General features: G+C 34.9%; 1 protein-coding gene across 1 annotated transcript; it reads right to left on the bottom strand.

The window, feature by feature from the left end:
* Window positions 1-32,653: 32,653 nt before the first annotated feature.
* Window positions 32,654-104,452, bottom strand: LOC143249400 (zinc finger protein basonuclin-2-like). The gene is made up of 4 exons (XM_076499191.1): window positions 103,910-104,452; window positions 73,594-73,696; window positions 41,089-41,324; window positions 32,654-36,134 (listed from the first exon to the last, which is right to left on the bottom strand). The coding sequence occupies exons 1-4, from the start codon at window positions 103,910-103,912 to the stop codon at window positions 33,615-33,617; spliced, it is 2,862 nt and encodes a 953-aa protein (XP_076355306.1). The 5' UTR covers window positions 103,913-104,452; the 3' UTR covers window positions 32,654-33,614.
* Between the last annotated feature and the right edge of the window lie 20,434 nt (window positions 104,453-124,886).

Genomic DNA, 124,886 nt, shown 5'->3' with positions numbered 1-124,886 from the left:
ATGTCATTTCTAACATAACTGTATAACAATTTATGTAAATGTGTTCAATCTTGTACAAATATTAAAGAAGGAAATAAAGTAAATGCACAATAAGGTGAACTGAATTTTTGAATAATTTTCACAGGTTAATTTAAAAGAACCTGCTAATGAAATAATAGTGGCCCGGCATGACCAGATGATTAGGGCGCTAGACTTATAATCTAAGGGTCACAAGTCCGAATTCCCATCACACCAAACATGCTCGCCATTTCGACCTGGGGAGGCGTTATAATGTGACGATCAATCCCATCATTTATTAGTAAAAGAATAGCACAATAGCTGGCAGTGCGTAGTGATGACTAGCTGCCTTCCCTCTAGTTTTCCACTGCTAAATTTGGAAGGACTAGCGCAGATAACCCTCGTGTATCTTTGCGTGAAATTCATAAAAAAAACAAACCAAATGCAAAATAAAATATACCAAGTCCACTTGAAATAAAAACGAGAGTTATTTTAAGGAAGAATATTTTGCAGAATTTATTAACGTATACAAATAAAGCAGCTTTATCTTATTGTCAACTTAGAATACAAAAAAGCCCTTAATTACTCAGATGTGCTATTTACGACTTTAGCGTTGTGAATGCATAAAATAACTTTTGAACCGTTAGGGGACAAATAAAATTTGAGGCTATGACCAGCACAATATTATTTATCACTAACATAAGTGCAGAGATAAATAATTAGCATGACTTGTACAGGTTTTGGTACATAACTGATGTCTCAGTGTCTCACATTATATGTAAATTTGCTGCAAAATTGAAAGAAGTCCTCTATTCATCATATTACGAAAAGAAACTGACCAAGCTGACGTGATAAATAAATCATTTTCTGAAACTTTAACACTTAACACCTACAAACCTTTAGGTCATAGGCGCAACATTAAAACCATGTCTAACTCTAAACTCTTGCTCTATTACGGAGTATATTTTTAAACTTAGCTATTAATTATCCGACGACTGAATATAAACACAAGGCCAAATAGTCTGAGACTATTGTGAACAGTCTTGTAATGAAGCCTCTTAAATATAAGTTGAGCTTCACAGGAAACTATTCCAACGGAAAGCCACACAATAGGCGACATTCACTCTGTCTATGGCGAGGAATAGAACCCTGGATTTTAGTGTTGTAATTCCATAAAGTTATCTCCAACCCATTTGGTGAAAAATGTGAAAACAAATCCTATGATGTATTAAAATAATAGTATTGAAAGTTTTGAGAGCAGGAGTTCAGTGCACCCTTTGCATACCTAAGAACACCAATACTGATAGCATAACAGAATTATGATACACATAGCATTTCAGTTGAAAACGTAACTTGTTTTTCGTTTATGACATAACTGTGTTGTAATTTCGTTTATTTTTTATATACAATTTCTATCAAATCTAAATTTTGTTGACGCTAATGAATTTAATATGTAAAATTAAAGCGAAGGAGACCCAGTATGTTTTGACACAATAAAAATATTCATAAGAGCCAAAATATTTTGAATAAGATACTGTAAGTAATAATGTGTTGTCTTTAGACAAAGTTATGCATGACTTTTTGTTTTATTTACTTAATATTTACTACATTTTAAAGAGTTATCCGGCTTATATGCAAAGATTGACAACTTCATGTTACATTTAAATTTCTTAAAAATGTCTAAGCTATTTAATTCTCTTGTTTTTATACGTGTATTAGTTTTCAAAAAATGCATTGATTTTTATTAAACTGTCACTGAAACTTTTATTATTTTATTTAGTAAAACGATAAACATAGTTATACATAAAACTTCACTATACAATAGATGTATTTATTTGGAAATAGCCCGCTAAATTAAATGTAAAGTTGAGGATCTGTAGTTCTAAAAACCTAGGTTTAGTACCAGCAGCAGGCACAGGGCTATTAATAGCTTTTCACGAAATGAATATCTAATGTTAGAACTGAATTATTTAAAACATATAGCAATCGTTAGAGGTTATTAAACTGATATTATGGATGGGATACATATATATATAGATCGTAAAAAATACAATTTTCTGAATCTACTAAACCACAGAAAATAAGTTAAAGTAAAAAAAAAAAAGAAGGAATATGTTTACCGTATATTCCATTTTTATAAATACGAGCAGGTAATGTTTTAACAAAAACACGTCTTACATCAAACAACCTTTACTAGTCAATTCAAATTTCTTCGGTGGAGTCAGCAGATAGCTCAATTGTGGCTTTGCTATAAGAAAACACACACACTCAGTTAAAATTAATTAACTTCATTAATGGCGTTAAAACCTGAAATAAAGGATAAATGTGATATACCTTATTTCCCGTAGTCGAAGACGCTATTTTTTCCCCAAAATAACGCTCAAAAAGTTACCCTGCTTCTTCCAGGCCGAAGGTTATGTTACTGATAGGCCTAAACCTAAGTCTAGAGGAAGCGTTTCGATATTAAACAGTAATCCAAGCTCTATATGACCCACAATGAAATGTATAAGTTATTTAGTATTAAATAAGAAATAAATAAACAAGAACATGTCACCGTACATACAGTGCTGCAATACCGGCACTCTTTTTAACTACCCATATAGCTCACAAGAAACGAGAAGTGGGCAACAGGATTTATGTACCGTTAGCTACTAAACAATTCACTAAACATTTTGGTAAAATTGGTGGAAGAGCTGCGACCTTATTCTCATGTTTATCCTTTTTTTTTTCTTCAAAATTTAGCTAATCAAAATTGGGGTGCGTCTTAGGCGCCGAGAAATACGGTATATAAATTACCTTTTACTCATGATATCAACTATATCGACCAGACAGGTATACATTTGAAGTTTCAAATTTAAGAATACAAAAATGTCGTTGACAAATTAAAAACCAGCGAATCGGTTTTTTTAAGAATGTGTGGAGAACTATTCACATAATATTGACTGGGACAGAGTACAAACACTTAATTTTAAGTCAAAAAATGAATTAATTTTAAAGAAACGCAAGAAACTGTTAAAAAGAAAATAATTTTGAGTAAAGATATAGGTCCTGATGCCCCAGAAGTGCCCTACAGTGGCTCAGCGGTATGTCTGCAGAATTATAACGCTAAAAACCGGGTTTCGATACCCGTGGTGGGCAGAGCACCTATTGTGTAGCTTTGTGCTTAATTCAAAACAGCAACACAAAACAACAGCCACAGGTGTGAATTTTTGACAATAAATTTTGTAAATGGCGTCACTGTACAATAAGGAAATTGTACATACACCTTTACTTGAGTATATAAATGAAATGGTTATGGTTTTGTTTGTTTGTTTGTTTGTTTTGAATTTCGCGCAAAGCTACGCCAAGGGTATATGTGCTAGCCGTCTCTAATTTAACAGTGTAAAACTAGAGGGAAACAGGTAGTCATCACCACCCACCGTCAACTCTTGGGCTACTCTTTTACCAACGAATAGCTTGTAACTTTAAACAATAAATTATTGCACATTAAAAAAAAAGTTGCAGTCACTGACTGATTGTATTAAATCCGTGCACAAGAAATGTCATCGAATAAACTGCATCAATAATACTCAACAAACTCAGGTTTTCTATTTATCCATAGATAATTTAAAATTTTTAATATTCTTTAGTTACTTCTGTTTTCTTTTTCTTTTTCCTAAATCCCACTTCTACAGGCGAAAAATTACTATATCTCAAATCGTCTTTGAGGATAATTAAAAGGCAATTAGATATGTTTTGAATAAAGAAAAAACAACTATGAATATATTTCCAGTAAATTTTTACTGTCTTCTGTCTAAGATTTTTAAAAAAAGTTTTCAAATAAAAACAAGCAAACCACATCCGTTTCTTCCTGAAAACCGTGACAATTATTACACATATTCCAACGTTCTCTCTCTCTCAAAATATATAATTTTTTACCATGCTCTCACTTAAACGTTCGAAAATTTAAATATTTAAATCGATAAGGCCAGTAATTTTATACTCTATACATTTTCCTAAAGTTAAATTAAAAAATAAATACTTTGTTATCCTTAAACAAAACTAGGCTTAGTTTCATCTCATTCTTGCATTAGCACCTCAAGGCAAAAATGTAAGTCGTGGATGAACTAGCAGCTGTGCATTGCACGAAGTGTGAAAATGTACACAAATAAGTCTTGCGTGCATCCCTGTTCTAGGAATATTGTTGGACCACCAGCTCATTTACTTTCGACCCAACGTTTGAAGATTAATCCATGATTTGCATAATTAAACTCAAGGAAGAAATAGATATAATTCACTGTAAGTATGCAAAAGTTTCCTGCATGTATATATAAAAGACCAACTTCAGATTAATGAACAAACGGTTACGCCATACAAAATCGGTTTGAATCCAAAGTGTCTATACTTATCTTGGATTTCTTTGCAAAATTTGTTTGTAACTATATGTTTTAGAATTCAATTTTTGTATCAAATCACTCATCTTTTTATTTATCTGTCTGTCTACTGAACACGAAAATTGGTGGTCTAAACATATTTTTGTCCAAAACATTAGAGGTGGCTCTGAAAAACGTATAGTAAATTCATAGCAAACTTAATTACATCTTGTTGTTATTTTGAGCTGATTGAATAAAAGAATTTCTAAATACACAAGAAAAAAGAAAGGATTCACCTTAAACTATGTGTTATTCTTATCTCAGACTCGATGCTTGTTTTGTTCAGCGTATTAAAGGTTCTGAAAATATATTTTTTTTACTTTACTGCATCGTGCATTTGTTCTTTTTTCATGTAAATTGCTTAATTTTTATTTACTGTAAACATTATTGTCTGATTTTTTTATCACGTGTAGATTTTCTTTTGTAAACATACACGAAATGCTCAAATGTTTTCTTTTTTCATGGAGAGAAGTTGGAAACCATTCTAACTTTTAGCTTAGATATGTATGTTTGAAGCGTTTTCACTTAACCTCTGTTTATTATGCTGAGACATTTTGATGAATATATATAAATATAGAGGGTGGTTATAAAGACTGTTTTGTTTTTTTTTAATTTCGCACAAAGCTACTCGAGGGCTATCTGTGCTAGCCGTCCCTAATTTAGCAGTGTAAGACTAGAGGGAAGGCAGCTAGTCATCACCACCCACCGCCAACTCTTGGGCTACTCTTTTACCAACGAAAAGTGGGATTGACCGTCACATTATAACGCCCCCACGGCTGGGAGGGCGAGCATGTTTGGGCAGGGCCGGTTATAAAGACAAGACAGCATGCATGTTTGATAGCTGACGACTTACATCAGGCTGTATCTCATTCATATTAACAGCTAGTTATTAGATTTTTTGAAGATGTTAGGTACTGAAAACATTTGCAGTAGTGAGTAGGTTGTTGATCCACTGCACAGAGCCGTCCCTAATTTAGCAGTGTAAGACTAGAGGGAAGACAACTCTTGGGATACTCTTTTACCAACGAATAGTGGGATTGACCATCACATTATAATGCCCCCACGACTGGGAGGGCGAGCATGTTTGGCGCCAGGCGCGAACCCGCGACCCTCGGATTACGAGTCGCACGCCGTACGCGCTTGGCCATGCCAGGCCTTAATAAACTATACTATACTATGCTTTTATTCATTTTTTAAATAAAAGAAATGATACCATTGTAGTATACAGGCACATACCTAGTATTTCTTAAGTTTTTGAGTTTATTTAACTAACTATTAAATAACAATGGCTCCACAACCGTTTAAATCCAACCGTTTTAATGTAGTTTTGTGCTTTAAATGGAGCATCATAATAATTTTTTTATGTTTTTATACTATATAACTGCTTGGAGGCCATGAAAGTAATTTAATATTTATATGGCAGAAATGACACCTGCAACAGTGATTATTAATTTATTATTAAAACTGTATTGATGTCACGTATCATTTGTTTATTTATGGGGTTCCTGCCCTATTGAACGATGCTGCTGGCAGGATTACAGTTGTTTATTTACTACTACTTGATCGATTTGGACCATATTATACAAACGTCTAAAACGTTATACAAATGACTAGGCTGTTTCCCACAACAACAAAAATGCTAAGCCGCAGTTTAAAAGATAGCATCAAGCTCAGTTTCGAGCATTGGATCGGCAATCGCGGTGATAGCTGATGGTAAGTGTCAAATTATAGCCAATACTGGCTGATGACAAATTTTATAGATACTGCAGATAGAGTAGCCATCCTTGAAGCTAACTATAAGGAGTGGCAAGAATCGTGCAAGCAGGAGATGGCGATACTAGGCGAAATTTAGGGAAAAAAAATTTTGTTGTATATTTTAGTTAGACAATATTTAGTTTCAGACAAAGTATGCAGCAGCTAAAACCCACTAGAGCTTGGGGCCATCACAATGGGAAAGGATCGTAGAAGTGTCACGACTGAAACTCCATCGGAAATTATTTGCTTGTTTTTGTTTTAATTTTGCGCAAAACTACTCAAGGGCTATCTGCTCTAGCCGTCCCTAATTTAGCAGTCTAAGACTAGAGGGAAGGCAGCTAGTCATCAACACCCACCGCCAACTATTGGGCTATTCTTTTACCAAGGAGTAGTGGATTGACTGTCACATTATAACACCTCCACGGCTGAAAGGGCGAGCACGTTTGGTGCGACGGAGATTCGAACTCGCGACCCTCAGATTACGAGTCGAGTGCCTCAACCCATCTGGCCATGCTGGGCCCTGCATCAGAAATGGAGTGGGGGAAGGTATATTAATATAATCAATTCACAGTTGTTATAAACATGTGTTCCACCTTGTAGAGTATGCAGAATGTCACAGTAGGAGTAAATCTGGTCAACTATTGTCAAACTGTATCTAATCTCACTGTGGCCAACAGAGAGAATAAGGAAGGAAATATAACAGCTATAAGAAATGTTAAAAAGTTTATTGATATACATATACTATTATATTATGACAATTTTCCTTAAATTTCAATTGAATATATATATGCATGCATCTATACACTTGAAAAACTCATGTGGGTATCTATCTATCTATCTATATGTATATATATATACACGGCTTTACAACTTAGAAGAAACTATAAAGCCTGCACGTATAAAACTCAAGTGGCTACAAAACCCGGTCCATGCGCCGTTATAGTATAGTTTAGTTGTTCTTCCAGTCCAATGTTTATAGACTCCCCATAGGGTATAACTATAGTAGCTACATAAATTTTACAACCATATATATAACGTGGTATGTTGATCACCAGGCATTATAGTGATCATACATACAATATCACTATCAATAATAACATTGTGGCAGTGATATCAGGAACAATAACCATACAATCTATACGAAGACAATCCAGAGATTGTTATTGTTTTCAGAGAAAGCATTATAGACTAACTACTTGTTTCATTAAACTCGACTGTATGAAAAGTACAGTATTACTATTATACAGATTTATGTCCATGATGAACATAAAAACCTAAAGAAACAAGACTGTTAAAAACTAGCTGGAGTACCCGTTTCTTGAAAGGAAGTTTTGAAGGTTATGTTAGGACACGAAAAGTTGCTTCCCTTATACGTAATTGTAAAAAATCGCCTATAAAAACTGCAAAACAAAAAATGAGAAATCACAAATCTGCAGGTATCACTGCATGGATCTTACAAGTCATCATGTCAAATCAGGTAAAGAGCTATTAATAGGGGTGAAGTAATGGTAAAAATTCTCATAAAAATCGCAAAAAACAAAACAAAACGCAGAACTGAAAGTTTGTATTAATTCCCCCATGAACTCATTTAACCTACATATCTAATTTGGTGAAAATCTATCAATAGGGGTGAAGTAATCTTTTAAAAAAAATGCTCTTGGAACCACAAAAAGCAAAAATGAAAATGCATTGTGGTGAAGCTTTTTCCACAGTTTGCTAAGTAGTTAAATGGGCATAAAACAGACAACAGACAGAAATGTTTTATTTATATAAATTGTTAAATTAAGAAGGGGGATAAAGATCTTCAAAAATTACAGAAACAAGATACGTAGCTTAATGTGAAAATGCAATCGCGAAAAACGTAAACAAATGAGCTTAAGATTTGACATAATGTCAACATTATTTCTTCAAGCTACAAATCCCTATTTTGACTCTTCTAAATATTAAAGCTGTTATACATGGAAACGGAATAACATGAACACTATTTCACGCTTGTTCGTTTACTTTTTACGGCGACTGCTTTTTCACTTTAAGTTACCCATCTTGTTTCTGTACTTTTTGGAGATCTCTGTTCCTTCTTTTTAAATTAAAATTTTGTAATACTCTTGTGTAATATAGGGTTGGACGTGTTTTTCTGTGATGGAGGTTGTGATCAGTTTTATACACTTCAAGATCCTGAAAGAGGTGTCGTTCCACTGTAAGAAAGTTAAAGCATTCATCTCACGTTCTGAAAATGTATCTCATAATAAATTTTAAATGAAAGTAAAGGATAGTGTTTTATTTTTTAATAGTAGGTCGGGCGTTACCCAGTGGTTAGAGTGCTCGCCTGTGAAATCAGATAATTTTTATTTTGCGTATAGTTAATAAAAAATCGCGCTCCACAATTTGGGGCCACAGTGACAGTCGAATAGGTAATTCGGTCGGATAAGAACTGGCAGTGTGCGCTGTTATATATTATCTATCAGTTTAAAAATTGGGGCGACTATACACAAATAGACCTTGAGTCACTTCGAGCGAAGGTTATAAAATAAACAAATTTCCTTCAATGTAATTCACTAAAATATAATCTAGTCTTGAAAGTGCACATGAAAATTACGCCAGCCAAAGAAGATTATTTTTGGTGAATTATGTTCGTAGTGAATAATTCTGGTAATCAAAAACAAGTGTTATTTACATCTGAATAAACTGTAGTTTTATGTAAAATAGAAGAAGCATTTACTCCACTTTTGTCCTAACTCGCAGGACACCGTGAATGTGGGAAGTTAACTATGTATCAGCTTCGTGCTGTAGACACTTCAGTGATAACATCAAATTATCTGTTTACATACAGACTTCAAAAGACAATTTTTGGTAATTACAGTGAATTTAAATGATTATATTTCATACACCCTGAAAACTCCATGAAGCGTATTTCCAGTTCTTTCTTTCTAGTGCTTTACTTCGTTATTACACATACATAATGACTCATGTCAAGTTAGAAAAAACCAAAAAAAAGAGAGAGACACCGTTGTGTCTACTCGGACGATATATATAAAGAGGACCAAACCTTCGTTAAATCTGACGTACTACCACAGCTGTTCTAAATGCTGTAGTTCTTCTGTTGTTATGATTCTGAACACGCTAGTACCACAGAAGTCTAATTAATTGTCTTTTACAGATTAAAGAAAAATATGTGGGCGTGTCATACCGTACAGATTAATCTGAACTAGGTAACATGGTCGTTTTTGATAACCAATGATATACTGAAGTAATCAATATAATGATACAATTTGTTTTCGTATCAACACACTGTAAAGTTAAAGCTAAAAATAATATTACCAGGAGATGGCAGCACAATCTATTTAGCAATAAATTTACACTTTTTGATTTTTAAAATTGAAAATATACCTATTAAAACTAATTATAATCTAAACAATAATTATGAAGTAAAGTCTATTAAATGTTTTTTTACCCTTGAGCTTAGTCTAAGATTTATAAAAGAACAGGTATTACGTCAAAAAATAGTGAATACATTACATTTGTTTGAATTTCGTGCAAAGCTACTCGAGGGCTATCTGCGCTAGTCCTCCCTAATCTAGCAGTGTAAGACTAGAGGGAAGGCAGCTAGTCATAACCACCCACCCCCAGCCCCTGGGCTACTCTTTTACCAACGTCACATTGTATCGCCCCAACGGCTGAAAGGGCTAGCATGTTTGGGGCAACCGGAATTCCAACCCGCGACCCTCGGATTACGAGTCGAATGCCTTAACACGCTTGGCCATACCGGGCCTAAATACATTATAACACAATCAATCTTTATATTTCATAAAAATGTAATTTAAAAAAGTGAAATCTAACCAAAACTACTCAAATACAAAAGAAAATTTAGCTAATTTAGTATAAGTGATTGGGCATATAAAGATGTGATATATACACGAAGGGACGGTCCGGCATACTCAAGTGTGTTAAGGCACTCGACTCATAACGCGAGGGTCGCGGGTTCGAATCCCGGTATCACCAAACTGCTCGCCCTTTCAGCAATGGTGGTGCTATAACGTGACCGTCAATCCCACTATTCGTTGGTAAAAGGGTAGCCCACGAGTTGGCAGCGGGGGTGATGACTAGCTGCCTTCCCTCTAGTCTTACACTGCTAAATTAGGGACGGCTAGCGCAGATAATTCTTGTGTAGCTTTGCGCGAAATTCAAAACAAAACAAGAAGGGACAAATTGCATAAAATTGCAAGTTCCGTAAACGTATTATCTACAAGAACAACTGAGTTATATAAATATTTAAAGATGTAACGTTAAAAATACACAATTAGTGTAAATTGTGATCCTTCTGTTTTGTTTCATTTGATTACTAATTCCAATTTTTACATGAAAAATGTTTCTTGGACTACAATGTTTATTGGGCAAAGCCAACACTTTGTAAAAACATTTCCAGAGACAACCAAGTATTTATGCATTTAATGTTTCCAAGAAACAATTTTGTGTGTCCTAACCAGAACAGCATAGATTTCAAAAGAACTATATAGAAAATCTCGGAACATAGGTCACTCTTTTGTCTGTGTAAAACAAATTTCAATAATTTGTCTCTGCAACGAGTGAATAAGAAAGAGATATGATTACTATGCCCAACATGCAATCATAACATCCACTTAATCGACAGGTACAATAATAACCTGGTATCATAAAACAGTGCTTTATTGTCTTTTTTTCTTCATACAATTAATTAAAAAATATATAAGTTCATTCACTAGAGGGTTCTCATTTGACTAGTAGGTTATAACAATATTTAGGCCTGTAAACATTATTTGTTGCGTTAGTAGCTACTATACAATAAGCTCTATACCCGAGTTTTCAGTTACCATTATTAAAATACTGACCTCATATAACTTAAACAACTTGAAAAGTGGTTAATATTTATTCCACGACTTTCCTTTTCAGAGTCTTTGATGTCCTTTCAACATTTCTAAGTAGGGCAATTCAAGCGTGTTGTCATTAATTATCGCCGAAATTATTATATTATGATGATAGTGAAACTTTGAACGACTTTTTCCATTAATTAATATTTAAATATTTTTTATAGTTGGTTTCTTTCTATACATCAAATATCATTTAAGCTAAAAAATGATGAAACATCTAGAAAATTATTGCCAATGAATTCAAACACTGCGATACAGTCTGAAAAAACGAGACTAAATGATGAAAAACAGAGCAACTATATGAGCAATCAACGTAACTTTAAGTTTTACGTTAAATAATTTAGCTATTGTATGCCAATAAGTTTAAATATACTAATTTCAAAGAGGACTAAAACGTTAGAGAGCTATAGCAAAACTTTCTTAGAGCAAAACCGCATTGGGTTATCTGCTGAGTCCACTAATGTGAATTGAACCTCTGAGTTTAGCGTTTTAAATCCGTAGACTTACTGCTGTACCAGAGGGGTACAGCATAGAAAGAGAGAATACAGTCCTGTTACTCATATGTCATTTAATTAATTTATGAATAGACGAGTTTCATCTATTTATCTATTCTTCATTGCCACATGATTTAAAAACATACAATGTAACATAAGTATATCATCCATAAATAAACAGTATAACAGCATTCGTTGCACACATTAGTATGAACTGGGAGTTAATTATTCCACATACATATGTATGTAACAAGAAAACTCTGACTGATAAAATAGTATTTCTGGATACCGCATAAGGACCCTTGGAGCCGGCTCGGCACGGCCAAGTGTGTTAAGGCGTTCGACTCGTAATCCGAGGGTCGCGGGTTCGAATCACGGTCGCACCAAACATGCTTGCCCTTTCAGCCATAGGGGCGTTATAATGTGACGGTCAATCCCACTATTCGTTGGTAAAAGAGTAGCCCAAGAATTGGCGGTGGGTGGTGATGACTAGCTGCCCTTCCTCTAGTCTTACACTGCTAAATTAGGGACGGCTAGCACAGATAGCCCTTGAGCAGCATTGTGCGAAATTCAAAACAATCAAACAAACCCTTGGAGCATTGTCTGAATTAACGTTTTGTTATAATGCGTAGAAGCTAGTCAGTGTAGAATAACTCCGACCCCTTTAATATATAATTACTTCCTTGTTTCACATAAACTTTTGAATGTTTCACTTGCTGTCGATATTAATTTTATCTGCTGTGTTACATTTTTACATCGAACTTGCTATTTTTGTGGAGCATAATAGTTACCTTTTGATTCCAGTTTTACGTGGAAATGCCACGCTGGTAGTGCTTTTAAGCTTCATCCATCAACAATGGGTTGAAATCGAAACTGAAAAATTACATTTAAAAATGTTAAGCTAATTATAAAAATGCACATTCACTTAGCAGGTGTTGTAAATATCTGACTATCTTGTGAAAAATTTCAAATCATATATATATATATATATATATTTCATTCCAGATTTTTGGTCAGGATGAAATCTAAACCACTAGAAAAACTAAAATGGAAAGTACTCCTAGGTGAGGATTGGACAACTACCGGAAAACGAATTATTTTTTTTATTTCGAAATAATTAGTACGATGTAAAGAAAGATCATGTATTTCACTTCATTGTATACAATAAAGGTATGTAAAACCCAAAAACAGAAGCAAACTCTATAACTATATAACAAAATATCTTAGAATTAAACACAATTTATAAGTTAGTCTTCTTTGGATTTATCCATGTTTTCTTTCATATAAACATCAGTTATTAAAGATCTTGTATTTTTGAAAATTTATGTAACTCTGTTGTATTTACAACGCTAAAGTCAGAGGTTCGATTCCCCTTGGTGGTCTAAGCCGATAGCCCGATGTTGCTGTGCAGTAATAAAACATACGTACTAAATATTAAGAAGCTGTAAATATATTTATATTTCTTTTTTAAAATATCTTACACAGTAAAGACGTCTCGCATTCATTTTTTTAAAAATCTATTTCATGTATTTTTCCTCCTTCGTACGTAACGTGACTAACAGTTTATTAAAATAAATGCAAAATAATTTGTATGTTTGTTTTTGAATTTCGCGCAAAGCTGCTCGAGGGCTATCTGCGCTAGCCGTCTCTAATATAGCAGTGTAAGACTAGAGGGAAGGCAGCTTGTCATCACCATCCACTGCCAACTCTTGGACTACTCTTTTACCAACGAATAGTGGGATTGACCGTCACATTATAACGGTTGAAAGGGCGAGCATGTTTGGTGCGACGGGCATTCGAACCCGCGACCTTCGGATTACGAGTCGCACGATTTAACCCACCTGGCCATGCCGGGCCAATTTGTATCTTTGATTGTATATTTTATGTTCTTTCGGAAAAATGTTGGAAGGTGGAAATATAGGAGAGAGATTGGGTTTTTCTTATAGTTTTTCTTATCGGGCTAGCTGCTGAGTCCAACAAGGGGAATCGAACCGCTGATTTTAACGTGGTAAATCCGTAGATTTACCGCTGTATTATCGGGAAACAGAACTATAGGAGGAATTTTATTATTTTTGTAAAGCTATACTTATCTGTATATCTTCACAAAAGGGTACCCAGCATGGTCAGGTGGTTAAGGCGCTCGCCTCTTAATCTGAGGGTCCGGCGTTCAAATCTCTCTCACACTAAACATGCTCGCTCTTACAGCCGTAAGGGCGTTATAATGTTACGATCAATCCCACTATTCGTGAGTAAAAAAGTAGCCCAAGAGTAGGCGTTGGGTGGTGATAACTAGCTATCTTCCCTCTTGCCGTATACTGCTAAATTAGAACGGCTAGTGCAGATAGCCCTCATGTAGTTTTGCGCGAAATTCAAACGTTAAGTACTTATTACAGACTTAATTATTTTGTATTTAGACTAATTTAAGGAGTGAAAATATATTATTTCTAACACGTTGGATATTAATATACATACTTTATTAAATACCTATTTAATTTTGAGTTTCAAGTACAAAGTCAAAAACTGTTTGTCTGTCAAAATCTTTGTTTCCCAAAAATTTTTACTTATTAATTTAACACAAATTTTTATAAACTGCTGAATGTGAGAGAAACGTAAGTATTTTGTGTTATTTAATTAATTACCTACGCAAGTCGTTTTACAGTTATCACATGTATGGTTATATACGACCTTGAACGTAAGAGTAAAGGTAAAATGTTTTTAGTTCTAAAAAAGATACAGTTACGAATGGCAATTTGAAGACGATACAAAATTTAATCTGAGATGTAGAAGCCTATGGACTTACAACGTTATAAATCGGGTTTCGATACTTGTGGTGAGCAGAGCATTAATAGCCCATCGTGTAGTTTTGTGTTTAACTACAAACAAGATAAAAAAAATAGTGTGGGTAGAAAGACTTGTGTAGCTTGTTAAGTTGGGGTTTAACAGTAAGGCTTTGTTTTCTAAAGTAAGGAATAACAAGTGTTAAAAAGAATTTGGAACATGACTGTATATTATTATTATTGTTATTAAGCAAGTTACGTGCTATCTTTTCGAGTAAAAACAAAATATATTCATTTGTTCTTAAGGAAAGTTATAGTTCAAGCAGCTCAAGTAGGCCTTGTGAAGAAAAGTTAAGACTTAATTTAGTTTGGACGATTTGGGCAGAAAACTTTCGAAACGTGTGTAGAAACCAGTAAAAGTTTTCTACTGAAATTCAAACTCGTTTTACCTTGATTTGTTAAAATAGCATTCTTTAGATTTCTGAAGACGCAACCTATAATCCTATTTGCCTTGCCACGAGCAACAGCACGTTGCTTGTATGGCTAAAAGACTGGTGAATCAGAACACCAATATCTTCATACACAACATTAAAAGTATTTCCATCAAAATTATGTTCGTCATTCAAATTATGATATTCCAGATACACCAGCTTGTATTTATTATAATTAAAAATAATCTGCCTGTCATTCGTCCATCTCACCAAATAATTCAAATCCTTTAGTGAAGCAGTAGCAACCTCTTTACAGTCAGCAATGGTCCAAACTTTGATGTCATCAGTAAATGTAAATAATATGTTGACCATTGAATCATCTATGTCACTGATGTAAATCAAAAAGAGTAAAGATCCTAACATTAAGCTCTGATGTACTCCAGCAGTGACATTAATCCAGTTTGACTGATCAACTCTTTGTTTTCCTCCATTCAGCCAGCTCTCTATCCAACCTATCTCCAATACCTACTGAAGTAACCATTTTAACAAGCCTTTTATGTGGCTCTTTGTCAAATGCGTTTTGAAATTCTTAGCATCCCAAATTCACATCCGTAACCTTATCTATATAAGCAGTAACCTCTTCAAGAAATGTGAAAATATTACTAAATCAGAGTTTTCTCCTAATGAAACCATGCTGACTAACCAATAACAACAAAAAAAAAAACTTTGTTAAGTAACTTTTATTAGACTTTCAGCCTCCTAGTGGCACCGCGACATACTTGCAAACTTATAACGCTAGAATACGGGTTTCGATACCCGTGGTGGGCAGAGCACATATAGCCCATTGTGTAGCTTTGTGCTTTAGTACAATCAATCAATCAAACTAAAGATTATTGATGGTAGTAGATAGTCTTAATGACTTTGCCATAAATACGAAATATTAGATTGTCCAGAAATACAAATTCTCACGATGACTTTGAGAAGCTGAATATTGAGTAATAACTTATCGTTGGTTGGTTGGTTTAATCTAACGTTTGTCATTTACAAGGTGTCTTAATTGTTTACTGTTTCAACTCTACCCAGAGTAAGTTTTGCAACCCTTAAGGCAGCATGAACAAGAAGGACTTTCGTCTGATTTTTATCTACGACTTCAAATTTGGACGAAAAGCTACCGAAACTACACGGAACGTCAGCCAGGCGTTCGGCCATGGATCTGTTACTGAACGTATAGTTCAGCGTTGGTTTTAAAGGTTTAGATATGGAGAGGAAAGTCCACGAAGGTCGCTAAAGGAAACAGTCTTTAGATGAAAACACATTAAGGGAAGCAGTTGAGACAGACCCTCGCACAACAGTACATGAGTTTGCAAAAAAGCTAGGCACAAGCAAATCAAGCATTGCCAACAACCTGAGTGCTAAAGGAAAAATGGAAAGTTGGATAAGTGGGTTCCGCATAAGCTTACTGAAGATGAACAAAATTGGAGTTATGAGATCTGTCAAGGATGACGTTCCAAAAACTGAACGAATTGGGAATCGAGGTTCTGCCTCATCTACCTTATTTCCCAGATCTCTTCCCTACATATTTTCCTTTTTTCAAGCACTTTGGAAACTTTTTGGACAATAAACGCTTTCAAAACCAGGCAGCTGCAGAAGAAGCTTTCAAGAAGTTCATTGACCATAAAAACTCTGATTTTTACAGCAGGGGCATAAATAGCATCGTTACACGTTGGTAAAAGTGTGTTGAAGCAAATGGTGCTTACTTTGATTAAAGCATGTTTTACAACACTGGTTTATACTTTTCAAACTTCGCAGTTCAAAAACGACATTTATTTCAGAACAACCTAATACAAATATTAATATTGTTTTTTGTATATTCTACACGTTCAAAGAAAAAGACAACTACCATCGTGCTTTTAAAGATAATTGATAAAATTCTTTAAAACTGTACAATAAGCTAATCGCGTTTACTTAATATTTTCAGAACATGGTAAATATAGACTTATTTATTAAGTAAAACTTTCTCCTGTTCCTTGGCTTCGATTATATGAAGTTTGCAAAATTTGGAATATTTTGTACAAATGATTTAATAATTTATTGTTATCATGAAGTGATAAATGACCCATTTCGAGCCGATTGTTCAAACTGCTGTGGTTCATAGATACTTTTTTGTTTTCCTGAAGTGACAAACGACCCATTTCAAGTCAATACTCCCGACTACTATAATTCATATATATATTTTTTATTATCCTGTTATGATACACATTAGCACAAATTGGCCTCAATGGATCAGTATCTGCTCAAAATGGACTATGTAGGAGCAACGATCAAGAAGTTGAAATGGGAATCAGGATTTATACCATCGAATAGGATGGAAAAGTTGGAATTTTGTTTGGCAAAAATCAACGATAAGTTGTTGAAAGCTTATTTGCTTTCGAATTTTGCGCAAAGCTACACCAGGGCTATTTCCGCTAGCCGCCCCTAATTCAGCAGGGTAAGATTAGAAGGAAGTCCGCTAATTATCGTCGCCCACCATCAACTCTTGGGTTACTGTTTTATCAACGAATAGTGGGATTGACTGTAACATTATAACGTCTCCACAGTTTAGGGGGTGAGCATGTTTGAGGTGACGGGGATTCGAACCTACGACCCTCATATTGCGAATCGAATGCCTTAACCATCTGGCTATGCCAGGCCACGAATTTTGTAATCACAGAAAGGAAAATTATATCACGGTCATTGTTCAGCTTATAAAGTGAATAATGTTGTGGGACCAATATTAGTACAGGAAGATTCTTATCCATGATGTGATTACTTCAGGAACAGGATCTGAACAAGATTAATCCTCTAGTAAGGACAATGGTTCCAAACATTGTGAAATGATGCCTGGAGGATTAAAAATAGTCATTAAGATACTTAAATGTATTCACATGTACAAAATCTCAATATGAATGATTTTAAGACTATTAAATGGTTATTGGTTTACATTAACACGGGCTTACTTGTTAATTGGGATCAGATGGTTACTAAACAGCTTGATTGCATTGTTTGGAGCAAAGAGGAAATTCGGAACCACATTTCACAATCATACATTGAAAAACTAAATGACATAGATCAAAGTACTGTTGTAGTTAACCGAAATACAGAATACTAGTGTAATATGTACAGATTATAGCATTACGTTTGTATTTTTATCTAATAATTTTTGTGCTAATAACAAGTTGGCCTATTAGTTTCAATCAACAATTGTTTATTACTGTATGTATTATTCCATTATATTGTATGTGTGTATATATATAAATGCACCATTTACACACTTTTTTCACACAAAATGTCGCTTATTTCAGACAATTAGTTAAGATTATGTACATTATTTGTAATATAGAACCAGAATCTTAAAAGCCATGTTAGTTTGGAACAAGCGTGACCTGTGGATCTGTGACTCCAACGTTCACGTTCAATGCTTACAAGAAAAAAAATCGAATATCGCACATAGGGCTATGAATGCTTTATAAGGGCACGGCCAAATCTCACTCTTCGATTAGACAAGAGTTGGCGGTGAGTGCTGCCGCCTATATGCCTTCTCAGAGAACTAAGCTGTAGTGCTTTGTTTTGTTTTTTTCTTTGGTTGGTTTTTGGAATTTCGCGCAAAGCTACTCGAGTGCTATTTGTGCTAGCCGTCCATAATTTAGCAGTGTAAGACTAGGGGAAAGGCCTTTGTTTGTTTTGGAATGTCGCACAAAGCTACTCGAGGGCTATCTGTGCTAGCCGTCCCTAATTTAGCAGTGTAAGACTAGAGGGAAGGCAGCTAGTCATCACCACCCACCGCCAACTCTTGGGCTACCCTTTTACCAACGAATAGTGGGATTGACCGTCACATTATAACGCCCCCACGGCTGCGAGGGCGAGCATGTTTTGGCGCGACTCGGGCGCGAACCCGCGATCGTCAGATTACGAAGCGCACGCCTTAACGCGCTGGGCCATGCCAGGCCCCCAAACGAGTATGACGTTTGAAATAAAATAATGGCAGGTTTTGCGTGGAACACAATATTACAATTCGGAATGCAATTCAAATCAAATTTGACTACATATAAATAAATTATTTTGGCCTATATCAACAATAAAACGTGTAAGTATAGTGAGTTCGTAAACATGACAGTTAAAATAAATATTAATAAACGTTGTCATGATTTTAACAAGTCATACTGAGCAGTAAAACTCACAACCTTCAAAACAACTACTTACAAACTGTTACAGCCTTGGGTTACGGGATGTATTTGTTAGCTTTTAGGTAGTTTTAGTTACACATCACCTGTGTGGGTAGAAACTTGTAGATAAATTCGCAAAGTTCTTAGTGTTTGATACGTTTATATAGTTCGTATCATATATATAAATTCATTTTACTGTTGACGTGCACTGGTATGGATATTGTACAAAATTTGAAATTTCGTCTTATTTATTCTTACAGGTACTTACTGCCTACCTTATTCTTACAGGTACTTACTGCCCACCTGTGTTATGACACGAGATATTTGAAAGCAAACAAATTATCGTAAATCCTGCTCTCTTTACACGTAAGCAAACACATAAATGTATATATGTATATAGTAGGAAAGATACCCAATAACACCAGGATTAAAAGGTAATACAATACATGGAGAGATGGGCTGCCCCTTTTCGCTATTTTGAGCTGTTGCACATGAACCACTTGTTCGCTTGAAAGGTACGCAAGCTATGAACGGCACTAAGTACCGTTGTCTTTGATGTCGGCTTCATATAGTCTGTTAAGTTAAGCAACATTTGGGCGGTAAGATTAAAATTTCTTTCAAACTTATCCAGTTAATTTTTTTTTATTAGGATTGCCTAGAGGAACAGTAAAGGACACTTTTATTAAATGTCCTACGACAATTTCAGATTTGGTGTAATCTTTCTGGATATCCTACGGCAGTTAGCATGTTCTTTTTTAAGAATGGTCAGCACTTTCGATGACGGATCTAGATATTATTTACAACGTCACATCCGCTGTTCGATAACCGTAGAGAGCAGAGAACAGAGAGTTAATTATATAACTTTGTGGTTTGACATCAATCATGGAAAAAACAACGAACAAAATGATTCATCAGATAGAAATATTCTCCAAAACACTCGATACTGAAACTTCAGTACCTGACCATCTAAATCAGATAACCTTCTAGCACCGAAGTTAGGACACCTGACCACCCAAATCACCAATTTTCTTACACTAAAACTACGATACCTGACAACCAAAAATCACATAATTCTCTTTATGTATTGATAGCTCTTAAGAAAAACATACATAAACAAAAGAAATGCACAAATAACAAATAAGAGCAAACAATACACCCAGAAGCATACTAAGCAATGAGATACAACGATAAAAAATTAATGAGACGACTGTGTACAAGCGAATGTACAAACATACATAAAAGGCTTTTGGAATCACCTGAATATATGTACTCAACCAACCAACTCTTACACAGAACAATACAAAATCATATTTAACTAAAAGAAGCAAAAAACACTAAAACACAGACACATAAAATTTAGGCTTCAAAAAGTTGTTAACATTTCAAACGAAACTTACACGGATACATTAGTTTTCAAAAACCTTACCTGCTTCAAATTTTTGTATAAGTCACAAACGTTGCAACAAATACGAAACAATGAGATACCAAACCTGACTTACTGCAGAAACACTTTAGTTGAACTTTACATAATAAGAAGGTCATGTACGTTCACATTTTACTTCCTGTTTCTCACCTAACCATAATAAAAGTATGTTACTAGCATAAAAACTCGGACAGTCTGTTTTACGATATCTCGAAACATTTAGTGAATCGCATAAATTACAACCTCATGAAACCTAGCTCTATGTAGTCACGACAGCTACATTCCTAGATATAATAATGACATGGATGACATCTAACAGAGCAGTAGGTACCTAGAGTGCAAGGAACCGACTGATCTCCTTAAACAACGTGTTATATGAAAATTAAACATATATCAGAAAGAATGACAAAGAAATTGAAAATGTTATATTAATACAAGAGTGTAATAATATCACAAAAATAGTAGAAAGACGATGGTTTCCACTGCCCATTTCAATGTCCTTTCACGCAGAAATACATAAACGACTTGAACGATATGTCTTGTTTATTAAATAGCATCAATACCGGTTTCATTCTTCAGCTGTTTGAGGTGTGCGACGCTCAAACGGATATGTCATAAAAGCAAGTTGTATTTCTTTTCTAGACGGAGATCCGTCTTGATTATGTTGCGTATTGTTGCCTACGGCACGTGGACGGCTCTTACCACCGACTCTTGTTTTTGTGGACTCTTATCTGTAACAAGACGATGCACATTAGTTTACCACAGCGGGGATAAGACCTGTATTTTTTTGGATGATTCTGGTTTCCCATTTTGATCAAATTTCCCTTTTTTTCTCAATACTTTTGAGCATAAGGGATATCCTCGTCTTAAAAATTCTAAATTTCCGATCTGAATATAGCTTTATGATCCGAGCGTGTGAATATTTTGTGTCGGAAAGTGCTGTTATATACCCTTTACAAAAGTGACCTATTTTTGGTGGCATTTGCTATATCCAACACAGAAAACAAAAATGTCACAATATAATTCTGATACATATAGTTATATGTGATTGTGAAATAAGAAGACGTGTATCAGATTTGCTCTCCACTCAGTCTCATTTCGCTGCTACCGGCAGGAATTTCCATTTAACGTCTTCCAGGATGAACCTTGGAAGAAGAAAGGATACTCTTGGAAACTACTGTTCCCCTTCGCCCCTCTCGAGGTTGTGATAGAGGCAACGTATTGGAACCTTGATTTATAGGGCTTCAAATGGTTTTTATTTAATAGTTTGTTTTCTGAGCTAAGTACTGAAGTGAAAAAAGACCGATATCGGGCTTCTGGTCCTTCAAGGACGAATATATCTATAAACCCAATACCACAATAATTAGTTGTAGTTTTTAAAGGAAGAAATAACGTCTGGATATATAGACGAAAGAAGAAGTACTCTCAATACTTGTGAGAAATGTTAGGTAACTTTATATTTAAAATGGTAAAATTTAGAAAGGAAAAACATGCATGTTTGTAAATTGTAGCGATAGGTTAAAATCAACATATGGCAGCTTCAAAAGCTAGTTGTGTGAGGAAACATAGCGTAGCATGCTGATTTATATAGATCTGCCTGAAAACTCTCCAAATATGACCCCTTGTCGCCATGAGTTGTTATCGTTTTTGAATTAATCACAAAGCTACACAATGGGCTATCTGTGTTCTGCCTACTACGGGTATCGAAACCCGGTTTTTAGCGTTGTAACTCCGCAGACATACTGCTGAGCCACTAGAGACCCTCCATAAGTTCCTTTACTGTGTCTGAGATCCAGACAACGTAGTTCTGATACAGCTAGAGTGGTGCCCACATTTTTACATCTAACTGATTTATTTTGATTCTAAACTCTCAATGGTACAACTACATACCTGCGGACTCACATCCCTAGAAACTGGGTTTCAATACTCGTGGTTGGCAGAGCGCATTGTGCAGCTTTGTGCTTAATTCCGAGAAAGCTGATTTTAATTTTTTTCCCGTCACCAGGATTATAACTTTTTAACTCATCCCACAGGCAAAAAATTAAAATTAAGTAAACTTAATTATAAGCTCTTTAATGACATACAATAAATAATTTTAAATTTACACATCCTGGCATTTATTTAATTTATCTACATTTTTTTAATATTTAAAAAATAATAAATGAAACGAGCAATATTTTATTTAATAACATTGAAGAGCTTAACTAAAGAATCAAGTTAAATGTTCTTCAGCATTTCTTAAGATTTTATAGTTGGTTATTCAATCGTATCAAAAATTATTGACGAAAATCTACGTTCAGCCAAGTCCAAAAACATCCAGGTGAATAAAGACATGACAGTCCGAACGTTTGTCGAATCCCCGTCCCACCAAACATGCTCGCTCTTTCAGCTGTGGGGGCGTTATAATTTTACGATCAGTCCCACTATTCGTTAGTAAAAGAGTATTCCAAGAGTTGGCGGTAGGCGGTGATGACTAGATGCCTTCACTCTTGTCTTACACTGATAAATTATGGATGGCTAGCGCAGATATCCCTCGTGTAGCTTTGCGCGAAATTCAAAACAAGCCAAACCGAGCGTTTCTTTCCCCTCGGTGGACTCAGCAGATAACTCAATGTGGCTTTGCTGAACGAAAAAAACACCAACTCCAACACACCGAACGTTTTTTTACGAATTAGTCATTGATCTCAAAATTAAAAACAGTTTGGAATAAGTCGCGTGGCGAACCTTTGTGGTTAGGTCACTCGTCTCGCAACTGGATTACGAGTTTGAAGGGGCAACTATGGTGAATACATTTTAAAATCCACTTACTTTAAGACTGTGCTAAGTAGTGATCTTTTAGAAATAATTCATTGGTACATTGGTTTGAAATATGGTTTATTTTAACGAGAATAAAATTTTTCATATTTGATATTGACTTTCAATGTGTTTAATTTACAATGGTTCCCAATTTGATTTCAACAATATCCTGACCCACCTATCTCGAGTTTGAAGTGGTAACTAGAGTAATAATAATGATTTCAACAATATCCTGAACCACCTATCTCGAGTTTGAAGTGGTAACTAGAGTGAAAGAAATAATAATAATGTTGCACTTTAAAATACTATAAAATGTTAAAAAACAAAAATAATTTAACAAGAACGACATTTTAGGTGTGGGACGTTGTATTGTGACGGTCAATCTCACTATTTGTTAATAAAGAGTAGCTCACGAATTGGCAGTGGGTGTTGTTAAGTAACTGCCTTTTATTCTAGTCCAACATTTCTAAATTAAGAACGACTAGCGCAGAGAGCTCTCTAGTAGGTTTGTGCGAAATAATTTTTCAAAACTTCGTAATGTCCGTAATTTAAGTGGGCACGTCTTAAAAAGCAAACAAACAAAGTGAGATAGGTGCTTAGCGTTAAATTTGAACGTATGCAAAAATTGATATAAATTTTCATTTCACACAGACTTATTATCACACAATGTTCTCAGAGCTCACGTTTTCGAAGCCACCTACGGTAATTTGTAGGACAAGGCGCATAACAGCCAGTTATGTCAACACAATTTATAATTTACGTGTTCACGCCTAGCTAATAAAGTTTTGTTTTCCTTTTTCACTCGAAATAAAAATATTTAGGTCAGAACAAATTATGGACGTGGTGAGAGAATTACGACCATATATAATTGTAGTAAAAATCCATTCGATTTTTTTAAAGCGAAATAATCAGATAATCTTATCTTTCAGGCTCTATTACAAAATGTAAATATGCAGACTTCTCACAAAACTGACACACCTCCAAAGAAAAATATCTCTACCCTCAATAAAACATGTTTTCTAAATGTTTTAAGCGACCAAAGCTTGGTTCATATATAAAATCTTGATTTGGTTAGAACTAAACATGTTTAAACTGGTCTCGAAAAGTCCCTTTATGATGAAAAACCTAGCTGGTAGCGATCTCTCGGATGGAAAATATTTTAATAACTAATTCATTATGAAATGTATATATTCTAATAATATTTTGTGAAAAGAAATAATTCATTTTAAAATTCACTTACATTGTAAGATTATACTATGTAACGTGATCTTTTCGAATTAATTCATTAATATATCGGTTTGAAATATGATTTATTTTAACGAGAATAAAAGTTTTCAGATTTTATATTGACTTTCAATGTACGTAATTCATAAATACGGTCTGCGGACATACAATGTTAGGATCCAGGTTTCGATGCCCGTGGTAGGCACAGCATAGATAGCCCATAATATTGCTTTTTTGCTTAACTTCAAATAACAAACAAACATAAATATGAACACAAGGTGAATACCTTTAAACTGATAGACTCGATTTATTTATTTTTCTTTTATTTAAGCACAAAGCTACACTCTGGTCTTCCACGCTCACTTCACCGCTGGATATCGACCCTGAATTTTAGTGTTATGTAACAGTAACAAGCTGTTTGCCCACTAAAGGGATCGATATATTAAAGTAATGGTTCCCAAATTATTTTCAATGACAACACCCTAACCCACTTACCTCGTTTTGTGCGACGCCTCTACTACCACATGGAATATTTTTTGTAGAGTTTGTTTTTAAGGCTTATAATTATTTTTAATCTAGTGAAACTCGTGCAGTATCTTTCCGCGACACTCAGTTTGGAAACCTCTGTACTAGAGGGAAAGCAGAGATAGTCAACAGAACCTACTACTTGAGACAAACCTGAAACAGAAATGAGAGAAAAAGTGTGTTATGATGACATGCTATATGTTTTACCACCATCTTTAGTAAAAATACCATTTTAAAATTTTATGTACTCTGTTTCTATTAGGCCATCGCATAAGTAATGTCCGAAAATTTAATACAGAAAGTGCATCATCATTTCTTTCTTTAAGAAGGCTTTAATGGCAAAATCATGTAGTAGGACGTGTATGAAAATGTTCATACAAATAAAAGAAACTAACCCAACTCCATTTTCTCAGATCATTAATCAAATAAACCCTTATGTAGATGAATGTGTATGAGGAGCACATTAGGCATATAATACTTTATGACTTTAAAAAAGGCGTGCAACAGAAACTACATGAAACATTCAAGGTGTTTATGGTGCGGAGTCTCTCAATGAAATAATATGTCGAAGGTTTTCAAAAGTTCAGCTAAGGTGACTAGAGCTTAAGTGATTCGTCACGTTCAGGTCGTCCTGTTGAGTTTAATGATGACTTGCTGCTGGCTGCACTTGATGAAGATTGTGCTGTACCAGTTGAAGAACTAGCACAGAAGCTTAATTCGACCCGTTCAACAGTTCACCGTCATCTGCAACAGCTTGGAGAGGTGTCAAAACGTGGAAAATGAGTCCCCCATGATTTGACAGAAACCAACCATAGAGCAACGGTGGACATTTGCACTTCTCTGCACTCTCGTGAACGTCACTCACTTTTTTTGGACAGGTTAGTGACTAAAGATGGAAAATGGACATATTATAAACATATTAAACGCCGCAGATAATGGCTCAGTGCAGGTAAACTGGCTAAAGCACAGCCCAAAATGGATCTCCACCCTAGGATATTCTTGCTAAGCGTGTAGTGAGCTATTATTGGTGTGACCACTTTGAGTTGCTGCCACTCAATAACAGTTACATCAGACTTCTATTGTCAACAGTTAGAACGCTTGAATGTTGCACTGAAAGAAAAGAGGCCTGCTTTTATCAATCGTAAACGTGTTGTGTTATACCAGGATAATGCACAGCTCCATACAGCAAGGATCACATTTGTAGAGACTGAAGAGCTAGACTGGGAAAAACTTCCACATCCTCCTTATTCTCCAGACCTTGCTCCATCTGATTATCATCTACTCCAAAGTTTGCAGAACTATCTTAATGAAAAAGAGCGTGGACCATATAAAAATGTCAAAACTACCATCTCTGCATTCTTTTCCTCCAAACCCCAAGAATTTTATAGAAGTGGCTTTCAAAAGATTGTGAATCGTTGGCAGGAAGTAATTAATAATAATGGAGCATACATTATTGATTAAATAACATTAAAAGCGTTTGAAATCCTTTCTTCTTTTTCTGAGCCTAAAATCGGACATTACTTATGGGTTGGCTTTATATATAGTTGTGGCAGAAAACTGCTGAAACTGTTTTATTTCAGTTGTATTTGTTGTTCTTCATATCAAATAGTATTTATTTTTATCCATGAAAATGTTGTAGAAACTTTGCAAGTTAGTGTACAAAGAGATCAACATGTGTAATTTCCTTTCAGTGGCCGAGTGGATAGTGTCCAGAATGACTGGTTATGTGGTGATACGAACGGAAATAAACACACAGTTCTACTTTATTGTCAGAGTGATTAGTTTCCAGAGATTTGTCCCTAGAGAAGAAAGACTTGGTTTGCTTTAAATTTTGCGTAAAGTTACACGAGGGCTGTTTGTTTTATTTGTTTTTTTGAATTTCGCACAAAGCTACTCGAGGGCTATCTGTGCTAGCCGTCCCTAATTTAGCAGTGTAAGACTAGAGGGAAGGCAGCTAATCATCACTACCCACCGCCAACTCTTGGGCTACTCTTTTACCAACGAATAGTGGAATTGAACGTAACATTATAACGCCCCCACGGCTGGGAGGGCGAGCACGTTTTCCGCGATGGGGATTCGAACCCGCAACCCTCAGATTGGGGATCAAGCACTATAACTACCTGTTCATTCCACCTCTCTCGACAAAAGAAAAGCTGACAATGTATTTGCTGATCCAAAGGCTCATTCTCATTGAAAGCGAGTAATACGAGCGAATAATTTAAAAGTTCTGTAGTCAAATAGAAGTATTCAAACCAACAATGAGTGAAGTGAGTGATGTCGCTTAGAGAAATTTTTGATTTACTAAAAATAGAATCTGTTTCTATTCTCATTGCACGACTCCAAAGAAACAGACTAATTTAAATAACCAACATAATAATCATAAAGATGGCGATTATATAGCACTTAACACATCGACATATAATAATAATGTTGCATTTTAAAATATTTTGAAACGTTAATAAACGTATATAATCTAAAAAGAAATTTGTACAGAAACATAACTAAGACTGCTGTAAGTTCTGTATATATATACATATTGTTATATGTAACAATATTTTTAGTTTAGTTTTAATTTGTTGAAGATACCAATTCATTTACATGCTGCTAGTATTACTGTGAAGATCAGAGCCCATTGTTACCAAAAGACAATCAATTTTGCAATAGAACAGCCCATCTCAAGCCTGTCAAATAGAAATACACGAGGAGGGGCATGCATTTATTTCCAGTTTTTTGGAATCTTTCCAGTTCAGCATCATCACTTGCTTCACATATGTCCAGTGTGGATGAGCCTTAAGGATTTACACAATTTTTCACCGTCACCGACAAATAAAGATCGTTTCAATTCACATTACATGTGTCCAGTCTATTATTTCTAAAACATCTTGAATTACAGGTGGTTTTGAAATTCACGTGAATTCGTAAATTTCTTATTCAATTCTCCCATTATTGAACGGTCTGTCCAATCCTTGATGGAAATCAGCTTACCAGAGAACATCCACCTATAGGACCTGCAAACATATTTATGACCAGTTGAAACATTATTTTTATGTGCGGATTTTCTGAATCAAAAACTAATAGGATTACAAATAACAAAACTCATTATCGAAGAATCTAGTAACGTATTCGGATAAAAGGCAATCGTTTGGGTAAATTCATGACTTCTGTGTCGTATTTTCTCAGATTATACATGTGTCATTGACGGTGATGGAGTTAGCTTGAAAGCTAACAGTAGCCATTTGTCCATCGCGGGAAATTAAACCAGGAGTTTGGGGTTTTACGTTGGTAAACTTACCATTCACTCACCGACGACGTCAGATCATGTGAAATTAAAGAAAAATAGAATGACTCAGAGCAACGGTAAGGGATTTATTTAATCTATTTTGTTGAAGTTAGGAAAACATTACTAAATATTATTGTCATGTGCAATATTTTTCACATCAACCCACCTCTGCGAATTTTCACTGCTAGATACTGGGTTTCAACACCCGTGGTGAGAAGCGTACTATTTACATTTGTACATCTTTGTTCAATAACACAACAACTACAGTATTTTGTACACTATCTAAAAACACTCGTGTTTTTTGTTGTAAGCTTTATAATGGAAGATAAAATTAAAATGTTTGTTGATTTTATCGTGTCTGTTATATGGACAAATTAGTTTTTCCTTGAAAAACTTCAAATTTCAACCAGTATCACAACAACGACTTTTTGTAGTAACTCTATAATCGTCGGATGGTTACAGGACAACTCTGTCGTTGCAATTTCTTTTGACTATATTATACACAGTCTCTCATTATGACGAGAAATCCACTTGAAGTAAAAATGTATTCTATAAACTGCTGGTATGGGTATTAAAACTTTTATTAAAATAAAATACAGAACAACGTCTGACTTTCTTAGGTCATCTTCTTTTTTTTTGTTTTGGAATTTCGCACAAAGCTACTCGAGGGTTATCTGTGCTAGCCGTCCCTAATTTAGCAGTGTAAGACTAGAGGGAAGGCAGCTAGTCATCACCATCCACCGGCAACTCTTGGGCTACTCTTTTACCAACGAATAGTGGAATTGATCGTCAAATTATAACGCCCCCACGGTTGAAAGGGCGAGAATGTTTAGCGCGACGCGGGCGCGAACCCGCGACCCTCGAATTACGAGTCGTACGCCTTAACACACTTTGCCATGCCGGGCACCTAATTATTTACTCAAAACTTAGTTAATCTGAGAATATCATATAAGAATAATAAAATAAGTTAGAGTAACATAATCTTGACAATCATTAATTATTGATCCAAGATTTGTTTGTTTGTTTTGGAATTTTGCGCAAAGCTACTCGAGGGTTATCTGTGCTAGCCGTCCCTAATTTAGCAGTGTAAGATTAGAGGGAAGGCAGCTAGTCATCACCACCCACCACCAACTCTTGGGATACTCTTTTACAAACGAATAGTGGGATTGACCGCACATTATAACGCCCCCACGGCTGGGAGGGCGAGCATGTTTGGCGCAACTCGGGCGCGAACCCGCGACCCTCGGATTGCGAAGCGCACGCCTTAACGCGCTAGGCCATGCCAAGGCCAGGTCATCTTCGCAAACTAACGTTGCAGGGGTTCAGTTTAGAGAGAGAGAAATCAGAAGAGTTCTCTCTCCAAGTGGGGTGTTCAGGAACGTTGTGGTTCCTCTTCGTCCCCTTTCGTGAATTGTTATTAGGTTTAGTTTTATTATTTATTTATTAAATAATTTTACTCTTTTTTTTTTTTTTTTTTTTTGGGGGGGGGGGTGGAAGGATGTCACTCTAAATGTTATCTTGGACGGAGGCAAAGGCAGCAACGGAGAGAATAGCCAGGTCCCTTCCCGAAAAGAAGAAGTCAAGCAAATATGAACATGAATTCAATTCAAACGACCCGACTCAGGGTCTGGCAATAAAGTTGTTTGGGCTGGGATCTAAAAATCCAATGCCTATTTCCCTTAGTTTTTCTCTAAAACTAAGAACGAAAAATAGACAGTAAAACACGGTACTCACTATGTGGAATGAATACGTATTGTGACTATTACGCAAGGTCATCTTCAAGTTAACATACCCACTTTAATAGTCTATCTATCTTCTGGTGTTTTGTCTCTATACTATTAAATTTCTTTCATATTCGCGTGTATTTAAGTCTCTACTCAGAGTGAACAAGAAAGTTTTGAATTTTGGAGAGACGAGAGATACTTCATACGACGAAATCAATTTGTAATCGAGAAATAAAAGTGAAAAAAACAAACAAATCATCGTTGGATACCGTTTGTGTTATGCTGCAAGACAGAATGAAGATACCTGAATACAGAGGTTTTTATATATAAAATAAAATACAATGATATATTTGTGGAAACTTAGTGAGAAAAAGATACTAAAATATTTTCCCACATCAAAGATTTTGCGTGCATTTAGCCAAAACCTTGTGCTTAAGGTATACAGTATCTTGTTCTTGTGTGTTTCCATAAATTAATAACAATGCGTACGGTTATAAAGTGTCTACAAGTTCACAAACGGTTTTGGCCTAGAAAACGGACAGGTTTATTACTCAATTCAATGGGCACAATTTTGATTTAAGAATCATAAACTCCGAAAGTGTTACCTTCGAGGGCCGATATCTCTCAGTTACCATAAGGTCGGTAATAAATAAACGATATCTGATACATTGTCATGTATAAAATCGCTTTAAACAGAAGGATTTCCTTCAATATATATATATGTGTGTGTGTGTGTAGGCGTATATGTAAATAACGACAGTTTACAAAGCATGAGTGTTTTTTTCAAACCCTTCTTGATAGTTTCGTCAAACCAAACATTTCAATGGTTCTTTTCATCTGAGGTTTTTTAAAAATACGCATTCCTGAAAGTGTGGATTTAGACTGAGTAATAAATCAGTCTTCTGTTATGTGTTTAAAGGTGCGAATGTAAGAACAGAGTAGAAAGTCATGTAAGTAGTATGTGAAAGTAAAATCAAAAACAACTGTTAACAAAATCACTTTCATTAAGATAACACTATATAACAAAATTTTTACTTTTTCTTGTTCCTGAGCAGAAAGTGTTATTTCCCAATTGCTTATGCCTAAAATAAATGAAAAAAGACCGTTTTTTCTCTTCAAACTTGCTTTTGTGATCTGGGAGCGTATAATGAAAACATGATGAGAGACTATATTTGGGGGCCGATACGTGAAAGTGATTTTCATTACAGTCGCAAATCTCGAAAAACTACTCATTTTTAAACATTTTTCTATAACTTTAGTATAAATACATGTAAATCATGATTCATATGTTGTTTTATTCAGACCTTATGTAAATGAAAATGTGCAAATTTGCTCATTTTTGCATAGAAAATAGGTTAATTTTTAAATTTCATTATCCAGGTCACAAAGTTTGAAGGAAATAATGGTCATTTTCTGTACTTTTATAACATAAGCAATTAAGAAATAACATATACTATCCAGGAACAAAATTTGTGTTATACAGTGCAATTTTATTACATATATAACGCTAAAGTTATATGGAGTGTAACTTCTGAAACATATTTCTGTTTAATTCTATCACGAATTTAAAATCACTTATTCTGATTAACTCTGTGAATTCACACTTTTTTGGATGTAGCTTTTATATCAGTACTTCGCACACAGAACTGTGTAAATTCTTGGACTCTCTTTCAGAGAGTAACTGTTTAGAAACGATTTTTGTCTTAGTAAAGCGTGAACTTATAAATAGAAAAATAATCTCAGGGAATGTGATTGTAAAACATTGACTAATTACTAGTCAAATATGCTAGAAAAAAGCTATAAAAATCAGAAAATTATCTCTATGCCAGTGATTTGGTTAAAATTTATTAATTTTCACATATTAATTAAATGATTTTCCATTCTGTTTGTGAAAATCGTTTTAATTTTACTCTTGTTAGGGTGTTGATTGTCACCTTGTCAACAAGGGGTAACTTTTATTTGTACACATTTAAATCTAAGGTAATTCCTCTTTGTATGGAAAACCTCATCACTTTGTATGGTAGTGATGTAAATTGAATACATCATAATAGTTTGGTTTGGTCTGAATTTCGTGCAAAGCAACACCAGGATTATCTGCGCTGGCTGTCCCTAATTTAGCATTGATAGACTGGAGGGAAGACAAATAGTTAACATCATTCATCACCAGTTATTGGACTACTCTTTTCACAATGAATAGTATGATTGACACTCACATAATAACGTCTCCACGACTGAAATGTTTAACATGTTCGGTGACGGGTAATCAAACTCACATCATAAAAAAAGGAATACATGATTTTTAGAATTGCATAACCTCTTAATTTCGCATGAACAGCAGCCATTAATATCAGTGTAAAAAAAACAACAACAACAAAGCAAGTTGCAGAAACTCTGAAAATCACAGATATGCATGTGGTGTGCGTTCGTGCGCGTGTGTATATATATATATATGTAGACACACGCATGTAGATGTGTATTTTCTTATAGCAAAGCCACATCAGGCTATCTGCTAAGCCCACCGAGGGGAATCAAACCTCTGATTTTAGCGTTGTAAATGTGGAGACTTACCGCTGTACCAGTGTGGGAAGGGGCGCGTGTAGATAGTATACATGTCTAGACAAATGTTTATAATTAAGTTTGTTATCTGTCATAGTTACCTTAAAAAGGTAATCACAGATAAAAAATTAATGAAACAGGAAAATAGTGCGATTTATTCATTGGAACAAAATAAATATATATACAAAGTTTTTAATTATATTAAACAATTACATTGATAATACGTATTTAACCATAAGGAGCCTGTTAGATGCCTTAAGAGAATTTCAGTTCTGAGACAATTACTTTGATTGAACTTTTACTGCAATTTTTGAGCTCAAGCCCACAACATACGCTTGCGGTGAATATTAAAAATTAGACAATTATACCACAAGATCAAGAACTATAACATTTAGAAAAAAACAAAATTTAGATATGATAAAAAATACCTCAGGTGTAATACAACCATAAACATATTTATAAAAGTCGTATTGAAACATCATTAAATAAAAAAGACAAAAATCAATTTAAACCTTTATTGGCGGTTGCGAGTGGATAGTTGGAAAAGGTGACCTCCATACAAATATTTTTTTTCTCTAGCCTCATCTATAGCCCAAAGTGAAATGAACCGTATGTACAATAAATAGAGTAAACTATAGACAATATATCGGTTAAAGTTTTCACAACTTGACTTAGCATTTACGTAACAAACTCAACCGTTTTAGTTCTCTTTTTGTTTCGCTTATTATGTAAACATGAAAGTTGTATAAAATGTTTAATAAACTATCTACCTCCCCCTCCCCCCAGTGGTCCGAAACTGGTTCTTCCTTGAAGGAGATGTTTGTTTATTTTGAATTTCGCGCAAAGCTACTCGAGGGCTATCTATGCTAGCCGTCCCTAATTTAGCAGTGTAAGACTAGAGGGAAGGCAGCTAGTCAGCACCACCCACCGCCAACTCTTGGGCTACTCTTTTACCAACGAATAGTGGGATTGACCGTCACATTATAACGCCCCCACGGCTGAAAGGGCGAGCATGTTTGGCGCGAAGGGGATGCGAACCCGCGACTCTCAGATTACGAGTCGCACGCCTTAGCACGCTTGGCCAAGAAGGAGATGTGGAGATGGAAAAATGATTTTAATTATTTGATTTGGCCGCTGGCGGTCGAAGACTGGAGAAAGTGGTCTCTGAACAGCTAGAAGTTTTTTGCCCTTTACCTCCTCCTAGTTCAAATAAACTTTTCGAAACTGAAGAGCTTGTCGTAGTCACTGGGGATATGAAAGTTGAATGGAAAGGAGAAATATTTCCTGCCCCTAAATGGCTGATAAAAGCTGAACTTGGAAAATGTTCTCCAGATCCATAAATTCTTCCAAGATAAAAATCTTCAAAATGTAGTGGTAGGGCCCGAGAATAACAAAACATATTTTCTCTAAATGCTCTTGGATGAAACTGGTGCAAATTAGTTTTGTCCAAGGCAAAGGAAGGGTTGTCTGTGGAAAGCAACTTTTGATGAAGGTTCAAGTTTGTACTATGACGGTCCCGACTGCGTTTCGAAGGAAATGCTGCACTGCATCCTTCAACATTACATTTGTGCATTAATTTCAGGTGCACATTTTGATAATGGGTCTTTACACTAAAGTGGTTTTGAAAGGTCTTACCACAAGCGACGCATCGTCGTGGATTGTCTTTGTCGATAGGAACGTTTACAGTACAAACCATTGAGGCATCACTATAAGTCGGAATAAAAGGGTTCAGTTGATCTCCAGAATCTGAATTATGGTCACCTGTGACAATTTTCCTGGAATTAGAGGCCACAGTAGCAGTAGATATTTTGAGGTGCTCTAGTGGTGAACAGGCAGTGTAACTTCGTGAACTTTCACAATTCTGGGGCACCGCCAGAGCTAGATTTGACGCGTGATGTGAAACCCCATGCAGTGAATGAAAGTCAACATTATTATGGGTAGTTTTAATTATATTTGTAAAAGCTTCCATCTTTAGAGATTCTAGGTACTGCAATGGATATTTACTTAAGTCGGTGGGTTCTGTTGTATCTCTTCTAGTAACAAACTTTTGTTCTTCATTTTCTTTGAATGGATACTCCAGGAATTGCCTATGTTCCTCTTTTACTCTTTTATTACCATAAGATTTTCTTTCGCTTTCATACACGTGTCCTCCTTGCTTAAAGTCACAGTGGAAGTTCTGGGTGTGGTTGTCGGATATCGCCTCTATACACTCATTTTCATTGTACGTATGATCTAATAACGTGTGAGTTGACGATTCTTCAGAAGAAATATACTGAATGTCGTGCTCACTGGTTATAGAAAATTTGACTGGATTTACACTCTTTCGCTTATGAACATTTTTATCTTTAGATGAAGACTCCTTTTCTTTTGAAGGGTCAACATTTTCTAGGTCGTTACTCAGGTGAACATCTTGAAAATTGTCTTGTAAATTGCATTTTTTAGTCAAAGGAACTGGATAGTTTTCGAGGTTATGATAATATTTTCCAGTAAGTTTTTCTGCTTGAGACACAACACCTAGACTACTTGATGGAGGAATAGTACTAGTAGCCGTAAGCTGATTTGCTATCTTCGGCAGGTTACTCTCAGTGCATTCTGGTATAAAAGTATTGTCACAATTCGGAGGAGAAGCTGGAGGCATGTCTAGAGAACGTATCGATCGATCGTCAAGGGGAGTGAATTTTCTTCTGACATTTCTCTTATGAAGATTAGGGTTGAGGTTGGCACTGTGACGATTACGACTCCTTCGAGAGCTGAATATCTTGTTGCACCCTTCCACTAAACACTTGTGCGTTTCTCGAAGATGAACAGCGCGAAAGTGGATTTTAAGAGCACCCTTGTCACAAAACGTCTTCAAACACACGAGGCACTGCGCACGAGGTTTTCCAGCAGCTTTAGATTTCACGGTGCTGAGCACTAGAGAATTCCACATCCGTTTCATTGGGTTGGTGGACTTTCGAAGGCGTTTCACCTTCTTGGCAGCGTATACTGAGTCAAAACCGTGGTCAGTTGTCTGACTCAATTTCATCTCCATGCTGTCATTCTTAACGAAACCGACATCTGTTATGCTGTGTTTTGAGGCACTAGTGATCGACAGAGCATGGCTTCCGAGCACAGGCGAAGTGCGAGTTGTTAAAGAAGACATAGATTTCAATGTGGTTGGTGAAATAATTGGAAGAATATTATTGTTATTTGCTTCAGACGTTGATTTCTCCAGCCGATAGTCCAGTGGTTGAAAATTTTGAATCTTACTCAAAGTTGAAACAGACAGAGGACTGCCAGGGGTTACAAGAGACCATCCATAAGACTCACTAGGACTAATGCTAGAGCGTGGATGTGGAACATATGATCTACACAACGAGTGAGAAGACTGCAAGTTTGTAGCTAAAGGAATGAAACTGTTATTTTTTAAAATAGTTGTGCTAACTTTCCTGTTGGTCTGTTGAATAAACTTCATAATGTCCGAATGTGTTTCAGAGGATCGAATGATGTAATCATGTTTTTTACACGTTCCCTGAAAGAGTAATTGATGAGCAATAGGCTTAGTCTCTCCAAATCTGAGAAACTGCTGCAAAATTAGTTGTTCTTCTTCTTGACTGGCCAGTGTCCACTTATCCAGGATAGCCCCCTGTGAATCCTATGAATTAAAATTAGTAAATGTTATCAACTAATATTTATTTAATGAAAGTTTGTTATTAACAGAGATGTTAATAAGAACAGAAAATGCAACTTAAAATCAATACATTTTATCACCTAATCTTCATTTAATAAAAATTCGCGATTGATGGAGCTGGTGGTAACTGTAAAAATACCTTGATGACATACAAGAAAAAATCGAAGGAAGAAGAAGTCAGTGCTTTCAATCAATTTTATGTAAATACAGTATCTTCACTGCATCAATAACGTCTTCATTAAGTCACGACACCACCAGCTTCTCAAATGTATAAAAACAGGGAATGTTTTGCTTTAAATAGGCTTCTTTCCCAAAGTTTCAAACGCTTTCGTTGCATAATATTATTTGAAAATTTTTTGAAGTTTTATAAAAAAACCCATAATGTATCTAATTTAGCATACAGTAAAAACGATATTTTTCCAGTGATAACCTACCATAGAAGTTGATTAGTAGTCAGGGGAGAGCTAATATCAAGTCTAGATGTGACAATTTTCAAGAAAGAATTTTCTTGTAAAACACACAACATTATTTAGTTTGTTTGTTTGTTTTTGAATTTCGCACAAAGCTACTCGAGGGCTATCTGTGCTAGCCGTCCCTAATTTAGCAGTGTAAGACTAGAGGGAAGGCAGCTAGTCATCACCACCCACCGCCAACATTGTTGAGAAATCTGATATACCAACGATTACCAAACGTTTAAGGCTGAGGTCGCGAAGTCCTTAGACACACTGACTGAAGACTTTCGCCACATTATTTAATTGAATAACTTAAATAATGATAACTATCTTAAGGTATTTTACGTTCATTACACTTTGTGCTCTTATACTATTCTCGAGCATAAGCAACAACAACGATGTGCAGTCCTACTTAATAGAATAAATGAAACTTGCTGAAAAATACTGTTTCGTCCTATGCCAGGAAAGTTTTAGACAAAATATTTTATCGTGTAAAATTTTATTTTAGAGGTATCTGTGAAGTACTCATGACGAACCTCTCTTCTGTGTAGCACCTCTGATTTACAAATTACGTTTCTTCTGAACAAAACCTAAGTCTTTCTCTCTGTTATAAGTTTCATTTTGTTTAATTGCATATCCGTTTTAAAGGAAATATTTCGATCTTCAATTTTCGATTTTCAATCTTTTCTCTGAAGTATTATGTTATATAATCTACGGTTAATTTGGAGAATATTACAGGCTACAGAAATTATATTTCTTATGCTGAGTACGTCAGATTTAGAAGACACGATCTTTTTGCAGAGAATTTACGTTTTAAAAAGTATGTTTATTTGGCTTAGTTTCTTAGTCTTAAAAGTAAATTCCTTCTCTAGAATACTTAAGAATGCAATAACCATAAATGTTATTTAACATCAAAGACAGAGAGACATGCACTAAAAATTTGGTTACTCCAAAATATATATATGGTTTATAATATAACTGTAACGCTTCAGAGAATAAAACGTAGCTTGAACACCGAGATATTCTTGAGAAATAAAATTATCTTTTTAGTCAAAGAAAATTGGAAAAAAGTACCTTCTAAAACTGACTACTGTGTAGATGCAACTAATAATAATACTAAAAAGTGTATAGCTTCTACGACTAGAGTTTTCGTGATGTATCTCAGTCTTAAAAAGTACAGTTCTCTTGTGGAGTATATGAATATTAGAGATTACGTTTCTTTTATGAAATAAATGAATGTTTCGGAATATGTTTCTTTTCTAGAGAATACGAAAGATAGAGGATCTTTTATAGAGTATTGAGAGTTACAGGTTGAGTTTTTTTCTGTGGAGTATACAAGTGTTGGACGTTACCGATTCTACGGTTGAACATACATGTATAAGACAGCACTGTTCGACTATTGAATATTTTACCTTACTAAACGTTCCATTTTCTTCCTTTCTGTTGTGCATCTTAATCTGTTTCTTAAGCTGAAAAACTTATGGATTTTTTTCAGCGACTCTTATGAATAATTAATAATAGACTTCTAACCCTGCCATTGAACCACTGACGTATACTGCTCTCAGGCTTTATACCGTTACAAAACGTTAGGCGTTCTAAACAACTGAGATGCGGTTGTTGCTTGTTTTGCGCGAAATAGCAACAACCAGATGTCTCGAATGGATGACGAATAGAATCTAGTAGAAGTGAGGCTTCTGTGTTAAATCCAACTTTGTCGCAATTTGCAAAAGAAACTATAATTTGCCTGTGGTATATACCAATAAACAGTGTATCAAATTTACTTATTTCAATTTTGTAAATTATTTCTAAAATAAGTATAACATGAATTATATTGGAATATGAATAACCTAACTTCGTTTTTCGATAGCACGTGCTCTACATGAATTGGTCAATGTCATAAATTAATAACTAAAATGTTTTTAAATTATATATAAAACTAAACTAAACCACCAGAACATTACATTCATACAGCCTCCAAGTTTGTTTGCTTTTCAACTTATGAAAACCAGGAACGCAGTATATCTAATTATGTGTATATTAAAAAATACACATGGTTATATAAATATTTTATTTTCTTCTTTGAAAATATATACGGAAAATGATTCATCGAACATTATTGCTTTTTGTTTCAACAATTATTATGTTCTATTACAACGCACTTGTTCCCCGTGGATCAACGGTAAGTTTATGGATTAGAGCATTAAACTCCAAGATTCGATTCCTCGTGGTGACCATAGCACAGATAGCCCGAAACAAGTAACTCACTTTTCATGTATTCTAAACTATTCACCTGTGAAATCTTTTAAGCCAGTCTTATTCTGAATACAAGCTAATAAAATGAGCGTTTTTATGATGCCTTTACTTTTCATAATACCTTTGTATTCCCTGTAGTAGGGATGTCGGTAGCTAACAAAAAGTTTCGGGGCTTGGCTCCAAGAAGGAGATTTTATTCAAAATACTTAAAATTACAAATTGCAACAGATTGGATGTTTGAGGCTATGATTCTTTTCTGGAGTATGCAGAACAGTTTGCACGTTCAGTTTGCAGAACAGTGTTTCCAAATATCAGAAACTACTGCAAAATTAGTTGCTCTTCTGTCGTAATGAGCACAGGAATTGTTGGTTAATTATTTACTGATACTTCGACCCAATTTTGTAGTGACATTTCTGAGCAGAAGTCATGTGGGCTTGCGACCATTGATGTCCCCGCGTGGTAGTCATAAATGACGTTTTTTTCTTTCACAATTAATCATGTCCCCACACAGTTGTATGGACAGAAAGTTACATTCCGTGTTAAGCATTTAGGCCATACCTTGTTTATATTTTTAAGAAGAGTGCTACCTCAAAACGTCATCCTTTTAAATAAGAATATAAAAAAATCCTGGCGATTGTTCAAAGTACTATTTAATTTTGATATTTTTTGATAAGAGTTTTAAATTCAGAATTTTTTTTACGCGTTTAAGCCAACAACTATTATTACAAGGATTATTATTATAATCCTTTAAAGGTGATAGCTTGGAGAAAACAGCTTATGCCCTTTGCTAGAATTAATCTAGCAATTGAAAAAGGAAAACACAGCACTTATCAAAAAAGTTTGTTTAATATAATGCTAATTTTTAAGGCCAAAGCAACACAATGGGCTATATGAGCTGTACCATCCACGGAGATCAAACGTTGATTTTTAGTGTTATAAGCCCTCAAGCTTATAGTTGAGTCATTGATACTTATACAAGGAAAATTCTTACAACAAAGTGAATAGTAATATTCCTGCAGGGGCGTAGATTTTTTACACCCGATGTGGGAATGATTTTTGCAACCACTTATGTGGACTGTTCAATTTGCAAATTGGTAATCGTTGATCACGTAAACCTGAAAGCTGTAAACATGCAGTCACAGAGTAATTTTGTTGCCACGATACTTGTATGTATACTTAGGCCTACTGACTGATACTTACGAACTATCGCTTAGATCGAAAAGCTTAGAAGCACGCCTATATTAAAGATGTACATTTCGGCTACTGAAAAAGCCTATATCTAGGCCTAATTATGTAATTCGATTGGTAAGAACACTAGAATCACAAGAACAAACACACAATTTGTAGGCCTGTGATGCAATAAAACAATTCAACAGACCAAACTGTAAGGGGGATGATTGTATGCACCATACCCCCCACCTAAAATGAAGGGGGTATGTATACACCCCATTCCCCCAGGATCTACGCCTCTGCATTCCTGGTATAAAAGACAACGTCGCACTTGAAATTAGCATCAATAAGTGATGACCTTAGAATAAAGTAGAACAAAAGTTCCCCATTCAAAGCATTTTTTGTTAGTTTTTAAACTTAATAACGTAAATTGGAAAAATATCGTAAAGTGTCATCTTTAATTCTTAAATCTTTACTTGCTTTGAATTATCTTTATATAAATACAATTTTTAACTAAGGGACTTCATCAATCCTAATAGGAAAACGATTAAGCTATCAATCCTTTAATTATATAGTGATATTTTGACATTCTATATCCAATTCTATAGCGATATTTCAACATACTAGTACCCAACATTATAATGAATGACATTTCACAAACAAACATTCCATTATTTACTGATATTTTGATACACTATATACATTCTATAGTGATCGTTTAAATACTATGCCCTGATTCTACAGAGACGTTTTGAAAAGCTATACACAGTTCTTTAGTGATACTTCGACCATACTTTGTAGTGACATTTTGACATATTGCACCCCATTCCTCACCAACGATCTCTTTGGAAAAGTGTGATATTCTGACAACAGTAAGCGTAATTGTTTCACTGGTATATTTACATGTAAATGGTTAATATGAATTATGATTACGTTTGTATCAATCAGGTTTTCCACTTGTGAAAATAATTTCTTCTGGGAACATATCATAAAATATCTTCAAAACCAGTGTTTTAAAGTAATAAGAGTAAAATAAAACCTACTTGGAAAATGTAACCACGTGCGTAATCCTCATATGTCCAACCACACCCGTTTAGCACGTGCAGAACTTCGTTGTGTTGCAGGACACTAAATAACCTATCGAGTAGAATTTTCAAACGTATGGGAATTGCTTGGGTACCATATAACATTAAAGATGCTACGTCAAAAGCAACATCTGGTTGGATTACCTCCATCTGGTGGTGGTTATAAATTTGGTGAAATCTCATTTTGTCTAAAGCTAAAAAAAGTAAGAAAGTAAAATGTATAAAAACGTTCGTATTTCAACTCAGTAATTGACATTTTATGTACAAAACAAAGCAATAAAGTGTTTAGAGAAAATGATCATTTATGACGAATGTTACTAGTTAATCAGTCCTTTTTCAAATTGTAAATATTCAATATTGGATCGGCGCTATAACAACAAATACTTAGTAAAAACATTGAAATATGGTTGGTTCATAGTTATACATAATCGAGCAACTGGTGGTAATTTATCTAATCGCGTGAAAAAAAGTTTATAAATTTTTGACGTTTCGTTGGTGTTTGTCGAAAATAAACTACGTCTACCGTTACGCTACTTAAATCTATAAAAATATAAGAGTAGCATGTGTCATCTCTGCACGAATCAGTAATATTTAGTAGATATACTGTTTTAAAAGCATAAAGAATGAAAAAAGTAGATTACGTTATATGGAAACACGCTATAACAATCGCATTCAGGATTTCGTTATCTGCATTTCCTCGAACCCGCCAGAAGTTATGTTTGCTTTTAACATAAAAATAAAACAAGTGTTAATCACTGTTAGGCGATTTATGTTGTAACTGTATTATAAAACTCCGTTAAGTGATTTATATTGTAACTATGTTATACAACTCCGTTAGGTGTTTTATATTGTAACTGTGTTATACAACTCCGTTAGGTGTTTTATATTGTAACTGTGTTATACAATTCCTTTAGGTGTTTTACGTTGTAACTGTGTTATACAACTACGTTATGAATGAAACACCAACACAATGTAAAACACACGGTGGTAAAAAGAGTTTAGACAAACAGCCGGCTTGTTTGGGAATGAACGAAATTGAAGTAAAGGACTATTTTAAAGTCCACTGACATATCCTGACAGAATGCGTACAAGTAAAAACTATACTTTACAGCTATAATTGAAGAAATTAAAATAACTGGTTTAGGAGAGGTCGTGATCGGTGTATGATCTTTCGGGTGTCGTGATTGGACAATGGTACTATTATACTGTTCTTCTCCACCCACCTGTTTTACTATTTATTCCGGAATTTCACACAAAACGATACACAAGAAATATGTGCACTTAGTCTTTTTTTAAAGATTGAACAGATAGACTAGACAGATGGCAGCACCCATCAGTTACTCCTGACGACTTATTTTTTTTTAATCTTCTTCCTGATCTAACACTGGGAATTGACAGTCACTCTTATAAGGCATTCATGAATTCAAAGTGCAATGTGCGATTTTGATGAAACAGGTCACAAATCGTGAATCTTTATATTTCCAACCAGGCAGTTTAACAGCTGGCCCTAACCAGTTTTACCAGCTATCAAAAAAGCTATCAACTCGATAATCTATCTCAGTTTACATAGATTAATTCAACGAGCTGAGCTATTAAGATTAAAGCTTGTACTACAGCAAAACGCAAATGAACTACAACATGTTTTATGGAACGTTTTCATGTAACTGTTAAAAATTCATCAAACTTGAAATAATTTCATTGTATTACAGCTATAACTGTTTCTGTGCAAATTAGCACTCTTCAGACAAAATCTCAACTAGCTGCTAAATGGGTTCAAATCCCGTTATTTAACATTCTTGTCCTTTACGTTGTGGGGAAATTATAATGTAACGTTCAATCCCATAAAGAGTTTGGGTTGGACAGTGTTTATTAGTTGCCTTCACTCTAGTTTACCTTTCTAAATTGGGCCTGGCATGGCCAGGGAGTTAAGGCACTCGACTCGTAATCCGATGGTCGCGGGTTCGAATCCCTGTCACACCAAACGTGCTCGGTCCTTCAGCCATAGGGGCGTTATAATGTGACGATCAGGCACCCTATTCGTTGTTAAAAGAGTAGCTCAAGAGTTGGCGGTGGGTGGTGGTGACTAGCTGCCTTCCCTCTAGTCTAACACTGCTAAATTAGGGATGGCTAGTGCAGACAGCCCTCGTGTAGCTTTACGCGAAATTCAAAACAAACAAACAAACCTTTCTAAAGTAAAGACGGATAGTGCAGGTAGCCCTAGAAATACCTTTGCGCACAATTTAACAACAACTAAAAAGCATTCTGCGACTGCCACATATATTCCAGTATCTTTGACAGAACTAAAACTAATACAGTAAATCCTGTCCAAGGCGGAATCGCTCGGGACCGAGTAAAATTTCCGGCTTAGACATAGTAAGCATGTATTTCCTTAATTATATATAATTTTTGAGCGGAACGTTATACTTGCTTGACTCAAGTATATTCACGTTTGTGAATAAAGGTATTATACTGTTTATGTTATGTTTATTAAAATAAGAATAAAAATAGACATTTAAAATATACACAAGTTCATAAAGTTTTAATCAAATTTATTTGAAGAAAGTGTCAAATCTCAACTGTATCGTTTTTTTAATGGGCTTTCTCATGTGGTTAAAAGAGAACGCCATTTTTACGGCCTTTTCATGAAGTTTATTTTCCTCCTTCATTTTTGCATATAATTTGACAGAGTTAATATAATTAACACTTGTGATGAAGTAGGAATTTCTATTTCCTCATTATCTTTTCCATTTTGTTCATCTTCTGAATCTCTCACACTGTAACCCTCTTGCGATTATATTATAGATTTTAAATCAATTTCACCAGTTTCTGGTAAAACATTTCTTGTTCACAAAATTTTCCGCGTTCACAGAATCATTTGCATCAATCTTCTCAATTAGAGTTTGTATTTCACTAGAATCGTCATAACAAACAACTTCTCCACAATCTCCGCCATTATCAAGAATAAATCCAAATTTTGAAAGCACTTTATTACACATTTGACTGAATGGCTTAAAAATGCAATTGCATCTAATACGTCAATTTTCATGGTTACTTCAGATGCTCTCTTACAGTCATCCATGTTTGCAATAATATGCTGAAGCATCAATTTTCTGTATTTCAATTTTATACAATGTATAATTCCAACTTGTAGAACTGATGTTGTACATGGAGGTAGAAAGACTAAACTAACTTTTGAAAGTTGAATTTTTGGGTGACAAGTTGCATTATCTAGGAAAAGTAGAATATTCCTATGTTCTTATTCCATTCTTTTGTTTAGTTTGTTCAAAAATTCCTCAAATATAACACTTGTCATCCACTCTTTATTATTCGCTTTCCATTCCACGGAAAGCTGATTCTTCCTTAAATTTTTGAAACAATGCGGATTTTCACTTTTACCTATTACCCATGGTAAATTTTCCCTAAGTTCTAAAATTAGGGTAGATAGGAATTTATTTTTTTCGTAAGAATTAGTTAAAGAGTAGAATTTTGCACTTAAGTGACAAATATATTTTTACAGATCATGAATCTAATTTAACTGCAAAAATAATGAAGGCAGAAAAAAGAACAGAATATATTTAACTAATACTCACTGTAACAAAATGTCCGAGAATTTATTAATATTTAAACAAGTAATTAATTAAACAAGAATTTATTAATATTTAAAGAAATAATTAATTAAACAATAATTTATTAATATTTAAATAATAATTAATTAAACAGGAATTTATTAATATTTAAACAAATAATTAATTCGACAAGAATTTATTAATATTTAAATAAATTATTAATTAGAAATTATATTTAAACAAAATCATTTTTTCCTCCTTACTCAGGTCCTAGTCCTACTTGCTGATAGGTGAGGTAGGTAGACAGGTTTTATTGTATTTTAGTCTTAACAGAAAACATTTTGAGATTTTACGATTAGAAATCTGTGTTTATACCTTCATTATTTATATATTAACTATATTAAACTACAGATTTTTAGCTACTATTAACTAGTAGGCCAACGCTTTAATTATTACCTAATCTGTAAGCTGTAGTTTTCTTTAATCGATTCTTAATTTCTCCTGGTGGTTCAGCGGCGTGTCTGATATCAACAATATTAAACTACAGATTTTCAATTACTTTCAGCAGCTGTAGCAGGTTAGCGCTTTATTTATTGTCTAATCTGTATGCTGTAGTTGTTTTTAATAAATTATTCATGCTCCTCGTAGCCTAACGGTAAGTATGAGGCCTTATGTTGCTAGAACTCTGGTTTGGATACCAGTGGATAGAACACAGACAGTATATTGTCCAGCTCTACGCTTACCAACAAACAATTCTAAATGAAGTTCAGTTTGCACATGTTTCCACGTTTATAATCTTTATCAGTTACTTCTCGACAAGGAACAAATAACTCTAACTTTGGTCACTTAAAGCTGGTTTTATGGTTGACCTTCCTCCAGTCTCAATTTAGTGACGAGAATATTATTTTAAATAAGTACCGGTTATTACACGAATAAAAGTTGGGTTACGTAGTAATTATTTGCTTGCATCGAAAGATCTTTAAAATAAAATTATGTTTTCGTCATCGAAAACGACTAGGTAGTATCATGGCACACGATAAAAAAATAATACTTAAAATTCTGGTCACTTAGAAGTTCGCCAAATAAGAAAAATACAGCGTCTTTTTATCAAGATAACATTATTGTTTGATAAACATTTTCTATTTTCAAAACTTTTCAAGCTAACAAAACTATTTCACGACATCTTTTAGTACAGGCCTGGCATGGCCTAGCGCGTTAAGGCGTGCGCTTCGTAATCTGAGGGTCGCGCCCGGGTCGCGCCAAAATATGCTCGCCCTCCCAGCCGTGGGGGCGTTATAATGTTACGGTCAATCCTATTTTTCGTTGATAAAAGAGTAGCCCAAGAGTTGGCGGTGGGTGGTGATGACTAGCTGCCTTCCCTCTAGTCTTACACTGCTAAATTAGGGACGGCTAGCACAGATAGCCCTCGAGTTGCTTTGTGCAAAAAAAAACAAACAAACTTTTAGTACATAATTCCGTCGCTAAACCAAAATGTTATATTCTTTTTTTTTTTTTAAGTTCATCAACTTGTAGCTTTTCCATTTATATTTTAGTAACTGTGTTAGGCAAATTTAATAAACCGCCAACATCAATGGACTCTGATGCAGAGATTACATTAATCCACAATATTATGTTATCTAAAGAGTAAAACCACTCTAAACCCATTACGATGAGGACATAATAAAAATCATACGTAAACATAGTTTCAAATGAATAGTTTATAGAAACCATTAACAGCTTATTGAATTTGCCTAACACATTTACTAAAATATAAATGGAAAAGCTACAAGTGGAAAATCCAAAAATAAAGACAACAGTGGTCATATGCATAGACTTATTGTTGTTGTTGTTTATTACGTTCAATAAAAACAAATCTACAAGAATACTGCAATTAACGGAAATTGTAACTGTCCTCATTATCTACACTAACTGCAATAGAATAGGGTTAATTCATAATCAAACTGTTATTTATTCTGGTTCACTCACTGACCTACAGATATTTTAGAAAGAGATGTCAGCGATAAGTCTACGGATTTACAACAATTAATTCTAGGGGTTCGATTCCCCTAGGTGGACTCAGCAGATAGCCCGACGTGGCTTTGCTATAAGAAAAAACACACACACATGCATACAGAATGAGATGTATAGAGACATTGTGACGAGAGAAAAATTTATGATGTTGAAATACAGGAAATATGAAACCTTTGTTCTTCTGAAGCTGCAATTACCGATATTTAATGTTCCCGTTTTCAGCATTTCATAATAAATACCTCTGAAGTTGTCAGATAGTAGTCATTTGTTTCCATAAGTAACAAAAACAGTTAGCAATAAAAGTCGGAAGGGTGAATCTTAAGCCTACAACTAGTTCTTACACCTGCACCGACTTTAATTGCTTGGTGGAAGTGATAAGCTACCAAATGAGGAAGGTCGGCTAGACAATGTGTTTATTGAGAACTGACGCATGCGCAAGGCTAATAACTTACAATTCTGAGAAAGGTTAATAATCAGTCTTTGCTACAAGATCCAAATTACAGAAGGAACCAGAACCTGGGAGGTTAGTGAGTATTTCCAAAGCATTTATGTGGAGCTTACATGTAATAAATAGCTCGACATTCTTGCCTAAACAATGAATATTGTTCTAGTTTGTAGTTTTCTCAAGATTATAAAAATAGTGTTGTTCAACAATGTAAAGAAGCAATAGATACATCATTGTTATATTCAATATGTTGTAAGAGTTCCTTGGTGATATACCCGTGATGGGCAGAGCAGAGATAGTTCATTGTGTAGCTTTGTGCTTAATTCAAAAACAAAAAACTACAATATCCTTGGTGACAAAATGTGAAATACTGTGTTAGCTCGAAAGCTAAGAAATTCTATATTATAAAATATTTTTGTATTTAATTAAAATAGTTTACTTTTATAGGGAAAATACATGACAAAATTAACTGGCAAAAACAACAGTTCATACATAATGACTGAGACATCGCGACCATTTTCGTAAATTATGTTCGATAAAAACGTTTTTGAGAAGTACTGCTATTCTCTGAAAAATCTACAGTGGTACAAAACTATTTCTTCATACAAGTTTTGCGTACTTAAAAGCATCAACTTTAAGCACACAGAACTTATGTCTAATTATATATCACCAATGTTTGTATAAACTTTCAAACAAAATAGACGAGAAAAGAACACGTGAAAAACCACCAAACACGCACGTATCCCAGGACTTATTATAAGTAGATAAAAAAATGAAGATACTTTGAATATATTTCAGTTTTACAGTAGGAACAAAAATACTCGACATGATCATATACATTGTGTTATATCTAACTAGCTTTAAACGGATCATTGCAAGCAAAGTTCTATTTTTAATCTCGTGTATGTAGTGAATAAAGTACATTCAGTTTCGAAAATAATTTAGATGAGCTACAGACTCGTACCAGAAATTGGAGTTCATCCCACTGACACTAAGTTGTCATCCAAGATAAGATTTCACTCATTTACCACCATTGTCATCCAATCTGACAGTTCACTCCCACTTTCTTCAGTGTCGTTATATAACTTGGAAGTTCGTTCTCACTTTCATCACCTTCATATCTATTAAATTTATTAATTTATCTATTAAGCGCAGTAATCAAGTGTGAAAATTCACTCTCACTGTCTCCATTATTGACATTCAAGTGGGGATGCTTATCTTCAATTTGTGTAACATTCTCATCAAGTGTGGAAATTCACTCTCTCCACTATCACTATTTAATTTAGAATTTCATCCTCCAGTGTTATCTGAGTTTTCAAATAACCTTCGTATAAAACTTATGAACCAGCTGTAAAACTTAAAAATTAACTAAATAAAGAGAAGTACACTATAACATCCTTGAACTTATAAAGGTTTATAACACTATGAAGGTGGTGAAAAGCTATTGTTTAAGAAGGTAGACACACAAACAGAAATGTCCTGTCAGTGTGCAAAATGTGAAACTGATAAAAAGCTGTAACCAGATTTTGTGCGGTATTCAAATATATTAATATCCAACAGATAATTCTAAATTATTTATAAAATAATAATTCCGGAAATATTTTTTGCAGAGAATAAACGAGTTCGGAAAATAAAAAAACAACAACAAGTGAACAAGTAATAAAATATATTGATTGAATAATAAGGTCTGTGACGTAGATTCCTTTCTGGCCTGCCTTCGATAATAAGGTCTAGTTGTTGTTAAGTTAGTATCGTTCCTAATTCTGAAGAGAGAACGCAGCTAGTCAACACCGCTCATCGCCAACTCTTGAGTTACTCTTTACCAACAGTTTGTGGGATTAACCGTGAAATTGGAACGCCCCTTCCCTACATATCTGAAAGGACGAGCATGTATGATGAAGATCGCGCGACCCGCAGATCGCAAATCAGGCTATTACATGCCCGAGGAAGTAATGAACTAACAAAACAACTAGAAGAAAGCATCTATCCGTTGCCGAATAACACATTTACCAAAGTACAAAGATTAGCACATGTTTGCGACCTTTTGACATCTGAGAATGTCATAATTATGCACAAAACACTTGAATTAAAATTAAGAAAAACATAACTATGCCTAACTACAGATATATTCTAAACTGGTTATGGAAGGATTAATTTAATAGATACTTCAGCTACGACACCTCTTTACGTTTGTTAACTACTATCGAAGAGAACTGGATTTTAATTTATCTCGACATTCCTTAAAGTTAACATTACTTTTGTTTCTTAATACAAATCTTGCATTTAATGTTCCTCAGTGGATCAGCGGTAATTTCGAGAACCTAAAACACTAAAACTCGGGGTTCGATTTCCCACTGTGGATAAATCCCAAGAAGCTCACTGTGTTGCTTGGCGACAAGAAGAAACAGACAAAAAGTTGCTGTGAACACTAAAATCAATGTTTAATAAGTTTGATTGTTTTTTTTGCATTTCGCACAAAGCTACTCGAGGGCTATCTGCGCTAGCCGTCCCTAATTTAGCAGTGTAAGACTAGAGGGAAGGCAGCTAGTCATCGCCACCAACCGCCAACTCTTGGGCTACTCTTTTACCAACGAACAGTGGGATTGACTGTCACATTATAACGCCCCCACAGCTGAAAGGGCGAGCAGGTTTGGCGCGACGGGGATGCGAACCCGCAACCCTCAGATTACGACTCGCACACGCTTGGCCATGCCGGGCCTGTTTAATAAGTACATCGACGTTTAAGATCCTGAAGCTTTCAGTTGTTTCTAATTCCAGTACATTTTGTAGACATATTTTCTGTCTTTAAACTCCATACTAAACACGTGTTACTTGATTTTAAACTAAAATTCTTTGTGCTTTTTCTTGTGTTTTATGGTGTTACCTTTAGTACAAAATGACTACAATATTTTAAAATCCATTACTGATGGTGTTACGTTTTGTCAGAATAGCTACGTTCTTGTAATTTCCAGTAATGCCTTTCTTGTATCCTGCTTTCTAAATTCCCCTTGTTGTTCATACTCTTTTCACAAAAAATCATTGATTTAAAACTTGTACTTTGCACTTCTATATAAATTATTAATAGATTATATGATTTGTTGTTGTTGTTTTGCGTTAAGCACAATGCTACACAATGGGCCATCTGTGTTCTCCGTGATGATGAGAAAACCCACTTGTAGGGAAAAAATATATATGTAAAAAGGGCTGGTATGGATAGAGAAAACTTTAGGTAGAGGAACGAACAACGTTTTGACCTTTTTCGGTCATTGTCAGATTCACAAAGAGAGAAAGAGGTAACTGACCGATAGCTGACCGTATGTTTGAAGGCGGTTGTGTAATTGAGTGTAGGAATGTAGAGGGCGTGCTTGGATGTTTGATTATATTTATTAATATAGGTATAAGGTGTTCCTTTGTATTGGTTTATTTTGAGCTTGAGTTTCTGACGATGACCGAAGAAGGTCGAAAGGTTGTTCGCTCCTCTACATAGTGCTTTCTTTATTCATACCAGCCGTTTTTACATATCTGTGTTCTGCCCACCACGGGTATCGAAAAACCAGTTTTTTGTGTTGTAAGCCTGCAGATATACCGCTGTGCTACTGGTATGAGGGGGTGCATTTTGAAAACACTGAAAACGTTTATAAATGTAATCATTTATGTATAAGGCTATTTAGTTGATAAGGTAAAAACCTAACATGGCGCCCAAACTTTACTTTCAGATTTTGCAGTTATTTCAAGAATTTACCTTAAAGCTCAGTTTCGCTGAACCTTACTACAATATCCTTAACCATTTCATCCCAACAAAACCTGGTAGTTAGGAAACTTGACTCGACATCTGTGGATCGCGTGTTCGAATCTCGTTGTCATTGTAATGTAACAGTCTATCCCACTTCCCACTTGATGTAGTGTAACGCAATGCAAAATATTTACACACAAAGATATATTCTGGTCCAAAGTTTAGAATTCTTAAGACGGGGAAAAAGAACTGCATCAAGTCGTACCCAAACCGGGGCAAGTGAAGTGTGGCATACTTACTGTAACGGGTAAGGACCCAAGAGCATGAAGGTTAGTAGCAAAAGCTGTCCGCGTGCCTCAGGCAACAGTATACAGTATAATAATCGAGGATATATGTCTGGAAACGAGATACACAGGGCATAGGTTCACCAAAATAACACTTTAGTCTCACGCCCTGCATGTCTGATGTTGCTGGGCCCGGCATAGCCAGGTGGTTAAGGCACTCGACTCGTAATCTGAGGGTTGCGGGGTCGAATCCTCGTCACACCAAACATGCTCGCTCTTTCAGCCGTGGAGGCGTTATAATGTGACGGTCAATCCCACTATTCGTTGGTAAAAGAGTAGCCCAAGAGTTGTCGGTGAGTAACGATGACTAGCTTTCTTCCCTTTAATTTTATACTGTTAAATTAGGGACGACTAGCGCAGATAGCCCTCGTGTAGCTTAGCGCGAAATCCAAAAACAAATACATTTATGTTGCTGGATAATGAAATGAGTATTAATACTATTACATGCTATGATATACGGGTCAAGTTACTAGACCCAACACCTATGAATTTCTGTGTAATATGTCTTAGAAAATTGCGCTGAGAAATCGTCGTTTTCGTTTAGTAGGTGAACACGGAAAGCCTGCAAAGAAACGTGGACCGCTTTGAACATAACAGCTTTACGACGGAGTCTTTTGCAATGGAAAGAATAATGCAGGTCTATTGGCTATAAGATATACGGGGGTGAAATGAAAGACTATCAGACGCGGCAACACGCACTGTAACGACGTGGTGAAACTTCTGAGTAGTTTTAATATAATGTATTCAAGCTCAGTTGTGTGTGTGCATGTGTGCATTTAAACTATAATTTAACGTGCCTTCACTTAAAAGTGAATTTGTATATGAAGACTCTAATCTTTTTCTCTCACTAAATCTTTCTTTATAAATCTCAAACAATTATCATAGAGTGTTCATCTTATAAATAAATAAAATAAAAACAATTTAATCAATAGATTTTGTGAATATACCGGAGTTGGGCTAACCGTTCTTGTTCTCGAAGTTCTGGGCAGCTTGTAACAGTCGTCGCCACAAGGGCTTTGTCCGAGTATGTATGTTTGTTTGTTATTAAGCACAAAGCTGCACAAAGTGCTAACATGGATATCAAAGTTTAGTTGCTAGTGGAATAAATTCATAGACACACCACTGTGTCACTGAAGAGCGCTTATCCGATATTAACTTTTATGCACCCACAACTAAAAATGTAGACCGTGGTCAATACATACATCATTTTCATTCGATCCACAGCTCGACGGACACGCTGACCATTAGGTGACACCCTGTCTGGGTCTTTATTTGTAAATGAAAGAACATGCTTATTAATTTTCATTATTCTTCTGAATGGAGACAAATATATCGGTTTTCTAATGTAAAATTGATTTTACTAACACTGCATGGATATCATAAAACTTAAGTGTGAAGTTATAAAGAATATCAATATGAAACTATTTTGGCAACAATTGTGAGAAGGAATAAACTGACTAGTTACTTAGGCGGGCGCTGTGCCGAAAATCTTTAGTAAATATGGTTATTTACTGTCTTTCTAAAGATTCTTAGCCGTCTTCAAAAGCTGGCTAATTCTATGGCTCAACAAAATTTGTGGGGGGCGTGACACAAGAAACAATATAAGGACAGATGGGACGAACTGTCTCGGATATCCACCAATCACGTGCCTCAAGCAGAATTTTGTCAAGTCGTTACTAGTACATCACGACACGCCTCTTAGCCACGCGGCTTTCTTATCATTTAGAGTTAGGGGTAAGATTGTAGCCTGCTTTATCAGAGTGAAATCTATATCCTTCACGTCAACTTGCTTAGAGTGCTAATCACCAACATAATAAGTTGAAATTAATACTAGTATCCTCAATGCTTTTTAATGCGAAGTCAGGAACTGGGGCATGTTGAAGAAGAACCTATCGCAATATCAAAGAAGAATATCACGTGATTACAATAATACAATGTAATTACAGTTGTGAAGAAAATATTAAACAGATAAGACTAGAGGTTAGCAAAATCTATTCCAACCAGAATAATGATATTTATCTTGGACGTTTTCAGTAAGGTTATTCAAAACTACTCTGTTTTGAGAATGTGCGTTTTGTGCTATATTACCGCTCTGTCTATCATTGTCAGAATCTCACGATGTTCTGGGTTGCGGCAATTTTATTCCTAGAATGAATAGAGTGGACAAGAATGAAATATGAACAGTTCGCCATAAGAAAGAATCTTAAGTTCTTAAAGAGAATACGTCGTAACATTTATCTAATTACGAGGTAAAAAGTGTAGCAACACTAAATCCGCGGCTCAGCGATATGTCTGCGGACTTACAACGCTAAGAATCGGATTTCGATACCCGTGGTGGGCAGAACACAGATAGCCCATTGTGTAACTTTCTGCTTAATTTAAAACAACAACAACAACAACTAAATCCGTGTTTAGAGGACAAAATACATAAGGGATGTCATATCAATCAGTGAATAAGTTTTACTTTGATTGAGAAACTAATATGCGACAACGAGAAGCTGAGATGTTCTAGAACTAAATAATACGCAGATATTGTTTAATGAGTATTAAATTAAATTACTGGGTGAATTTTCACACACTATTATTCCTACAAACTTAAATACGAAGCTAGAATTACGTCATAATACTGATTTCACGCTACAAGAAAAGAAACACGCAACATACAAGACATCCATAGTGCTGGCTAGATTCATCCTAAGGTGATGTGCAGCAAGTAGAGCATCCAACAGACAGTAAGTAAAGTCCTTGTAAAATTGTGTGTGCATGACCCAAATACGTAAGGTGAGAGGTAATAAACTATTATGTTATCCAAGATATAAATACGAAACATCAAGGCGGAAATCGTACATTTGCCATGATACAAGGGAACATGTTCTGAATGTAATATATAAACAATTATCCATGTGATAAAATAAATGATTATATCCGGAGAGAAAGGTTATATTCCATACAGTAGATATGTTATAGGTCCTATAGGGAATATTTTTTAATGATCTCTAGGTTTATTCATATATTATTTTGTATTTGTTGGAAATAAATATATATTATAGTATTATTGTGAAAAATAACATAGTTTTGTTTTAAATTTTTTTGCTAGTAAGTTTAAAAGCACAATAAATGTGATATAGTTTAATACAGAGAGCGCGAAGGTTTTTCACTCTTTTGTTGATTTTGCAAGTGTCTTATTATGTAAACTGAAGAATAGTAACCACGAAGATATGAAATCGATGTGTGTATATTTTTCTTTATGAATTCATTTACCTTAAATTATTAATAATAAAACGTTTATAGAGAATAACATTGTTAAATAGGCATATCAAGGGAATCGACAATAGTAGCACGTTCTATTAAACCGAGTCTAAGGACACGCGCGGTAGAAAAAGCATAAAAAGCCCATTGTGTACCATCGTGCTTATTATATAATAAAAAAACAAAAAATACTCGTGATCGAAGACTTTGTTGGTTAAACCATTTCTAATAAAATAAGGCGAAAAAAAATTAAAGAAAATTATAATAAATTAAATTCTCTAATTAGTGAATGGGACTTTATCTGTTCAGCATACAAAAAGGATAACTTCTGCCATATTTTTTTACAAATTTCTTATAGACATGATAATGTAACCAGCCTAAAACACGAAATTATTCAATCAGTATGATGCAACATGTTGACCTCACCGGCAGTATATAGTAGAAAAACAAGTGATTAGTTTGTGGGTTAATTAAAGTACACAGAAGATAGTCATAAACACCATGCATCATTTATTTAAATAATATGTGAAAACATGATCGGTTTGTTTGTTTTGAATTTCGCGCAAGGCTACTCGAGAGCTATATACGCTAGCCGTTCCTAATTTAGCAGTGTAAGACTAAAGGAAAGGCAGCTAGTCATCACCACTCACCGCCAACTCTTGGGCTACTCTTTTACCAACGAATAGGGGCATTGACCATCACATTATAACGCTCCCACGGCTGAAAGGGTAAAGCATGTTTTGGTGCGACCGGGATTCGAACCCATGATCCTCAGATTATGAGTCGAGTGCTTTAACCACCTGGCCATGCTGGGCTAACATGGTCGGACAAACGTACAAGAAAATTTAATTCATCAACACCTACTGAACAGAATCCGACAAATTTAGAATATTTTGTCAACTAACATATACATAACACATCCGACACTTATAGAATGTTCTGTTAACCAACATCTACAGTCCATGATGCGACAAATGTAGAAATTTTGCTAACTAAAATGTGCAGAAAATGGTCTTAGAATTGAAGAATATATAATATCAGAATATAATATTCTGATAATTTTCCTTATCACTGACATCTACAGAATATGGTCCGACAAAAACAGAATATTGTATTATCTAACATGCACAAAACATAACCTAACATATATATAGAATATTCTGTTATCTAACATGTACAAGATCTGATCTAACTACTGTAGAATATTCTATTACCTAACATCTATAGAATACTCTCCGACAAATGTAGAACATCTTTAACTAACATGGATATATCATATCTGACACCTGTAGAATATTCTATTATCTAACATCCACAAAAACCGATCAGAAAACTATAGAATGTGTTGTTAACTAACGTATACAGACAATGATCCGACAACTGTAGAATATTTTAACTAACGTGTGCAAAACATGATCCGACGACTGTAGGAAATTTTGTTAATTAATGTACAAAACACGATCCAACATATGTGTAATATTCTGTTCACTAACGTGTACAGAAGTACACACATAGAATGTATACACACACCTCACACACACTCCTTTCTACTGTTACATTGTGCACACACCTCATACACACTCCTTTCTACTGTTACATTGTGCACACACCTCATACACACTCCTTTCTACTGTTACATTGTGCACACACCTCACAAACACTCCTTTCTGCTGTTACATTGTGCACACACCTCACACACACTCCTTTCTACTGTTACATTGTGCACACATTTCTTTCTACTGGTACATTGTGCACACACACTCCTTTCTACTGTTACGTTGTGCACACACCTCATACACACTCCTTTCTACTGTTACATTGTGCACACACACTCCTTTCTACTGTTACGTTGTGCACATACCTCACAAACACTCCTTTCTGCTGTTACATTGTGCACACATTTCTTTCTACTGGTACATTGTGCACACACTCCTTTCTACTGTTAAATTGTGCACACACCTCATACACACTCCTTTCTACTGTTACATTGTGCACACACCTCATACACACTCCTTTCTGCTGTTACATTGTGCACACACACTCATACACACTCCTTTCTACTGTTACGTTGTGCACACACCTCACAAACACTCCTTTCTGCTGTTACATTGTGCACACACCTCATACACACTCCTTTCTACTGTTACATTGTGCACACACACTCCTTTCTACTGTTACGTTGTGCACACACCTCATACACACTCCTTTCTACTGTTACATTGTGCACACACCTCACACACACTCCTTTCAACTATTACATTGTGAAAGATTGATAAAAGCTGTTAGCTTTTTTCAGCTGCCACCTCAAGATCCTAATAACACGACACCTTTGATATCGACGCACCTTGGTTAATGATAGGGATTTAATGGTTTCTAAGAACTAAGATTGGATTGCAGAACATCTGGTCTTGTTAGTGAGATTAAATCATGTTAAAACGTATAAAAACTTGTTTAGAACAACATATGCACCAACAGCTTATGTTGCTAACTGAAAACGTTGAAACAAAATGTAAAAGTAGCTTCTCACGTTAGATAAAAACATGCTGAGTAATTTAAACTCATTGGTATCTACAGATGAGCCTACGTAATTGTGTACTAAGAATCCAACAAGGCAGCATGTACATGGATTGAACATATTGCAACCTATAAGTAAGATTATGTGGTTGAATCCAAAACATAATGTTGCATGTTATATAGATTAAACACAATGAAACAAACATATTAGTCTATGTGTTTGAGTATTTAGAAGTCAACAATTAATGTAACCAGTCATTTGGGTTGAACACATTGCAACTTAGAAGTAAGATTATGTGATTGAGTATCCGACATGCTCATGTGGTTAGGACACTCGACTCGTAATCTGAGGGTCGTGGGTTTGAATCCCAGTCACAACTAACTTGCTCGCCCTTTCAGCCGTGGGGGTGTTATAATGTGACGGTCAATCCCACTATTCGTTGGTAAAAGAGCCCAAAATTAAGGACGGCTAGCGCAGATAGCCCTCGTGTAGTTTTTCGCGAAATTCAAAACCAAACAAACAAGCAAATGTGATTGAGTACTTAGGATCCAACAATTAAGACCACCTGTTAAATGGATTGAAAACAATGAAATCAACAAAGATCCTATATTATGGTACGACTCCTTCAAATTTACAACTTAGTCTTTCTATGAGTTAAACATAGTCTACCATGTGGTTTAATACTTCAAATTGCCCCACGGTGGCACAGCGGTATGTCTGCGGACTCACATCGCTATAAACCAGGTTTCAATACCCGTGGTGGGCAGAGCACAGATAGCCAATTATGTAACTTTGTGCTTGCTTCTAAACAATTAATCAATTAATATTTCAGATTTATAGTGTGCTGAATGTACAGGAACATAAGTCACGCACGTAGCTTCAACAACTTGGAAAGAAGGAACAAACCGTTATTAATTCATAATAGTTTGGAACCTAATAAATAAACTGATCTGAACCTACTAAATAAACTGCTCTGAAAGAAAAACTGTTTCGGTGTAACGCATTGCTAAATATGTTAATTTTTCAAATGAACTTCGTTGTGGATTTAAAATCTTAGGGACTAGAAATTAACCAGTCTAGAAAGTAAAAGATGGCGAAATCATCTTGGGAATTTAGTATCTAGAAGTAAAAAAGTAAACAAATCAATGTCGCGGTTGAAACAATCCTAGAAACTAAAAGGTGTCCGAAGAAGCTTCGAAGATCAGTATCTAGAAAAGAACCCAAACAGTTTTGAATGCTGAATAACCTAAAAACTAAGAAATGTTAACATCATGTCAAGCGTTTAGTAAGGACACTGTAACCAAACCTACTTTATGGGCTAAAGAAAGCTAGTAAATAAGATAGGCCTAAAACCGTCATGGGACTTTTGTATCTAGACGTAAAACAAACCTCTTTTTTGTGAACGAAAAACTTATGCAACGGATTTAATGTTGTTCTTGTTTTTTTATAAATATCTGTGTTTGTTTCAGTTTAATATATATTTTAAATACGTGTAACTTATATTGTTGAATGTGTATTTCTCAAGAATCATCATTTTTTACAAAAGTACTGACGTATTTTCGAATATTGTAGCAAAGTGAATTTTTGAGAATCTCGTCTAATGAGTATAGAAAGTAGCTATCGCAAGATGTGGGAAGACAATAGAATATTGTTGGTCAGTTACAGTCAGTATAATGTAAGCCTCAGAATTTATAACTGTGATTAACGCTTACGAAACGGAAAACTACAAATATTTATTTGACCAGTAATGTTTATAGATTTCGAACTTTAGAACCGTTTGACAAAAGGGAATTAACTTCGGACATTAGTAATTCCGAGAAACCCTCGCATAACTTCGGCAGAAAAAAACTCGTGTGAAGAATTGAGTTAGCTTGCACTCCCGTCAAGGCCCGGCATTGGCCAAGTGGTTAAGGCACTCGTAATTTATTTTATTTTATCATACTTTTTGCCTTTTTTTGATAAATAAATCGTGTGACATGTATTACTGTTCGACATGGCCAGGTGGCTAGAACGCTTGACTCGTAATTTTAGGGTTGCGGGTTCGAATCCCCATCGCACCAAACATGCTCGCCCTCAGTTAACCTCACTATTCGTTGGTAAAACAGTAGTCCAAAAGTTGGCGGTGGTGGTGATGACTAACTGCCTTTCCTCTAGTCTTACACTGCTAAATTAGAGATAGTTAACGTAGATATCCCAAGTGTAGCTTTGTGCGAAATTCAGACACAAACAAACAAAGACATGTATTACTTAAGGCATGATTAATGGTTATTAACAATAGCGGGGGGTTGAAGGAAGGCTGAAAATTGTTTTCACTAGTTAAGGATGGGAGCTGAATATTCTCAACTCATGTAAAATGAAAGAAAAGGAAACAGTCACCTGAATTTATTCATACGCACTTCGAGAGCGTGAGAGGGTCCAACAGAGTTATACGTGTTAAGCTTCGCCTCTCTCCGTTTGGTGACGTGTCTTTATACTTTCGTCTGCACATTGACAGCGCAGAACAAGTATCGTGTGTTGTCTTGGCAACACGAGAGTCACGCTTCGAGATAATCCGGTGAGGAGAGGGGGTCAGGTGCAAGATAGCCTGCTCGCTCATCATATAGCGAACATGCTGATTTTGTGTCACGGGCAACTTTATCACGCGCGCTTAATAACATAATCAAAATGCACCAATGCAGACTTAAAAAGATTCTTCGGGAATAATTTATATGAAGAATAGGAAGATGGAAATGATGGGTTTAGATAATGAATAAAAAATAAGCTAAACCTGTTTTTCTCTGTTGTTGTTTTTAAAATTTGTACACAAGCACGTGAGTGTTTCTTCTTGTAAGTCAATAGTTTTAATTTCAAACATTGAACTGTGTGGTAGAAATGATTCAGTAAACATTACAGCGACAAGCGAGCTGAATTCATAGAAATAACCAATAAAAGCATTCACACACACACACACATATATATATAATCAGTCTAACCTCCGTCTTTCTTCTTCCAAAAGGTTTCCAAGATCAGGAAACTTGTAAAACAAAAACACTAAGAAAAAAAATGTTCTAAGACTGTTGTTCGTCTTTTAATCAAAATTTCACTGGCTTCTGTTATTTTCAACGAGTCTTTGAGTGTTGAGTGTTTTTCCTTATACCTAGGCCACATCTGCCGAGTCCATCGAGGGGAATCGAACCCCTGATATTAGCGTTGTAAATCCGTAGACTTGCCGCTGTACCAGCAGTGGGCATTTTCGATGAAAGATGACAAACTATGTGTGTATGATAGGTCCAAAAGAACAAATAATTTCTTTGTCACAGTGTTTACACTGAATTATGTGGTCTATATTAACAGCAATACCTCTTACTGTCTTCGCTGTTTCATTGCCAGGTAAATACATGAGACACTTCATATAACCTTTGTTTCAATCTCAAAAAACGTGACATTGAACATATGAGAGTTTGGGAGTTTTCACCGCTACAAAAAAAGTTTAAGAGTTTGAAGTTTGAGATAAGTGATGTATTCTTAATATATTTTTTATTATGTCTAAAATTATACCTGTCACTAGGAGACTTCATCTATAAAAATGAAAGCGAAAGAATTAATTTAAACACGCATATTGTTTGATTAAAAGTTCTGTTCAGAAATGTATTATGCAATTACACTGCCTTCACACGTGGAGATATATTCAGTTATCAATGGGCACGGCATGGCCAGGTGGTTAAGGCACTGGACTCGCAATCTGAGAGTAGCGGGCTCGAATCCCTGTCACACTAAACATGATCACTCTTTCGGCCATGTGGGCGTTATAATGTGACGGTCAATCCCACTATTCGTTGGCAAAAGAGTAGCACAAGAGTTGGCGGTGGGTGGTGGTGACTAGCTGCTTCTCTCTCGTCTTATACTTAAATTAGGGACGGCTAGCGCAGATAGCCCTCGAATAGCTTTGCACGAAATTTAAAACAAACAAACCTGTCAGTTAAGAGCTCTGAAACTTTCGGTTAAGTAACTAAAACATGCGGTAAAATTTAGAAAAAAAAAAAATTGTTTTCATTACACGTGAAAGGCATGCTACTACCAAACGTGAAGTTCAAAGTTATCTCAAACTTAGGTGCAACACTAACTGCATGTGAAATTGAGAGTTACATTTTATTTCAGAAAAAAAAAAACATTACCGCATAAGTTTGGAACTTTTGACATTGAATAATAGATAAGCATTAAGAAATACCGAAAATTTAATAACGGCCGTGTAATTTTAAATGATTAACACACCAGAAAAATGTTTTCTCTAATGGAAATTGACTGGCAAAAAATGGCCAGTGCATACAACAAAGTAAACGCTGTTACTAAAGGAACTGTACACATATTACTATCACATTAATGTTAGGGCAAGGTTTGAATATGCTCAACTGCTTAGGTAATGTTAATGTTATTCAAGAAATTTAGGCTTAACTCTCACTGAAAAATTATATTTCCTATTTTTCTTAGATCAAATGCTGCTTTTTTAAATATGTTAGTATGGTAAGGATATGCATAAGGAAAGTGAGAAGCTCAAAGGTTTAATGTAGAATTTTATCACGTAGAATAATGATACTTCCATAAAAGATTTAAGATAAGATAGTTGATTGAGGAAAGAATTATGTTTTGATTATGGTAAGAATCTTTTGCAAATTTCCATATTTGAAGGAATGATGAGTGTATCCTTTCAATTTGACGGGAACAGCTGTAGAGAATAACTTAATCACTGGAGTTTTTTGTGAGCTTTTTTCATCTCTGCTAACCTCGTCAGCTTGTTAACGTGTCTTACAAGTCCATGTGCGTACAAAACATTAATAATAAAATGATGTTTTTCGTGTTTGATAAGCTGTGACATCTAACAAAACTATTTAACGTCTAAAGACTTTCTTTCAGGAATTTGGTAGTTTCAATCTGAATGTCTAATACAAAAAACGAGCAAAACGGTCAAAAGAGAGGCTGAAGTCATTTCTAGCATAAAACTCTCAAAAAGATCTGGCCACCACCTAAACAGCTACTCTGGACTGTATAGCGGCAGAATGGATTGTTATAGCTTGAACGTTTCCATAGTTGAAAGTGTAGAACGTGTTTAGTGGAATATCGCGGTTCGAACATTGAACCTTCCGATACGTGGTCGACACGCTAAGAAAGTTTTACGAATAAAGATTTATGAAATTATAGCTCATCATTTACGAACATATCATAAGTTATTCCAAACTGATAACGTTTTACTATAAAACATCTAATACTTGCAAATAGCTCAAGAAAGACGGTAGTAAATATGTTGAGCAGCAAGTAGAAACAAAGTTAGGAACATCTGAAAATACAAAAATAGTTAAAACAATAGCTTTAATGTATTTTTTCCCAACACGACTATTTTAACTAATTTGTTGTAGCTTGACATTGAGTTATTTTTTTAAAAAGGAGGCATTTCTGAGTATAAAAGAATTACGATAACAAACAAAGGGAGCCACGAAACCATGATTGACATAAGCTGATTGTTGGTTATTGTATAAGGTTACCGGAGACTCCCACACAGGTAATAACAAACAAATTTCATAGTCTCTCTTGTGCTTGTAGCTCGTGGACGGATTACACACGTTGAAGAACGTAGGCCAAAACACTGGTCACGAACGAATGAAAAACTTCGAGCTTACTTGCCATCTCTGTTATTTAGCAGTAACGTTTATTTGCGTACTGGCCTTACTTGTAGATATACAAGTTTCACCTATGTTGAATTACTCGTAACCAGCAACTTGTATGTGAAATACGTCGAATATTCAGAAATTTAAATTAAAAATGTATAACTAGCACACCTACGTACTAACATCATGAAGGCAGTACTACTGCACAAAGGCTTACCGATATACAATATAAATATTATTATATTATAGCAGGATTTAAAATCTAGAAGCTCCGACGACGACTATATTAATTTTGATTTATTAAAGATAACTAACGTAATCGCTGTGCGATAAGTGAATTACGGGAATATTAATGCTTTATCTTGGCCGAGGTGTTCGCCACATTAACCTTCTCGTTTTTATAGTAAAAGTAATGTATTGTAAAGCGAGTGAAACATTGTATACGATCAAACACTACTGACACTATTATAATTCCAAGAAATAGTCAACCTTAAACAGGAGGAATTCTTGGAAATGGAAGGACCTGCAACACGTACTCTGTTAACTCTCGTAGGTGTGTATTATACCAAGAAAGCGATGACTATTATATAAGAACTGCCTGTTGGTATAGGTAACACAAAACATGTCAGTTTCTGCTGTTCAGATAAACTTCTTAAGGTTAATTTTCAGAATTTCATGATAAATTATAGTACATACGCAAAGCATATAAATCAAACAGTTAATAAACTTATATTCTATGTGCTGTATTCACCAGTTATACGAGAGCCCAGAAAGAGCGGGAAAAGTTATTACAATATTTTTACATGTACATCCAACATGATCACACCGCTCAATGTTGTTCACTCTAAATAAATAAACATGGACAGAGTGAGGCCACTGCACAATTGAAACATAATAATATAAAATAATTATGGGTATCTATACCACCAATAACAATTAAGAAAAAACAATAAATCAGATAAAATCGAATACTGAAACCTTTCTACAAAAGTAAGCTTAGGTAACCATGTTAACATGTACAGACACTTTGCTCTCACCCTGTATATATCTATCGAATGTAATGTAATAAGTAGTTTATAAGCTATTTAAAAATACACACAACTCGAAAGTACTATTATATTATTACGGGTAGCATAATACAGTTACTATAGATTCGCCCCCTGCTAGTGCAGCGGTATGTCTCCGGATTTATAACGCTAAAATCAGGGGTTCGATTCCCCTCAGTGGGCTGAGTAGACAGCCTTATGGGGCTTTGCTATAATAAACGCAAACAAACAAGCTGTAGATTCATATATCAGATAAGAAGAAGACAAGAATAAATGCACTACAGAAACTAACATGTATATTTATCTTTGAAACCATGAAGAATTTATGGGATTATCCGACAGAAAAAGCTGGTTGCTTGTAAAAATAACACAATTCTCGTACTTATGTTTTAATTTAGACTTTAACTCTTACAATAGTATCTTTTGCTTTTAACTTCACTTACAATTCTTATTTTCGTTTGCATTTAACGTTTCTATTTGTAGTTTTTTTTTAGTCTCATTTTCGGCCCGGCATGGCCAGGCGTGTTAAGGCGTGCGACTCGTAATCTGAGAGTCGCGGATTCACATCCCATCGCGCCAAACATGCTCGCCCTTTCAGCCGTAGGGGCGTTATAATGTTACAATCAATACCACTATTCATTGGTAAAAGAGTATTCCAAGAGTTGGCGGTGGTGATAACTAGCTGCCTTCCCTCTAGTCTTACACTGCTAAATTAGGGAAGGCTAGCACAGATAGCCCTCGAGTAGCTTTGTGCGAAATTCAAAAAACATTAGTCCCATTTTCACATCTTTACTGTTTAGCGTTGTTATAGATTGTCTTTTCTGTTTAATATATTTTTAATGCTGGTTTATTTTTATTTTTCGTGTCATGGTCAGGTGGGTTAAGGCGTTCGACTCGTAATCTGAGGGTCGCGGGTTCAAATCCCCGTCGCACCAAACATACTCGCCCTTTCAGCCGTGGGAGCGTTATAATGTGACAATCAATCCCACTATTCATTGGTAAAAGAGTATCCCAAGAGTTGGCGGTGGGTGGTGATAACTAGCTGCCTTCCCTCTAGTCTTACACTGCTAAATTACTGACGGCTAGCGCAGATAGCCCTCTTGTAGCTTTGCGCGAAATTCAAAACAAACAAACAAACCTTTTTGTGTCTTTTCTCCATATTCTCACACTTCTCTTTCATTATCACCTTCCATGTGTTTTATTTACTGGTGAGAAGTTCACTACTCTGGAATTGTTTGTTTGTTTCAGAAATTCGCGCGAAGCTACGTGAAGTGTCAGGTTTTTATAAGGTCGTATTTTTTACAATAGGTGTTTGTGACATTTTGGCAATAAATTTCAACAATAAACAAATGGCACACTATCCATTTGTTTTAAAATAATACGTATTCAAAACAAGCCAAACAATACCGCATTTGAAATATTGCGTGCAGCATTGTGTTTCTCACCTTAGGAAAGACGTTTAATTATTGAAAAGGGTTCAGAGAAGGGTTAGCAGAATGGTATTTGGGATGAAGATGTTGAAATCTCTCAAATATTTTTATCTTAAAAAACGAATAGTTAGGGGAGATCCAACTGATGTGCTTAAAATTGTAAATGAACTTTACAATGTTGATGCATCATCTTTTTCATACTTAACAATGTTGTTGTTTTGAGTTAAGCACAAAGCTACACAATGGGCTATCTGTATTCTGCCCACCACGGGTATCGAAACTTGGATTTAAGCGTTGTAAGTCCGCAGACATACCGCTGAGCCACTAGGGGCATTTAACTGTGAGAATAATAGAAATACAGGGTAGGAGTCATTTTCAGCTAAGGCAGTTTTATTTTTCGAACAGGATGGTTGACCTTTAGAATGAATTGACTTCGAACATTGTGGAGGCAGTACATTTAAGCGAGTTTAAGATAAATCTTGATAAGTATATAAATGATAAGGACTGGCTTTAAGATTTCTTAGAAATCTATTTATCAATAGTTTTAGTTTAGTTTAGAGGATGGAACAGCCAAGATGGACCAATAGGTCCTATATTATCCTAAAATGTTGTTGTGTTATGTACAAAATTTCGAGTTGTAATAAATAGTTCTCTCATTAAACGTTCACACAGGCTGTTTCATTTGAGAAAGCAGATTGTTCTTTTCTGTCTCTGTTGTTACAATACAAGTTGTAAAACTTACTTCAAATTCACCATTATTACTGTTGGTTACCACGGTTGTATCCAGTGCTTTAAGTAACTGTTTCTTTTTCGTCAAAGTCCAAAAGGTCAGGTTTAGTTACTTTAGAACAACCTGTGACAATACAAGTACTTCTTCCTTATCTCTGTTGTTACAACACAAGCTGTGATACTTTCATTTCAGAAATGGCCTACTGCGGCTAAACGGACAATCATCCAATCTAACTTCACTTTTTTACTTACTTCACTTACTAGCTTTCTGTTTCAGCACGCATTTATAACACGCGACAGCATAATATAAAAAAATCTAGCCCTCTAGTAACAATAATATTAAATGTAACGAGAAGAATTTCGTAGCTTTGAGTAAGATGGTGACAAAAGTGTTACAAAAGCTTACTACAACAGTCAATCTGATTATACAACGTACGACTCATACAAAGTTATGTAACGAAACTTGTTATAACTATCGCTTTTAAACTCTTGGTATGAAAACGTAATGATCATTAAATATTAAATCACTAAAGAAACTAAATAATAACTTTTAAACTGAACAATCTTGTATATTCAACACTGTGCATGGCCATCCTTAATTTTGAACTGATAGACCAGAGAGAAGGTAGGCTAGGTAATTGATAGCAATCACCACTAATTCTTGGGCTGCTGTAATTGTATAGTGGAATTTGATTTCGCTTTTATAATACTTCAATGATCCCGAAGTGGAGTTTATTAATTTGCTACAACAAAATGTGAAACGAGAAACCCAAATTTCATAATTCAGCACATGAACTGCTAGGACATATCCAGACATATCTAAAAGAACTAGATGAGAAGAGACACCAAATAACGCAAGGACCTCCAAAGAGTTAAGTTAGCATAGATGATATAATTAGTGTATCACTTTGCTTTATTGTAAACCAGGATAAGTGAGTTGCATACAAATGAGTGGTAAACACAGAATCTGTAAAGAGGATTCTGTGAGGAATGACAGAGTTGCAGCAAAACAGAGAGAGCTCACAGCTTCTCACCTGATTTAGAGCCACCCGTCAAACCAAATATGGAAGGATGATTGATTTAAGCTAAAATGCAGCCCATAACAACTGAAGTCTGATAAAATAACGAAACTTTATGTGGCAACATGAGTTTTTCCAAGTTCAAAACACATAGAAATAAGGCGCTCTCTTGTGAAAGAGACTTGTTTGATTAATATTTCAAGTAAAATAAAGTGGCCTACACGTATGAGCAACATTGATAGTTGACGAAAAGGTTGTTTAGTCCAAAACCAAATAAGGCAAGCGTTAATCTACCTTTCGCTGTTCAAAATTTTACAAACATAGCCAGTAAAAACAATGGGTCTGTAGGTAGAAAGAAACTTTGGACCTTTCTTTGGTGCTCCCCAGTGGTACAGCGGTATGTAGTAGGAGATTGACGGTATAGCAAATTATAATTTACATTAATTATCTGACTTGTGCTTTTGTGGCTAAGAAGTCAGGGAAATAGGTGGAGGTGCTGTAATAGGGAAAAGCACTCCACTCATACCCGTACAATGAGATGGGATGTATATTTCCATTCCCGTTAAGTCTTGTTCCAAATTACTTTGGAATTAATGGTGGGAGGGATATTTAAAGTAAATTTAATCCAAGATTTCTTCTGGCTTTTACACCTAATCTGTGGGGCATGAGCACAAATCACCTGACAGACGACGTAGTTGGTGAGAGTAAAATAACTGAAAGATATCTGAGGTGTTTTCTGAACTTTTGTGTTCCCAAGTTTTCAGGGGTCTACCATGGGAAAAGACAAAATGAAAATAAACTTAAAATAATTGGTAAGTGTAGTAATTACCTCCAAAAAGTCGTTAACAGGTGGCAGGTGAAAGGTTCTAGTCTGGGATACGAACCAATACCTTACGTTTGGCCGAAGATTTGTTTTGTTTTTGCTATTTATTTTGTTATATTAAAACAGTTCAAACATTGAATCAGTTTGAGAGCGAAATGTTTTTATTAGAACAATATGTTTGTAAGGGTCAATGAACACGAATTGTTAATATATATTTCTGCCCACCTTTATTATGAGAAAAAGGAAAGAAAACATGAGAAAAAATAGTTTTCCTTTAACATTGACTACACAACTGGTTATATTTTTAAAGTTGATTTATTTCGAGTTACTAACAGGAGTGTCAGTCACTTTGTTCTTTGTATCCAAAGGCGTCCCTAGATAAAAAATTGTTTTAACGCAAAGCTGACAATATCGGCAACTGAGTTTGCATCTGGAGTACTAGAACTACAAGTTGTTACGTTTATCACTGAGATATTCATGAACAAGAGAAATAAATTATCTATTTGTCTATAAGATATATACAGAGCTGTTCTGAAAACTGTTCACTCAACGGATTCTTCTAGTCTACTGATAATATTTAATTTTATAATTTCACTTTTACGTGCTTTTCACATTTCTAGAAAGTGTGAACATTTATTAGTGGTCATCACTTAAGATCACATGGCTTTTTGACAAACAGTAAGTTCAGTAACGAATAAAGAAATTTAACTGAAAAAGCTTAAAAGTCTACAATTAGTTGCATTATGTATTATTACCAGCTGAATTCTTGGCGACAGTATCTATACCATTAGGAAACAAAAGTCCATGTGTGTGTTTGTCTATACCTGATGAACCGTTGGGCCAACTGTCATCGAATCTGGATTGTAAACTTAAGGCCCCACAGGAATGGCATACGAGGGGCTGACGTTTGGAGCTGACTCACCTATGTGATCTCTTTAGCCCATATATTTCCCTCGTTCTTCAAATGGTACACCAGTTAGTTTTGTTTTTTTTTGGTTTAATTTTCAACATGAATGGATCTTCATAAATTATTGTCTGTAGGTGCGACTACCGTCTAATTATTATATCAGTAGCTTTATAGGCTGTTTGATTATTGAACTTTGGGCTTAAAAAAAAAAGATTCTTACTGAGAGTCAGTTTATAAACCTATCTGTTACAACGTGCGTGTGATGCTACCATGACCAAAAATTACAAGTTAACACCATGTGAAAAAGCATTTTCGGTTTCTCTGAATAAAGAAAGACCTTCGACACTGTAGATTGCTACAAATACAGATATGTAGAAAAACTAGCTGCGTGGAGCAACGAAAAGAAAGAATTGGAAGAAAGCTTTCTTAGCAGCTGACGACCATGTTCTGAAACGTATGAGTCCACAGAATAGTCGACTATCGTCCATAAATTTCAAAAGCATGACAGAAAACCTCTTGGGTCAATGTTATTGCACGCACCATCCGGTCTCATTTGTGTTCAGCTGGTTTTGTAACAAGATGGTTAAGAAGGAAAGCCTTTTTCATCAATAAAATGAGGCTTAACTGGGCCAAGGAGCATGGTGACTGGACTGAAGTAATGTACAACATTGTGATCTTCGCAGACGAACTAAAATTCAACCAACACGCGTGTGATGGAAAGCACATTTTGCAACGTCAATGTAGAAAATAATTTCATCGTGCATGTTTGAATATAAATATGGGTTAGATGACACGACGAGGCATCTCTGACTAGGGTATAAGTCACCTTTACTTTGTGAAAAGCACTGTCAAACTCGATTCCGTTAAAGTCAACGGTTCGGAACCACTTTGGTGGAGCTGACTAGTGTATATACCAAGATAACTCTACTCTTTGTCATAGGGCTAAAAAGGTTGGCAGTATTCATGAATTCTACACAGTAGACGTGATGTGATGTAAAGAAGAAATTTCACTCTATACGTATTGAAGAAACATCTTAGGTCATTGATTCGAGTGAAGGACTATCTTTGAAAGGACAGGGTAAAGACACTACGTTAACAAGACAACAATCCAGATCTCAATTCTATTGACAACTGTTGGAAGGTATTGGTAACAGAGAAGAAACCGAGAAACACCTTGGATCTGCAGGACGCTATAATCACGAACTCATCCCGTGCTTACATTCACTCCATCATGCACTCTACGCTACAGCGATGTCAAACAGTTATCAAGCAGAAGAAGCCCAATCATGTGCTACAACAAAAATAGATTTTGTGACTACATTTTGTCAATCAAAGAAGTGGCGTTAGCTTTAACTATATGTTTTCTTACCCAAATAATATTTTCGTAATTGCCAAGTATTTGTTGATCATCTGCAGTAATGCGTTTGTCAAGATTGGCTTGTTAATAAAGATGCATATATTTGTTCGGATGACTAAATATGATTCAGCTCACATTATACAATGTCCATTATTGACGTACATTAGTTCTGACACTTCCACAACGCACAGTCTCATAAAACAGTACAGGAAACATAAAAAAGCGTGAAAGAAAACGGGTGATGCAATATTTCTTCCACCAATGTATGTTTGATAAAAATTATTTTTACTCAACAATGTTATCGTAGATGGGTGGATTTATGAATTAATGTTTATTTCTTGTAAAATTATAAGTAAATAAAAATAACACTGAAGGTGTAAGTACAGCTGACTTATCATATTATCTGTACGTACAACTTAACCTTGAAACATAATTCCAAACGGAATTACTTCACATTCAAACATGCATTTTGTTTATGCACTAAGAAGAAAGATGTAGCATACCGCATAAACTCAAAACATACCACATAAACTCAAAATGAAAAGTAAAAACGCCTAAGTATACACAGTAGAGGAGATGTAATAAATAATACATCCCAAGAATAAATAAATTTTGTGTGTTTGTTTAGTAAAACTACATTGGGTTATCTGATGAGTCTACAGCGGAGAATCAGACCTCTGATTTTAGCGTTAAGTCCTTAAATTTACCACTGTCCTATCATGAGACAAATACATTTGAAACGAAAGTTATTGCCCATCTAGTGAATTTGTATCAGGCAATTACGACAATAAACAAAACCTGTTACCAAAAGTGCAATACGCTGTTATGCATATTTCACCTTGAGGTGTAACAATCATATACGATACGATGCCAGTGAACAAAAACCAATATACGAGCAAACTGAATAAAGACTTTAGAAGAAAGTATTATGTATCTCATATCTACACCACTCTTCCCTTATTGCACATATAGAAAGATTTTAATACGTTATCTATAAAGCTGAGGCACAAAATAGGTTATCAAGCATTTCACATAAGACACCCTCATCTGTGTAGAACAAACAATACGCATCACGTAAAACACATGATAGTATTAATATATCAACCATTAAGTAGCAAATTATATTGTTACATGGACACTCGAATAAAACCGGTCATCATCCACAAACACAAAGAGACAGTTGTAAAAAGCTGATTCTGACTTATCAGAATCGTAGGACACCTTTACTGAAACTGCATCAGATGTTCACAGCTGTAATTGGATGTTATTATGGCATACATAAACCAATTATCCAGGGAGATATTCTGTAAACACAAAAACACAAAAACACACACAAAATGGTATCAATAACATATTAATTAGAACAAGGATACGTGGAACAATACAGCTTTTATACATTAGATGCACTTCACCCTACAAGTCGATTACAGTTGCAAACTCGGAGAGAATTTGGAACCACATCCAACTCTGTTCTCATACTGGCAAGACACATGTGGAAGTGTGGTTTCAAAAGACGAGATATTGGAGAACAAATCGATTTCCACATCTTGTGGAATTGTGCTATTAATATCACACACCATCAGAACCTTACATCAGCGTAATGAATAATAAGACCGTTTTCACTGCGCTAAACTGATCGACATATTCCTTGAAGATGGGATTGACCGAATGCAGTTTTCTTCATGTTCACAAGGCTTCAATCCAATCAAGAATGTACAAGAGTATTTTGTCACATCCTTCTAAAGTAACGCCTCAGATGTGAAAGCAGCACTTTCAGAGATATATCCGAGGATACCTTAGGACTACGCCATCACGTTATATCGGTACTAGATTTACTTGTGGTCAAATTTCATATTAAAATGATATAACTTTATATATAAATGTAAAATCACCTTTATTGTTTATTTATTTAAAGCCACACAAATGATTATCAGGTGTTTGGTTTGAGAAAAAATGAGTCTGGTTCGCGCAAAGCTACGTGAATATTATCTGCGCTAGCCGTCCCTAATGAAAGACTAAAGAGAATGCAACTATTCAATTCATCACCACTCACCGCCAATTCTTGGACTACATTGGACTACATCTTGGACGATCATTGAGATTGATCGTCGCGTTATAACGTTTTAAGATTGAAAGGGCGAGTATGTTTGTTGAGATCGGCATATTTCGAGTCGCGAACCCCAAGCACCTCCTCATGTAAGCCCCAAAACAATGAGATAAAAAGACGAATGGCGATCTTATAACAGTTGTTTTGTCTAGTGGTGGATAAAATATTACAATGCTCCAAACTTTTAAGGATATATTCCAATTATACTTTAACTGTTGGCTGCAGTGTGAATATAAGTAATTACACATACACAATAAAGAGTGAACCCACTTGCCTAGGGTGTTTCATTACTCCATTTTGCTGTGGTCTTTTAATTAAAACGCCTCCCAGCGGCACAGTGGTATTATTTGCGAACTGATGCTGTTAGAAATTCGGTTTCGATACCGTGGTGGGCAGAGCGCATATAGCCTTTTGTGTAGCTTAATAACAAACAAACTTAATTTAAAAGAAATTATAATATTTATTGTATGAAAGACAATAGTTTAATAAATCTTGCATGTTTGATTTTAATCTCGGATAGAAGAAGATAAATAGGACTTTAAAAAGTATAATACACATAATGAACAAATTAATTTTTATTATGATGTTATTATTACATTTTACAATATTGGATTAAATAACCCCAATAATCGAAATCAATCGGATTTGAAATATGTATTTTTTAACCCGATTTAATAGTGTTGTTTGTTTGCTTTGAATTTAGCACAAAGCTATACGAGAGCTATCTGCGCTAGCCGTCCCTAATTTAGCAGTGTAAGACTAGAGAGGTGGCAGATCGCCATCACCATCTACCGCCCACTCTTGAGCTACTCTTTTACCAATGAATAGTGGGATTGGTCGTCACTGTATAACGCCACCACGACTGAAAGGACGAGAATGTTTGGTGTGACGAGGATTCGAACCCGCGATCCTCAGATTACGAGTTGAGTGCCTCAATCACCTGGCCGTTAATTGTGTTGGCTGAAGTGTATTTAACGTCTCTCTGTGTGAATACGTATACATATAACACACCTTTCGAACTCTTGAGTTTGATTTCTTTTGAATTCCGCGTGAAACTATACAAGGGTTATCTGAACTAACTGTCCCTAATTAAGCAGTGAGAGACAAGATGGAAGGCAGCTAGTCATCACCAAATACCACCAGCTTTTGGGCTACCATTTTACAAACGAATAGTGGGATTGACCAATGCCTCCACGACGAGCATGTTTAGTGAGACAGAGATTCGAATCCATGACTCTCGGGCTGAGAGTCAAGCGCTCTAACCACATCGCCATGTCGAACTCTTGAGCTCCGAAATGAAATCTGTTATCAAAGGTATACCTTGTCTCTAAACGTAGGTGAGTAGAAATAAAGGATTAACAACTTTACTTATTGTTTGTCAATGACTTCTATTCATGTAGGTCATGTGAAACTGACAACATATTACGAAATGTTCCAAGAATGTATATATATAAATGAAACAAAAGAAAAAACAATCTTGTTGAATAACGACAATTAAAAAAGAGGGGTAGTTCTCCACTTACCGTGAAACGCCCAGCCATGAGAACAGGTGTTACAAATCCGCTGATAAAGTGTGCCTGGATTGAAAGCATCACATGAACAGTTGACCATTGTGCATCGAATTGGCTGAATGAGGAAAAAAAGTCAATTTAAGTTTATATTACGTGGCGTTAGTTTATTAACCAATCCCAAAATAATATGTAACTAGTTTCTACTAAAACAGCAGAGAAAACATACAATGCGTCACGTTAGTTTAGCAATTATTCCTACCCAAAACAATAAATATACACACAGAATCATGTATACCGGAATTCTCTGTTAATGTTCAAAACTTTCACATTATATAATTATTATTCCTAATTCGTAATAAATTGTTTTTTTTTCTTAGAATGGCTATTAACTCTTTGAAACTAAGCCTCCTCGTCCGAACTTTTATAATCTGATGTAAAGTTTTGATTCTATTGGAAATTATCTTACATTAATAATGATTAATCTATGTAAATACAATTTATATTATGAAAAATGTTTAGAATAGGTTGTTGTCTTGACAAATCCATAAAAGTTTAATTGTAGTATAACATCTAAAAGTTTTCATGCCTTTCTTCATCCAAACATAATTGATGTGATCCAAATTCAACAGTTTGTGGCCATAGAATTGGATGATTTACCCACAACTAATGCTAATAAATCACCACTTGCATCACAGAGAGCAGTTACATGAAATTTTAAGTAGAATCACTGTCTGTACCAAACAAAGGTATGAAGGATAGCTAAGCTTTTTGAATTAGAAACATTAATAAATATTCACAAACTGGTTTAATCACTACGTGAAATGATTGAATGACACACATTTGGTCACTTTTGTGGTCTCCAGGCATGTTATGGAGAGTAGTGATTTTTCACTTCTGCAATTAATCCAGTTAAAATTAAATTACTATTAAACTATTATTAAACGTACTAACAGCATATCAGGTATTAATGAAAATTACGATAATAAAAAGTTTTGATTATTACTGTTTCAATAAAGGAAATTATTTTATGACCATCAAGAAATTCTTTCACACCTTCTAACCAATCATATAATAAAACAAACAACTAACAGATACCAAAGATAGTGTTACTGGCTTAAATCTAAAAAAGTAAGCTATGTAGTGTAAACAGATGAATATTGACATTCTATAATAGTGCTGACATGTGCAAGGAAGTGGAACGCATAATAACTTACAGTGTTTACCGCCTAAAATAGTCTAAGTAAAATCAGGTAATATTCAAGTGTAACTTTGCATCCAGTGGTATAGTAGGTGTGGAGACGAAGGATATGCTTGATATAGGAGTGATATCTACTGCAGTATACATATTTATAACAAAAAAGGCTTATCGCCAACTTTCTCCAGTTTCATGATCCGCTAACAAAAGTAAAACTAATGACGTTTGTTTATACCAAAAATAGATGGTGCTTTAGACAGAGACATGCTGAAGGCTGATTATAGCTTTTTACTTACAGTTTTTACACTGAGAAATGATATACTTTAAACAGGTACGACGTTTCGATTGTCAATGCGATCATTCTCAAGTATAAGATTGATATATCTTATCTGTTTAAAAACAACGACATTCTTCCTTACTGTAATAGCTATAAATTGTAACAAAAACATTTGTTTTAAGCACAAAGATACACAAATAACTTTCTATGCTCCTCAGGGTTATCGAAACCTAAACTTTAGCATTATAAGCTCCCAGACTCACCACTAAGCCACCAAAAGGCAACAGTTTTAATGTAACGCCGTTTTAATGATGTGATAATTGATGTCACGAGATCACCCAGAGTGATTATTCCGAAAATTGTTTTGAGAAAATTTGTACCCCTGATGGATCAGCGACAAGTTTACAAACATACAAAAATGGAATCTGGAATTTGAAATTCTACGCTGAAATAATCAATCATACGAGTAAATAACTTTATAGAAGTTGTGCTCAGTTTATATTTCATTGTACCTTAACATAGACGTAATCGAAATATTGGTATGAAATAACTATTTCTATATTGAAGTTTAAAGTTGTTGCCTTTAATAAAAGTGCTGGACTGTGGGTGAAACTGAAACTTGATAAATAATGAAACAAATAAACACACGATTTTCCATATAACATCCTTGGATGATGAAGGATGTTTATTTTATTCGCAACGTTCTGCCACATTTACTTAGCATCATTAGGTAAACAACAAAAACTGAGGCTAAAAAATTAATTTTAAAAGAAAAGTCATTTGAAAATGTGTAACAATAGTTATATACAAGCATATCACTAAGCAATCGCAAACTTAATAAAGTAATTTATTAGTGAAGTAAACCAGACACCGAAACATAAAAGTCACGATGTAAATAAAATGTTGTTTACAAATTATTTCTAAATACTCTTATTAAGACCCTCCTCCCCTGGTTGCGAAAACCGACACAAGTTTAGTAAAAAGGTTAGAGCCGAAAAACGGATTGGAGGAGACAAACTAGGTAACAGTAATCCAATAATTCAATCTAAGTAAGCTTTTTCTTCTGATTGAAAAAATATACAAAAATATACTCATAAGTGAAATCTGTAAAATTCATTGCCAGGAACATAAACATAAATAAAGGAGACTGTGGCGTTTGTTGATGCAACTTACCTTTGGAGTCGACCCGACATGGCTAGGTGGGTTAAGGCGTTCGACTCGTAATCTGAAGGTCGCAAGTTCGAATTCCCATTACACCAAACATGCTCGTCCTTTCAGCTATGTGACGATCAATCCCACTATTCTTTGGTAAAAAAAGTAGCCCAAGAGTTGGCGGTGGGTGGTGATGACTAGCTGCCTTCCCTCTATTCTTACACTGCAAAATTAGGGACGGCTGGCACAAACAGCCCTCGTGTAGCTTTGCGCGAAATTCAAAAACAAAAAACAACAAACCTTTGGATTCATGCTTGAATAAAACAAATCATATCAACTGGAACCAAAAAATGATGCTGAAAGTGGAGAAAGAATATTAATGAGAAGGGCAAGTGGTGTGAAAGGTCAAAATTGAATTAGATTAGAATAAAGCAAGGTGTATGATACTGATTCGGGAAAAGATGGAAACGATGAACCCTCTAAAACCATTACTGCTATATACAGCTGTATCTTTTTCCATACTTAATGAATTTCAAATCTGAAAAAAAAGGTTATAGATAGTGAAGTGAAGTAGATTATTTCTACCACTCCTGGGACATAATATTTCAAACTTTAGCGTGATTCCTAAAGATGTTGGGTTTTCGTAACCGGGCTCTTAAATGACAAAAATAGTCTTCCAAATAATTACCGCTGAAATAAAATATATTCCCCCAAAATAGGTTTTGAAAACAACTCATTACCTCTTTATTGTAAGCTTAAGGTGGGTAATTTATACTTAATGTTTTTTTCATGTAACGGAAACCATGAAAACACAGAAATGTTTTGGTTTAGTTTGAACATTTTGCAGTGCGCTATTTGCTATATGGAATTAGTATTGCGTAAACAAGACCAATAGGTTTTCTCACCCGTAACTCAGATTATCGATTACTTTTTCCCAGTGTTTGATGATGCAGTGCGCAGGTGTGTTTATGATGCAAGTTAGCAGTATAGCATTCAATTATTAAGGTCAGCCAGTATTATTATACATAATATGGATATTTAACTACTTTCTGACACTGTCATCTTGCATAAAAATCGGTTCGTAATAATTGCGAATAAAATAAACATCCTTCATCATCCAAGAATGTTATATGGAAAATCGTGTGTTTATTTGTTTCATTATTTATCAGGTTTCAGTTCCACCCACAGTCCAGCACTTTTATTAAAGGAAACAACTTTAAACTTCAATATAGAAATAGTTATTTCATACCAATATTTCGATTAACGTAGAACAATCCAGAAAAAGATACCTAATATTTAACACAAAACATATCAATAAAAATACTAGAATCAAAGATTTGTACAATCAAGACCTTTAAAGATAATGTCATAAATCATCGCATTGTGGAATAAAAGACATCTTCCAAACATTTCGTTAGATACAGAAATGCTTTTAAGGTCGTTTTCAAAACCAGTAATTTTAGTAACCAAACATATAAGTGTAAAAATTTTGTATTGTTGATATTTAGTAAAATATTGGGCATAAAGTGTCTACTAATCGTATTATCATGTCAAATATATAAAAATTCCACAGATACTTTACTAGATATAGAAATGTTAACACACTGGATAACAGTGCCATTTTAATAATCAATGACGTGCACAGTTATTCATAACGATTTCGTTTCAATTTCACGCGAAGCTACTCCAAGGCTATCTGTGCTAGTCGTTCCTAATTTAGTAGTGTAAGGCTAGAGGGAAGGCAGCTAGTCATCACCACCCATCGCCACCTCTTGGGCTACTCTTTTACCAAAGAATAGTGGGATTGATCGTCACATTATAACGTACCCATGGCTGAAAGGGCGAGCTTTTTTGGTATGACGGGGTTGAATACCCACGACCCTCGGATGGCGAGACGAGTGCCTTAACCACCTAGCTATGTCGGGCCTCTTCATAACGATCCCCGTAATAATATACATTAGCTTGTCAGGTTTCCCGCGTCTTTAGTTGGAATTAATGGTTTTTACCTTTCATATTATGTCTGATCTTGAAAAATTAGACAAACTAACATGGTTAAAATAAAAGCATTAACACTATTTCTATTCACCAGATGGCACTTTAAATCCGTTAATAATGTGCAACATAAAATTTTGTTGAGAAAAAAGAATACTTAAGAATCAAGCAACAACTGTTTGAAACAAAAAGACAAGTAACTGTTTAATAGCCGTGAAGCATTGGAAGTCAATATATCTAATGTATGTACAAAAATAACTTTAAGCAGTAGAATTTTTTTTTCATCAAGGATTTTAACTTAAAAGTGTGTGATGTAACATTTCAGGTGCGTCTTTTGTCTTGCATAACTTCAAGTAATAACCGCGGAGACCTTACTTCAGTGCCCCGTCAGTGACACAGCGGTAAGTTTGTGGACTTACAACGCAAGAAACCGGCTTTCGATACCCGTGAAGAGTTATTTATATGTGGAAAATAAAAACGCGAATGCAATTGGTGCCCTTTCAGCCTGAAAGTAAAAATGTTTAATATGTAGCTTGACTATTATTCATCGTTGGCTTGATATAAACAAAACCATTATTTAATTTCTTTCTTACAACTTCTTTTTTAACTGAATTGGAATAGTTTATGAGAAAGATGGTATAGTTAATTACAGTAAATGTCTGAAACATGCGGTTAAAAGTGCAGTAAAAATTTGGTTTAAGTTTATGATTTTTTCATCGCGTTATTTCCGAATGGCATTTTCGAGAAGAAATAATAATAATCAAACACGTCATAAAACGAGAAAGTGTTCGTACAGGAATTAGCCAAATTTGTTTAAGGAGTTAAGTTACGTTTACGTTAGAAAGTTTATGCGAGTGCAAAATTTATGGAAAAAAAATATCGGTAAAACAGTTTCCAGAAGATTATTGTTTAAATAAATTTCGAGTGTAAAACATTTGTGAGATAAACGGAAATTATTTATTTTCACAGTATTATGGAAATCTCGAAAATGACGAATTGCAAAAGTTATACGAAATGTGTGCTGAAAAAAAGCACAGTTTAGGTGGTATATTCAAGTTTAGGATAGAATTTGTGCTTTATTCAAGTCTGTCATTGCCATGGATGCACACACACGTTTTCCTCTAGACCATTGACATGTGAGTTAGGAATTTTATATCACTGTAGAGAAAGGGTATTCCCCTTCAAAGGTTCGAAAGGTTACCAGTTTCAAGTTTCAGATAAGTCATGAAATAGCAAAACACGAGCCATTTTGTTTTTACTTGTGTATCTAAAAATAAATTTAGCATAGAGATAGTTGTTTATCTAGAAATGTTACAAAAATATTGTTTTAAAATCTACTTGCAATGGATGTAGGTCGTTTTAACAGCGTTAAGATATTTCTAGAAAGATGTCCACGTTTGACGTTATATAAATCATAGATGCTTTTAGTATTGTTTGTTTTTTAATTTCGCGCAAAGTTACAAGAGGCCTATCTGCGCTAGCCGTATCCAATTTATGAGTGTAAGACTAGAGGGAAGGCAGCTAGTCATCACCACCCACCGCCAACTGTTGGGCTACTCTTGTATCAACGAATATTGGGATTGATGGTAACATTATAATGCCCCCACGGCTGAAAGGACGAGCATGTTTGGTTCGACGGGGATTCGAACGTGCGACCATGGGGGTGACGAAAAATATGTAGACAGGAGAAAACAAACGAGCTATTGGCCGGCATAGCCAGGTGGGTTAAGGCACTCGACTTGTAATATAAGGGTCGCAGGTTCGAATCCACTTCACACCAAACATGCTCGCTCTTTCAGCTGTGGGGACGTTATAATGTGACAGTCAATCCAACTATTCGTTGGTAAAAGAGTAGCCCAAGAGTTGGCGGTGGGTGGTGGTGACTAGCTGCCTTCCCTCTAGTCTTACACTGTTAAATTAGGGACGACTAGCGCAGATAGCCCTCGTGTAGCTTTGCGAGAAATTCGAAACAAAACGAAAAATAAATGAGCTGGTGGATCATGTGTTAATAACTAATTAAGCATGTAAAATTAAACGAAGAACGGGTAATCTGAGTTATTTTTACAAATTAACGTTTGTTTTCATATAACTGTATTTCCTTTACTTCAGACTCAAACAGGTTTTACATACATAAAAAGGAGCCAGACCAAAGTGCTGTTTGTAATGTGAGTACTCCTCGCGATGTCCAGGTAAATTTAAGGGCTTGTCCACGTTATTGGATAACGCAAAATGATTACAACACACGACAGAAAGCCGATCAAGAAATCAGATGACAGAGAAGTGAATATGAGACTCATGAAAGGAAATTGATCAGAAAACTCGGTAAGAAAAACCCGATAATCAGTCTTAACTAACATATTTAATGAAGGATAACTATCTTTGAGCAGGACTATTGAAAGAAATTTAAATTATAAAATCTAAGAATCAATCATGATTAATTAACAGAGTACCATAAAAGAAACTGAGGATGCTAACTAGTTAATACTTTAGGTTACAAAACAAGCTAGCCCTCTCAGTGGCACAGCGGTATATCCGTGGACTCCGACCACTAAAAACCGGGTTTCGATACCCATTGTATAGCTTTGTGCTTAATTCCAAACAATCAATCAAAATATGCTAACATGAAATGGCTGTTAAGGAAAAACAGAGTTCTTAAAAAAAATCATTTATTATGTCTGAGCATATTTCGAGCAAGTACGGTGTTCTTCCTCGGGTTATAAACTAGTAGCACGGGCAGAAGATATTGAAATTTTGAAACGTTGGTACTGATATATATACTTAATATAAACATTATGATGTAAAGCTTCAGCGTAACTCATATTATTTGCTGCTTTAAAAATATTATAAGGGTACCGACATTTAAAAAGTTAATTACGAAATTAAATTATGTGCGGTTTGTTTATTTTTTGCAATTCGCGCAAACATGCTGGAGAGCTATCTGCGCTAACCATTCCTAATTTAGATATGATTAACTATTTCTGTAGCATTTGAGTATATTATATATATTACATTTCAGGACGTAAAAGCTCTTGACATTAAATGAAAAGAATGAAAATTCGTTGCATACTTTACTTTCAAACAACTTTAGAATTACATACCAGAGAAAAGTAAGGTACTGTTGTAATTTTAATTGGCTCAGCGGCAACTCTGAAAACTATTTAATGTAAGAGAGAAAAAAATAAGAAAGTGAGTAAGACAAAGATAGACCGTGGTGTAGCTTTGTGCCTAAAAACAGACAAATAAACAAACAATGTGTTTGTTATCGATCGACTAGCGAGAAAATATTTGAAGTAAGTAACTTTCTTCTTTTCAGAATTTCTGTTGAAACGTTGTTCGTGAAGTCAGGGCTACTAATGAACGTAGCCTATAAACAACAATGTTGAAAAAAAGAAACTAAGTGCACGTTATTTTTAGTGAATAATCCAAAAGAACTTGCCCAACAATATATATTTTATAATAGCATAATAATAGGTTCAAGTTTCATTGGAAGCTACTGAGTATAACATATTTATAAAGCGTGTGCTTTAAAAATAAAAATAATGAGATAAAGGGTGTAGCTTTAAACTTGGTGTATCACATATATCTACGTCAGGGGTATATTTATAACAGATATGAAGAAAGCCATTTTATATTTTTGATACATTCCGTACGTTTTCATGATTTGTGATGTCTTCCATCACTTTCTAGAGACATTTTTCTTTTGTGTAAAAGAAACATTGTATAAAAAGGAATGTCAATATATATTGAAATACAGCTAAACCAAACCTTTAAAGCATATGATAATTGAAAGTTAGGTTTAATATTTAAATAAGTGAGATTACAAGTCGCTTAAAACCTTTTCCACTAAAATATTTAACGAAATTCACCTTATCAAGGAACGTTAGAGTCTAACTTTAAATATAGCAAATTTCAAAGTCAAAACGTTTCGCACAAGATTACGATGCGTTTTATAAGTTTTTATGCAAATAACATGTGAAACTAGAGTAACAAATTGCACGTTTATGCATAACTTACACATAATTTCATATGTGATTATAAACATATTCATAATTTTAATGTCGCCGGTTTCGACATTAAAATAAGGTTTCACATCCTTGTGAAATAACAGTTTAAACTACTGAGAGTCTGGCATGGCCAAAACATGTTTCTCCTATCAGCCGTTGGGGCGTATTACACCGATGGTCTATTCTACTATTCGTTGGTAAAAGAGCAGCCCAAGAATTAGCGGTGGGTGGTAATGAATAGCTGCCTTTCCTCTAGCCCTACACTGCTAAACTAGGGACGGTTAGCGTAGATAGCCCTCGTGTAGTTTTTCGTAAAATTAAAAGAACAAACAAATTACTAAGGAAATGTTTAGAAATATGTATAAGATCTAATATCAGCGGTGAGTATAAATAATTACCACCAACAAAATTTGTTTAATTAGTTTAAGTTTGATTTCTCACGTTTCCTAGGCAGACATTGTACTTGGACCACTGTTATACTGATACCTGCAGTCCTACAGAAAAAAAAATCATAAAAATGCCACAATTTTTAAAGGTTTAAAGACTACAGAATTACGTTTCAATCATTTACAAAATGAGCAAATATTCAACAGTTAAAAACATAGTTCACTGATGTCGGATATGAAGGAATGAGGTATGTAATATTACATTAATTGTGAAAATTCTTAAAAACGAGTGAGAACTAACATTCCCGCGTTAATACAAAATACGACAGCTATGAAAAGGCCAACATGAGAACCTCAATTATACTATTTTGATTCTCCCAAGAAATACCACTCGTTTACAAAGGTCAGATACTGACTGTATTACTTACAGATAGTTTCTGTAAGTAATACTCAGTACTTATCCATACAATACCAGTTCAGATATGAATGTAAAAATAAAAAATACCTGAAAATATTTCAATAATTTAATGACATTCATATTTTTAATAGATTCAAGTCCTCACCCTTTTCTAAATTAAACCTATAATTTCACGCTTGTAAATCGTAAGCGCACATAAGAAGGGAAACACAAATATTAGAACATTATTCGCATATAAGTGTTATTTTTCTTATGGTAATAGAAAGTTGGCACAGTTAACTTAATACAGAAGTCAAGCTGCTCTAAACTGAACACTAGTTGAATAAAACTAGACTTGACAAAAAACAAATTTTGTATCCATGATTGTCAGTTTATTATAAGCATTCAAAGTTTACCATGTACAAAGTAAACAACATGACCAACAAAAACTATCCAATGTGTATGAATATAATAAAAACAAGGAATAAACAACCACTATTGCAAACAAGGTTTGTAGCTACTGCGAACAAACGACTGTAATTATATACAATAAATTTAGAAAGTATATTATAATTAATAAGTTATCGATGCTCGAATGTCTTGTGTCAATTATTATTTAAAAATGTGTTTTATATACCACGTATATAACTTATTATCTATCGTCTTATAAGTACCTGTGTATACACATCTCGTATACAAGATAGAGTATTATCACCTCATCACACATTGGCTTGTTAAAAAGTTCGAAGAGAAAGCACATTGTGCAGCTGTGCGTTTACGCGAAACAAAAAAGAGAAAGCAAACAAAACAGTCAATAGGACAAGTACACAGCAAAATTAAAAACAAAAGCAGATGAAATATCTGAGGAAACTTCGAAACAATATATATTTAACACTATAAATATGGTTGAGCGATGCTAAGGAGTAATCAAAAACATAGAATTTTAGCTTACATACTATACATGATTTGTGAAAACTAAGCACTGTATTTGTGTAATAAATGTTAAGTTTTACACGTGTACGGACGAGATACAAGGATAAAAAAACCGTTGTTAAAAACTTAAGTAAAATAGAAAGTGTATTAATGAATTTTCTCTACAAGGAGATTCTTGAGCACTCATAATAAGTTAAACATGTTGTTGTTTTTTATCTGAAACCTTATTTTGATATGTTCTCCAAACAACATAAAATATTACTGACAAAAGTGTATGCCAATATGTGCTGTTAGAGAGCTCTCTTGGAGAAATATATATTCAAAAGCGGCTGGTATGGGTTGAGAAAATTTTATGTAGAAAAGCGAACAATGTTTCGACCGTCTTCAGTCAGCGTCAGGTTTATATAAAAAGAAAGAGGTAACTGACCAATAGTTGACCACAAACGTAGTTAATTTCAACGTATAAACAAACAAAAGCGCGTATCAAAATCCTTTTCTGGAAAAAACCTACCAATCAAAGCAAGGGTTTGGGGGATTATTTCCCTCCATATCTTTTATTCAATATAACTACCAGTGCTCTGCAGAACATCGAAATTACACACTCGTATTTTCGTATTTTTAACGTAAAACATATATCATTGGTCTATCTATGCCTAGCAATCTATCGAAATATACCAATAATTATTGCCATAATAATAAGAGCAAATTAATTTTGATAACCTTAATTTAGTGTACTTATCACGGAGTGAAACAAGTTGCTGGAATTATACATTTCATATTTATTTGTAATCAACAGTGTTAAGCAGTACCTAAAGTTTATAAACACAGACAATTAGAATAAATCGATATGTAAACTCAAAGAGAATCACCAGTTTTGAAAAAAAAATCAGATTAATAGTGGTAGAGAGCGTCAATTACAAAACAACATACGTTGTACAGTCGTTAAACTGTGGTCTTATGCAAAGAGAATCTGTAGAACACAATGAAAAATGGATATTCATTTTCTACCTAAAATAGCTCATTTATAAGGTTACAATTTCCCTAGCCTTTACTTTAAATTTAATTTTAATTTAATATTTCTGTAAGAATGATTAGTATTTCTGCCATAGTGCTGAGCTACATAACGAGCGATCCAAGGTCCAAGCCACGATGTACCTATGAACATCCTCCGCATTTTGAAATGTAAAGTTTTATAGATGTGACATTCAATACCACAATTCAGTTATGAGAAAATGTACGAATGTAGAGGTCGCTGACTTGTTCCTCTCCCTCTAGTCGACGGTCAGCTATTTCTGAATCTTAGATATTTCTGACTTGTTTGGTTAGTTCATATGTCCAATAAGATGATGCGCAAATTCAAAACATTAAATGAAGTTTGTTTGTTTTGAAACAAAGCTACACGAGGGTTATCTACGCTAGCTACTCTTGAGCTACTGTTTTACCAACGAAAAGTGGGATTGACTAACACATTATAACGCCCTCACGGCTGAAAGATCGAGCATGTTTGGCTTGACGAGAATTCGAACATGCGACCCTCGGATTACGAGTCGAATGCCTTAACCCACCTGGCCTTGCCGGGCCTGCTTTTAGTAAAATAGGGTTCAGACTTAATAATTTATTTTCAGAAAGGAAACATTTATAACGTTGTTCCCAAGACAGTTGCAGGGATGACAAAGGCTTTTGGCGTTACAAGCCTCGCAGACGTGCTTATAGGCCACCATGGAGGGAGGAGGTGTGGGTATTTGGCGGTCTGTAACCTGTCGATTTCGATGTATACCAAAGACGGTCAAACGGATCCGGATCTGATTACGGCGACACCTTAATTCGCTGGAACATGCTTGAGCTGAGTTGGAAATTATTTTCACTTTTATATAAACATAGTCGAACTTAAACAGACTTCTTTATCTTCGTTACCCGGGCGTAATCGGGCCAGATTCAAAACTCTTATCCGAACTCTTTCTCCAATATAAGACGTGCTACATTCAATGTAAACACCTCAAAACTATTAACAGACGTTCAGTGTTCTGCTTGAAACAGATAGTTCAATAAATAAACTATCCATACTTTTAAAAGTGGTGCAAATATACGTTTTTCTGAGAAAACTCAAAATCACTTTTTTACAGCATATCTGACTGACGAAACCGTGTCCAAGAAAACCATGACTAATAAATCTGAACTACATACTGAAGTTAAAGAATGACTCAGGCTCAGCTCTAAGTTAAATTTCAAAATCTCAGTGCACTACCCTGCAGTGCAATAAAGTGAACTGTCTTACAGAAATGTGTTTACAATCTAAAGATGGATGTCTTCCTTCCATTGTTGTTTACTTACTGTCAACATGAGCACGTTGATGAAACCAGAAAAATCCTAGACACAATAAGAGAAGCTTATGGTGATTGTCTTTACAAACAACATCATGAAAAAAGTGCAGTTGAAAATATTATTTTTCTAACTAGTCATGGCTTGATAACTTCTGACGTGAATCCACCATTCTCTGTAAATTTTCTTAACAAAAACACCAAATACACTGATAGGAAATGTAAAGAAGTTCTCATCTCACAACTACAACAACAGATGAACAGTGATAGGTCATTATACTGATAATTATAACAATAATAACTTTTTAAAGTCTTAATTTGTTCTGATAAAAGTTAAGAGAAAACAAACTTTACACTCCAGATAAATATAAAATAATATATTTTTATTTAAGCCAACGTTTCGTCTTTACAAATTATTCAAGGTTAATATACATAACTGTTTTGAAAGACAGCAAAAAATCTTAATTTCTGTTATTTCATTGTTTTCAATAGGAATTTTTGGTTACAGTAGGTAACAAAATATATTTTTAACAATATTGTTTCTTCAACAATAATCTTTATTACGTATAATGTCAGTCACTGAAGTTTGTACTGCCAATTACGGTTTGTGTTTTAAAGAAACGCTTCTAAAAATCTGTTAAACGAAACAATGAAAAACTAATTAAACAAAATAATGATATTTGGTGTTATAATGATGATGATGTTATAATATTTGGTGTGAAAAGGTCGTTTATTACAAGAATTAAAATGCATTTCACACTCTTCCAATTTCCTTTTATTTTCAGTGAAGTGTAGTACTTATTGTTACACTCTCTAAATGTAACTTCAGGTAATTTTTACTTATTTTACAAAAATCTTTTGATACTCTTAATGTGTGTTTTTATTTTAAAACCACACAGTAAAGAAAACTGCAGAACGCGGAAAAATAATGAGAAAAATTGGGTTCAAAATAAGTGAAAACACACGTCTGTGACTAAACCTTTATATTAATTTTTTGGCCATGCATGGCCAGTTGGTCAAGGCAATCTACTCACAATCTGAGGGTCGCGGGATCGAATCCCCGTGACACCAAACATGCTCGTCCTTTCAGTCGTGGGAATGTTATATAGGTCGGTCAATCCCACTATCCGTTGGTAAAAGAGTAGTGGTGGGTGGTGATGACTAGTTGCCTTTTCTCTAGCCTTACACTTCTAAATTATGGACGGCTAGTGCAGATAGGCCTCAAGTAGCTTTGCGCGAAATTCATAAACAAACAAATGAACAATATTAATTTTTCAACCTTTCGGGCAAAAGGCCTTCGTCAGCACATTTAAACCAAATTATGAAGTAAAACTGCCTGACGAAGAGGTTTTGCCTCAAAGTTGAAAATTAATATAAAGCTTTTTTAATACACGTGTGTTTTTATTTACATTGAACACTTGTTTTCAAGATTTAATTAATTCTTTCTCCAGTGCTTAGTATTAGAAGATTTACAAAATTGTATTAATTTATCATTTTGCAAAAATGTATTTGATGGAATGAAGTGATTTCATTCGACCAGTCCTCTGCTGGGACAGCATTAAGTCTACAGATTTACAACGCTAATATCAGGGGTTCGATTCCCCTCGATGGATACAGCATAGTCCGATGTGGCTTTGTTATAAGAAAAACACATGCACATACTTCATCCTTGGCCAGACGAAGTGGGTTTTTTTTTCCCTTTTAGACCAATGTTCCGAAACAATAAAAAAGTAAACTAGGTCATTTTATAAATATAATTTCTCTACTGTTTTATTTACCTATCTGTCAATCTGCCATCTGGCTATCTTTGGAACCACCCCACCGCCCCCAGTAATCGATAAGATTAAGGCCTTATAACTGCGGTAGACATGGTGCAGATAGTTTATTGTTTGGAATTGTTCTAAGAAAAAAACAACAGAAGGAACGATTATGTGTTTATCTCAAAATATATTAACTTTTACGCTTCTATAAATCAACAGAGATAGTTATATTACAAATAATCGAACTACTACCTAGAACGTAGCTAATCTTTCGCAATTATTTTTTATTTTGTCAGCTTAGGTTCCCACCTGTCCACTTTTAGAACTTGCTACGTAAAAACCTTCAACTGTTGACATCAAGAGATCCGGCTACGCCTATTACCTAGGTGTATACCGCCGGGCTATTACGTCATAGCTAATATTCTTTACGGAAGCGACTTCAATACAGCTTGTTACCACAGGTAATTAGGGTGCCAGTTTTGTATCTGGTCGCGAGAAAAAAAAAATTACAAAAGAAAACAAATAAAAATAAATAAATACACAAAACTAGAATTTCATTGATTGCATAATTTTAAGAATAATTCTATTCACGTTTGAAGAGCGTCAATATCATATTATAGGTAAAACCAGTTAGATAAAACTATTATAAATTTACTATGTAGATCAAGTGTTCGTTTTTCCACAATTAAGCACAAAGCTACACAGTGAGCTATCTGTGCTCTGCCCACCATGGGTATCGAAACTCAGTTTTTAGTGATGTAAGTCTGCAGGTATACCACTGTGGGGAAATATCAAGTGTCAGAAATATGTCATAAAGGAATAAAAGGATGAGGTTTAACGACTATGTATTTCAACCGAACGAACCATGTGAACTGCTATTTATTTTCCAATAGATATTTTAATTTCTTATTTGTTCCCGTATGAAGTCTGAACAAGGTATTTCATTTAGTATACACACACAAACACATAACTTTATTATCTTTCATTCCGTATGTCTCCGGATTTACAACGCTAAAATCAGAGGTTCGATTCCCCTCGGTGGGCTGAGCAGATAGCCCTTTGTGGCTTTGCTATACGAAAAAAACAAACAAAAAAACACTTTCATTCCGAGGAAGCCCTCCGCTAGTACGGCGTTAAGTCTCCGGATTTACAACGCTCAAATCAGGGGTTCGATTCCCCTCGGTGGGCTCAGCAGATTGCCCAAGATTTGCTATAAGAAAACACACACATACATTCCGAGAAAGAGAGTTTGCAGCTATCGAATTCTCCAGTTAAAATCGATATTTTCTCCACATCTCGATAGGTAAAATGCTACCTCTCAGAGGCACAGCGGTATGTCTGCGCACTTACAACGATAGAATTCGGGTTTCGATACCTGCGGTAAACAGAGTACAGATAGCACATTATGTAGCTTTGTACTTAATTACAAACAAACAAGTAGGTGACCTGCTAAACTAAACTGAACAGACTGACATCAATAAATAAAATCCGTACAATGTCCATCTGAATAATGTCAGCTTTCATCATCTTAGCTAGGACGGTGGTGAAGGTTACCATCCGCATAGCTCTATATACCTCACGCATAAAAGAATTACTTGGTCTGTGATTTAGGTTTACATACAACTCTGTATCTCAGAACTAAAACCAGTCAGCGTGTGATGATTTAAAATCTCCATTTCGTTATTTGTATAGAATATATCCTTATTATCAAGTACGGTAGTACTTATATTAGGAATGGAGCGGACACATAACACACGCAATACAAACTAGTTACTCTTAACAACTAAATAATAAATCCTCAAACGTGCTTGAGAGACACTTTATGTGATAAACCCCACACACAACCACACGAGAAACACACAGCAGAGCAAATACAAAAAAATCACAACATTTCTCAATCTCACTGTCTGACTAAAGTATTTAACAATTTTAGCTGCATAACAAACAAACTTACCATAGTTATAAGTACACCAAATAGAATAATAGTACAGATATCACATGCTAGTGCTAGGTATTGCCCTACTATATGAAGTAATTAATTAAATTAATTAACTCATTTATCAACCTTTGGTATATGCACACAACCATAACTCACACTACATTAGCCTAATATGATTTCAAACTAAAGTATACATGATACATGCACACTCACAATGTGTAAACATACCATAAATGAAGAGAATGCACATCATACACGCCATAGACCATTACTTGCACATGCCATAATATTACGGTGCGCACTCATATTGGTGAAATACATATCAGATATATCAACACAAATGAATGACTGATGCGTAAGATCACGTTATTTTGTATGAAGAAAGTTCATGAAACAGCGGATATATATTTTAAAACATTGAAGGTATAGAAAGTAAGAAAAAATAAAGAAACAAACGGAGGAATGAGAATGATGTAGTAAAACTATCTCTTACCAGTCTTATAACAGAATGATGTAGTACAACTATCTCTTACCAGTCTTATAACAGAATGATGTAGTACAACTATCTCTTACCAGTATTATAACGGAGGAATTAGAATGATGTAGTAAAACTATCTCTTACCAGTTCTATAACGATACGTGTCCAAAACAAAGCTCAAAAAGATAAAGGGTAAGCGCAGTTTATTTCTATTATTGGGTATTAACCTGTCAGGAGCCATGTGTATTTTTCAAAACCATGAATCATCTGGTATTCGGTCTTCTCCACACAATTACACACCCGAGCAACCAAAACAAGAAATATTCGTACGTATATCAATTTCTCCGTGTATATGTACTTATGACAGAAAAGGAAGCAGACACGACTTCTAACGAGGCTTAACAGGTAGATAAAGAATTGAGGTTTCATAAGTAAGAGGTCTGTGGCTTTTTAAAGTTTGAAAATCTCTTGGATAAAGTGCTTCTGAAGTAAACAAAAACAACATAGCTATACAGTATATACCTTTAGAGCGACTGTCTGTTTTAAAGCAGTAATCCTAATATTGACTGCTCAGTTGTGTTTGCTTATTAATTTAAAACATATTGTTTTGTTAGGCCTTTATCACTCTATTTAATAATGTGTGTGTGTTTTTCTTATAGCAAAACCATATTGGGCTATCTGCTGAGTCCGCCGAGGGGAATCTAACTCCCGACTTTTAACGTTGTAAATCGGTAGACTTACCGCTGTACCAGCAGGGGACCTATTTAATAATGAACACTTGTTAAATAAACAGGCCTTCACAATAACACTACTTCATGATTTACTCGCGGTTAGGATGGCAGTTCGTATATAAAGCGGTTTCAAAATTGCCATCAAATTCAGATCTGTTTACTTGAAGCAAACACTGGCGGTGTTAAACATAAGTAGGTTAAACAACTGCTTGCTTAGGGCTTGAGTAACACGAGAGTCCTCTAGTGAATAGGAATTTGATTTTTTAAAAACATAATCCATTTATTCAGAAATTTGATGCTTGTTTCAGTATTGTAATAATTTGAGAAACAAATTATGAAATCTTTTTATGAAATCTATCCGAAACACCATTTAGTAACGTTGTTTGAAGTTAAGCACAAAGCTTCACAGTGTTCTATATGTGCTCTTCTTACTACAAGTGTCGAAAGCCGGTTTATAACGTTGTAAGTCCGTAGAAATACCTCTGTACCACTGAGGGGCCACTCAGTAATGGTGTGACGTTTAGAATCTATAGTAACAAGGCGTCAGTGAGTTCGCTGATTGGCTGCTAAAAGAAGGAAACAATGTGTTCATAATTTCAAAAGATAGCGACGTAACAGTGTTACATTGTAGTGCAAATGACTTTTATAATAAGTGTATTATTTGTTTATTATTTTGGTTAATGGGAAAATGAAGTTGGTATTTTTTTTTTAGTGGGGCTCACAAATATTCCTGCTTATGACCACAAAGGGCTATCACAGCTCCTGAAAACAAACAAGTTACAATAATTTTTCATTGCTTTTCTTTCAAATTTCATAGCTCCAAACTTAACAAGAGATGAATATACCTTACTATAAGAGCTGTGGATGTTTTGTAGGTTGCAGTCCATTAATAAAATTCAGCAGCACAGAACTTAAAACACACAATGGATATGTTGGCCTACAGACCAAATTTTCATTCAAGTTCTGGATGGTGGATTTGGCATGAGATTTAATGTTTTATTTCATAATACGCTTCAGAGTTGATCGGACCACAGAGAGACTGATCTTGGGTAACTGAGTCAATGACTTGAAGCAACATTCTCAGGAGTATTCCATTTTTCAGCATATTATCAACAAATTAAGATATGTTTGTTTTGTTGAAGTTCGCGCAAAGATACTCGAGAGCTACCTGTCTAGCCGTTCAGTCCCGAATTTTGAAGAGATAAATTTGAAAGAACGCAGCTAGTCTACGCAACCCATCGCCAACTCTTGGGTTGCTCTTTACCAACAAAATTACGATTGTCTGCCACTTTTTAATGCACTCTAGGCTGAAATGTATTCGATGCCACAACCTGCAGGTTGCGAGTCGAGTGCCTTAACCACCAGGCCGTGCCAGACTAGATATGAAAAAGTAGACTAAATGCCACTGACACTCATACCATTACCATTTAATGGTACGTAAACTCTTCTTGTTTCGCCTGATTACTGTAACTGTGGCAGCTGTTAAGTATTATAAACTCCAGGAAGCGTTGTACATTGGAATTTCCGTTTAAAGCCAACGGGGAAGGATTTATTATTAACTATATAATGTATGCTGTTAATGCGAGAATTTACAGACATATCGATAACGGCTATATGCGTGCGTATATTTTAGGACTTAGTAGTTATGGCTATGCTATGTTTATCTTAATGGCACCACACCTTTTTGGAGAAAATAAACACCAAGTTGTTAAAATGACAATGTCTCCATGACAACTAGCTTTATCTCTCATTTCATCTACAGTACATATCCATATTAATGTATAGTCATACAAACTGATTATATAGTTAAATGTGGAACTACTTTTTAGTAGTAATACTCCTACAGCTCCTATATTATTATTCAAATTAATTCTTGTTTTTAGAGTAAACATCTACCATTATTTATTAAAATAATGTTTCCTTGGTGTTGAGAATACACTGATACTTCAAGTGATTTATTAGCTTAATTCTACTTTAATGTTATCAACTTAGATCAGAGCGCCGTCTGTGAAGTATCTGGAAACTAAAACAAGTTATTTCATTAGAAATCAGACGGCTTGTGCTCTGAGTACGCAATGCATACACATAATATTCAGACCACCACTATAAGAGAGTCTCTTATTTTAGAACTGTGTTTATCCAGTATTTTTTATGTGGGTCTTATTCAACGGCCAATATGGCGAATCAAATTACAATTAGGTTCCATGTTCATATCTTGTGGGAATATATAGGTATGGTGATGAGAGAAGAATTACATTGTGTACACTATATGGTGCTATATATTTTTAAAGACTTACAGTGTTAATTGTAAATATTCCTTGATGAATGTGGATTATAGACCAGACATAATCTGAAGGTTTCGATTACAAAAGACAAAATCAACGTTACCAGCTATAGTGAAGGTTGTCTTAAAACTACTGTCCATGTACCTGAAATATTACTTTCAATCTAGGTAAATATTGGTATATGTTTTGCCGTAGTAATAGTGTTATAACCGCAGAATTTATTTAACACTTATGCGATGATAGAAATAACGAATATGGAACTGTAAATATAGTATTTATGAATACGTTATGCACGTCTCACAGTAACTACACATTGAAATGGATTATGGTTTAGTCACATTTAGTTACAAATCAACGTTCACTTTTCATTAACTACTAACATTAGATCGAAACTGAGACCTGTATTTGAAAGAAACAATAATAATAAAAATAAAAAGAGTATAATAAGCTGATTGTATAGTAAGTACATTAATATAATTGTATGATAAGTGCTAATTGTACGAAGTTTTCTATGTGCTAAGGATCCCTTTGGTGTAAGCTTCGAGACGTTGGTACAACAATTATACAAAATAGGCAAATTGCTCATTTTATTACATTATTCATGGTCTAATATGACACACAATTAATTAATTTAGCTACCGGTGGCACAGCGTCATGTTTGCAGATTTACAACACTAGAATCCGGGTTTTGCTACCTGTAGTGAAAGAGTACAGATAGCCCGTTAAGTAGCTTTGTGCTTATATTCAAACAACAACAATAATTAATTAATTTTAAAAAATCAGAGAAAAGCAATATATAGATATAGCTACTAAAGATTAAGTGCAGCAGATTTTAAAAGATATTTTCAAGGTTTATAATCTAAGTATAAAACAGTGAAATGTTGTCAAAGATGGCTACCTTTTTTTTTTATAGATTGTTTAGGCAAAGTATTCATGACGAAACTTTGTAGAATGGATAGCAACTGCCTGCTGTGGAGACACAAGTGTAGAGGACGACGTTTCGAAGGTCTGACCTGAAGACGAAAGGCGGAAGATTTTCGAAACGTCGTCCTCTACACTTGTGTCTCCACAACAGGCAGTTGCCGTCAATTCTACAAAGTTTCATGGCTACCTTTAGTTCCTGTACCAGTCAACAAAGACATAAATTTGAGATTTTCACTCTCAATGTTTTTCAAGCAGGTACATGTAGTTGTATAAGGTGTTGTTTTCTTTTCAAACCGTTCTGTGCAGCTAATACAATGTGATGTTGATATTAAAATATCAAGCCAAAAAAATTAACACCCTTTCATAGAGTAAAATATTTACGTCATGTGGTTAAGGTGCCAGAAAACTTACACAATACCTCAGATAATCACCAGTTACTGTGAATTATACATTTGGACAGATAAAAGGAAATCAACCTTATTACACAACAAAAAACTGTTGATTGGGGGGGGGGGGGGGGGGGGTCAGATGCTTAAAATATCATTTCCCAGAAAAATTCAAGGAAAACTGTGAGAATATTGTATTTGGCATCAACACTAACAAGTCACGCAGATATGAAGTTTCAAGAAGTACAGTTTCAAGAACACTGGAGAAATGTGACTATTGGTGAAGAAAAGTAGTGGCAAGAAAGCACTTACTATTCAAAGAGAATATAACAAAGCTATTGTTGAAGAACATGTATCATTGTCTTTGGAAATGTGGCACAAAGTGCTTTGGACATACAATCTTAATTATTTGTTTCCAACCGGCGTGGATGTGGTCGTCATAGAGTTAATGAGAGATAATAAAGGACTGTCTTGAGTGAACTATCAAGTTCTGTGAAGGTTTGGAGTACGATATTTGCAAATGATATTCACCATCTTCATAAGTTTCATAGATCAGCATAAATACTACATTAGTCCATCATGTTATATCCTCTGGAAATAAAACGATTAAGCAGAATGTTATATTTCAAGAAGATATCTCCAGCAAATGAAATGGCCACAATGCTTGACAAAAGTACCTTTTGGATACAGATTTAATAGAAATGGAATGAAAGGAAACTACAATTAAAAAACAAAAAACAATACATAGCAATAACTCCACAGAAATATCAAGCTGTTGTTGTTGATGCCAAGAATGGCTACACTAAATGTCGGTATTAAAATCTATACGATTAAGAATAATTTCCAATAACTAGGAGTTAATTTCTGTATCAATCTAATAGTTATTGTGTATGCAAATATCACGAAACTGCAATTGTTGAGGTATTCTAATAAATTTGCACACTACTGTATACATTTAATCAAGAACAGACAGGTAAAAAGAAAGAAAGACCTATGTTAACCCTTTTTCATTTTCTTCTAAAGGAACCATAGTTTCATTTTATTTTACCATCTCGAAAATATTTAAATCATCTAGCTAGTTGGACAAATGGATTTTACTTATAATAAATATAAAATAATGTATATGGATTATTATAATTTGAATTATCAGTATAAGTTGAAAGAGAATAACCTTAACAGAATAACCATCAGGACATCTTGATATAAAAACAAGAAACTGAAGTTACTTTCTTAATACCTACTCACGTTTTTTGTGTGTTTTTCTTAATTAACATTTTTTTAAAATGGTTTCGACACAAAAATTATCTTATTTCCTGGAAGTATAAAATTATTTTTAACGATAAAGTTTCTGTAGTTTTTTAGAAACGTGTAACAAGTTTTACGATTTTGAAACTTTTATTACCCTTTTCTATTAAAGTATATGTATATCTCTCCCATGAAAACCACAAAAATAACTTCTAATAATTCTCCACGATTTATCCAATTTACCGTAACAATTTGTAAAGTAAATGCTAAGAAGTAATCAAAGCGTCGCATTGTTTAATAATATTTTCACTTTTATAACATAGTTAGTTACAGAATAATTGTTATATTTTAATATTGTCCAACAAAGAGAAAAATCTTTCGTACGTTAGGCATTCAACATCGATACTTGTATTTGTATCTTATAACTTAGCTCTTAGAACTTCATTTATACTTCAAGTAAACTGACAAGGCAGGGAATATTCGTGTACAAAAGAAAAACTGTAGCGTGTATTAAGCCTATCAGAAAAGAGGGAGTCGTAACCAGTAGCGGGTTCCACTCTTGTCACTAACGTTTAGCCATTTCTGGCCAATGACACAAAAGGAAGCATTTATACGATAAGAGAGCCTCACACAGTTTAGTATTTAGGGCGCTCGATTCGTCAGCTGCGGGTTTAAATCCGCGTCACCGTATATGCTCACCCTTTTATCTACGACAGAGTTATTATGTGACGGTCAATCTCACTGTTCGTTGGCAAAAGGGTAGTTCAAGAGTTGGCGATAAGTGGTGTTGGTTAGCTGGTTTCCTTTTAGTCTACGACTAGTAAATTATGAACGGCTAACGCAGATGGCCCTCGGGTAGTTTTGTGCAAAATAAAAACAAAGAAACAAATCATATGAGAAAAAAGTAAAACGCAGTGTAAATCCCACACATAATAATAAAGCTAAACATGGACCATTCATATGGAAAAAAACACCATACATGTTATTCATGTGATGACTCTGTGATCAGTTTAAAGGCTTATAACCTAAAATTAAGAGTTCGGCCCCTGTGACTGGCACAGTGTACGCAGACCATTGTGTAACTTTAAGCTTCAATAAACAATCGACTCAGAATCTCTCCAATTGCTTCATTATTTACGAAATTTTTCACATAAAACAGAGACAAACTGAAATAGAACAGGTAGGATAGAAACTACAAGTCAGCAGGATAAAATGTGCTACAGTAAAAAAGATAACTTTGATAAAAATACGAATAAACTTACAAAACAATTAAGTTAGACATAAATATCTAAACAACTGAGTTGCTTCTTTCTTTTTCTAAAAAGCACGATGCAGTAGTAAAGGTTATATCTTATTTTATGAGTTATTGTCACAACCATAAACTGCAAGGTTAGGAGGTTATATAGAAATTTATGAAACAAAAACTGAACACTAACTTATAAAACTTCAGTCATTATTCGATTTGAATAGATAGGTTTCTGATCACACCTTTGGTTAAATTCCTATTAAGGATTTATGCTGACAATAAGACTAGACTACAGGCAAGAGCAGTTAAATACACACATCGAGAAGCGAATAAAACATCAAGAATCTTAGAAGTGGGTACAAATAAGTAGTGGACAGGAATAAAACAGTTCTATTAACTATCGAAAAAAAGGTGATTGTATTGAATAGATATGGTTTTAATTGTAACGTGTTGGACGAAAATGATTCTGAATAATGATTCCATTAACTACATACACGAGTGGCTACTTTTTATATTTTTTTTTTTTGAAAAATACCGAAAACTTACATTCTAAAATTTTCAATTTTCAACAAATGTTTATTTGTTGTTGTTTTTTTTTCATTTTGCTCAAAGCTATACGACGGCTATCTGCACTAGCCGTCCCTAATTTTGCAGTGTAAGACTAAAAGGAAGGCAGCTAGTCATCACTACCCATAGCCAACTTTTGGGCTACTCTTTTACCAACGAATAGTGGGATTGACCGCCAGATTATAACGCCCCCACGGTTGAAAGATCGAGCATGTTTGGTGTAACGGGGATTCGAACCCGCGACCCTCAGATTACGAGTCGAGTGCCTTAACCACCTGGCCATGCCAGTTAACATACATTACCGTAGAAAGCAATTTTGAAATGGTCAAACCATTGCCACTGCTAAACAATGTGACACACGAAGTGCGAAAGGAATTCCACTTCAAAGAGGTCTAGGCACATGCATCCCTAGAAACGTTTTGAAAATTTAATGTTATGATATTGAATTTTGAGCCATTTGAATACAAATATTGTATATACGTGATGTAATGTATACAATTAAAAAAAGTAAATTTGAATACATGAAGTATAGTTATGAATGCCATGACTGGCTTTACGGCTTCCTTATGCCTATACAATCTTTAATAAACCTATCATAATTTACATTGCTGATATGAAATGAACTTTCATCAATGATCAACATTAGTTAAAACAATATTGTACTATAAGCAATCAAAATCTTTCTTTGTTAATTAAAATTAAACAAATGATTTTAATTTCTTCAAACGACACGAAACTGTCAATGAATTTTTCACTTTGAACTTACATAAAACCAAATTTAACGTACTTGAGGTTAGCGATTCAAATTGGGTAACTTTGACAAACGTTATGGTTTGGTTTGTTTTGAATTGCGCGCAAAGCTACACGAAAATTATCTGTGCTAGCCGTCCCTAGATTAGCAGTAAAAGACTAGAGAAAAAGCAACTAGTCATCATCACTATTCGCCACCTTATGGGATTCTTTTTTAACAATGAATGATTAAGTTGATCGAGACATGATAACGTCCCGACGGTTGAAAGGGCGAGCATGTTTGATGGGAAGAGAATTCGAACCTGTGACTCGCAGATTGCGAGTAGAACGGTCCAACTACCTGGTCATGCTAGGCCCTCAAAAGTTACGGATGGCTAAGTAATATTCACACACACTTCTAATAAACGATACTGATACATTCGATGTTTTTTTTTCTTACCATGTTCAAGTTTTCCAAGGTTAAGCAATTTGTTTTTGTGGGTCGTACTTGCCAAGATTTAGCGATAATGAATGCCATATTGTTAAGTATGTAATTATGACTATGATAATATATTCCACTTCTAAACATATGTAAAAGATAATCAAAAACTTCATGACTTTTAGTTTTGGTTTAATACAAACATCCCAAATAAATACGACACTGAATACCCTACCTACGTACCAATCATTATATTAGTATGGTTAATACAGACAGACGAAACAGAGTTATACATAACCAACGTGGTACAGTCAGTTTCTATACATGAGATCGGATTAAAAACAACCTGTATTCTATATTACAAAAAATGTACATACTTTGAAACCTGTCAGACTCAGAATACACAGTGGTAGAAACTAAAAAGGAGGGGGTAAAACCTCTCAAGGTTTCAAAATACAGTTTCATTTCATCTATTAAAAAGTAGAGAAAAATGTTATAATCAGAAAATTGCACATAAGTTTCAGTGTAGAACGTTAAAATTATATATTTGTATATATATATAAAACATTTTTTTTTCCTTTGCCGTACCATTTGCTGCGGATTGCAGGTTCACCTTTTTAAGGCTCATCAGTACATGAATATTAGAGCTTCATGTATATAATTTAACATTTCATTTGGAGTGATTCTTAGCAGCCAACATACAGCTTTTCTACTTTCAGGGAGTGTTCTGGAGATTATAGGTTTTATGGCTGGAAATTAGGATTTTTACTTCCCGAACTTTATCAAGATTTTGAAATCTCCATTAAAATACTTTTGTTCTCTTTTTACATGGGATGGAAGGATTAAAAACAAAATATCAAGCACGTATAGTTTAGATTTCATTTAGAAACGTAAGTCACACTTGTAGTGGGAAGATATATCTATGTTAGAACATTTGGATATATCTTTGTTTTAACGTTAAATAATTACGTTACTAACTTGTTTAACGCCGAGTCACGTGAACATACTGTCGAAAGCTTTGCTTTGTATTATGCATGTAATTGTCCGAAGGAACAAAAAAGGATAGACTGTTTTCCTGGAAATTATCCACATGATGGCTATAGTTTTCTTGTTTATTCGTTCCAGGGTTACCTACCTTTACTGCTTTAATGAGCATTATCTATCTACCGTAATGGCATCTATAAACAGCTAAAAGAATACAATAATGCATATAAATGACACTCTTGGATTGTCTGTCCGGAACTTTTATCGCACATTTCTTAATCAAATGCTACAAATCTCATATCGTTAGAAAGGCCTTTGTCCGATATGTCCGGATTGCACGTTGTTTTTGTTGTTTGTTTTTTTCAATTCAGAATAATTTTGCCCGCTCTTTCATTGGTCAAACTTTTCAATGCAACGAGTGTGCTACACGATGACACAATGCCCTTGTCACCACGTGATGACTGGCTCTGAGTTCAACTTATATTTATTTATCTATTTGTAAAGTGTTGCACACAAACAACGTTTAATTACAGTGTAATTTTCTTTATAAAAGCATTAGCGTTACACTGAATACAGTTTCTTTGAGCTTTTTCGACGTATTTAGGTTTACCGTTTTGCGAACATTTAATCAGACCTTTCTGCATGTACAACTAAGTTTGCCTTCATTTCTTTTTTGCAGCTTTACATTTACTTTACTTTGGAACAATATAGCTTCGATTCGTTTTATAGACTGCTATAATCAACTTTAAACTATATTTTTCTTTTCTTCGGGCTTTATTTTTAGTTTTGTGAGTTTCATTGTTTCAGCTCATAAAATCGTGTCATTCTCTGTACACTATTATAAAGGGTATCACTTTACATGTAGTTTTATTCAATAAACTTATGTCTGCGTGGATTTGTTTGTCTAAACGAGTAATTTTTTTTTAGTAGAACAAAGAACTATCACTCTAACACGTAATACCGGCAATAAAATGTGGTTTAAATGGTGTGCGTAAAAATAATATAATAAGCAAAATTCATGCAAGGAGCATGGAACTACCGCAAATGTTTTGTGAGGTGTGTCTAGTTTTTTACAAAAAGCTTAACACTCCTACGAAAAGACGTTTCTAGCTAGTCCTGATTTCTCCAAGCCCGTTCCCCTGGCTGTGGTTTCGCTAGATAGTAGATTGGGACAGTGGGAATCTCGTTAATCCATTCATTAATGGATTTAAATGGCAATTTCATTTAAATACAAAATTATTAGCCTGATATTAATAACCTTTCAAGTTGCTCTGGGGCCTATTAGGCCCCACTTTTCGTAGGAGTGTTAAATCACATTTGTTTTTCGTACTGCTCAAATACAGTCAGTTTTGTATAACGTAAACATTCGGTGCGGAAACTCTCGTGTGTAGAACTGATAAAAATAAATGAATAAAGCAAATTTGGAGGGGGGTGGTTATTTAAAGTCACAATTATGTTGTTAACACCTAAAACGGATGTCCCCTTTTCTTTATGTCATTAATAAAAGCAACAGAACAAAAATAAATTGAGTTGAATACAATTTATTTGAAATAACGAACTGGCTTAAAGTCTGTTTAAGGAAGGAAGATGAAAAATAATAAAGAACGGAAAAGAAGAAGCCTAGTGATGGTCTTGCACATGCGCTTCCATCGCTCGGCTGGATTATATTTAATTATTTAGAAGAAAAACGGATAAACATATGTTTACTGTTAAAAAAGGTTTATTTTGTTTTTCTGGTTAAGATTTGATTCTTTTACATGTACCTATTCTTCAAAAATCGGTTAGAGCTAACTAAAACAAACAGCCGAATGCATTAAAAATAAGCTAGAGATAACTAAAAAAAATAGCTCAAAGTATTAAAAATAAACTAGAGCTAACTAAAAGAAACAGCCGAATATGTGAAAAATAAACTAGAGCTAACTAAAACAAACTGCCGAATATGTGAAAAATAAACTAAAACAAACAACCGATAACTAAACTATCCAAAACAAACTGCCGAATACAGCTAACTAAAACAAACAGCCGAATATGTGAAAAATAAACTAAAGCTAACTAAAAGAAAGCTAACTAAAAGAAACAGCCGAATATGTGAAAAATAAACTAAAGCTAACTAAAAGAAACAGCCGAATATGTAAAAAATGAGCTAGAGGTAACTAAGACAAACAGCTGTATATGTGAAAAATAAGTTAGAGCTAACTGAAACAAAATCCGAATATATGAAAATTAAGCTATAGCTAGCTAAAGAAAACACGAATATATGAGTTAAAAAGAACGTAGATTAACGTGGAGAAAGATAGAAAAATTGTTTATTCAAGGTAAGCAGATGAGATCAGCTAAGCTGTAGTCTCTCTCTTTTTGTGACAAAAGAGTGTCCGATTGACTGGGTGGACAAAAGGGTGTCAGTATGACTGGGTGTGAGAGGGTGAGCTAAGAAGCATAAGGAGTTTATTTGTTGTTAAGCGCAAAGGTATCTGTGCTGTAGCCACTACAGATACAGAAACCCGGTTCTTAGTGCTGAAAACTTCAAGAGTTACGGTTGAGTTACTAGTGGACAATAGAAGAATTAAAGTTTTAGTTTTGTTATGATAAACAGCAGACATGCAAGCAAATCTACTTTTAATCATTTATAAACCTGATTACCGTATTTTAATTCTGTTATTTATGAAATAACGTTAAGTAACAATTGTTTATTTTTGTTTAATAACAAAATGCTTGATACATTAAAATGTATGTGTTTTATCAGCTAGTTATTCAATGTAGCTATGCGTACTTAAGTTATATTTTTATAGTAAGCCGTTATTACTGTAAATGTTAAACAGAAAAGCCACAGGCTTTCTCTGTTTCTCTCAGATATCTGTTTAAAACACCAGAAAAGTTTTGTATGTTTCCAGGCAGACTAGGATTCCCTCTAGTCATAAAGTCTTGTACCACACAACCAGACATAGCCAGGTGGGTGGTTAGCCGCTCGACTCATAATCTGAGGGTCACGGGCTCCAATCCCCGTCACACCAAACCTGCTTATCCTTTCAGCCGTGGGGGCATTATAATGAGAAGACAATCCTCGTTGGTAAAAGAGTAGTCTAAGAGTTGACAATGCGTGCTGATGACTAGGTGCCTACCTACTTGTCTCAATATAATATTTTTCACATCTCACATATGATATTATTGTTGTCATTGTTTAAAGTTAAGCACAAAGCTACACAAAGGACTTTCTGTGCTCTGCCCACCACGATTATCGAAACCCAGCTTCTAGAACTGTAAGCCTATAGACGTATCACTGAGGAAAGGGACTTGAATGTTGGATCACCGCTACGCTTTTAAATGCAAAACATATATCGAAGAACAAGAGTTCACACCAGAAATTTGCTCCAAATTAAATAACACTTTTAACAATGTCAACAAGCCACTTGAAATTAGATCACCACTATATGATTAATGTGACAATAATAATAAATAAGATTTCTTACAATTCAGTTCCAACAAAGGATACCTACGAAGGTGAGATAACTATCGGAGAATAGCTTGTGTATTAGCTTTCATAATGAAAACGAGATAATTTAATGTGTTCTGAATTTCGCGAGAAGCTACACGAGAGCTATTTATATTAACCGTCCACAATTTAGCAGTAAAACACAGTGGAAGGCAGCTAGTCATCACCATTTATTGTCAACTTTTGTGCTACTCTTTTACCTATGAATAGGGAGATTGACCGCCATAATTATAACGCTCCTACAGCTGATAGGGCGAACATGATTAGTGAGAAGATTATTCGAATCTGCGACCCCCATATTCCGAGTGAAGTATCTTAACCCTGGTCATTCTAGACCAAGAACGAGAAGATCAAGTGAAACAACTGAATTTTTATAAAACTTTACAGTCATTGTAAGCGGAAACAGTACTGAATTAGAACTCTGAAAAATCGAACCTAGAGTACGTTCAAATGAGTCGCTAAATAACTTACCATTTCCACGACAAGCGATATTTCTGAGCGGCTTATACAGCTTTTCTCGGGACAATCGTCAGCACATATTTCTTGCCAGAAGCAGCCACATCTCACCCTCGAAATAGTCTCCACTGATCGCAAAACCTAGACCTGAAGAGTTATTCCCTGGTGGGAAATACAGACTTGTAAGAGATAATCAGATGCATCTGGCTTCTATTTAAAATGATTAAGCGTGAGTCAAGAGAAAGGTAGAAGGAAATGATGTAATGGTTGAGAGAACGGAGATATTCGTATGTTATATGCTTGTGGAAACTATGATGTCATTAAAAAAGATTATATTCTTTCCTCTTCACTCCATACTTCACTTACATAGGAACGACCTGGCTATTGAAAGTGAGTTGAAAGTCCCAATATTTTGTTCTCGATTTCTATTTGTCAAACACCCATCACAGCAAGTCTTAACAGGATTTGATAGAGCATGGCTTGTCACTTTTATGTGGTGCACCTTCGCTGCTAAAAGTGCGTTTTTTAGCAGATCGTTACAAGTGTGGCCGTATTCCCGTGAGTACTTAACTCATAACAAACTCATGCACATTGAGATACCCATGTAAAATACTTTCGCTGTTGCATAACGCTGGCGCCACCTTGCGCCAAAATAGTAAAACAAAAACATGTTCTCTCTTTCATAGAACAAAGCTGAGTGTCTCTGCGTGTCTCTCCGCTAACTATAAGCATGCGCACAGACTGAATAATAATTATATAAACAAAAATTGATTTTATATTTTGAAAATTTTAAATATATTGTCATTTTCTTTGTCCTATTTTCTTATTTGTAATCAATTATTGATGCACAGGTTGTAAATCCCTTCAGAAAGCCTACTTAAATAAAATCGGATTCAAGGCTTAAACTGCCTTCTAACTGGTTGATGAGTTCAGCTTTTTGAATCTCATTAGAGTAATCTCCCATCTTGATTTATTTTTTAAGATATCCAAAATTGTGAAAACGTTTTAATGATATACATAGCCTCATAACACTCTAAATAATACAAACAAAACAAAACGAGAGTCGCGGGTTCGAATCTCTATCACACCAAACATACTCGCCCTTTCAGCCATGGAGGCGTTATAATGTGTCAGTCAATCCCACTATTCATTGGTAGAAGAGTAGCCCAAGAGTTGGCGGTGGGTGGTGATGATTAGCTGCCTTCCCTCTAGTTTTACACTGCTAAATTAGGGATGGCTAACGCAGATAGTCCTCGTGTAGCTTTGCGCGCAATTCAAAACAAACTTAACCAAACAAAACAAAAAACTTGTGTAAATACATTTTACTCACTCATTAATGGCCATGAAGACAATTATAACCTGCATGTACCTGTGTAAAACTAGAATTGTCTTTTGCTGGCTTAATTATAACTGGATTAATCAATGAGTTTAAAAGTATGGCTTTTGATTGTGTCACATTCATTTTCAGTATGGAGAGACTCTTTAATTGGTTTTGTTCTAGTTTGCACTTTAGCTAACCTTTTAGTCATTCCAATTTCAAAAACAATTGCTTCCTGCTGGAGTATGATACCATCAAGGACGAATATATACTCAGTACTTTATATGCAAAAACGGCTCGTTTGGGCTGAGAAAACACTTTACATAGAAGAGCGAACAACGTAAAGTGTTTTCTCAGCCCAAACGAGCCGTTTTTGCATATAAATTTCTCAACAAGTGGGTTTCTCGTCATCACTGATACTCAGTACTGTCTCAGTATTAGGAAATGTTTGGAGAAGAAGGAAATTTTTTTAATTCACTGAGTTTGTAAGTCCAAACTGTGTAAATGAACATGAAAGCTCTGGAACTGCTAATGTGGAAAACTGGATCAATTCGTTTTCTACCTCAGCTTCAACAATATTCTGAAAAGACATTTTGCTCTTGGCCAAGTTCTTGACATGTAAGAGATGTTAACTTGAAGGATCCAAATTTGGTGGCAACATTCTTATACGCATCAAGGCGGTATTTCAATATAGTGACAAGTTGGTTAATGTAACGTATTTACCGTTATACCTTTATGTTAATATCTACGCTTGTTTCAGTATTGTTTTCTTTTTACATGTGACGTATATTCTTGACTGTATAATACGCAAGTCTCGGATATTCTCGAAATTTGTAAAATATTATTGAGAGCAAGAATCAACAATATTTGTTTTACGAATACATGTTCAGAATATTTGAAACAAAAACATAAGTTTTTTCCTCACCTTTAGCGATTTCTTATTTTGTCTTATGGATTCAGTCTTAATATTACAAAGCAATTTCGCAAAAATGCATAATAAAAATTAATTGAAAATAATTATTCTACATATAAAAATGATAAAAAAGAGAGAAAATCTGATTAATTTAGCTATATAATGCTCTAACCATACCGCTTCTTTTAATACACTCTCTTTATCTAAATGATCCATTCACGTATGTACAATATAATACTTATCGGCATACTAGCTCTACTTACTAAATGTTCTACTAACCTCTACTATATAATATATATAATTATTACGGTATAATGCTTATTTCAATACATTGTAAATGTTCCATTGACTTTTATAAAATATAATAGATATAACGCTTACGGTATTCTGTTTCTTTTAATACACTCTTTCTTCATCATATGTTTCACTTACCTCTATAGAATAAATATGTATAATTATATATAATGTTTATTTCGATACGTTCTCATCAAAATGTTTTCTCAGGGAAATTCAACACGTATGTTCAAATGACAATGTGACACTTCAGGCTCATATTTTTTATCAGTGGTTTTCTTGCAAGGATCTCTAAAGCTTGTACGACCAAATAAATGTGAAACACTTGGACAGAGACATAAGTTGTAAACAAGCAGCACAAAACAATGTGTCATATCGGAAGAGTCCAAGACTTAGTGAAGTTATCTTAAGTTACCATTTTGTTGTTACATAATACTACAAAACCTAACTTTATCACTGTTTCAAACTGAATTAATTGTCTTTCTTCTTGCTTTGGCTAAGACTGAACATGGAATTTTCCGAAAGGTTTTACTCATAATGTTTTGATCGCTATTAAAAATAATAAACTAATTTAATATAAATATCAGTTTTGAACTTCTTTCTTCTGTTTCAGATTTAATTTGGTTTGCCATTTTATATTTGTCCTGTTAAATACACATTTGCTTTTTCTTTCAAATTCATTTACTTCTGTTAGTTAATTAAAGTTCAAAAAGTGAAAATGTGATTCAGCTTAATATCGTATGTCAGAACAGATCCAGTGAAGGTGGAGTCCAAGGGATCAAAATACCCCATTTCCAGTTTTAAAATATCAAAAGAAGAATAAATAAATAAATAAATTACAAATAAAAAAGTAGAGAGGCCAGTGGTAAAAATATTGTTTATTCGTTTTCTGAAATTATTAATGCTCAATTACTGCATGGAAAATGGACCTGGATTGTTTATGATGTGTAAAAGGTTGAAGTGAAACTTTTCTTCTCAAACGTTATGTTAAAATCCACAACAAATCTTTAAGTGAATCCTTTTCATCCGTATGATTATTAATTTTCCACCGTTCCCTCTAGTTCATTCATTTAGTGAACAACTTTTGATATAAGTTAATTACAGAGGTCACACGAAGATCCTGATTCAAAAAGTCAACTCCGGAAACAAAGGAAATGATGTTGTTCATGGCAGCACAAAGCAATATTCAAAATAAACAGTGGTTTAGAAACATCTGTTGGACCACTTGGTCACGGGAGAAATGACATAACTCATTTTTACAACATAATGTAAAACACAGAATCGCAGTTTTAAGTAAATTAAACCAGAATATCAGGTGCTTCTACGTTTTCGCCATACAAGACCATCTTCTCTCTGCACGGTGCTAAAATTTTCACTATGAACTACAAGTAGTATCTATCAATACTGTGGGGTGTTATACAAGACCATCTTCTCTCTGCGCAATGCTAGAAGTGCCACTATGAACTACAAGTAGTATCTATCTATACAGTGATGTGTTTTGTAAGACCGTCTTCTCTCTTCAGAGTACTAGAATTGCTACTATGAACTACAAGTAGTATTTATCTATACTGTGGGGTGTTACATAAGACCATCTTCTCTCTGCACAGTGCTAGAAGTGCCACTATGAACTACAAGTAGTATCTATCTAAGCTGTGAAGTGTTTTGTAAGACCACCTTCTTTGTGTACAGTGTTAAAAGTGCCACAATGAACCACGAATAACGTCTATTTATACTGTAAAGTGCCATGTAAGACTATCTTCTTTCTTTACAACGGAACAAGTGTCATTATGAACCACGAGTTTATATCTATCTATAATGTAATGATGTCAGAAAAACACTTAGGCGCAAGAAGTTTTAATACAAAATGATGAAAACTAACTTCCCTAAACTCCTTAAACTCTCTAATACTTACTGTTTACTTGTGGTAACTTTCCATGCCTGTCTTTAGAAAGTGATCTACTTAACACTTCCTTTTCAGTCAGTCTCTAAGTGTCACTTCATTTTATATTTAGAATACTGAAGTGTAATGTTTCTTGAACATTTCCAAAGTGAAACATCTTTAACATCTTTTTTTTACAACAGGCCGTATTGCACTGTAAATGAGGCTCAACACATTGATAAATATCATAAAAACTTTCTTGAATCCTTAGTAACCTTTATGACGTCACTTGCCTCCCTTTTTATATCACTCTTTCTGTTGCACTATCCTTCTCAATCTCTCCGTGAAGAAGAAAGATCTTCCCTCCAAAAACGCTCGAGTTTTTTAGATAAGGTTTTTATCTATACTGTAAAGTGCTATGTAAATCCATTCGTTTTCACTATAGCACTATAAGAACGATTATAAATAATGGATAGTATCTATCTATAGAACTACTGACTTATATAGACATATCTCGGTAAATACTGTATAAGTATATGACTGGATAGTTCCTGCAGTGTATAAAACCGGATTTTCTATATAATGGACCTAAATTATGCTTTGTTATATAAGTTTAAAATTATGTGCATCTGTACCAAACGTGGGATCTCGAGACCAGTTTCGAGATTAAATTATGAGATTTCGGTCTTGGTCTGCACTGCTCAGTTACCTGTTTTGGTCTTGGAACCATCTCTGTAAAGTTGTAAATAACTTCGCACGGTGATTTTATCTATGAAAATAGTCTTGTGGCAACGTGATTTGTTTCATAACTGGTTAATTGGATTCGAACTGTAGTTTTATTTAACTGGAAGATGATCATCAGGGTGAGAAGAAGTGGAATCTGTTTTAAGGGATGGCATCATTGATGCTATTTTGAAAGAAGGGGATACTATTTTTGACATAGAACCAATTGAAAAGTGTATCCAGCAATACTGTTGTTATACATAACGGTCAAAGTGAAACCACTAAACCTCCTTAGAAAAACTCTCTAACAGTTCTTTTATATCATTTTCAAAGCACCAACAATAATTTCAAGGACTTAGTCAATACCTTATTTTGTTTCATCGGTTGTGGAAGTTCTTTTATTTCTATAAAAAACAACAAAATTCTTGTAGATCTTTGAAAGAAAATTCAATATATGTTTAATCTTCGTTCATTGTTTGTTGTTTTAAAGCACAGCCGCATTGAGTTGTTTTGCTGTATTCACCACTGGGAATCGAACCCCAGATTTTAGCGTTGTAAATCAATAAATTTACCATCGGGGGACTCGTCCCCTGAAAGACAAAGTATTCTGCACCCCTTCAACATCAACGATAGTAGAAAGTGTCTTCTGTTAAGGGTGGACATGAGACTACATTGAGCAAGAATGTCGTTAAGGTTTCTCTTAAATTTTAAGTTTCTAAAATTAAGTAACCGTTTACAAAAAAAAAGCTATCGTTCTTGATGATACGCAAACATCAAAACTAATAAAAATAATGGATATTTACTTGAAAAGTTATTGGATATGTATATTACATTTAATTCATCATTTTTGATACCTAAAATTTGGCCCGCCATAGCCAGGTGGGTTAAGGCGTTCGACCCGTAATTCGAGGGTCACATGTTCGAATCTCTACCGCACCAAACATATTTGCCATTTCAGTTGTGGGGGCGTTATAATATGACAGTCAATCCCACTATTCGTTGGTAAAAGAGTAGCTCAAGAGTTGACGGTGGGTGGTGATGCCTAGCTGCCTTCCCTTTAGTCTTGCACTGCAAAATTAGAAACGGCTAGTGCAGATAGCCCTCGTGTGGCGTTTCGCGAAATTAAAAAAACAACAACTAAAATTTAACAATAATTTAAACCATTTTAGTAAGGATAAGAATTATGACATTAATAAATGCTTCATCTATATTGAACTTTAATCAGCCGTTAGTGTTGAAATTATCTTTCATTATTGATTAAATTATCCAAACAAAACATATCACTAGGACATCTTTATTAAGGAATGTGTTTACCTCCTTGAACATAGTAGCTGAATGTCAATCAGAAATATAATTCCATGTCAGTTGCATTTTATTAGATTTTGTTACTTTAACATCATTGAAAATGGGTTTAATTGTCATTAAATGTTCTCTGAATGTGAATAATAATTATTTAACTGTGATATACGTATGCCATTTGAATATCTATGCCATTTAAATTGAAATATTACCAAAATGTTTGTCTCCATTTCTTTGTAATGAGTATTCCTAAGTGATTTTAGTAGAACTATAACAAAGTTAAAAAAACCCTTTACAATTCTTGAACTTATTGCTTTGGATGTTTATATTAAAATAAATAACTTATCATTTTTATAGGGTAGCGTATAGCCCTGTATGCCACCTGATAGATATATTTACAACAGAAAACAGATATGTGTTAACATCACCACGAAACGTATTTATTGGGTATTTGCAGACAATTCGTCTGATAGGTGAAATATTCACTAAGTTCAAGTTCGAAAGTAACATGCCTTTTTTTAATGTTGGTCTCCTGTCTTAACATTTCAGGTCTAGTTTCGGTCTCGACATGTCACATCTCGGTTTGACATCATTTTTGACTTGTACACATTTGGTTGTATTTCAGTTGATTCCAAATACATAAGACTAGGCGACTTAGACTTTGGAACTGTTTTCAACAAATTGTTTTATTTGTGACAGCAGTTACTTGGCAGACTTTATTCGTTATGTTATGTATGGGTTATTTTATTAAGTTACGTTTTTTCTTTTTCGCACGAAAATAAATAAATAATTTATTTCTTGACATTAATCAGATTTATTAAAAGAAATATGCATTCGATTAAAGAACGTCTAATTTTAAATGTAGTATACTCGTATATGTATATATATATAACAGATTGTTTGCATGTATGCTTATTTTAGCACAAGGCTACAAAATAGGCTATCTGTGCTCTGTACACTACTAGGAATTGAACCCTGGATCTTAGCGATCTAAATCTGTAAACTTACTACTAACCCTTTGCGGAATTTCATAAGTTTTTGTTTTTATAATAAAGCTACACGCACATTATGCTATTTGCGCTGTGTCTACTGCACAGATTCGAGCCCCGGATTTTATCCTTGTAAATGCATAAACTTACCGTTGACTCATTGGAGAAACATAGATAATGGAAAGAAAGAAGAAGTTAGCATCAAGAAAAGGTGGCACTCATTTATTTTGTCTGTATCGCTATACAAAAATTCAAAATAATTTAATAGTTCAAGCTAGATGTTGCTTTTATTTACTAGTTTTCTTTACCAAGTCTTTTTGTTGAAACCTTTAATGTGAAACCCTTAAAAATTTCACGGCCGTTTCTTAATGCCTAAATCTAAATGCCTAAGAGATAATATGGTTCAGAACAGTTATACCTAAATAGTTCAACTATTAGATGTAATCTGGTATAATATCTTAATAAATCTTAGTTACGCAGTTTTCTCGCTTACTCAGAGAAGAGCTTGGCTTAATAGTCAAGGTCTATGGACTATGAATCCTTTCAGAAAAAAACGCAATCTTCTGCAATGGACCGTGACCGCACCATAAGAGTGACAGTCAAATATCAGGCAGAATGCAAAAGTTTCGGATATTTTAATACGTGAATATATGCTGGTCACATACCTGCAATCCGACTGCATCGCATTTCTTTAGTAGTGCAATAACAGGTTTCTTAATGATACAACACAACAAGAAGCCAGTGTATTGTATTAGATTAATTAACAAGACAAAATTGAATCAACCACTAGTGTTATACTGTTTTTAAAATGAACGCTGTAAATGATTCCGTGACACCAGAGAATTTCAGTGGATTCAAAGAACCACTGAATTAGTCTATTAGTTCATATTAGGGACGACCATGTATCGGTAGTCCTTTGTGTCACTTTGTACAAAAAATCTAAAATAAAGTCTTTCTTTTGTAAGCACTTCTTGTTGACAGCTTTTTCTCCGTAAGTTCGACTTGAGGTTACATATTGCCATATGGTCCGTGAAATCCACATTTATTTAATAACTATCAGTGTCAATTTTTAGAAATTACGCATATTTGGAATTATATATCTCTTATTAAAGCGGTCTTTTTACATACTGAGAGAAATAAGTTGGAAAGGATATATAAAACGTAATATTGTAATGCTATTTTTCTAATCACTAGAACCAAATCGTGTGTCACGTCTTTCACAAGCTGACCAGGACAGCACACATGTTTCGAGAATTTTAAACCGCCATTGATACTTGATTGCAAGTTATAGTGAAAAAAACGAAAATACTTGTAAATTTTGACTAATGATAATGAAGGCATGTTATTCAGACACGTAACGACAGCCTTAGGTTACGTCATGTCTTTGCTCGTGAGCATACATGACTGGGATATTATTTTGACGGTATTTCAAACAGCTTTCTAGTTTGTTTAAAAAAAAAAAAATCTAATCAACTCTAATAACGATCTTGTTTTAACTTCTCCTGAATTGGAGGCATCAAGAATAAATTATAAAGTTTTCTTGGAGATGAAGTATCCTTATGGCTTTAAATAGCGCAAAACGTGACCAAGACAAGCCATGTCGTAATAAGAGAACCTAATTACACCCAATAAAATGAGTTTAACGGGCTCTCTTAATAGGCTCATTGCAACATCTTATGTTATGAACATTAGCATCCCATAGCAAAAAAATAAGTTCGAGGTTCATTGCTTTTAATTTCACTCAACCCAGAGGGGGGTTAAATTAACCAAGTTATTGTGAGCCTCTAGGTGTAATTAAAATATAATTATTGCCTCCTTAACCTTTTTCAACCTTTTTGCCAATAGCTTGGTGCAGCTTCACCAGTAGATATCAGAATATTTTCAACACCCTGAACTTTATTAATATTTGCAATCTACATAGTAACCTATGAGATATAAATTAATCAAAATTTCAAACTTTGTTGAAACTCTATTCCAAGTATGCCATTTATTTATTTAACTTGATAAGGATTTCAGTTTAAGTCCTCAACACCGAACTTAGAAGGTTCAGAGTCAAATAATGTATCTGTGGTTGTTTGAGCTTACTGAAGTGAAGATATGGAGCTATCTGCGACACAGGGTAAAAAGAAACTGGGAGTGTTGAGAAAATAATTTTTATTCTGCACACTCCTAAGTGAGAATTGTAGTGTCAGGCCTTGTGAAAACAACAACAAATTAAAGGTAAACTGGTGAGTTAGAACGAGAGAAAGGATAATCGTTTACGACTTAACAGAGAGTTTCAGTAACTAAATAGACGAAAAATCACAGACGAATTACAAGTAAGTCTCTTTTTCATGTTACGTTTGACTGTTAAGTATGGCACAAAAATGGGTGGGAATCTGTAGATCCAATACACTTAGTTTTGTTGTGGGAAGAAAATGGAATTATCCCTGGAAAAACTGAAAGTGGACTGTGTTCCTGTTTTTTATTGTTTATCGTCAACAAGTCACAGACACCTACTGTAAAGCACCCTCTGTGTCTTCGGATTTACAATGCTTAAATTAGGGGTTTGAATCCCTTCGGTTGACGTAGCAGATAGCCCGATATGTCTTTGCTATAAGAAACCGCACACACATAGTGTAAAGATGGCCTACCAAACCTAATAGCAGCAATACGGCTTCGGCTACCAATTACAAAATGCTAATGGAAGTCGTTGCATACGACTATTTCGAGCCCAAAAAAGTGCTAGTGCCTCATCACAAGGATAAAGACTATGTGGAAAACGTTAAACACCGCAAGCATCCGAGCTATAATTATATAACCATAATTGTTTTGTATCACAAAAACAGAGGTTCAACCGAAACTCCTGCAATCCTCACCTGCGTGCATATAATAAGCTATTTACACGATGAATCAATTAGATTCAGGAGAGAAATAAGGGTACGCTATGCTTCAGGAGTGGCCTAGAGAGTTGAAAATTGACTGGTTGAATGTTTTACAGTCAATCACTTTGGTTTAAAATTTACACGCTCATTTCTGTATTCTGCTCTTGATTGACTTTACTGGGGTATAAAAAGGCATAATATTTTGGGTCCAGTAATTTGTAAAACACGTTTCGGACATATTACATAAAATCATGTTACCATATTCCGCTAGTGTCTAACATATATATATGTATATGATAGTGTCTGGTTTACATCATTTTTTGAGCCCCTTCGATTTTTGTCAAATAGCCTATTTTTTTATTTGTTATGCATATGTTATTAATATTGTTCTAGCTAGTTTAATGTTAAACATTATACCTACACATTTAATGGATTTAGTGCAAAAGATCGTGGTGTCGTATAGTTTTAATTTTATTTTCGGTATTTTGTTTTATTTTTGGGTTTACAACGCTTATAAAAACAATAATGCCTTGTGTATTTTGAGGATTTAGCATGATACGGCACTTGTTACGCCGCGCTGTCATACGGTTGGAAGAACTCCGAACTTTACGTGCAGCAAGCAGCCGACAGGTGTTGGATAGGCTCTAAACGATGACGTCATCAGCATAACAAGTGAAGTTTTGTTCGAAGAACAGAATATCGTAAACCGATGTATCGCAGAGGACTGATAAATGAGCCTTGAAGAACACATGTTTATAATTTAAATGATTCAAATGTGATATCATTAATTTTAACTCTAGCTGTTTTGTCTGGGAGAGAACTGGCAGTCTGTCGTGTGCTTAACGGAAACGTGTTGTTTCATTAACTAGATCAGTCAAGCGTTGTATCAGACTGAATCGCACGCGTGAAACGTCGAGAAGTAGTCCCTCTGTGGAGTGTTTTCGATTAAATCCCACGAAAATAGACTCGTTGAATTTGACTAAACGGTCGGCTGTTTGTCATTTCCTACGTGATGCGTTATGAATATCAGTAAAAAAAAATGTTTGATTTGAAGTAACATAAAAGCCTGGCTGCTATATTTTTTTCTAAACGTTTTTCCGGCCTGGCATGGTCAGGTAGGTGGTTAGAGTGATCGACTCGTACTCTGAGAGTCGCGGGTTCGAATCGCCATCACACAAAACATGCTCGCCCCTTCCGTCATGAGGGTGTTATAATGTGATGATCAATCCCACTATTTGTTGGTAAAAAGAGTAGCCTAAGAGTTGACAGTGGGTGGTGATGACTAGCTTCCTTCCCATATGTTTTATACTACTAAATTAAGGACGTCTAGTGCATATAGCCCTCGCGTATCTTTGCACGGAATTCCAAATAAAGTAAAAGCGTTTCAATTTAGATTAATAGACCAAATTAAAGCTAAATATATGAAAACACGTCACCTGGTGGCAGTATATTACGACAAAAATGACGTTTGGTACATTATTTGTGAAAACCATTTCGTCACAGAGGTAAATATAAATCAGAGTATTTTATTAATTGAAAATTCGGAGCGCGTACAGCAACATGTAACTCTTACCTCAGACCTACCGATCCGCTGCCCGCTTCGCTAACCATTGAACCACTCCCGGATCTAATCGAAAGAACACGATGTTGAAAGATTTAGACTTGATAGAGTATGGTTCATATGAATTTGATTCTGATAACAATGACCTGTTTGTTATAAATAATTTTAGCACCATGAATCTAGTATGGAGTTATAAGATATTATGTACTTAGGAATGTCACACTTATTATGAGGTGTAAACGCGTATGTTTTGTCACTTAATCATCTAACACCTTTCAAATTATTTTAAAAGTTAAAGGTTTACTCGAAGTCAAAACCAAAACTCTATTCTGTTTCAGGCCTGGCATGGCCTAGCGCGTAAGGCGTGCGACTCGTAATCCGAGGGTCGCGGGTTTGCGCCCGCGTCGCGCCAATCATGCTCGCCCTCCCAGCCGTGGGGGCGTTATAATGTGACGGTCAATCCTACTATTCGTTGGTAAAAGAGTAGCCCAAGAATTGGCGGTGGGTGGTGATGACTAGCTGCCTTCCCTCTAGTCTTACACTGCTAAATTAGGGACGGCTAGCACAGATAGCCCTCGAGTAGCTTTGTGCGAAATTCCAAAAACGAACAAACAAACAAACTATTCTGTTTCAACTGCTTCGTAAGTAGAAACACGCAGTGTCACTGGTATTCTCTTTTTACAGTTCTAACAATGCATATTGTAAAGGCTCTATCAAGCAAGATTTAATTAGTATCATTAAGCTAGAATAATTTACTAATATCAGACTTACTATGTTTCAGTTCGTTTATACTTAAGTACAAAGCTATAGAATACGCTATCTTTGCTCTGCCTACCACAGGTATCAAAACTTGGTTTCTAGCGTTGTAAATCCGCAGCCCTCCAGCTGTGCCACTGGTGGAATTTTATAAATAAACATTATATCAATATATAAGACTCTTATAGATGGTTAAACTGGTTTGGTTTAATTTTGCGCAAAGCTATACGAGGGCTATTTGTCCTCGCCGTCTCTAATTTAGTAGTGAAGGCTAGAGAGAAGGCAGCTAGCTGTCACTTCCCACCGCCAACTCTTGGGCTACTCTTTTATCAACGAATAATGAGATTCACCGTCACTTGATAACTTCTCCACGGACAAATATGTTTGATGGCACTGGGATTCAAATCTGCGACCCTCAGATTGCAAGTAGGGCGCCCTAACCACCTAACCACAATAGGCCCAAAAGTTAAAACAGACTTTGAAAAAAAAAGAACCTAAGCATACAATGATAACTCATTGGTCGATGGTATATTGTAACAAATATAAAACACGTAGTTAACCATATGTAACAAAATGTTTATTTTTTTTTGTTCCTGGGCAGAAAGTATTATTTCCCAATTGCTTATGCCTAAAGTAAATAGAAAAGACCTATTTTTCTCTTCAAACTTTGCTTTTGTGACCTGAGTGATGAAATTTTCAAATTTACCCATTTTCCAGAACATTCCAGTGCTGAGTAGCTGATAGAGAATTTTCTCAAACTTACAAGAATGTTCTAGAATGTAGTGAGACTTACGAAAATTGTCAAGAACCTTTTAGAATTATTTGGAACTTTCCATAGTAATATATATACAGGAGCTCACCACTTCAGTTTAGTTCTAGCTGCTAAAGTGAACACATAGACCTATCTGATGTTTTCAAGATGGCATCAAGAAGCTGGAATATTTTTCTCCAGATACATTATCAAGACAAGAGCGAAAAAGTACTCTCTGACAGCATCTGCCTTGAAGTATGATGAATATGCTGGGAGGTTATCGAAGACTTCAAAATGGTGGCATACCTGATGGGTCTTCAAGGAGGCTTTACCAAGTTTCCCTGTTATCTTTGCCTTTGGGACAGCAGGGACACCGCAGCGCACAACAAGAGGAAGCACTGGTTACAACGGACCGAGTTCTCTGTAGGGAGGCATAATGTCAAGTGTTGTTCCCATCATTGCACATAAAATTGGATCTTATGAAACAATTTGTCACAGTTCTTGATAAGGAGTCTGCAGCCTTCAAGTACCCTCGAGACTTCTTCCCTAAGCTGTCTGAGGGAAAGGTCAAAGCTGGTGTCTTCGTTGGACCATAAATAAAGAAGATCCTGGAGTGCACAGAATTCCATAAGAAGCTCAGTAGGAAGGGAGAAAAAGGTTAGGCAGCTTTGTCGCAGTGGTTTGGGGCTTCTTGAGCAATCACCAGGCCGAAAATTATGTAGAACTGGTTGAGGTTCTGGTGAAGAACTACGCCACAATGAGCTGCAGGATGTCCCTGAAAGTCCATATCCTTGACGTTCATCTTGAAAAATTCAAAGAGAATATGGAAGCATACTTAGTGGAGGAAGGCGGGTGCTTCCACTAAGATATACTGGACTTTGAACGCCGCTACGAGGGAGCGTCTAACGAAAACATGATAGAAGAGTATATTTGGGGGCTGATACGTGAAAGTGATTTACATTACAGTCGTAAAATTCGAAAAACTGCTCACGCCTAAATATTTTTGTATAACTTTAGTATAAATACATGTAAATCTTGATACATATGTTGTTTTATTCAGACCTTATGTAAATGAAAATATGCAAATTTGCTCGTTTTTACATAGAAAATAGGTTAATTTCTAAATTTCATTATCCAGGTCACGAAAGCAAAGTTTGAAGGAAATAATGGCCATTTTCTGTACTTTTACAACATAAGCAATTAAGAAATAACACATACTATCCAGGTACAAAATTTGTGTTACATTGTGTAATCAGAATAGAAAATGTGGGAAATGAAAAATCAGTTTAAAGTGTAATTTTCATGTCATCTAACAAACTGTTGAAAGATATTTATCTAAAGTATTCCCAAGAATTTTTATCATATCGACAAACACAAAAACTCTCTTCTTATGCCTAAGTTCGATGATGGATTACTCTGTAGTTTTTATCTCAATAAAACATTTTTGCTTTTTATTTCGTTACTGGTATATTTATGTATCTATCACTCATCCATCAAGCAATCACTGAGACTTAGTCCAATGTTTCGCTTTTAACTCTGTGTGTATGTGTATTTTCTTATAGCAAAGCCACATCGGGCTATCTGCTGTGTCCACCGAGGGGAATCAAATCCATGATTTTAGCATTGTAAATCCATAGACTTATCGCTGTCTTAGAAGAAGACCGCTTGTAACTGAGGGGGTAACACGTTCGGGTATGTGTTCGTTAAGTCCTGCATGACGTAGAAACATGTTTAGAAACAGCTATAGAGTTTATTTATTTGTTTATTTTTGAATTTCGCTCAAAGCTACACGAGAGCTATCTGCGCTAGTTGTCATTAATTTAGCAGTGTAAGAGTAAAGAGAAGACAGCTAGTCATCATCACCCACCGTCAACTCTTGAGTTACTCTTTTACCAACGAATATTGGGATTAACTATCACATTATAATGCACTCACGGCTGAGAGGGCGAGCATGTTTGGTGCGACGAGGATTCGAACCCGAGACCCTCAAATTACTACTCGAGTGCCTTAACTACCTGGCCATGCTGGGCCCAGCTGTAGTAATAAGCTAGCTTAACGGTGTGCTGTCAGATGTGCGATAATAATCGTATTTGTACGATAATTTAACCACTCTACGATGTACGATTAATAATGCGAAAAGTGTTCACAATGTACGATATTTTTAATTTTGTCAAGTCAGTACAATTCCAAGCATTTCTTCGCCTTCTTATAGGTCAGCCAAATAATAATACTTCTTGTAGTGTAGATTTCCATGATTGTACAAAAAATTACCCAATAATATTATTATGATATAAACTCGGAGGTAGACATCACCAAGAACAATTCAGTCCTGAATTATTTGATCAGGGGATCTAAAGTTGGTAACGATCAATTCTTACTGCCTTTTCAGGGTGTCGTTAAATAAGTGAGCGTGTGGATAAGCACAGCTAACATAAGCAAGGACTAAAAATAATCAAAATTATAAACATGGTGTCTCCTGGAGAACAAATAGTTAAATGTAACGTGACAGTGAGAAGTGTCAAGCAGTATAACACAGGTTTGATAACGCAGTACACAGTACATGTCAAACTTGATGTCACAGTTCGTATAAAAAAAAAAAAACGTACACGCACACAAAAAGACTTCCAGATGCATATGTTCCATATAACATATAAGCAAAAAGGCACGTTCCAATACATAATTTGTTGGTTGTTTTCATGTGTAATTAATCTGGGTTGTGACACGTCTGTTTATATTTATAATACTTTCAAATGTAATTAAATGTTCATGTTCATATACAAATAAAATCAGCGCAAGACGAATGAATACAAACATTTATAAAATCACGGTATAATTTAGCTTTAACTGAATTAATAAACTTGTAAGTTATCCACGTAACACAGAATACTGAGTTAACAAAATTACATTTTGGAGAAATAGGTCGTGATTTTAGTTACCTTCATGGTTAAGCCTCATAATAAACTCTAGTTTGTGTTAACTAAAGTTAATAGCATAGACGTTTGTTGTTGTCATTCGGAGTATGAGATGATTCCTTATTTTGTTAAAAACATTCGGGCATTAGTATTTTGTCAATGTTTATATACCTAAATTAACGTATGGTCATATTCATCATGGGAGGGTGTCTACGTGTAATACGTTTATATTATGCGTTCCTTACTTCAACTGCCTTATTCTTAAACACTTGTAATGCGCAATATTTTTTGTAAAATACGATAATTTCTTGTCTTATATCTGGCAACGCTGTCGTCTGATAAAAAATGATTTTTCTACCTACTTCCGAGTACATTCCACGCTGTATAAATACCATACTTTTCACGTGTTATCATAATTAGCATATAATTGCCGCTACTCTGTAGTGCTTAAAACGTTTGTTACATTGTAGTGTCGGTAACCATAGTGATCACGACTGCGTGACTGGTAGCAGGTTCAGTGTAAAGGAAACATGAGAATACAGGCAATTATAAAACTTATGCTAACGTCTAACATCGTGTAATTATTCTTTCCGTAAGTTCAGAATGGACGTGCATAAAACACACATTACTATCAGGAACAACACTGTGCTTTGTTTCACAACGATCAGCAAATAATTATACAATGAATCGGTGATTGAAATAACAAAAACGTATGTTTAATTATTTCAACGCAGTCCTCTCGTTGAAAACCTGGCCGGACCATAATCACGTGCGTTGCCTTTCTGATCGATCAGTCCATCTTGTATGTTTCCCCAAAGTATCGCCGTCGATTATAAGAAGTATTGGTAAGGCCTGGTGAATACTATCTATCGTACCTGGATAGGTGAAGTTATGACAACGAGCATTTATAAGTATCTATTTATTTTCCGGAAACACGTGTCACTAGTCAGTTCCTATCAGATCAGCACGATTGTAAATAACACCGTAATATATTTTGTATTGTGTATAAGAAGATATAATGAAAAAATAACATAGTGTTTTGTAATTATTTTAACACCCCGGGTGGCTCAGTGGTATCTATTTCTTTGTTTTTTGAATTTCGCGCAAAGCTACAAGAGGGCTATTTGTGCTAGCAGTGCTTAATTTAAGTGTAAGACTAGAGAGAAGACAGCTAGTCATCACTACCCACCGCCAACTCTTGGGCTACACTTTTACCAACGAAAAGTGGGATTGACTGCCACATTATAACGCCCCTACGGCTGAAACATGTTTGGTGTGACGGGGATTCAAACCCACGACCCTAAGATTACGAGTCAAGTGCCCTAACCACCTGGCCATGGTACAGTATCCTGTACATTATGGCCCATAATGATCTCAAATTCATGTGATTGTTTTTCCAGACTGCGCCTATAAATGAATAGTTAGCAAAGGTGACTTGACACTTTTACAGTTCATGACATTTTATTTCAGTGTTCAGTAAAGTCACCACAAACAGCAAGGACAACAAGATGGTAGTGATGTTGCATTCTTAAAGCCAATTTGCTGAGAACAACATGAATCATTACAGAACACTACTCTGAAGGAGCTTTGTACAGAACGTCCTCAGTGTTACCGACTCCCAATTGCAAGGAGTTGTGTGCAGAATGTCTTTAGTGTTATCCATTTGCTATTGCAAGGAATTGTGTACAGGACGTCCTTAGTATTACCCAATCTATAATGGAATGCGTTGTGTACAGGACGTCCTCAGTGTTACCCACTCCCTATTAGGCAACGACACATGTCTTTTTATATTCTTAGTGCTTTCAAATGTAAGCTTTAATAAAACACGCCTTAATTGCCAATATGTATTCTCGACATTATTCAGAAAAATTTGCTTTAAGGACATACTTAGTGTCTGGAATTACTTGACGGAACGCCACTGGTCTTTGAAGGGCAAAACACATATGTTCGAGGAGAATAAAGTTTGATGAGTGATTATTTAACCAGCCTCCTCTTCACTGAGGAATGTATTGCCTACTTTAGTAAAGTAGGAGCAGGTAGTGTTATTACAGCAGTGGTCAGATGGAGAGGAACCGTTTTATTGTTAAAATGATTGTCAATTTCGTCTCCCTTTTCAACAAAATCAAGAAACATTTAAAGTATTAAACTTCACTTTCTCACATCCTTAATGAAGACACGAATGTACAATTATAGTTGTACTAATTCTTCCTGAACCAGATATTGTATTCATTAACCATGGGTAAATTTTATTTTTAATGTTTATTTTATGCTAAGTTATCCTTAAATATTATCTTAATGTTCACCTAATTAGTGACTGATCAATGAATTAATTGTAGTCACCTTATATATAAGACAACCAGTATACCATGGTGCTCAAATATTGACAGGGGAAAAGAATTGTCGTAGCAGCTTTGCTTTCTAGTTTGCCTGTTACTACTAATTTAGAAGACTTATTATAGCATAATAAAGGATCATAAGATAGGATTTCTATAACGAATGGCATTAAAAGTACCACTCCGCAAAGTTTATTACTGCCCACATTATATTCATATATATTTATCATATTTGTGTATGAAATTGTGATTGAATTTGGTATATGATTGTTATTTGGCTGAGGACAACTCGTCTTTGAAAAGAATGTTACTCCCAATCTTGTTAGCTCTCTGCACATGTCATCGGCACCATTGCGGGCGAATTGAGTCTCATTGGGTGCCTGGCCTATAGGTCTTTGTTATAAAATATATTTCAAAACGTCTTTGCATTTATTGACACGGTACCCATTTGCATTTGTAAGTTTTAGGTTTAGTTTGTAACAAGTACTCAGGGTACATGACAAACATGAATCAACAGGTCTAGTCATTGTTTGTGAGCGAGCGTGGGACACTTTCAACTCTATGAGTGACTTCAAAATGAAAAACGAGATACATATTTTGACTTTAACATATACAGATCATAAGCTGAATGACGAGTCGTTTGCATTTCAAATCACATGACTGAATTGTATCGCAATGAACTGTGGGAAAGTAGTTAAATATTCAATCAGACACATTCGTGCTAATAGGAACAAAAATTGACCAAACGTCTGTTAAGAGCACTTAAAAACTTAACAAAGAAAGCTTGAAGAAAAACGAAATATGGTGACGGCATGATTATGGTGCTAATTGGGTGCGCCTGTTGATGCCTTCTGCAGCGCCTGCTCTGACGTTGCTGGCTATTCTAATTATTTTGATAAAATGAGATATGTAAGTCAACCGCAGAAATAAAGGAGACCCTTTGATCTTTAGCGAAACTCACAGAATCTGTTCTTTAGAACTGGCTCACTGAAATTGTTGGTTTGTGTTATCCTGAAATCTGTATTGAATCCACGAGAAGTAGACTGGCGATTTATAAGGTCCCATTGCACAGCTAGTGGACATTATATTGCTTTGATGACCTTTGTAACATTCTCATATTGTGTGGTGTACTTTACCAGTCGCCTAAGAGTGTTTCATACCTTTTCCAATGAAGACCTGGATACATCACAATGAGCCTTTTCTAAATATTTGTCACAGTTTCCCAACGCTGAATAGCTTTGACAGTCTGTATTTTCTAAAAAACAACAACACCACTCGCCATACTTATGTCACATCGTTGTATAATCACATGGAAATGATAAAATATCCAAGAGATCATCAAAACATCTAATGCTCAAATATAAAAATTAAGTTGGAATACTGTCTGCTTAACTTATTTGAAACTAAGTACAAAGTTACATAAAGGATTATTTGTGCTCTGCCCACCACGGGTATCGAAACCCGGTTTTTAGCATTAGAAGTCCGCAGACATACCACAGCACCATTGGGGGGTGGCGAATACTGTCTACAGAGAAATGGATGCAGGAAATAAAAAAACTTACCGAAAACTACCATTCACAACAAGTTTGGTTTGATTTTGTTTGTTTGCTTTGTGTCTCGCGCAAAGCTACATGAGGGCTATCTGCGCTAGCTGTCCCTAATTTAGCAGTATAAGACTAGAGGGAAGACAATTAATCATCATCAATCACTGCCAACTCTTGGGCTACTCTTTCACCAACGAATAGTAGGATTGACTGTCACGTTATAACGTCCCCACAGCTGAAAGGGCGAACATGTTTAATGCGATGGGGATTCGAACCCGCGACCCTTGTATTACAATTTGAGTGTCTTTACCTCCTGGCCATGTCTGGCCTGGTTTGGTTTGATTTGCACGCAAAATTATACGAAAGTTATCTGCACTAATTGTCCCTAATTTAACAGTCAAAGACTAGAGGGAAAGCATTAATCATAATCACTCACGGCCAACTCTTGAGCTACTCCTGTTACCAACGAATATGGAATTGACATCATATAATAACGCTTCCACTGATGCAAGGGTGAATATGTTTAATTGGACGGAGATTCAAACTTACGACTTCCAGATTACGAGTCTAGCACAATAACTACTGACCATGCCAAGCACTCAACAAAATTTCCAAAATATGCACATAGTAAAATACACACACACTTTTTTTAGAAATGCTGTTAGATGTAATATTCAGAAACATTAAATTTTCGTTTCTTTACTTATTTTTGTGTGGGTTTAAAAAATGTGAGTAAGTAAGGCTTGTTATGTGTTATAATTTATTTCGGACGAAACTCCAATTCATTATGTTACATGTTATGTTACGTATTACTATTTCAAATAACCGGAAAATTAAATTTGGACCTCGAAGTTAA

Source organism: Tachypleus tridentatus, chromosome 4 (genome assembly GCF_004210375.1).
Source record: "Tachypleus tridentatus isolate NWPU-2018 chromosome 4, ASM421037v1, whole genome shotgun sequence".
Taxonomy (NCBI): domain Eukaryota; kingdom Metazoa; phylum Arthropoda; class Merostomata; order Xiphosura; family Limulidae; genus Tachypleus; species Tachypleus tridentatus.
Note: the sequence above shows the minus strand (reverse complement) of the source record. Positions and strands in the feature narration are given on the sequence as shown.

Excerpts from the sequence above, each read along its gene's own strand:
- LOC143249400 (XM_076499191.1), bottom strand. Across the intron at positions 41,325-73,593 it reads TCATGGCTGGGCGTTTCACG|CTTTAGACAAAATGAGATTT; the intron begins GTAAGTGGAGAA and ends TACTTTTTTTAG. Across the intron at positions 36,135-41,088 it reads CACGTGGTTACATTTTCCAA|GATTCACAGGGGGCTATCCT; the intron begins GTAGGTTTTATT and ends TTTAATTCATAG.